This window comes from Castor canadensis, chromosome 1 (assembly GCF_047511655.1).
Source record: "Castor canadensis chromosome 1, mCasCan1.hap1v2, whole genome shotgun sequence".
Lineage (NCBI taxonomy): Eukaryota > Metazoa > Chordata > Mammalia > Rodentia > Castoridae > Castor > Castor canadensis.
In genome coordinates this window covers 148,395,781-148,522,639 of record NC_133386.1, presented here as the reverse complement: position 1 = coordinate 148,522,639, position 126,859 = coordinate 148,395,781, and the positions used below count along the sequence as shown (strand labels likewise).

The 126,859-nt window shown below is 40.4% G+C and overlaps 1 protein-coding gene across 3 annotated transcripts; it reads right to left on the bottom strand.

The window, feature by feature from the left end:
• Nucleotides 1–5,444: 5,444 nt before the first annotated feature.
• On the bottom strand, nt 5,445–87,656 carry Swap70 (switching B cell complex subunit SWAP70). 3 transcript variants are annotated; one of them, XM_074041137.1, is made up of 12 exons: nt 87,484–87,656; nt 65,485–65,625; nt 50,605–50,778; nt 38,809–39,036; nt 35,742–35,888; nt 34,070–34,178; nt 29,824–30,005; nt 18,548–18,655; nt 16,574–16,740; nt 9,557–9,755; nt 8,434–8,530; nt 5,445–8,086 (listed from the first exon to the last, which is right to left on the bottom strand). In XM_074041137.1, the coding sequence occupies exons 1-12, from the start codon at nt 87,580–87,582 to the stop codon at nt 7,980–7,982; spliced, it is 1,758 nt and encodes a 585-aa protein (XP_073897238.1). In that variant the 5' UTR covers nt 87,583–87,656; the 3' UTR covers nt 5,445–7,979. The 3 variants fall into 3 exon arrangements, with proteins under 3 accessions (XP_073897238.1, XP_073897241.1, XP_073897240.1); XM_074041140.1 differs by lacking the exon at nt 87,484–87,656 and adding an exon at nt 79,272–79,568; XM_074041139.1 differs by lacking the exon at nt 65,485–65,625.
• Between the last annotated feature and the right edge of the window lie 39,203 nt (nt 87,657–126,859).

Genomic DNA, 126,859 nt, shown 5'->3' with positions numbered 1-126,859 from the left:
CCGCACCTGTAGAACGGCAGAACCGGTCTCACCAGCGCCATGACAGACTGGACCAGAGGGTGGGTTTACAGCAAGGCATTTTATTCTCTTTGCACCCTGCCTTTCGCCAGTTTCCCGCATTGAATATATATTATTTTGTAATAAATAAAAAGCTACAAAAGTTTTTTTGGTTTTTTTTTTTTTTAATTGTATGAAGAGGGAGAAAATGGTCCAAATCAACCTGTCCGGCAAAGGAATTCTGGAAGGTTGCCAGGAGACTCCCAGTTTCTTGGCAGAGAGGGAGACTGGAACTGGAAGCATGAGGTTGACAGTCCATCTTCCACGCATGCTGGGATTAACTTTATGAAGGAAGACATGTCCCCAAATTTGGGGGGAGGCTGGATAGATGCTCCAAGTATACCAGAAACTCTGGAGAGTTGAGGTGCAGATCAATCACTGTTGTCTGGTTCAGGCTCTAATGGGCCCAGGGGGACCCTATTCATGCCATAGTTGAGGGCAAGGCATTCATTTCAGAAAGGGGCCATTCAAAGCCCAGCATTTACTAAGGACCTACTTGGTTCTGTGTGCTTGGGAAAACAACAATAAGGAGGCCAGCCCTGCTTTACAGAGCCCTGGGTTTGCCTTCAGGAAAGTTCCTAGCTCAGTGACCAGGGCCACACCCAGAGCTGCTGAGGCAGCATGGCAGCTGGCACTGGGAACAGCAGTTACTGGCTAAGCCTGGGAAGGCACAACAGCTCTGGCCACCACAACAGAGAAGCTGCAGTGGCCACCAGGAAGTCATAGGCTCTCTTGAGAAGGAGCAGAGGCCTGGATTCTTCGAGGGGGTCACCTGGAAGGTGGGTGAGATCCACTCCCCAAGCCTTCCAGAAAGCAGTGTGACAGGGGAACAGGGCATCTCTGGGCCCATCCTGGGACCTTGTTTGCTCACTCCTTTGTTCAGACACCTTCCTGGCCTCCACCTCTGCAGGACTCCTGAGGTGTCAGGAGCTGCAGCCCTGCCTGCGGAAAAGACGGTGGGCACCCGAGGTGTTCCCCTAGCTCTCCAGCCTGGTCTCCGCATGACCAGCCCTCCACAGCCACCTGCTGGGTTTCTCAGAACCGGCCAGTCCACAGCAAAAACCCCCAAGACTGAGATGGAAAGCCCCTTGCCACGTGATGCTGTAAGGAAAATGCAGTGAAAACACCAGGGCAGGGTGGGGCAGGGAGTATGACTCAACAGTGAGGGGCAAATGGCCATTGCGTGTCTCCTGCTGTGACACTGAAGACACTGCCTGTGCAGTTCCCTTCTGAGGATGTATAGTCAAGAGTCCAGTCACCTCAGGTGACAGTGAAGGGTAAATATGACAGAATCCAGGCCTGTTTGGCTCTGAAGCCCAGGCCCCTTCCCAGCCGTTGTTCCCAAGGCCAATGGAGGTGTGTGTGTGTGGGGGGGTGTGGCAGAGAGGGGGGTCCCAAGCACTGACTGCTCCGGAAGAGGCTTCACTGCCTGGTAGTCATCTTCCAGCTCACTGCAGTGGGCCACACGGTCTGGGGTGAAGCCCTCCACCACAACACCACCTTTGATAGTCTGTGTTCCCTGTAAACAAGGATTTCAGATCCAAACGCCCTCCAGCCAGGATCAGAAATCCATCTGGCAGCCTGGAACAGTGACCCTGGCCTCCCACTGTCCCATTGGAAGACTTCCAAGGAGAGCAGGAGGGCAGGTGAGCAGGCCTGGCTCCCCCTGAAACCAGCCTCTGGTGGACTGCAGAGGGTGGACAACATGCAAAGTGGGTCTCAGGGAGGCTCCCTCAAAATCCGTCACAGGCTGCTGGGCAAACCAGCAAGTGTTGCCCAAGGAGGAGAGGCAGGGTGAAATGGGATGGCAGAGGGCTTCTGATGGGGAGGAGGTAGCTGGGCAGAATGGGGGTCGCTCTGTGGCTCTACCTGACTCTCCCACAGCCCTGCCAGCCCGTGGACTGCTGTGGAGAAGGTGGGCGTAAAGAGGAAGCCCACATTCCTGTGGGTGCACAGTCCTACAAGAGCGCGGAGTACATGTGTGTGGTGGAAACAGGAAAAGGAGGCTGAGACTGCCTCAGGGCTGGAATTTAGGGCCCACCACAAATGTACTCACTCCCCAGGGCCAAGGACTCAGCAACCTCAGGAGGCTCAATGGGAGCCGAGCACAGGACTAGAGAGGGGTCAGCGCCTCCCTAGCAGCCAGGGGTGACTCATGGCCATGGCTAGCTGAATGATGGGAGATAGAAACACTGGGAAATCAAATGTTTGGCATCCTGATGAAGGATGTGAGAAGTGGGAGCTGGCAAAGCAAACAGCATCTGAGGGTCAGGGATTCCAGACTGGATCTGGCCCACCAGGCCCTTCTCTGCTGAATGAAAGGCTTGGGCAGCATTCTCGAGGCGAGGCGTTACAGCTTCAAACAGCACACTCACAACTTGAGGGTAAGGACATAACCATCCCAGTGGTTCACTTGTGCCCCTTTCCCACCGTCTGCCCACTCTGGGTAACCACCACTCACAACGTGTTTCAAGTCCTGCAAAGTAACACAACTGGACTTGTGTAGTTTGCTCTTCTGTTTGTCATTTTCCCTCAACAGGGTGTCTCCAAGATTCCTGCATGTTGTTGCACGTCTCCCGTGTTCTGTTAGCCTTAGTGCCCTCTATCTGGACACTCCACAGTTCATTTGTCTTTTCTCTACCGGAGGTGGTTTCGGTTGTTTCTCATCTGGGGCCATTTTAAACAGCTATTGTGAATCTTCTCAAACTCATTTCCCTTGGGTAGAACAGTGGGGCCACAGGGTGCTTGTGTTTAATTTTAGTACCTATTGCTACTTTCAAAGTTGGGTGATTTTTAGTTTTATACATTGTAAAAATAAAGAAGTAGACTTCATATACCTGTGACACAGAATAAGAGGAGCCCCTGTTGACGCAAGTAAACTGCTCCTGGTTTATTTGGAACACTGCTTGGCTGTTAAGTATACCATTGTGGAAGATCCCTTGGCTGACAGTTTTAAAAGGCGCAGGGCAATGCTAAATTTCAGGGAATTGGTGCTGGAGTTGGCACTGTATCAGCTCTGCCCTTGCACCCCTTCCCCACGGAGCCAAGCAAGTGATACTCAGTAAGTAGCACAACTGAGAGAAACCACTCCACCTCACAGCATCTCCCCCATCACCCTGTACCACATCCCCTCTCCATGATCCAGCCCTCAATGGATGGCCAAGAAAACACTGCTCCATGACCGCGCCACACTCAACTCTCCTTACCCAAGGCTGTTACATTATTCTCTACGCAAAAGGGCCAGCGCTCCTTACAAGCCTTTCAGAACTGAACGTGGTGCTAACTTTAAGCTTTTAGTGTGTGACCTACACCTCTGCTCTGAAGCTTCGTGGTGATGCACACACACCACACACAGATATGAGCACCCGCCCACACGACTAAACGGTTACCTTACTCAAATTTTCAGTTGAAATTTTCCATGTATCATTATTTCCTAGTTTCTCTGAATCAAGGGGATTACTCTGCACATTTATTTTAAAAACATGGTTGAAAGTGCAAGCAACAGTGACAGGCCTGTACCTGATTCTAGAATACTAACATTGCAAGACATGATTGAAATTTCGCATTGTGAGGTAGGTACGAGTAACTGTATATATGCATGGGATAACAAGGCAATAAATATGTAAACAAAAATAAAACCCATTGTGAAAGAGAAAAGAAATGGATACTCCTTAAACTGTCCCCAAGACTGACTCTGAGCCCCTGTCCACACTGGCAGCAGCTGTGAGCACCTCTTCCACCCAGGCTGACATTATTCACCTGGCCCTCATCCACCTGGGCAGCTGAGACTGGTTGGCACCACCTTGCAGGTACAATTAAGACTCTGCCAGTTAGAACAAGCATGAGTGCTGTGCGGGACACATCACCACCTAGGCAGCAAACGTGAACCCTCACTCCTCCCCAGCTGCTGCCTGGCGCTGAAAGACCCGCCCCGCTTCACACTCGGGGCAAGAAGTCAGGAAGGAGGCAAACTCCCTCCGCAACCGTACCGACAGGCGGCCTTGAAAACACATCCAAAGCTATTCCCCTCCCGTCTGCACTGAAAAGGCCTGAGTTTCTGGCCAGCCCCACCAGGTGTGCCGAAGCTCCTGCCCTCTGCCAGCTCTCAGCACCTCGAATGCTCTGAACACTACCTTCCAGGTGAGCCCCATCTGTGCACTTCAGCCACCTACTGGGACTGTCGCAGTCCTTTTTCTGCTAAAACCATACCACAGACTGAGTAATTCATAAAGAAATGTACCTCCCACGGTTCCATAGACTGGGAAGCCACCTCCTGTGGGCTGCCCGCTGCCCTGTACAGGGTGGAAGGCTGCAGGCCACAGCGCTGAAGGCCTAACTTGCTTTTATAACGAATCCACTCTCACGATATCAACCACTCCTGAGGCCAGAGTGCTTGAGGCCCGATCACCTATTAGGGCCGACTTCCCCACGCTATGGCAATGGGGATGAAGTTTCCAGCACATGCTCTTTGTGGGGGACACATTCAGCCCATAGTGGACTCTTTAAAGGGGAGCCCTAACTCACAGGACCTGCTGGGTTCTAGATAGGAGCCAGTCTTTCTGTAGAGCGGCACTTTCTTTAACAAGCTCTTTCTCGGCCAGTGCGCTCTACTGAGACCAACAAGGCCCATCAACTCCTGGGACTCCTTAAAGGGGAAGCCCTGACTCCAAAAGCCCTGTGTTGTGGGTGACAGGCCTTCCTTGCCTTTTTGTACAGCATGTTGTCTTAACCTCACCATCACTGACATTTTAGGCCAGATCATTCTTTGTTGTGGGGCTGCCCTGGGCATTGTACGGTTTTTGCAGCATCCCAACCCATACCTACTAGGTGCCAGCAACACTCCTTCCACTTACGAAAACTTCTAATGCCTCAAGATACTGCCAAAGCCCCCGGAGGACAAAAGTGCCCCCACTAAAGCCACTGCAACAAAAAGAAGAATGGTTTTTACAAACAACAACAGTAACCCTTCTCTCCCTGGCTCCCTCTACAAGAGAAAGATCAGCTCTCCAATACACAGACAAGCTGGATGCGATGAGTCTGCTTGGTCCACAATAGGCATTTTAATCTTGGCAACTATGTAAACCCAAACAAAAACAAACAAAGAAACCCCACTGTTTACTCTGGTGAAAGAAAAACTAAAAGAGGAGAAAAGACAACTTAAGGAAAGAGAGGTAAGAGCATTTGGATGTAACAGTAACGACAAGGGAGAAATCAGTGCTGTAAGTTCCCGTTCGTGAGCTGACACATCAGCCATGGTTTCCCACACTCCTGACTCAAACACCAAAGATGAGGCCACAGTTAGTTCTTGGGGTCTTAACCCCAAACCCAGGGCTTTCAGGAAGTATCCCTAACCAAAGTCCTTATCATTATATCAAAGTACACATACATACACGCTCTGCCCACTGTTTTATTAAGCCAGTTTAAAATGCATGGTGCGCTGGTATTTTTACTTTCCTTACTGGGTCCATTTCAGTAAAAAGCAAAAAAACATACAAAACATTTTTAATACATCTTAGAAAAATTAGCAAAAAATTAAGTTGAGCATATTACACTGTACAATGTTTAGGTAAGAATGATTGTAATTGATTTTGCTCCTTCTCAATACAGCAAATCACAAAAACACACTTTTAAAACTTTTTCATGCGTAATTCATGTAAAAAAAAAAAACCCATTTCTAATTATTATAGAAAGGACTGGATTATGACAGAGATCAAAACACACCTGAAATTTTCTGTACAGTAAGTACAAAAGTAAAACCAAGGGGTCTGTAAGGACCTTGACAATTGAAACCACTTTAAACAGGAGAAGGAAATCAATTAATCAAACATCATCCCACAAAGGGTCTGCAGAGTTCCCGCTCCTGGAGACAGTGCCACGCCACTAAAGCCAGGGTTAAGTCAGCAGTGCCATGTGTCACATCCACCTCCTGCATACCACCCGGATTACTGCTTGGTCCAGGTGAGGTTCACGTGACCAGAAAGCAGGCGGTCTTCAGACTGGTGGTCCAGGCCAGACAGTGAGGCCGACAGGAGCAGCCATTTCTTGTGGAAAAGCCAGGGTTAAGGAAGGACATTCTGCAATGGGACTCTGCAGGTCTATTTCTCCATATCCCTAAGCAGAAATCTGCGTATTCTACAACCATCCTTCCCACACAGGGACTCTTGGACTCCCAAGGCCATGCTGTTTCTACCCAGATTTCACAGGTCACTGGCTTCTTTGTAAAGTATCTTTTCTTCATTTGTTATGAGGAACACTGGAGTCCCCTGGTATGAGACATAATCGAACCACAGAAAAGGTTCCATTCCTCCGGTGAGTGAAGAAAACGGCAATAGTGATAAGTGACTGGGCAGAAACCAACACCCAAACTGGCTATTCAATTTGGAAGACACACACTACAAAGATATTTTAGATAAAAATCTAAACTTTATGAGGCAACCCTAAGACATTATTAAAGTTATACTTGTAAACAGCAAAAACTTCATGACAATTTTCTGAAGACCCTTTCATTAGCAACTATTTTCCGGTCATAAAAAGTGAAGATTTATGGAATTATATTATATTCCAGTTTCCTGTCATGTAAATAAATACACACACTAAAATCTCTAAAACCATACACTCTAGATGTGGACATCTTTTTGGAATGGCTTCTTGTCTACCTTGAGGCAGGAACCAGGGGAAGAACACATGAGGTTCTCTGTCCTCACTTAAATGCATGTAGAGAAGGAATGCAGCCGTTCTACTGGGTTCTGCATTTCCTGTAACAACTGAATCACCCCCATATTCTTTAAATTCTAAGAACCATCGTTGTCCATTGAGCTACTGCTGCTTATAAATTATAACAAGTGTTGGAAACATCATTTTGTGAATTCTACTCTCAGTGCAAAAACAGGAGATATGTGAAAACCTTCCTTGATGCTCCACTCAAATCCGATGCCTGGGAACTATGACCCCAGTTTCCATTTCCTTATTTTTACTGAGCGTTTCCTCCATGTCACCCACGGAGGACGGGAAAGCAGAACATGTCCACCTAATGAAAGTTCACATCACGGCCTGGCTAACAGAGTGACTTCATCTTGATGGCATTTTAAACTTCATCAGCGCACAGTGCAACCTCCCGTTGTCCATCCACATGCACAGCCTGCTTTATAAATTATCAAAACTATTTTTATTTCTAATTAGCTTCTCTGCTATTCAACATAGCTCTCTCAGGACTGGACAGAGAAAGAGAAGAGCCAAAAGAATGAGGGTGAGAGGATGGCAAGGGGATGTTTCCTTTGAGATGAGGGCAAAGGAGATAGGAATGACACTTGCCAAGTGCATGACCCCTAGGGAAAGAAAGACCTTAGTGGATGCAACCTCACCAACCACTAACTACACATCTAGAAGGACACCCAGGAAATGGCAATGACTCTGTGACTTCTCCATCAGAGCAACAATGGTCAAAGGCCTTCCATGTCACCCGGCAAGCACACTGGCCAATCTTATTAAAAAACCACACTCAGAAGAAGAAACAAGCTGGCCCAGGGAGGAGCTGACACCCAGTCCACAGAGGTTCTGATTGTCCCGGGGCCTGAGCACCCAGACCCAGTGCCCTCCAAACCCTGGAGCTGACGGGTCTGCAGTCAGTCTCACTCAGAAAAGAATCGGTGAGTCTGAGCTAAATGTAACTTTCAGAAGCTGCAGGTTCCAAAGAAAGAGTAAATAAAGCACTTGACAGATACTGGCTTTTTTTTGTTTTCTTTTCAGGTAAGTCCTTATTTGCAGGAAGGTAAATAAGGCCTCCTTAGGAAACTGCCCCAGCAAAGGCCCTAAGGGGAGAAGAGTTAAGAGGAGCAAAGCAAGTTTCTTTTGTCTTCCGTGTACAGTTCTCCAGCCTCCCTTGGCACCTCTGCCTCTGACTGAGGCACTTCTGCTGGATGCTGTCACTCCGTGGTCTTTTTTTCTTTCCAATTCTTCTCTCTCTCCTCCAGCTCTGCCTGGGTGAAAGCTGCAGGTCCCCAGTTAGTAATCAGGTGAGGGTTCTTTGAACCTACAAGACAAACACGCTTGAAATGCAGGAAGTATTCTATCTCCAACATGTACCAACAGCTCTCTGTGGACAAACAGGAACTGTTTATTTCTTTGAGGAAGGCCCACAAAAGTCATACCAGCCAAAAGGACTATAAGATGTACACAGGGGATTATCTGGACTCTCTTATCTACCGGAAGGCAAGTTATTCAAGGGAAATGTACTTTGAACAGCTTAGGTTTTCTAATATTTGGGATAAAAAAAGTTGTTGGTTTTTTTTTTTTTTCAGTATAATTTAAATACATAATTATGACAGAAAATAAATTTCAAAATAAATATATGATTACTTTTTAAAACAAATCTATTACCTGGTTCTATCAATCGTATTAGTCCCTCATGATGGGCCACTTTGTCCTTCCAGCTCTTGGTCGTACTAGTTGCCACCTCCAGCTTCTTTTTAACTTCCTGGAACAAAAGCAGCAGTTTAAGAACAACTAACAACAGCTGGACACTTACTACAAGCTTGTGGTTATCCCATTAAATGCTCACAGCCACTGTGAGAAGCAGGGACTATTAATGCCCCAGTCTACAGCAGTAGGAACCAACATGCAAAGAGGCTAAGTAACCGGCCTGAGGTCCCCCAGCTGGGACTGAAGCCCAGGCCCTCTGATCCGGACCCGACTCTTCAGCATACTCGCAGATATGCAGTGTATCGGTTACAGAACTGCCTCTCAGCTCCAAACCTGTCCTGCACTGACCTGCATGTTACTGGACTAGTCCTCTCTCGCTAGCTGGTGCCACTAGCTTTGTCAGTGGCAGGTGCTGAGGAGACACAAACCCAGCTGGCACTCAGGACACCCATGGCACTCACCCCCGAGGTTTTCAGGGGCACCTTCTGAGGGGCTACTGCCAGTGTCCAGAAGGTGGCTGCCCATTGACTTCTGCTGACCCAGCACCTCAGCCACTTCTCTGCCACTGTGGGCCCCTCCAAGGAAGTCTGGATTCCAGCACTAGGGATGAAAAGCCAGGAACAAGGGACCTCTCCCAGGGGTGGCCTTCCCTGGTGCTCTGCCTCAGGCCTGGACTGGGGCTGCTGCCTGCACGTGCCATTCATGTGCTCTTAAGTTGGCTTTTCAGCCTGGCAGGCAGTCCTCTAGTGGTTAACAATTTCAAAAACTAAACTTCCCCTGCTCACATTACTGTGTGGCTCCTGGCTCCTAACTGGACTGACACACTTCACAACCTGTAAGAACTGATTCTTCCTTCTTCCCTACACTAAGCAAGGTTCTCACTACAGCTTCATGCTGACAGCTAAGCCAATGTGTCACTGAACACGGTTTGGTTTGGTTTGTTTTTTTGCACTGCTGGGGATGGAACCCAAGGCCTCACACACACTAGGCAAGCATTCTGCCACCAAGCCATATTCCCGGCCCTGCTGAGTAATGCTTGTACAAGCCGAGCGCAGTAGTGAGTAGGGACAAGGCCAGCCACCTCATACTGCTCCAGTGCTTGCTTCCGCTCCAGCTCGAGCTGTGCCAGCTGTGCCATGGCCTCCTGCAGCGCCTGCTCCTTCATCACACGCTGCTGCTCCAGCTCCTGCTTCTCCGCCTCGGTCATCTGAATGGCCTGCTGCTGCTCCAAGTGCCACCTTTCCAGCTCTGCCCTCTTAGAGGCCTCTTCCTCCAGCAACCTGCAATGCAGGGCGGCTCAGGTCACATCTTGCCTGGAGACCACACCCGACCCAGAGGAGCGAGGCATTTCAAAGAGACTTCTGGCGGCATGGAATGCACCTCTCAGCTCACGAGGACAAAGGTGAGAGGCAGATAAATAGATAAGTGCCTAGTCACAAAGCTGGCAAGTGGCACACATGTCCTACTCCAAGCTCTCTCAGCTTTACCCTTTTTTCTGAGTGGGGGAAAAAGAAACACAACATACAAAGCTGAGTGTGTGGCAGGAACTGAAATAAGAGTCAAGGGTACTTTACTTTTTATTATTCACATTTTAGAGAGGAAGGAAGGGAGGCACAAAGGTTAAGTGGCCTGTATTCCACAGTCACCTTCTGGGGGGTGGGGCCAAGTTCTGAAATTTACCTGGTTGCTACAACATTAAAACATTTCCTCATCTAATAAAGGCTATCACTAAGGAGAAAGCTGACAACAGTAATGAAGAGCTAACATAAAGGAGAACAAGGTACTGTTTACTGAACAATTACTACATGCCAGGCATTTTAACCTCATCATCACTAATCCCCTGCAATCCTGCAGGGTGTCATCCCCGTGTTACAGATGAAGCAATGCAAAGCAACAGGTTTGCAACTATGCTGCACAGAGCATAATGGGTTTCAACGCTGGTGTGTGTGACTCCAAATGTTATCATCAATCACAGGCTACCTAGTTAAGATTACACAGCTGCATAAGTAAGTAAGTCTGCACTCAAAGTGCAGATGTGTGGTCGGATGCCAGTCCTGGTCAGGACACAAGTGTAGTAATGCCACCTGAAGAAAAATCATGTGACTACTACTACCCACAGCATCTGCTCCTTTACAACCAACAGCGAAGAACAGTAACTGAGCACAGAGCACTTTCCAGACTCAGCAACCTTCCCAAGCCAGCTCTAGCCCCTGGAGAGCTCTTGAATACATGTCCACAGCTGAGCGCAGTACTGCAAATGTGGCTGACAGGGCAGAGTTTATTCCCTCACTCTGCATGTATATGTATGTGCATGTTATGTGCCTTCTGAGTGCTCTTCTAGGCACTGGGAATGCAACATTGAAGGAGACTGGAAGAGCCTCTCTCTGTTTTCATTATGGTGGTGAAGTGTGTGGGTTAGGCTGCCTAGCACCTGAACTCCCTTCAGGCATCAGAGAAATCTGCACAGAGCCCATGTCCCACTGTAGACACCAGGGGCCACACACATGAGCAGCAGGGCTTGATGGAGCAAGAGCTGAGCTTGGGTAAGCAGAAGGAACTCCTGGAACTCCTGGAATGACTCAGAAGTGAATGACAAAAAGGATCAGATGCAGTAGAGAACTGATGCTAAGGTGGCAGTGGCACACAGTGTCGAGTGGCAGCAACAGCAATAGTTCTGTTGACACCTGGTGCCAATGTGAGTGGTGTACTGGGGACCTCCATGGCCTGGGTGGGGCTGTAGTTTGGGGCTGCTCACCCTCCCTTGATTTCTGCCAGTGTTAAAGGCCTGGCCACCTGCCTTTCCATGGAATTGGAGAATCGTTTAAGAACTTACCAATAATTTTTTTTTACTGCTTTATCTAATCCAAGTCAGTTTCTGTGGTTTCCAATTAAACTCCTGACTAAAGACTTTAGTGCCTTACTCTTTCTGTGTCCAAGCTTCCTCATTTATAGAGCAAGGAATCAGCCAGGCACATGCATGCATGCCTGCAGTCCCAGCCTCAGGAGGCTAAGGTGGGTCATCGGAACCCTGAGGCTCAATGCCAGCCTGGGTGACACAGTGAGACCCCCATCTCAGGGGGGAAAAAAAAAAAAAGGAAGAATAGAAAGCACACGTACCATCTGAGGTTTGCCGCTGTCTTGATTTTGATCGTGCATGTAAGGAACTTCCATGCCTACCACGTGGCAAGTGCTGAGTAAACAGCAGCTCCTATTACCACAGTGGGACTATGACTTCATCTGCTCTGATGTTTCACACTCATTAAGGCTGCCTACGAGAAGATGAGGTTTTTGGCAACCACATCACAGCGAAGTGATACCCTGAATCTTTTTCACATGAATCGCTACTAAGCTGAGTCTGAATCCTATACTTGTTCTTTTGATATTTTAAACAATTTCCTTGGTCTAAGACTATCACAGCCTGTCAACATCTTTTTGCATGCTTATTTCAAAATTCTATGTCTGATGTTTCTTCCCCATCTGCCAATGAGATAAAAGAAGAGAAAGCAGCACTCTGCATGAGGACCACTCCACATTACTTCCATTCATCTTCACTATTCTATAAGGTTGGCGATTATCCTTATAAGGAACTAAAAGCTCAAAGTAGTGAAGTTCTCAAAAGTTAACACAGCCAGGAAGGGCCACAGCTGGAAGTACCCACACTTCACTCTGGAACCCAGGCTAACAGCCTTCCAATACATGAAAAGTATTAAATGGATGCAGAAACTGTAGTTCCACGGGACCTCGAAAGGGAGAATTTGGACCCATTCATTCATTCAAAAATATTCCTTGGGCACTTACCATGAGGCAGGTACTGCACCAGTTGCTGGGAATGCAGGCATGACTAACACATGCTCCTAGGCCTTATAGGTTTTAAACTTTAGTGGATAAAAGTTAGAATGGGACAGACTGTGGTTCAGCTTCCAGAACTTTCCAGTATGTGAGCTTTCCAAATGCTAAAGCATTGTTTTTTTCTTAGCTCCCATTCAGAAAAGGCTAAATTAACTGCTAGGATTACACATTTTTTAAAAAATGAGTTGCAATTTTAATAAAAAATGTAAGATCCAGACAGCTCCAACCAAGGTTCTTGTATTTAAACAATTTTCTATAAAAGTTATCTGCAGAGAAACTTACAATACTGTCAGAGAAAGGACCATGCACTAGAAGAACAGTGAAATGCCAACTATTTCAATGACAACTTGTTCTTGCTTTAGGAAAGGACAGAGTTATGTAAAAAGCCCTTTACTCCCAACACTTGGAAGGCAGAGGCAGGAGGATCATGAGTTCAAGGCCAGCTAGGACCCTGACTCAAAAAAAAATTAAATTTTTAAAAAGCCTTTACATATAATATACCCTGGTCTAAGGTTATGTTTCCTCTCATGGTGCCAATGTTCCTGACCCAACTCCAAGATGACTTCCTTAGGTTTTTCTACTCAGGCCTGCTCTAAGGAACAACAGCAAGTTATCCTGCCAATCTAACAGAATGTCTCTCTGAATCAGGCCCAGACTTACAGAATTCGAGAAAGAGAGAACCCACCTCGCTTAAAAGTGATCTCTAGATGAGGAAAATTTGTCTATTTTAAACAAACAACTAGGAGGAAAATAATTTACAAGAGTAAAATAATTATACTCATAAATAGACTTTGCACACCAAGAAAGTTAAACTTTTGTGCAGTATTTTCGGCTTATGGAACAGAGAGATATTTGCATTCAAGTTTGAAACTTTTTGCTACTTGCTTAAATCATGGTGCACAAAATAATTAGCTACAGCTTTTTAAATAATACCAAAGCTGGGAGCAGAAACACATGCCTGTAATCCCAACTACAGAGGAGGTGGAGGTGGGAGAATCCTGGTAGTTCAAGGCTGGCCTGGGCAAAATTAATGCAAGAGCCTATCTGAAAAACAAAAGGACTGAGAGTGTGTGGCTCAAGTGGTACAGCACTTGCCTCCCAAGCATAAAACCCTGAATTCAATCCCCAGTACCTCAAATAAAGCTATAATACTCATGCCTCACTTTTATCCATAGATATTTTGATTCAATTAATCTCGGAAGAAGCCAATATTTGTATTTTTAAAAACACGTGTAAGGTGATTCTGATATTTATCACTGATTAAAACTACAGTGGGTGGGGAAAGAGACAAAAACCCCCAAAAACTATTGACTTTGGGTTGGAGGCGCAGCTTAAGTGGTAGAGTGCCTACCTAGCAACTACAAGGCCCTGCTTTCAAACCCCAGTACTGAAGGGGGAGGGGAGAATTACTGGCTGCAGATATCCAAAATTGTCCCTTATTCAATATGTTGCTTGATTCCCAGTACCAAAAAACAAAAGCATCACTCATTCCACAACACTAAATAACTGACACTTTCATGTATTTCTGGTGCCCTCTGGTTCCCTGTGATCTAATCTCTGCTATATCATAATCAATGTCCTTCAAAACTGTAGAAACACATATAGCATCTCTCATCTGTGAATTTTGTACATAAAAGTAATCTATAAATTCCCAACACAGAACAAATTAGCAAATGTGTCCTGTCACTTAGAATGTGACTCTTTGGAAATCACACGGGACTCACACCTTCCCATGCAGTGAGTCTTCTCCTAATGTCACTGCCAACAGCACTGGAGGAAGTTCCAAGAATCTGGCTGACTCCACAGTACATGGAACACATACCCATGGGACCTATAAGTGCCAGGAAATACCAAGCACTTATTTTCCTATTTAGAAGATAATTTCTTTCCTTAATAAGATTTAAATTTTCAAAACCAAATCAATTTATTTTTGGGGTCACTTTTGACAAAAGTGCACAATGATAGGAGACTCCTTCTTCCTCTGTTCCTTCCTAAAGATTAAGCAAACATCCTTTGCTGCTCCATCTGTGGGATGGCAGCCATGAGAAACCTGCCCCAGCTCATCTCCTGATGCTCCCTAAAGCAGAGGTTACAGCTTTAGTCCAGGGGTAGCTACGCTGACCAGGTGCTGCTACTGGGTGAAGATTTTTGGTGCTGCCTCTAATAAGACATCACAAAGAATCTAAATGGATAGCAAGTTGAAAGTGAAGAGGATGCTCAAATCTTCCCTCTGGAGTCCTCATTTTACTTTGTCCTCCCTGTTGCTATGAAGACCCAAAACTGAGAGTCTGTATCTGAGAACGTGACTATCACAAACTGTACACCCAATTTTATTTTATTTTATTTTTTATTTTTTTTATTATTCATATGTGCATACAAGGCTTGGGCCATTTCTCCCCCCGCCCCCACCCCCTCTGCCCCCTCCCTCTCCCCCCTACCCCCTCAATACCCAGCAGAAACTATTTTGCCCTTATTTCTAATTTTGTTGTAGAGAGAGTATAAGCCATAATAGGAAGGAACAAGGGTTTTTGCTGGTTGAGATAAGGATAGCTATACAGGGAGTTGACTCACATTAGTTTCCTGTGCATGTGTATTACCTTCTAGGTTAATTCTTTTTGATCTCACCTTTTCTCTAGTTCCTGGTCCCCTTTTCCTATTGGCCTCAGTTGCTTTTAAGGTATCTGCTTTAATTTCTCTGCGTTAAGGGCAACAAATGCTAACTAATTTCTTAGGTGTCTTACCTATCCTCACCCCTCCCTGTGTGCTCTCGCTTTTATCATGTGCTCATAGTCCAATACCATTGTTGTGTTTGCCCTTGATCTAATGTCCACATATGAGGGAGAACATATGATTTTTGGTCTTTTGGGCCAGGCTAACCTCACTCAGAATGATGTTCTCCAATTCCATCCATTTACCAGCGAATGATAACATTTTGTTCTTCTTCATGGCTGCACAAAATTCCATTGTGTATAGATACCACATTTTCTTAATCCATTCGTCAGTAGTGGGGCATCTTGGCTGTTTCCATAACTTGGCTATTGTGAATAGTGCTGCAATAAACATGGGTGTGCAGGTGCCTCTGGAGTAACCTGTGTCACAGTCTTTTGGGTATATCCCCAAGAGTGGTATTGCTGGATCAAATGGTAGATTGATGTCTAGCTTTTTAAGTAGCCTCCAAATTTTTTTCCAGAGTGGTTGTACTAGTTTACATTCCCACCAATAGTGTAAGAGGGTTCCCTTTTCCCCACATCCTCGCCAACACCTGTTATTAGTGGTGTTGCTAATGATGGCTATTCTAACAGGGGTGAGGTGGAATCTTAGTGTGGTTTTAATTTGCATTTCCTTTATTGCTAGAGATGGTGAGCATTTTTTCATGTGTTTTTTTGGCCATTTGAATTTCTTCTTTTGAGAAATTTCTGTTTAGTTCACTTGCCCATTTCTTTATTGGTTCATTAGTTTTGGGAGAATTTAGTTTTTAAGTTCCCTATATATTCTGGTTATCAGTCCTTTGTCTGATGTATAGCTGGCAAATATTTTCTCCCACTCTGTGGGTGTTCTCTTCAGTTTAGAGACCATTTCTTTTGATGAACAGAAGCTTTCTAGTTTTATGAGGTCCCATTTATCTATGCTATCTCTTAGTTGCTGTGCTGCTGGGGTTTCGTTGAGAAAGTTCTTACCTATACCTACTAACTCCAGAGTATTTCCTACTCTTTCCTGTATCAACTTTTGTACACCCAATTTTAGAAGCTCTGAGGAAACACATCTAGTTTCAAAAACTTTTAAGACTAGAATTTCAAGTAGTGATTATTAAGGAATGGTGCAGTCCTGAAAGGGCAAATAACAACTGAGTATTCCCTCCTTATCCCCAAACAGGGGCTGTAGCACTGGCCTGAGCTGGCCCTTTCTGGAACATATTGAAGAAGCCGAATTCTCATAAGAGTTGCTTAGGGTCCATGTACATTCTAGAATATGAATAAGGGTACTCCATTAAACACACCCACCAGATTGCCCTAAAATAGCTACAAGGCCCTTCTTTAGCTCCTCAAGCAATGGTTTCCAGTATGTCTCAGAATGAAAAGAAATACTTCAGCCAGGCAACTCTCCTGGGTCTCCCAGACTGGATAGCACTTGAGCTCAGTCTTCACAAGGGCTAAGAAACCCCACTCCCTCTGCCAGAGTGTTGGTCCTCCCACGAAACTATAAGCTCTAGGAAAGTGTGCAAAGACGAAGTCTACAAAGTAATATGTACCTGGCCTGGAGCTTCCGCACCGTCTCCTCATCTTGCCGAGCCTGTCTCTCATCCTCGAGAGCATCCTGCAGCTTTAGGTACATGTCTTCTAGCTCCCGCACTCGCTGCAAATACTGTTCCAGTTCTGAGGACTTCTGGGCAACCTGTTCTTCCATCTGCTGTCTGATCTGAAGGTATAAAAGGGCTGTGGTCACATTTAAATGCAGGTTGACTTCTCCCTCAGGAAAAGGCTCCCACTCCACCTGCATCCTGAGAACAGCTGCCTGTAACTGCAGACCATCAGGGTGGTGGGACCCTGGCCTCCCATCCCTGAGCTAAAGATGAGCTAATGAGCACATATGCACAATACTAGTAGTAAAGAGACCAAGGAAATAAACTATATCCCAACAACTGGGATCCTGCTCTGGTATATTTTCCATCCTTTCCACTTATACGTTTTGATTCAAGTCAAGAAAAAATTTTTCCTATGTAATATCTCTTTAAATTCTGTTCTGTCTTATTAATCACAAACTCTTTACCAACACTCTTCTCTAAAAAGAATAAATGTACCTTTGCCCAATCAAAGCAGCCCAGGTGTTAAGATGCAGGGCAAGAGGAGGTCCCAGGAGACTCCCCGTTTCTACCCATTGCCTCCATCCCTCTCCTCCCCCTCCCAAGAGCGCCACAGTCCTGAGGGAACTCAAGCAGTTAAGTCAGTATCTTATGATTTTTTTGATGTCTGGCTTAGAAATCAGAAGGACATCCTTACTATAAGGTCATGCACATTACGCTATGCCTCTGCCTTAGCTCACTTTGTCCTCGTAAGAGTCATGAGAGATCATAGGATGACCCTGCTTTTACGAAGAGAAAACGTGCTCCTTGAGAAGCAGCAGAGAGGAAGGAAGGCCAGGGTCCACGGCCCCACACACCATTTCCGCCTTCTTTTCCTAACACAAACACAGCCCTACATGCTGAGCAGCCAGGTGACTAAAGGAAACATTAGGAGCATGTTTAGGTGCTAGGCTTAGCACTCTCCCATATGGCGCTGCTCTGTGGGTGATCTATGTACAATTAACCTGCTAGCCACACATAGCAACCTGGGCTTGGGAGGCTCTGGGATGAACCAAAGCTGCCAGGAACAGCCAGAATCCAGACATTATTGTGATTTCAGACTCTCCCCTCCCTCCACTTTGCTCATGACAGAGAAATGCATGAAACCTGTGTTTTTTGTTTTTGTTTTTTTTTTTGGCGGTACTGGAGTTTGAACTCAGGGCCTCTTCCACTTGAGCCACTCCACCAGCCCAGTTTTGTGTTGAGTCTATCAAACTACTTGCCTAGGCTGGCTTCAAACAGTGACCCTCCTGATCTCTGCCTCCCAAGTAGCTAGGATTACAGGCATGAGCTACCAGTGACCAGTTGTGCTTACTTTTCATAGCTATTTATTTTCCAAACCAGAACTCTTTTGAGAATGAAAAGGGTATTATTAATAATTGTCCCAGGTTGACAGGGACTGTCTCAGGCAAATCAGCACACACAGTCACCCTAACCAAGCATGTATCACTGCATCCCATAAATTTCTGCTTAGAGGGTCTTAAAAACAGGTTCCTCTCTTTTGCCTTTACATCTTTGGCACAGTGCCTAGTGCAGAAAAGGTGCTCAATCGATAAAGGGATAATGAATGAATGAACTCCCCCAGTAATCCCTGAAAGTCAGTAGCAAAGCCATGTGATAAACTGGCTCCACTCCAGCTCCAGGAATGATGGGTCCTATTGTAATCCAAGATACTCAGAAGGCAGAGATTGGAAGGACTGCAGACCAAGGCCAGCTCCTGAGCAAAAACAAAAGACCCTATCTGAAAAATAACCCCAGGACTGAAAAAAAAAAAAAAGCCTTCCTTCACTTCCAAGGCCTCCCCTCCACCAATAAGGCTGGCTGTGTGAGCTTAGCTACAGCTCTCTCTAGCCATGTGGTCCTCTATAGCTACGCAGTGCTCACCAGCTTCTCACGCTCCAGCTCTGTGCTGAACCTGGTCTGTAGTTCCACTTGAGTTTGCAGACGTTTCTTTTCCTCTTCTGCTGCACGAGATGCTGCTTCCTCCAGTTTCTACCCAATCAAAAACCCATCCCCATAAAAGCATTTCAGTTACAGTGGAAGTACCACAGAGAGAGAGAGAGAGAGTGTGTGACTTAAACATGACAGAGCCAAATATTCTTAACTTTCAATCAAAACAGAACAAAGACCATTAGATCCACTGGAATTCCATCCCAACAATTGCCTAGTCAACATACAAGACAAATTAGGCAAATGAAAAACCACTGACAAGCCTTCACAACACTTTGCAGAGGAAGTTTTAGGACAGTCATTGAGTTATATTCATCTGCAATGGCAATCATGTGGTTTAAGATCTATTTCTTGAAGTCCTTCTATATAATTTTGTTATCTTACACATTATTCCTTAAAACTTGTACTGGGCTCAACTGCCAGAAAGGTGGCATGCATAGCTCCATGGACCCTCTCTCCAGTGGAACAACCACAACTGCTAATATTTAAAATAAAAAATTAGTCTCTGGAAATTGTATGGACATATAGCAATGGATGGCATTTATCTAAGAAAACCCACTAGAGGCTGAGGGTATAGGTCAGTGGGCAGAGGACTTACTTAGCATATACAAGTCACTGGGTTCAATCCCAAGCACCGAAAAAAAAGAAAATCTACTGAATCTTAGTTAGAACATTTAAGGCCTACAGCATGGAAGTCATAATGCACTCCCTTCTCTTCTCCTACATTAGTGAGAAGGAAGCTCTACTCTCCGCAGATGAAACAAAAAACAAGAGCTCCCTGTCCCCTCAGCTTCTAGCCAAAGCCTGTACTAACTCCCCAAGACAGGCAGGCCACCAGCTCTTCTCACCCTCCTCAGCTCCTTTTGCAAAAACTCTATTTCATGCAAGGGTGGCTGAGAGGTCTGAGGTCTCTGCCCCCACTCCCAGAGTGGGCAGGCTGGGAAGACAGGGTCTGATCACCCCTGTCTTGACTCACTTGTGGGGCCCCACAGAGAGAGAGGAAAGCAGCAATTACCAAAGACTACCTAGTGACAGGCCCATAAGGCTAGAGAACCATTCTAAAACAACTACCCTGAGTCTCCACCTCAGCTCTAGAACACAGCAAAGAAGTTTTGCCCAGGGAGAAAGAAAGACAGGCTCTGCTGTTTCCCCAAAGAAATGACTTTTCCTGAAAGTGTGAGGAAGCAAAAGCCTAAGGGAACCAGCAAAAATAAGGAGATTTGGGGTAGTAAGGAACTATGAAGAGGCTGGTAATCACAGGAGAGCAACAAACCAAACCACAGACCAGCCTGAGTCTGACAGAACCAGGGGAAGAGACAGCGAAACAGAGCCCTCATGTGGTAGGAACACATCTCAAAGACTGGCCTAGACTACACATGGGCCTGAGGGGCAATGTAGGCCCCAGGGACTACAGAAAGCATAGAGCAATCAGCCAGAAACTAGTGAAACCTAACAGCTGTGTAAGATACCAATAAAGGCAGGCAGCTTGACAAAAAGAGCAGGGAAAGAGACACCCAAAGAGAGCCCTGCTAAAATGACGGTCCTCCCAGGGTGACTTCTGAGGGGCACAGCCAGGCATCCCCACAGTCAGGAAAGAGTCCAGCCAAGTCACTAAACAAATAAATGAGCAAACAACAACAAGCCCTGGGGGGAGGGCGTTAGTATCCAAAGCTGCTATAGCATGTTATCTTAAACATCCAGTTTTCAATAAAAAATTCTAACATGCAGAGAAAACAGGCAAGTGTAACCCATACATGAGGAAAAAACAAGCAATAGAAAGTACCTTTGAAGAAGCCCAGATGGGACACTTACCCGAAGACTTCAAAGCAGTTATTACAAATATGTTCAAAGAATTAAAGGAAACTGTGCTTCCAGAAGTAATGCAAGGAATGGCAATACCTCATCGAATAGAGAATATTAATAAAGAAAGAAATCATAAAAAAAACCGAATTGTATGTCTGGAGTTAAAATGTTCAGTAACTGAAATGAAAACGTTACTAGGGACTCAATGGTCCGTGTGGGCTGTAAGAAGAGAGGTCCACAGAAATTACATGGCCAGGAGAACAAGAACAAAGAAGAAGCATGGGCGCACTTCAGAGAAATAGGCACCACTGTGCACGCCAGCACCCGAGTAACAAAGGAGAGGAGGAAGCGGTGGGAAAAATGGAATAATGACTCAGCTTATCCAGTTTGATGGGCGTACGTCTACACACCTACAAAGCTCAATGAGCTCTAACTAGGATAAAACAAAGGCAGCTGCCCCACAACCATTGCAGCAAAACTGCTGAGCAGAAAAGAAAATGTACCATACACAAGGGAATTCCAGTAAGCTTGACAACTGAATTTCTATGGGACACATGATCAGTTCTGACTAAAATATTACAGATAAGAGTGAAGTGTGACAACTCACACTTCAATTAAGTGCTGGAGCACCTAATTGTCAAATCCAAGGTCACTTTTTCTTCTAGTAAAGAGCAACACTCAAGATGGCAGCTGTCACAAAGAAGAATGAAATTTTGTCATTCGCAAGTAAATGGATGGAAACTGGAGAACATCATGTTAAGTAAGCCAGGTTCAGAAAGACAAAGGCCGTCACATGTTTTCTCTCACCTGAGAAAGACAGATCCAAATACATGCTTCCAAAAGTGGGACTGTTAGAGAAGACAGAAGGAGGAAGAAAAGAAGAAAAGAATGACAGAGAGTGAGTAACAGTGAAATACATCAGATCTGTGTAAGAACAAGACAACAAAGCACACTGAAAACTGTTGAACAATACAAGGCAGGGGATAAGGGGAGAAGAACAGGAGAAGGAATTAAGACTTATTTAAGGGGGATTCCAAGATGGCGGCTAGAGGGAGGAAGCAGAAAGCGAGCCTTCTATAGTGAAATCTTGGAGAGACGCTGGAGACACACTTTGCAGGCATAATCACTGAGAAAAGGCATAGCTTTGACCCCTCCACACCTCCAGCCGGCGCAGAGAATCTCCACTTCACGTTAAACGGAGAATCGAGGAGGGCCCCGGGGCCGCCACTGGCCAGCACCCACTGGGAAGACACAGACCAGCTTACTGTCGATTAGTACACTCCCTGTTTATACCTTTGAAACTCTCTTGTCTGATACCTTGTTCTGCTTTCTCCCTCTTGTCTGTATATTTGTTTTCCCCTTTTCTTTAACTTCTTGCTTTCCATCTCAGCTCACTCTTCCATTCTCAATATTACCATTGTTATTATTACAAGCTAGAAAATACTTAATTGCACACAGTACAGGGACAGTAACAACACCAAGGACAATGACGGGAAGACAGAAAAAACAGGGAAACCAGTTTCCCCACAGCAAAAAATTAGTACAGGAAACAGAGGGGAATGAAGAGAACAGAAACTCAGATCCAGACTCCAACAAAATGAAGATAAACTATGCCAAAGGAACCAATGAAGCCCACAAGAATAATTTTAAAAGAAGAAATACTACAAGTACTCAATGAGAATTTTATAGAGATGATACTGGATAGGGTCAACCAAAATGTACAGGAGACACTCAAGAAATTCCAAGACAACAAAAATAGAGAATTTGAAAAAGCAAAAGAAGAAATAAAGGAAACCATAGAAGCACTGTATAAACACCAAAGTGAAAGAAAGAACACAATGAATAAACAGATAAATGAACTCAGGACAAAAATAGACAACATTAAAGAGGAAAACTGCCAGGATATGGAAAACCTCAGAAAAAAGAACGAAACAGAACTGCAAAACAAAACGGAAGGCCAATCCAGCAGAATAGAACAAACAGAAGACAGAATCTCAGAACTTGAAGATGAAATGGTAAAGGAAAAACCAAAGAACTATTAATTAAACAACTCAAGACCTGTGAAAAGAAAATGCAAGAACTCACCGACTCCATCAAAAGACCAAACTTGAGAATCATGGGCATCGAAGAAGGAGAAGAGGTGCAAGCGAAGGGAATGCGTAATATATTCAACAAAATAATAACGGAAAATTTCCCAAATCTAGAGAAAGATATTCCCATACAAATGCAAGAGGCCTCCAGGACACCAAACAGACCACATCAAAATAGAACTACTCCACGACATATCATCATTAAAACAACAAGTTCAGAAACTAAGGAAAGAATATTGAAGGCTGTAAGAGAGAAAAAACAAGTAACATACAAAGGTAAACCCATCAAAATCACAGCAGACTTCTCAACAGAAACATTAAAAGCAAGAAGAGCGTGGGGTGAGATCTTCCGGGCACTGAATGAAAATAACTTCAACCCCAGGATACTCTACCCAGCAAAGCTATCATTCAAAATAGATGGAGCAATAAAAGTCTTTCATGATAAGCAGAAACTAAAACAATATGTGACCACAAAGCCACCATTACAAAAGATTCTGCAAGGGATCCTGCACACAGAAAGTGACACCCAACTTAACCATGAAAAGGCAGGCAGCACCAAACCACAGGATAAGAAAAAGCAAGACAGAAGAGAGTAACATCAAGTTAGGTACACACAATCAAACCTTCAAACAACTAAGACAACTAAATGGCAGGAATCACCACATACCTATCAGTACTAACGCTTAATGTTAATGGACTTAATTCACCCATCAAAAGACACCATTTGACAAAATGGATTAAAAAAGAAGATCCAACAATTGGTTGCTTACAGAAGACTCATCTCACTGACAGAAATAAGCATATGCTTAGGATGAAAGGCTGGAAGATTTACCAAGTCAATGGCCCCCGAAAACAAGCAGGAGTAGCAATACTTATCTCTGACAAAGTAGACTTCAAACCTACATTGATCAAACGAGATAAAGAAGGACATTCCATACTAATAAAAGGGGAAATAGACCAAAAGGAAATAATAATCATCAATCTGTACACACCCAATGTCAACGCACCCAATTTCATCAAACATACCCTGAAAGACCTAAAAGCATATATAAACGCCAACACAGTGGTTGTGGGAGACTTTAACACCCCATTATCATCAATAGATAGGTCATCCAAACAAAAAATCAATAAAGAAATCCAAGATCTAAAATATGCAATAGATCAAGTGGACCTAGTAGATGTCTACAGAACATTTCATCCAACCTCTACACAATATACATTCTTCTCAGCAGCCCATGGAACCTTCTCCAAAATAGATCATATCCTAGGGCACAAAGCAAGCCTCAGCAAATATAAGAAAATAGAAATAATATCATGCATACCATCTGACCACAATGCAGTAAAAGTAGAACTCAACAACAAAAGTAAAGACAAAAAACATGCAAACAGCTGGAAACTAAATAACTCATTACTTAATGAAGAATGGATCATCGATGAAATAAAAGAGGAAATTAAAAAGTTCCTGGAAGTCAATGAAAATGAAAACACAACCTACCAGAACCTATGGGACACAGCTAAGCAGTCTTGAGAGGAAAGTTTATAGCCATGAGTGCATACATTAAAAAGATTGAAAGATCCCAAATCAATGACCTAATGATACATCTCAAACTCCTAGAAAAACAAGAACAAGCAAATCCCAAAACAAATAGAAGGAGAGAAATAATAAAAATAAGAGCTGAAATCAATGAAATAGAAACCAAAAAAAAACCATACAAAGAATTAATGAAACAAAAAGTTGGTTCTTTGAAAAAATAAACAAGATCGATAGACCCCTGGCAAACCTGACTAAAATGAGGAGAGAAAAAACCCAAATTAGTAGAATTAGGAATGCAAAAGGGGAGATAACAACAAACACCATCGAAGTCCAGGAAATCATCAGAGACTACTTTGAGAACCTATATTCAAATAAATTTGAGAATCTAAAAGAAATGGACAGATTTCTAGATACATAGATCATCCAAAACTGAACCAAGAGGCAATTAATCACCTGAATAGACCTATAACACAAAATGAAATTAAAGCAGCAATCAAGAGTCTCCCCAAAAAGAAAAGCCCAGGACCTGATGGATTCTCTGCTGAATTCTATCAGACCTTTAAAGAAGAACTGATACCAACCCTCCTTAAACTGTTCCACGAAATAGAAAGGGAAGGAAAACTGCCAAACACATTTTATGAAGCCAGTATTACACTTATCCCAAAACCAGGCAAAGACACCTCCAAAAAGGAGAACTATAGGCCAATCTCCTTAATGAACACTGATACAAAAATCCTCAACAAAATAATGGCAAACCAAATTCAGCAACACATCAAAAAGATTATTCACCATGACCAAGTAGGCTTCATCCCAGGGATGCAGGGGTGGTTCAACATACGAAAATCAATAAACGTAATAAACCACATTAACAGAAGCAAAGACAAAAACCACTTGTTCATCTCAATAGATGCAGAAAAAGCCTTTGATAAGATCCAACATCATTTCATGATAAAAGCTCTAAGAAAACTAGGAATAGAAGGAAAGTTCCTCAACATTATAAAAGCTATATATGACAAACCTACAGCCAGCATTATACTTAACGGAGAAAAACTGAAACCATTCCCTCTAAAATCAGGAACCAGACAAGGATGCCCACTATCTCCATTCCTATTCAACATAGTACTGGAATTCCTAGCCAGAGCAATTAGGCAAGAAGAAGGAAATAAAAGGAATACAAATAGGTAAAGAAACTGTCAAAATATCCCTATTTGCAGACAACATAATCCTATACCTTAAAGACCCAAAAAACTCTACTCAGAAGCTTCTAGACATCATCAATAGCTATAGCAAGGTAGCAGGATATAAAATCAACATAGAAAAATCATTAGCATTTCTATACACTAACAATGAGCAAACGGAAAAAGAATGTATAAAAACGATTCCATTTACAATAGCCTCAAACAAAATCAAATACCTAGGTGTAAACCTAACAAAAGATGTGAAAGACCTCTACAAGGAAAACTATACACTTCTGAAGAAAGAGATTGAGGAAGACTACAGAAAGTGGAGAGATCTACCATGCTCATGGAGTGGTAGAATCAACATAGTAAAAATGTCGATACTCCCAAAAGTAATCTACATGTTTAATGCAATTCCCATCAAAATTCCAATGACATTCATTAAAGAGATTGAAAAATGTACCGTGAAATTCATATGGAAACACAAGAGGCCACGAATAGCCAAGGCAATACTCAGTCAAAAGAACAATGCTGAAGGTATCACAATACCTGACTTCAAACTATATTACAAAGCAATAATAATAAAAACAGCATGGTACTGGCACAAAAACAGACATGAAGACCAGTGGAACAGAACAGAGGACCCAGATATGAAGCCACACAACTATAACCAACTTATCTTTGACAAAGGAGCTAAAAATATACGATGGAGAAATAGCAGCCTCTTCAACAAAAACTGCTGGGAAAACTGGTTAGCAGTCTGCAAAAAACTGTATATCACCCTATACCAAGATTAACTCAAAATGGATCAAGGATCTTAATATCAGACCTCAAACTCTTAAGTTGATACAGGAAAGAGTAGGAAATACTCTGGAGTTAGTAGGTATAGGTAAGAACTTTCTCAATGAAACCCCAGCAGCACAGCAACTAAGAGATAGCATAGATAAATGGGACCTCATAAAACTAAAAAGCTTCTGTTCATCAAAAGAAATGGTCTCTAAACTGAAGAGAACACCCACAGAGTGGGAGAAAATATTTGCCAACTATACATCAGACAAAGGACTGATAACCAGAATATATAGGGAACTTAAAAAACTAAATTCTCCCAAAACTAATGAACCAATAAAGAAATGGGCAAGTGAACTAAACAGAAATTTCTCAAAAGAAGAAATTCAAATGGCCAAAAAAACACATGAAAAAATGCTCACCATCTCTAGCAATAAAGGAAATGCAAATTAAAACCACGCTAAGATTCCACCTCACTCCTGTTAGAATAGCCATCATCAGCAACACCACCAACAACAGGTGTTGGGGAGGATGCAGGGAAAAAGGAACCCTCTTACACTGTTGGTGGGAATGTAGACTAGTGCAACCACTCTGGAAAAAAATTTGGAGGCTACTTAAAAAGCTAGACATCAATCTACCATTTGATCCAGTAATACCACTCTTAGGGATATACCCAAAAGACTGTTACTCCAGAGGCACCTGCACACCCATGTTTATTGCGGCACTATTCACAATAGCCAAGTTATGGAAACAGCCAAGATGCCCCACCACTGACGAATGGATTAAGAAAATGTGGTATCTATACACAATGGAATTCTATGCAGCCATGAAGAAGAACGAAATGTTATCATTCGCTGGTAAATGGATGGAATTGGAGAACATCATTCTGAGTGAGGTTAGCCTGGCCCAAAAGACCAAAAATTCTATGTTCTCCCTCATATGTGGACATTAGATCAAGGGCAAACACAACAAGCGGATTGGACTATGAGCACATGATAAAAGCGAGAGCACACAAGGGAGGGGTGAGGATAGATAAGACACCTAAAAAACTAGCTAGCATTTGTTGCCCTCGACGCAGAGAAACTAAAGCAGATACCTTAAAAGCAACTGAGGCCAATAGGAAAAGGGGAACAGTTACTAGAGAAAAGGTTAGTTCAAGAAGAATTAACCTAGAAGGTAACACAAATGCACAGGAAATCAATGTGAGTCAATGCCCTGTATAGCTATCCTTATCTCAACCAGCAAAAACCCTTGTTCCTTCCTATTATGGCTTATACTCTCTCTACAACAAAATTAGAAATAAGGGCAAAATAGTTTCTGCTGGGTATTGGGGTGGGGGGAGAGGAAAGGGGTGGAGTGAGTGGTAAGGGAGGGGGTGGGGGCAGGGGGGAGAAATGAACCAAGCCTTGTATGCACATATGAATAATAAAAGAAAAAAATAAATAAAAAATAATAAAATTAAAAAAAAAATAAAACAGGTTGCAAAACAGACACTATGAATAAAATGAATAGCTTGGGAAAAAAAAAAAAAGACTTACTTAAGCACAATATATTTACAGGCAAAATACCAAGGCAAAATCCCCACTGAACAATGAACAGACATAGAACAATGAAGTTTAGGAATGTAAAACAGGTCATGTTAAGGAGAGGGCTCTAGTGAGAGGGGGAGGGTAAATGAAGAGAGTAAGGGAGGGTGAATCTGATTGATATACTTTCCATACATGAATGAATGTGAAACACTGAAACCTGTTGAAGCCATGAAGAAGGAGAATAATGGAGGGGATGAACCAAACCGGGTACAATATGTGTACATATGGAACTGTCACAGCAAAACCCTTTACACTATCATATACTAATAAAAACATTCAAAAAAAAAAAAAAAGAGGGTGCTTGTTCCATTACCCTGGAATTTGTAATTCTAGATGTACATACTCTCTGGCCCAGCGATTCCACCTCTGAAAATTGAAACATTTATAAAATGGCATAAGTACAAGTCCTATACCACTGTCTACTAACAGAATATCTAATAAGCATGAAGCCCTGAGGTCAAATCCCAGTACCAAATGTAGTTAAATAAGCAATGATTCAGCCACACAACAGAACATCATATGGCAACAGAATATTACACAGCCATAAAAAGGATTACAGAAGCTCGCTTTATCCTGACATAGAAAAAAAATCCCGAAAATATATACAGTGAAACTACATGCCAGTGAGGTAAGCATGTATATTTTTAGGCACAGAGAACAGATCAGTGGTTTCCCCAGTTTAAGGATGAATACAAAAGAGAAGGATAAGAGAATTCTTTGGTATATCGCAATTCTATATTCTATTCCTGGCTGTTATGAGAATCTAAGCACATCTACAAAATCATTTTTAAAAATACAGATTGTGAATCTTACTGTTTGCAAACTTTTTAAATATGAAAAAGAAAAAAAGCTTCTAAAATACTGGCGATATTCGACCTTAACCTGGCAGTAGTATCACTGGTATTAACCATATGATTATTTGTATACACATATTTTATGCTATCCTCTGCAGATAGGCCTATTTCATTATTTTAACAAATTACCAAAAAAAGGACACCAAGTCCCAGTTTTCTGCCCCCACCTCTGCTCTCATAACATCCATTTCTGATGTATATATAGACAGGAGGAAGCAGATCCCATGCTGCAGGCACTCACCCTAGCCTATCAAGAGAGTTTTGTTGTTGTTGGATTTTGTGTGTGTGTGTGGAACTGGGGTTTGAACTAGGAGCAAAGCAAGCACTCTACTGCTTGAGCCACATCTCCAGTCCATTTTGCTCTGGTTATTTTGGAGATGGGGTCTCATACACTATTTGCCCTGACTGGCCTCAAACCATGATCCTCCCAATCTCTGCCTCCGCAGTAGCTAGGATTATAGGCGTGAGTCACTGGCACTCAAAAGGAGTTTTTAAAGAAAATGTTTTGTGGCAGAGATAAGATGCAAGGGTGACTTGGGGGCAAAAACAACTGAGGACCTGCTTTTGGACAGCACCTGGGCTTCATAGTAATAATTTCCTCAAACTATATGCCTACCTGGTACCTAAGATTATAAAAGTATTCTTTTAAATCTTTATTTCTGGGTTAGGGACGTAGCTCAATGATAGAACTTGCTTGTCTAGCATGCGTGAGGTCCTGGGTTCCATCCCAGTACTGCAGGTCTTTAAGCTTGTGACAGCAGGTGTTCAGGTTCACAGGAGACAGGGTCAGCTCAGAGGTGTTACAAACAAAGACCATGCACACTGGGGACTCACTGACACCCAGTGCAGGGGATCAAGGTTTCAGTTAACGTTGACCATCTTATACACCCTGTGCTATTCCACCTCTTGCCTTGAGGGGAAAGGAGAAGCTGACCAGACTGTAACTTTGACTCCAAGCAGCAAACAACAAAAGCCTCACACTAAGGGTTTTCCAAGACACTTATAAATGCACATGGGAGGTAAACAGCACTGAAAACCCAACAGCCCCTGCCTCAGATGCTCCACAACAGCCCTGACATTCTCCAGAGGATAAAGTTTCCCATTTTTCTCTGGCAAAATTCAAATGTGCTCATCATTCTTATAAATACACTTTGCTAGTCAACAAGATGTTTTACTGGCCTGAAACTCTCACACTTGAGGGCTGGGAAAGCAGAGCGTCTCACAAGCGATCTGGACCCACATCCTGAGAAGACAGGCCACCAAAACCCCTCCTAAGGTGGCACCAGCCACATGTTCGTGTAACCAAAGCTCCTATGGAGGCCAAAAGCTCTGCACTGAGGTGGAGAATGCTCCCGTGGCCCTGCACCCTAACACACCTTCCTCACAGTCTCCAGCTCCTGCTGCTTGTTTTCGTTGGCAGCCTGCAGTTCCTTCATCTGCCGCTCCAGCTCCTCCTGCTCAGCCAGAAGCTTCTTGCGGAGCTCCTTCCGACGCTGCCGGGCCTCTTTGTGTGGTGGAGGGCTGCCCAGCTTCAGCAGATGGATGGTAGAATGAATGGCTATAAAAGGTGGATGAGACCAAAATGGGAAATCATGTTATTCTTTGTGTCTACCACACAAATGACACAGTGGGAAGAACACCAGAGTCAGATCCAGTGTGGATTCTGCTTTTGCTAGTGAAAAATGCTGTGACCATGAACAAGCACCAAGTCTCCTGCAACATCAGTGTCTTCATCAAAATGAGAAAAACAATCTTTAAAGTGTCTTCCAAGTCCAAAATTCCACCATTCTGCATTTGTGCTCAGAAACATTGTATTGCACACATTTTAAGAACTATGACAACACTTTCTACGCACTTCTCTGTACTTCCCAAAAGGCTAAATAAGAGCAGACCCAAAGTCAAAGTTCCCCTTATCTGATGTGCAGCCAGCTGTATTGAGTCTGCTTCTCATTTGTGCCTCATGAAACCAGCTGCCTGTATACTCCCTACCCAAGATGATAACAGATCACAGCAGCTGCCACTTAAGAAAATATGTATAACGCATGTGAAGGGCATCAGATAAGGTATGTGCATATTGCAAGGTATGTGCATATTGCATTGTGTGTATTTTAACATGCATTATCTAATTTTCATATAAAATCTAATTCCTTTCCTGCTGTTTTCAAGTTATTTAAATTTAATTTCTTGAATAACTAATACTCACACCTTGTTCAAAAAAGCATGAAAATTCATTCTGGAAGTCTTCCACTACACTTATCATCCATGTATCCTGTCCCATTAGCAACAAATGCTAGCAGTTTCTTATGTACCATTCCATGGGTATTTTAAGGACTCAAATATGTATATACATTCTCCACTGTCTTTCAGCATGAATGGTGGCAAAACACACTTTTCTGAGACTCAGTTTTTTCACTTACTTTCAGTACACGAAGTACTGCGCACCAGCTACTGTACACTATTGTGTAGCTACCGTAATCTATTCAATCATTTCCCAGTTAATGGGCAGTTTGGGTGTCTGCAATCTATCATAAAAACTTCTGTAAAAGTATGTAATTTTGAAAATGTGCAAGTATACCTGCCATTACCTAATTTTTAGCCTTCACAACAACCCTAAAAGATAGGTACTATTATTCTACAGAAGAAGAAGCAGCTACAGAATTCATAATTTAAACCAAGTGACCTAGGAAAAAAGATGCGAAGGCAAGTGCACCTGCTTCAAACTCATAAATGATGTCAAAGTGGCCAGTTTCCAATGTAACACAATTTTATTTATGTTCAAGAATATAATATTCAGCATCCCCTTTCAAAATTAAAATTAAATCTCATATACACAGTTCTTTCACCAATTATGGAATGATATATTTTAGCTTATAAATTATTAATTCAAAAACTTGTGTTAAGATTATTTTAAATTATTGGTTTCTTGTGTGGAGTGAGCTCTCTCTTGCTCCTGGTTATTACTGAACCTAACTGGGCCTAACTGGGGGTAATGAGAGATCCAGAAAGGACACAGGGAAGACAGACAGAAAGTTGGGCGAGGTGTGTTGGGCGCTTGGGTGGAGACGCACAACAGCCTCATTGCTTCTTATCTCTATTAATCTCTTCTCTTTACTTTGCTTCTTTATCTTTATTCTTTAAGGCCTTACTCCTTTACAATTCTTTAAAACTTTGCTTCTAAAAGTCTTCTTTTCTGTTCTTTAAAGTCTTGTTCCTTAGACTCGCATGTTTTCTCTTAGCTTTTCTTTAGCATAATCTCTCTTAAAGTCTTTGCCCTCAGACTTGCACTGTCCCATGTTCTCTCTAGCTTTAGCAATTCCCTTTAGCAGTTCCCCTTCAGCAATCCTCCCTTCAGCAATTCATTTTCCCCCTTCAGCAATCTCCCTCAAGCAATTTCCCTTCAGCCAAAAGACCCCTCCCATCAAAAAGCCTCCCATAATCAAAAAGCCTCCCACATCCAAAAAGCCTCCCACATCCAAAAAGCCTCCCACATCCAAAAAGCCTTGTATCCTCCTTCAGCGAGTCTCTTATACCCAGTGGTAAACAAGGAGGTGGAGCATGATACTATAATAAGAGAAATCGGCATTCCTTCTTCTAAACAACTTAGGAAAAGCAGCTGAGCTGCAGCTCACCTTCTTGCTCTCTTCTGCAGCTGGGGCTGTGCCAAATCTCAGCCTACAGATTATTTGACATAAATGTCTTAGGAAAAGCAGCTGCTCTGCATCTTATGTCCTCATAGGCTTCTCCTATTCTGCTCTCCACACTTGTGGAAGTAATGGAACTTGAAAATCATTTGAAGTACTCAAAAACTACTGCATAACTAAGAGATAGCATAGATAAATGGGACCTCATAAAACTAAAAAGCTTCTGTTCATCAAAAGAAATGGTCTCTAAACTAAAGAGAACACCCACAGAGTGGGAGAAAATATCTGCCAGCTATACATCAGACAAAGGACTGAATATATAGGATATATATATATATCCAGAATATATAGGGAATTTAAAAAACTAAATTCTCCCAAAACTAATGAACCAATAAAGAAATGGGCAAGTGAACTAAACAGAACTTTCTCAAAAGAAGAAATTCAAATGGCCAAAAAACACATGAAAAAATGCTCACCATCTCTAGCAATAAAGGAAATGCAAATTAAAACCACACTAAGATTCCACCTCACCCCTGTTAGAATAGCCATCATTAGCAACACCACGAACAACAGGTGTTGGCAAGGATGCAGGGAAAAGGGAACCCTCTTACACTGTTGGTGGGAATGTAAACTAGTACAACCACTCTGGAAAAAAATTTGGAGGCTACTTAAAAAGCTAGACATTGATCTACCATTTGATCCAGCAATACCACTCTTGGGGATATACCCAAAAGACTGTGACACAGGTTACTCCAGAGGCACCTGCATACCCATGTTTATTGCAGCACTATTCACAATAGCCAAGTTATGGAAACAGCCAAGATGCCCCACTACTGTCCAGTGGATTAAGAAAATGTGGTATCTATACACAATGGAATTTGTGCAGCCAAGAAGAAGAACGAAATGTTATCATTTGCTGGTAAATGGATGGAATTGGAGAACATCATTCTGAGTGAGGTTAGCCTGGCCCAAAAGACCAAAAATCGTATGTTCTCCCTCATATGTGGACATTAGATCAAGGGCAAACACAACAAGCGGATTGGACTTTGAGCACATGATAAAAGCGAGAGCACACAGGGAGGGGTGAGGATAGGTAAGACACCTAAAAAATTAGTTAGCATTTGTTGCCCTTAACACAGAGAAATTAAAGCAGATACCTTAAAAGCAACTGAGGCCAATAGGAAAAGGGGACCAGGAACTAGAGAAAAGGTGAGATCAAAAAGAATTAACCTAGAAGGTAACACACATGCACAGGAAACTAATGTGAGTCAACTCCCTGTATAGCTATCCTTATCTCAACCAGCAAAAACCCTTGTTCCTTCCTATTATGGCTTATACTCTCTCTACAACAAAATTAGAAATAAGGGCAAAATAGTTTCTGCTGGGTATTGAGGGGGTAGGGGGGAGAGGGACGGGGCGGAGTGGGTGGTAAGGAAGGGGGTGGGGGCAGGGGGGAGAAATGACCTAAGCCTTGTATGCACATATGAATAAAAAAAAGAAAAAAACTACTGCATAATCCCTCTTCTGTTTTACACACTACCTGAAACTCAACAAGATAGTCACTTCAACATTCTTATATTCCTTAAAAAGGGAAATTCCATGGGCTGGAGGTGTGGCTCAAGCAGTAGAGCACCTTCTTTGCAAGTGTGAAACTGAGTTCAAACCCCAGTTTCCCACCCCCCAAAAAAATCTTTAAAAACCCCAAATATATTTTAAAAAGGAAATTCTATATTCTTTAAATAGTAAGCATAAATAAAACCTAAAAACTCCTACTTGCAATTTCCCTATAAGTTCATTATTCAAATTAACTGATGAAAAAACTGAAAGCTCAGCTTAACTTTTTTTTCTTTCAGCTACTCTGTCACGTTTGGAACTAACAAGAACAGTAAGGAAACAATGCTTTAGCATCTTTAATGAGCTTCAGAAATAGAAAGTCAGAGCTCTCAAATTTCATCATGGCAAATAATGGAAACTGCCTTACCCTGAATCCACTCTTGCTTTTTCTTCTTATCTGAAGCACTGATTTCAAAGGTCTTATCGAAACATTTTATTAGAAAAAGGCATTTCTTTCCATCTTTGTCAGGCAGAGGCTAAAACAGAAAGCACAATTAGTTCTGTAAATTCTTACTCTGTTTGCTTTTTGTTTTTTACAGACACAGTCTCATGAGGCAGCCCAGGCTGGCCTCAGCCTTGTAATCCTCTTGCCTCAGCCTCATGAGTACTAAGATTACAAACATGTGCCACCAGGCCTGGCTTATTACTTTACACAAATCTGACTGAAACTCAGCATCAGTTAAAAAAAAAAAAAATGTATGAATATAAATTACTGGTTTACCAGCAGTATAACTAAAGGTAGCAATGACTCCTGAGTGGTACACCACGTCTGTACCAGGACAGTGACAAACACCAGTGGGAACCTGGGCTTTCTTGAGTGCAGCAATTCTTGCACTTGGGCGTGCCCCTTGTAGCAAGCCTGGAAGGTACACTCACGGAAGTGTGACAAGAGCCAATGACACACAAAGCTTCTAAGCCATGGTGATTCTGCCCTCTGCCTGGTGTGACCACTTCTCCTCACACCTCAGATGCTCTTTCTGGCCACCTGTGGGTTCTACCTTATAGACCTATGAATAGAATTTTCTTGGCATGGCCCATGGGACCCTTATGAGTCTTTGTGTAGGTGACTCTAAGAAGACTCCTTTATGGGCACTGCCTAACCCAAAACATTGCTGTATCTATTCTATTTCATTCGTCCAAATGCACTATAATTTATGAGTGAGCACTCAGGTATTTTAAATGTTTTTCAACAAATACCGACATAGTGGCAGTTCATATACAAATCAAAACCTCAAAACACTCAGGCTGGGGATGCAGGTCAGTGGTAGACGATTTCCAGCATGCACAAGCCCATGGCTTTGATCCCCAGAACCACAAGAAAAAAAAAAAAATCAAAAGCTCAAACTTTATGTTCTTGAGAACATTTCTTTACAGAACTAGTAGCTATAAACAAAAAAGCCACTCAAAGTGCTCAAATATAATGCCCAGTCCTCTTTCCTTTACTGTACTCAAGTGCCCCAGAACTTATACCAGGTATGGTGGTTGGTGCACGCCTGTAATCCCAGCACTCAGGAAGCTAAGGAAGGAGAACTATAGTTTGAGGCCAGCCTGGGCTACAAAGTGAAATCCTGGCTCAAAAACAAAACAAAACAAAAGCCTCAGATCTTTCAGGATATTTATGATTTTAAATATGTCTTACTGAACATTTTGTTTCATTTTTTATGAATCCATTTTGTTCAATAAATGACTCCTTAAATGTACAAGTAAATTAGATTTAATCCCTATACTTTGTTCACAAGTATAAGACAGAAGATAAATTCACATTAGAAAAAAAATTTTTGGACTGGAGGTGTGGCTCAAGAGGTAGAGCACCTGCTTTGCAAGTGTGAAGCCGTGAGTTCAAACCACAGTCACACCAAAAAGAAAAGAAGTCAGCTACCTTTAATTTTTGGTTCAGAAACCATGTATGCCTACATGATTTTGGAATTGTAAATTTGGGGATCATTCAAGGCTCAAGAGTCTAGAAGTGCGAGACGAAACTCCCTCAGCAGTAGGGGGCAGCAGCGTGTAAGCATGCAAGGCAGGAGTAGTAGACTTACCTCTACACAGCAGTTTTCATCCAAGAGAATGTCTCCCTTCTTATCTTTCAGATCCTCACTCACATAATAATAAATTACGTTAGGTTTTAGTACAAACCAGCGTTCAGTCCAGTTTTTCCGTCGATGGCCTTTTTTCATCATGTAACCCTACAAAAGATTAAATCTGATGTAAATGTTTATGCTTTTATTTGTAAGAATATTTCTTCCTTAATAGTTTTGCCTACTCCATTATGTGATACTGTTCCTCTGTGGATCATGGGCCCTTTGAGAATCTATGAAGGCCAGGGGAGTTTAACCAAATTCATACAAACACATGCAGACAAAGGTTTGCATATAATTTCAGACATTTCAGAGACAAACCCATCCAAATGACAGATAACCCTTGATGTTAATAACACTATGAATTTTCTAAATGCTTTATCTTTTGAGTTACCTATTCTTTATCTATCTTTTCTTTATCTATTGAAATATTTACTGGTAAAATGAAATGTCTGGGATTTTGCTTCAAAATAATACAGGAAAACTAAGCATGGTGCTGCAAGCACTCAGGAGGTTGAGACAGGAGGATGGTGAGTTCAAGGTCAGCTTAAGCTTCATAGTCAGACCCTGACTCAAAAAACTAAATAATACTAGTAATAACAGAAATAGTGGGCTGACAGAATGGCTCAAGTGGTAAAGTGCCTGTCTCACAAGCATGAGGCATGGAGTTCAAACCCTAGTTCCACCAAAAAAATAACAACAAAAAAATAGTAATAACAATAATACAGAAGAGGCACAAAGGCAGGTGGAATAGAACTAGACATATATTGGATGATGTATTTGGTGAACTCAGGGCTTCATGCTTGCAAAGCAGGCATGCTACTGCTTGAGCCACACCTCCAGTCCATTTTGCTCTGCTTATTTTGGAGATGGAGACTCAAAAACTATTTGTCCGGACTGGCCTCAAACCTCAATCCTCCTGATTTCAGTCTCCCAAACAGCTAGGATTATAGGTGTGAACCACTGCACCTGGATCTATTTCATTTTTTAGAAAGACCCCCTAATAGTGAGTCTTAGTAAATTAAAATCTCAATCAATAAAAATGTTAAAAGGCTTCAACTTGACCAGGTTTATCTTCTAAACCAAATACTCAGGGATTTCTACCCACTGGTAGCAACCTACCTTTCTACCTGACCTCTCAGTATTCTGGAAGATAAATCCTGTTCTGGACAAGCAGAAGAGAAGAGGAGTGTTGTTAGGTATGGGCTTCTAAACTCACACTCTAAGCCCTGGGCTTCCTTCCCACTTACCAGCCTAAAATGTATGCTATTAAGCTAGGCACAGTGCAGCATGCCTATAATCCCAGCACTCAGGAGAGTGAGGCAGAAGGCTCGAGAATTTAAGACCAGTCTGGGCTATACGGTGAGACCCTGTCTCAAAAATAATTAAGTAAATAAATAAATACGTAATAATTTGGCTATAAATTTCATCAGATTATTATTCTAAGTTCTACTCACATAACTCATCCAGTTTCTTAATTCTTGAACATTTAAACTAAAGCTATGTCATAATGCAACTCATCTGTAGTTCTATGTCCTGCCATCCTAATGAGCCTAGAAGTCTTCCTCAAATAGAGATGATGTCATATACCAAAAACCTATACAAGTTAAGCCTCAATGTTTATTGCTGGACTCCTTCAGAAGGAAAAAAACAACGATATCATCTACTGAACAAAAAAAGAAGCAAATTAAGGAAATGCAAAATGAGTTATTATTCAATATAATAATGTAAGATGTTTGAAAGACCCACTAAAATGTATATAACTTCTATCTAACAAGCATTAAGCTTGCCTACACATATCAGATACTGTGCTAAGGTCCTCAGAAAACAAAGATATCAGTCTAATAAGGCAACTTTACTACACAGAAGTATCTTTTTCTATAAGTATTTTTCTAATTTTGTAAAAATAATATAAAATCACACAAAAAGTCTAATAATACAGAAGAAAATAAAATTCACCAAAATTCCAGAGTCAGGAGGCTATCATTGAACATTTTGGTAACTATCCTTCCAGACAGGTCTACACACAAAAATCACAATGAAAGGGGTTACAAGATACCCACTCCTCTGCAACCTGTTTTCACTGAACAATATGACCCAGGTACTTTCCAGATTAAGGTACTTTTTAAAAACAGTTTAGGAATGGTACTGGTTTTCAGTGGTACTGGTTTGAACTCAGGGCCATTTTGCTTTAGGTATTTTTCCCAACAGGGTCTCACTTTTATGCAGCGGCTAACCTGCAGTCCTCCTGTTTACACATCCCATGTAGCTGTGATGACAGGCACATGCCACCATATCCTGCTTTTTATTGGTTGAAATGGGGTCTCACTAACTTTTTGCCCTACCTGGCCTTGAAATGAAATCCTTTGATCTCAGCCTCATGGGTAATTAGGATCACAGGTGTGAACCACCATACCTGGCTTGGAAATGCAGTATTTAAACAGTTCCACTGAAATAGTAACTTCTCTGTACAGCACAGATCAAAACAATTTCCCAAGTCATTTTATAACACTTTCAAAAAATTATTAATACTTCTAAAAAGTTTTTTGTTTTAGTATTTTTTTTCAGTTCAAGCAGTTAAACTCAGGCCTCTCTAAGAATGTGAAATAGAACCATGGGAAAATATTTGTCAAAGTAACCTGCTATGTACAAAATATGACTGAATCTATCGTCTAAAAATTGGCAGATGTCACTATACTAGTTTTCATATAAAAATAAAAAATTGTAAACTCCAAAAAAAAAGAAATAGTTAACTTCTGAATTCTTAGCTATACCTCAAAACTACCAGGGCTGGGGGTGTGGCTCAAGAGTACGGCACTTGCCTCGTATGCATGAGGCCTGGTTCAATCTCTAGCACTGTGGGAGGAAAAAAATTACAAGACTGGAAAAATAACAAACCTATTCTTTATTCTTGTTCTAAGGAGTTATAAGTAAGTGACTTATACCATCTTTATAGTAAATACATGTTATATTTTAAACATACCAAATTCTAAAAGTGAGGAAAAATACAGTGTTACAGTACTCTTACCTGTTTCAACACATCTAATATAAGCTCATTAAAGACTTCATTAATTGCCATAGATACCGTCTGACGATCCATGCCTTTACTAAACTGTCCATTTCCAATAAGCTCAATAAGTTCCCACACAGACAGGCCATCTTTACTGTCATCAAAGTTGATTTTGTAATGTTCAAACTGTTCTTGCTGCCAACCTCCTCCCATAGCTTCTGTAAGTTTCTTAAGCAGGTATTCAATCTGTATAAAAAAATTTTTAATTATTTCATGGTTCAAAAAACTTTTTATCACTTTTTACACTGATATGGTCAACTTAGGAAATATTCTTCACAGTTCCAAAAGAGCATTTCTTTAAAGGAACTCCTATTATTGGGAAGAGGGGTATGGATAAAATATATTAGCCTACAATAAGTAAAGGAATCAAAAACCAATAACCCTCAAATAATATATTTGTATACAAAATGAAAGCAAATTGCAAACATACAACTATATTATTTGATCTTATTTACTCTCTTTTGGATAGGTATTTCAGTATATCAGACATATATATATATATATATATATATATATATATATATATATATATATCAGACATATAACATGTACGTACTAAATTACGTAAGCATGTCGAAGTAGAATATATAAGTTATTCCCCAATTTACAGATTTCCCATGTAAACCAATTGCTTGACTCATGCTGGAGTACTAACAATGTTGTAAAGAATGGTTGAATTCCCAGCCTGAGCTGTAAAAAAGCTTATAAATCCTAAAACATCATACCTTTGTGGATAGTAAAAAATATTGCTATTAAAATATCAGCAGTTACAGCTTAAATAAGCAAAAAATGTCATTTTTTTTTCCTTATACAAAATTGGAGAACAGAAGGGCGAAACGGGGGGGGGGGGGAGCGTTGATACCAGTGGGAGGGCAGAGGAGGTGGGAAAGGGTGTGGGAGGGTGTACACATGTATGTAAATGAAAAAGTGATACCTGTTGAAACAATTTCAGGAATGGGGGGGAGGAGGGGATAAATTGAGAACAGTGAAGGGGGTGAATTGAGTATGATGTATTTGATACATTGTAAGAACTATAGTAAATGCCACAATGTACCCCCACACAAAACAACAATTTAAAAAGAGAGAAAACAATAGCAGTTAAGCAAAACAATGAGGCAATAATACTGAATGAGAAGTTGGTATCTCTTATCTTCTGGAAAACCTGTATGTCTGTCCTACAGTGCTCTCAAATGAAGCAGATCTGAAAATTTTTAAAAACCATCGCTCCCTTCCAATTGCTTCCAACTGATTTCAGTTGCGAGCCACATCTTTCACACTCACCCCTGCCAGGACTCTTGTTCCCTGCCCTTTACTTCAAATCAGGGTTGAAACCCTGCTGATGCGACTTCCCTAAGCCAGTGTTTTTCAAACTGTGGATTATGCCCACTATGAAATCAACTTGGTAGTAACCAGTATTTTTCAAGACGAAATGAAAACATTTGGGTTCAACCACAATGAAGACAAATACTAAGGGAGGGTGGTTAAGGAAGAGTAACATAGATGGGTGAATTTGATCAAAGTACATTATATGCATTTTGTAAATATCACAATGAAACCATTTTGTACAATTAATTTATGTTAATAAAAAATTTTAAAGACAAATACTATCCTGTGACAAGTTTTTGTGTGTGCTGAGTCATGATATAAAATGCTTACTTATCATCCTACGGGTTGAAATCAAAAGAAAAGACTTTGTCCCAGACAATTCTCAAATCTCTCCTCCTCCTTGCTTCAGGCCTCCTACTAGGTATCCTTGCCTCCAGCACTGCCCCCTTTTATCTATCTTCTGCCAAAGGAGGTTTTCTAAAACAAAACCCTAAGCCTGTTACTTCCCTCTAAATCTTTCCCTGGCTCCATCTCACCTCAAAGAGAGAGGCCATGCTGCTCTGTGCCTCTAGGTGACATAGAGGCACCCCCTAGCCTATTTCCTCTACTGTGTCTTCCACTATGCCCACCTTGCCACCGAAATCTCAGATCAGGGCTTGCACACTTTTGCTACAATGGGCTGAAATGAAAGTATTTGGGCTTTGTCCATCTCTAGCACATGTTATACTTTGTTTTTTTAAAAAATACTTTAGAAATGCAAAAACTACTCTTAATGTATGGGCTGTACAAGAATAAACTGGTTTAGCTGCCACCTGCACAGATTGTAAATAGTTTATCTAGTTAACATACCTGCATTCTACCAATCTGTCTAGAATATCTTTTCCCATCTCTCTACCTAGTTGACTGGTATTTATTTAAGTTCTGTACCCTCTAGAATATTCCTACTCAAAGTGAGATATATGCATTGGCATCACCTGTAAGTCTGTTAGAAATGAAGAATCCAAATCAGAAACTGCATTTTGGGTTTTGTTTTTTTGGTTTTGTTTTTTTGTGTGTGTGTGTGGGACTGGGTTAAACTCAGGGCTTTACACTTGCAAAGCAGATGCTCTACCACTTGAGCCACACCTCCAGTCCATTTTGCTCTGGTTATGTTATGGCGATAGGGGTCTCATAAACTATTTGCCTGGGTTGGCCTTGAACTTTGATCCTCCAGATCCCAGCCTCTAAAGTAGCTAGGATTACAGGCATGAGCCACCAGCACCCAGCAGAACTTGCATTTTAACAAGGACCCCAGATGCCAGCACATGAACACTGAAGTTTGAGAAGCAATGCTCCAGCAAACCTGCTCTGGCCAACCTTAGGTCAGGTCCAACATTCTCTTCCATGTCCCTGCACTTAGTATACGGCATTGAAATTCTCTTTTCTCATATGCTTTTCCACCATTTTCTGAATTCCATGTATGAGGGACCATGCCTGCATTCACTTTTGAACTCCCAGAGTTCAACATGTACCTAGAATACAGCAGAGCTTGACTAATGTCTGCTAAGCCAAAATGAACTAAAGCTAAGCCCCAACTGTCTCCTCTATGAAATGGGCCTAACAGTACTCATCATATGAAACTGCAAATTTGCTCTATCTTTGGTCTACAGCATAGAGCTGTTGCCATCCCTCGGCACCGAGTGGAATATTATTCAGTCACTTAAAATTACATTTAAGAAAGCATTTATGAAATAACAAAAGGAAGAATGCAAAATTAAATTTACCTATGATTTCTACTCCATAAAGATTATGTAAAAATTTTGACAAGTATGTGTCAAAACACAGAAAGAGTAGGTTTTACCTGTTACAAATAGGATTGTGAGTTAAATTTTTCTTTCTTTCCATTTCCATTAGTTTGGTTATATCTGTGAAGTGACAGATTTTGACAAAAAAATGGAAATACATACATGTAATGAAATTAACATTCACAAAGTATCACAAGTTTAAAAAAATCCAGAGTTCTATTGATTTAATTCAATGAGACATAAACTCCTTTAGGACAAAAATTATCTTAAATCTTAAAATAGCACAAGGTAGGTATTCAACAAATGTTTACTTGTTGGAGAAAAGCATGCTTGGGTCTTTTCCTTCTCCTATTGAAGACACATCACCTATTGTCAGGCCTATCAGACATTAAGTATTTCTTGGCTCTTAAATAGAGAAGAACAGGAATAGACTCAGTGAAAGAGGGAAAGACACAACGGTTGAGAAGAAAGGGAAAGGGAAGAAAGGGACAGAAAAGATAAGGGAAAGAAAAAGATTAAAGTCAAGAAGACATTAAAGAGAGAAAAAAAAAGAAAAATTCAAAAGACATTAAGGCCAAGTATGGTGGTGTACTTCTGCAATCCTAGCTACAAAGGTGGAAATAGGAAGACTGTAATTGGAGACCAGTCCGGGCAGCTATCTCAAAAACAAACTGGGCATGGTGGTGCATACCTGTGATCCCAAGTATTCATGAAGTGGAGGTAGGAGGATTATGATCCAAAGCAGGCCTTGGAAAAAGCAGGAGACCCTGTCTGAAAAACAAACTAAACGCAAAAGGTCTGGGGGGCTCAAGTGGTACAGTGCTTGCCTAACAAGTGCAAGGCCTTGAGTTCAATCCTCAGTATTGCCAAAAAAAATTTTAAAGACATTAAGATAAATAATTTCTCAAGGTAAAATAACTTAGTGGCAACCTGGCATCAGTGGCTCATGGCTGAAATCCCAGCTACTTAGGAGGCTGAGATCAGGAGGATCATGGTTCAGAGCCAGCCTGGGCAAATAGTTCTGAGACCCTATCTTGAAAATACCCAACACAAAAAGGGCTGGTGGAGTGGCTCAAGTGGTAGAGCACCTGCCTACCAAGCGTGAGGCCCTGAGTTCAATCCCAGTACCACAAAATAATAATAATAGTAATAACTTAGTGGCATTAACATGTACAGAAGTTCAAGCTCCCAAGATGCCACAAAAAGAAGGGTCAAGCTTTCTATTGTAACTGGGGGTAAAGGGAACACAGGAACAACTGGAAGTTTTAGCAGTAAGGCCAAAGGAAACACACATATACGGCCATATATGTACAGGATGAGGAACTACAAGTGGGCGTGACGGTGGTGCAGTCCATGACTATCCATGTATGTCAGGAAACAGCCTTAGCTCTGCCCCGTGTACTACTGTGAATGAAGTCCAGCCCCTCACACTACAGCTTCCGTTTCCTCTTCCGTATCAGGTGATACGTCATGTTTGGAATTGAGAAAGTGCCTATCAGTAGCCAACTCGACTCTGGAGGCAGCCTCCCAGGTTTATCCTGAACATTCCTGAAGGTGCCCCCAAACCCTTAAGGCTGTCATCAGCCTCAGCACCCACCTGCTCATCAGCCCCAGTGACTGTGCCAGACAACTAATCTAGATTTACTTATTTATTTTATCTAGATTTATTAACACAATCAGACACATAACCAAATAACTTTAGGGCCTTTTGATTCTTTATATTGGGCCAAAGAGAGACATTCCCATTCTCCACTATTCAGTTATAGTAAATAATACGTCACATGCTGCCGTGTTAGTCTCCAGTGGCCTGCATCAATTCTGAGCGCTCATTCAGTTTCAGGAAGCAGCTTACTTCCTCCTTCTAAGCAAGTTTCACCAAAAATAACAAAGAATAAACTTTCAAGCAGCATGTCATTTTCTAGGCCTTTGCCTCAAAAATTTATTCTATCAAAAGTTCTTTCTCTGTAATCACTTAAAGGGGCGTTTATTTAAAATGAATAAATAAAATTTTTAAAAGGGGAATTTACTGACTTAACAATTCAGGTTTTAATTTCATTTAGGGCCTATTAAAACTATTTCAAGCTTAATTTCTCATTGCATCAAGGAAATTCTTCCAAATAAGTCCACCACAGAGACATCCTGTTTTGTCTTGGTTCCATGGGAAATGAATACTAAGTAAAAACTATACTTTTCAGACACACATTTCCAGGAATTTCAACGGAAGCAAATTGCGGAACCCACTAAAATGAGACACATTACTTCTTGCCCTCTGTATGACAGAAATATCTTCACTTCACCATGTAAGTAATTTAAGTAATTATTTAACATTCTTGTCACTACTTTCTGGGTAACGGGAAACTGAATAAAATGGGAATTTATTCTGTGTACCACTTACATTATTCACACAACTGCTACTGTTTTAAACAGTATTTACTGAACTTGGAGAAAAATCTTTCTTAAAAAACACTTTAGGCACACGCTAGGCTTAAAGTGAAAATGATCATTATGATAGGTGGATTACTAGACATATAAAAATTACTTTAAACTTGGACTAAAAACTGTTGACAGAATTACAAATTAAGCCCAGGTATAAACCCATGACAAATTAAGACATTATATTTCAAAATTTGTTTTTTAAATGTTTTCATATTAAATTTTATTAAAATCTTTAAGTCTAGCATCAGTGATCTAATAAAATATAACATCTGTGAAGGCAGAGAATACAAGGATATGCACTGAAGGCTGTGAAAAAATGAGGGGTGGGAGGTAAACAGGTAAGGGAGAGAGCAATGGAAGTCGTTGAATGGACCAAAGTAAAGTACACTCACAGTGGGGATACACTGAGAAACCCCTTTGAACATCAACTTAAATATTAATAATGAAAGACAGGACTGTAAAATAGGTACACTAAAGGGGGGCAGGGTGAATGAAGGAGATTAAGTTGAGGGTATATGGTTGATGTACTTCATATAGTTATTATAAATAGAACAAAGAAACCTCTTGCAATTGCTTTAAGTGGGGTGGGGAGGGGGTTGATGGGGAGAGACAATGGGGGGGTCTAACCAATGTACAATACAAGCCTAATCGGAATGGTCACTATGAACCACCCCCATAACAAATATATCTTAATAAAAAAAATTGCAATAAAATAAAAACAAAATCTTTAAGCCTGAAACTAGTTCAAATATAGTTTTTTTAAAATGCTATTAAGCTCTTTAGAAAGGAAGCAAAATCTAACAGGCCATGCTTTCCCTAATACAGTGTGACCCTGGTTTTGCAGTGCTTAGTCCAAGGCCAGGTGCAAGATCTCAGTAAGCATAAGTCCATGTGTGAAAGCTCAGGAGGCTGGTTCAGCAGCCAGACACAGTACCTTCAAGTGCTCTGCTCCACTGACACCTTCTTCCTGCATAGGAGGACTCATGGCCACTGAGGAATAATCTATACAACTAAGTGTAATTCAACCTTTTTTTTTTTTTTTTTTTTTTTTTTGAGCAGTCTTGTTATATAGCCCAAGCTGGTCTCAAATTCACAGTCCTCCTGCTCTGCCTCCCAAATACTGGGGTGTAGGTGTGTATCACTGGATCCAGCTATTTATACTTCTAAGGAGAAGAAATATAAGGCAGTTAAATCCCTGAAAGGAGAGTAAATCCAAACAATAACGTGACAAAGTGCTGCCTGGCTATTCTGACAATCAAAGAGGCTATTCTCTTCTCAAAATAGATTAACTTGTTTTGTGTCAGCCTGCAAAGATGAAGGTAAGCATGCTGAAGTGTCTGGGGCGGAACTCTGGGCTACAGGAAGGACAGAGTCGTAGTGTACATCATAGGCCCATAAGAGTCCCATTCTTTAGGCACCTGGAGCAGAAATCTTTCAAGTTTCTGAGGCAGAATGGTTGAGAAGCCAATGCTAATGGCTCCCTTGCCAGCGGTACTCAGTGACAATTTGAAGCCCATGACAAGTCCCCCACATCAAGCAAGTTCTGCTTACCTCGAGGAATAAAGTAAGCCTCCTTAATAATTTCTAATTCTTAAATCAGGACAAGGTCACTTTCAAGTCCACTATGAACATTTTAGTGATGAAAAAAACCAAAATGTCAAGAGTTAGAGGCCCACTCTACCTTCAGTTCCAAAAAACATAAATAAATGTGTAATACTGAATGTAACTGCAAAATGTCTTAAAAGGCCACACTGGAAATCTTATTTACGTAGTTCTTCCGAGCAGCACCCAAGTTTTCTGAAAGCCATTCATACATCTTTTTCTACATCTGTCATTATTCTATTCCCTTCTATCTATCTCTGTCTAAAGCTAGACAAGTTCCTTGGACAAAAATTCTGTAGCATACTTTCTTTTTTATTTCCCCTTTAACACAAATACATAATTGATATATTACCATCATCATTTAATACTAAAAAACTATTCCCACTGCTACAGTGCCTAATTATTAAATTCAAGGGTACCTTCTTACCACTAATTTTTCTGTAGTATCTAATGTCATTAACCACTTTTCTGCTTCTTAGAACTTTTGTTTCTTTAGTGGCCATAACTCAACACTCTGCTGGTTCTCCTCCCTATTTCACGGCCTATTCAATTCAGCTTCCTTTACCAAATCTACTTCCTCCTTCTGTTACAGAAACAGTCCTAAGGTTCTGTCCTTGGCCTTCGACACTCCCACTACAGTCTCTTTCTCCCTGATCAAATCTACAGCCATGGTTTCCCTATATCTGTCTCCAGCTCTGGCCTCTCACAAACTCTAGATGTACAGGAAAGCTCCGCAAGAATATTCCACACCTAAATGCCATCATGTACCCAATCTGCTCATTAGCCACTCTCTCTGTCTTTCTCTCTCTCTCACACACACACACACTTTTAGTGTGTACTTCCATTTACTATGCTAAATCCTATAAGTCTATAGTAGTTATCCCAATTTTATTACAGATGAGGAAACTCAAACAAAGAGACTGAATAATTTGTCAGATAGTAAATAAGTGGTTAAGCTGAGTTACAAACCAGTAAGTCTAATTTCAAAGACAATTCTTAAAATAAAAACACTGTATTACTTCCTGTTGCCCATGCCTGAGACCTGCCTATGCTTTTCCACAACCAGGCACTAAAGGCTTGGTCCTGTGACCATCTGGTCGTCTTCTCCATTCCCACTGACACTATTGTACTTTAGTCCTCAGTGCCACTTAACCTTCCTTCACTGCCCATCACACCATACTTTATCTATTCACATTTCACTCTCTTTTTCAGATCATCAGTGGTTCACAGCTCCCCAATGCCTACAAGAAAAAGTCAGAACTCTCCAGCTTCATCCACCACCACTTTTCTTCAGAGCCATCATGTTCCAGTTAGAAGGAACATATAACATTCTTTTTTGACTGCCCAGCATTTCCCCTCATGTCTGAGAATTCCCTACCTCCCAACGTAGAAGCTGAAAACACCAATGTACCACTCCCCACCCCCCTTTGCAGCCACTGTACAGCACCTCACCTAGGCTGTGCCAGTTACATGCCTCATACTTGACTGTGAATTGAGATGTGGAGAACTCTCTCTGGTAGAAAAGCAGCTGTGGGGTTATGTGAGTTCCTGGACAACACCTGGTGTTTAGGGTCATAGCTGAATTATAACAGCTACCTTCTAGTGGCTGCAGAAATTTCCTGGGGCTCCTCACTGGAGTGAGCAGCATAGACAGGGCTACAGCCTCCAAACCAGTTTTTCAGCCATCATGGTGATTCTGTGATCTATCTACAGTATCCATTTCTTTATTAATATTTAAATTTATGCATATGTCAAATATTTGCATATTTTAAAATGTTTTTAATATGTGTTTTTCTATACCTCTATGCCAAATTATAGGTATTTAAAATTTGTATATCTATTAATTATTCTTGGTGGGGTTGCCTAAAACATAGACTCTGACACAGACATTGGGTCCACAAATTGTTTATTGGAGGTAATCAGGTTCTTTTTTTAAAAATGTCTTTTGAGGGACCAGGCATGGTGGCTCATGCCTATAATTCTAGCTATTTGGGAGGTGGAGATCAAGAGACTTATAGATCAAGACCAGCTCAGACAAAAGTTCATTAGAACCATCTCAACCAATAAAAGTACACCTGTCATCCCAGCTACACAGGAGGTATAAAAAGGATTGTGATCCAGACCACTCCCTATCTGAAAAATAACTAAGGCATAAAAAGGACTGTAGGTATGGCTCAAGTGGCAGAGCCTGGCAAGCACAAAGCTCTGAGTTCAAGTGCCAGTACCACCAAAAAAAAAATTTTTTTGGCTAGTCAGACAATTAGGCTGTGTCCAAGTAAGCATATGAACTGGCAACTCAGTCAAACCAGATTCCTCACTCACTTCATGCCCTTGGCTATCCTGCCTCACATAACTCTGTTTCCTCCATCCAGAATGCATCTCCTCTGCCTTCACCACTAATCACAATACTTCCATCCACCCTTCAAGGTCCAGTACAAGTTCTACTTTCCCATAAATATAATAGCTAACATTTAATGACCACTTTCTAATTCTCACTTGATCTTCCTAATAACACCAGGGGGAAAATATTACATGAGCTTTATTTTACAATTGAGGAAACTGCAGCAAAAACAATGTATGTTACCCAAGGCCACACAGCTAGTAAACGGTGAATCCAAATCCAAATCCAGGAACTCTAACTCCAGAGCCCTTCTCCTAACCTGGATGCAACAAATTAGAGCCCACCAACCAGCCAAATCTGACTTATCATCTGTTTTTTGTTTTGTTTTTGTTTTGAGACAGGGTCTCAGTGTATTGCCCAGGCTTGACTCAAACTCATGATCCCCCTACCTCAGCCTCAGGAGTAGCCAGGATTACAGGATGTACCATTGCACCTGGCTACATCACCTGCTTTTATACAACCATGATCGAAGAATACTTTTTCACATTTTTAGTTAGGGAAAAAAATAAAAATAGTATATCATGGCCTATGACAGTTATATGAAATTCACATTTCAACATTCATAAATGAAAGTTTTATTGAGACACAGCCACATACTGTCTGTTCTGCTTCGTTTCACAACAGCAGAGCTGAGCAGTTCTGGCAGCAACAGTGTGGCTCAGAAGTCCACAAAGCCACAAATATTTATGGTCTGGACAGTGACTAAAAAAGTTTAAGATACTGCTTTTAACCACTATATTATATTGTCTCTTTTAAAGGACTTCCCTGGCCAGAGGTGGGGATGCGTGCCTATATTCCCAGCACCAGGAAGCTGAGGCAGGAATACTGCTTGAGTCCATGAGTTCAAGACCAGAGACCCTGATCCTCTACTCTCCCCACGAACTGTAATAAAGTTTTCCCCTCTCTACAGTCACATCACATTTGCATCTCTCTTATAACAGGTAGTGTCTTCTGCTGCACATTATATTTGATTTGTTTTTCTCCTCAGTAGACTGTAAATTCCATTAAGACAAAAAGTAATCTTTTCCACTTTTTATTTTAGTTGCCTCACTTATCGTTGGCAGTCAATAAATGTTGATTTTCAATAAAATCCTGTAGTGTGAACTTTTGAACAGATTTCAGTTATTTCCCTAACATGAACATGAATCATGTAATTCACACACTAGACTCCATATTGGCAGGATGGATAAAAATAGGCACCCTTAATCGCTCCCATTAGATGTATAAATTTGTCCAGCCTTTCTGAAAGGCAATTCTTCCTTGTTCATCAAAGACCTTGAAAGTGTACATTTCTTAGGATTCAAAACTCCACTGCTGGAAATTTATCTTAAGGAAATAAGCAGATTAGTATGCAAAAACACATGAACTGACAGTATTCAGAGGAGTTAACACACTTACTGTGTGCGTATTATATGTCAGGCACCGAGCTAAGTCCTTTAAATGCAGAACCTACAATCTTAGTATAAATACTGTTATTGGCTTTATTTCATAGATGAGGAAGTCAACACTCATGATCTTAAATAATGTGTCCAGGGTTAAGGAATTACATGTGAATTTTTAAGGGGAAGAGGCTACAGCTGATCTTAATTTTGCACATTAACCTTTTCCAAAGTTTCTACTGTAATAGCATGAATTATGAAACTTTTAAAAGCAGTAAGATAGCAAAGAAACCTCATTCCTAATTTCTTCCCTTTTGGAAGCTCAGGAAAAATAATCCAGACAAGACAAGCAGATGTCCTTTTTCATTTACTTTGAAAAGTACAATAAAAAGTCATCATCCTAGAAGAATATTATTTGCTCAAATAAAACAGCTTTGAGATCATCATTCTGGGTCCTATGTGTTTCTCACATAGCAGCACTCGTCCAGTTTGTTAAGTTTTTTTTTGCAAATGTGTAAGTAGACAGAAAATCATTGTTGTGACTTGTACTGAACAAACATTCTTTGGACATGAGGATGGATTCATCTATAATCACAGCAATTCAGAGAGGAAGAGTCCTAGCCTCTCTGTAAATCTCAAGGTTATTTTACATTCTTCCAAATCACTAAGTCTGCATTTTTCTGGACCCAAGCTGTTTTGCCTCTGATCTCAAAACACTAATCAAGAATCTCCTTCCATGTTGATAATAAATCAACACAAATACTTCCAAGCCGGTATACTCAATGCTAAGACAGCCTTGTAAAAGCTCCCCAAAGCCACACCTTACCTCTTCTGGCACGATAATTAATGGATACTTGTCCTCAGACAAAAAGTTGAAAATAACCCACACTTTAAAGGCATCTTCTTCTGTAATGAGCAGTGGACTCTTTGTGAGGTTTTTTTTGACACAAAGGGTCCAACACATCCTATTGAATTCAATCTTGTCAAAGTTGTCTTGGACCTAAAAAGGAATGAAAAAAAAAAAAATGAGTCAGTCCAAAATAAGAAGTATATAAGCTAAGTAAAATAGGAGAAAGCCTCCTTCCAGCTTCCATGGTAATCAGTCCAATTAACCAACAGCCACACCCCACCTTTGCTCTGGATCCTACACACTCAGTGGCTCAACTAAGAACGTAATATTTAGCTTGAAACTCAAGTGCCATCTGTCCCTATTCACTAACTGGGCAGTCACTGACCTATCAAACAGTGATCCTTTTGTTTGTACACAGTATCTACCTATAAGTAGACTGCCAACCCTACTGCATGGAAGGAGCTGGGATGCCAATTATTCAATATGAGCCACATGCAGATACCCCATCTTTACCATATGGTGAAAGACAACACCTTCCTTCAGGAAAAACTGCTCAACTGAAATTTCATTTACTTTCTTAATTTTTTTATTATCATACTACTGTTGTTAACTGAAATTTTAAAAAGACAGCTCTTCATTCATTTAGGCATTTAACATTCCCTCAGCTTCTACTCTAAGCCAAATATTGTACTATAAAATTAAGATGAAAGTTCATGCTCTTAAAATGTTTATAGTTTTAGAGAAAACATGTGCAAACAGACAAATTTTAATATAACAGTATATAATTCAATAGTTTTTCATTGTTGAACAAATAAAATTTAGACAGTATTATTTTGCAGGGACAGTACAAAAATACCCAACATGACACCAACCAATGTCTCTAAGACATTGTATAAAGACAATTCTAGGTAACAAGTACTATAACAGAGATAAGCAGAGTACTCTATGGGAACACTAAGGAGCTAATCTAACCTTAAGATAAGGGAAGAGTTGTAGAAAGAGTGATATGGCAACAGAGCTGAATACTAAAGAACCTTTAAGAGTTGTATAGGGAGGGCCAGAGGTATGGCTCAAGTGGTAAGAGTACCTGCCTAGCAAGTACAAGGTTCTGAGGTCAAACCTCAGTACTACAAAAAAAAAAAGGATAAAGAATCATATAGGGGCCAGGCATCATGACTCACACTCAGGAGCTGGAAACAGGAGAATCATGATTTGAGGCCTGACCAGGCAAAAAGGAGAGACCCTATCTGAAAAACACCAAAAACAAAAAGGACTAAAGTCATGGCTCAAGTGGTAGAGCATTTGCCTAGCAAGCATGAGGCCCTGAGTTCAAAACCCTAGTACTACCAAAAACAATGGAATCAACCAGATCAGGAATGGGATAAAGGGTAATCCAGGTAGTAGAACAGACTGCCAAAGGTCAGAAGTGAAACAACCATGGTCAGTTTGGAAGAACTGTAAAAGGTTTAATGTGAATTAAACACTTGGTAATGAAGGGTGGAATCTGTGAATACTCCTCATAAGTGCAAGGGCAGGAACCACTTTGGATTCTTTCAAGAAGAAAAGAAATATTGAGGAAATAAGTATTATCTGTAACCTTACAGATCCAACATAAACTGGACAATTAAGGTGCTGAAACTAGTGGGGAGCCAGACCACAGTCAAAACTATTCCCAGGAAGAGTCTGGTGGAGACCCACTGCCAGTGTGACCTGAGAACAACTCCACTATCACCATAGCCTCAGTCCTTGATCCCATGTGCCACTGACTGCAGTGGGTCTCCACTGGGGTCACATTCCTGTGTTCTGGCTGCCAAGGAGCAGGGACAATGAAGATTTGAATTTTACAGTTTCTGGATGAGACAGGTCCTGCTCACCAAGTCCCTGTGAAATTTCCCACCATCAGAAAAGAGCCCAAATGCTAGACAGACCAAAAATGGCAAATGTCCACAGCATGGGACATGATGAAAGGTGAGGCTACAGAGGAGGATACAAACCAAATCATGAAGGGCCTAATCATTCATGTTACAAAGCCAGGACTTTTGTCTGTACTGACAGAGCTGAAGGGAACAAGGATCTTTACTTTCAAAGTCATAGTTTGGGATAAGATGGAAGACATCCTGGAGGAGCAGAAATGGATAGCAACACAACTAAGATGTTGAGCAAAGCATATGTTCTTTGGAGAGGTACAAAGTGTCATCTACACTGTAAGGAAGAAGTCAATACTGCCTGCAGAGAGGGAGAAGATTCTCTTGATCTCTAACCAGCCCCCAAAGAGTAGGAATACACCCTTGGTGCTCTGCTTTCAGCACCTCATCTCAGTCTGCCCCATTTCCCCTGCCTCTACCACACACAACTGAATCCATGGAAGGAAACCAAAGAGGAAGCAAAGATTGCTGCTGCTTATGCATTTATTCACTTGTGAGGCCTGACACCAATTATTGAAGACTTACTACATGCTACGCATTTTATATGCTGTTTCTTGCTTTAACGCATTTTTTCCTTTGGCAGTGTAGGGGATTGAACACAGGGCTCTGTGCATGTTAGGCAAGCACTCTATCACTGAGTTACATCCTCAGCCCCTCACTTAAACTGTGTATTTGTCCTGTAAAGTTAAATATCATGCCTATTTGACAGATTGAAAAACAGAGTCAGAAAAATTAAGTAGTTTTACCAAGTTCACTTGACTAGGAAATATCAAAACCAGAGCTTCAACTAAACCTCAAATGCCAGCTCTTTCCACTATGCCAAACTATTGGTAGAACTCAATAGATGGAGGTAATCTAGGTGATGGAGGACATATATGCAGAACTAGTTTCAAAGGCCACCACCACTAACTCTACCCACATCCCCAAAAAACAACTGTGAAAGATATGCCACACAGGGGAAATGACAAGTGCAAAAAAGCATACAGCTTACTCTAAGGAAGAAGAAGTGATTCTGTGTGGATTATGTGGTGAATCACAGGATTCCTAAGGGGGAGTGGCTAGATACATGGCTGGAAAAGCAAACACAAATCAAACCACCAAGGGCTTAATAATTTAAAAAACAGCCTATATGAAAACATCAGCTAAAGAGTTTTAGAACAGAAAATAAGCAGGTCATATGTAGCCCAGGATATTACTTTGTAGAAAAGATGGTATTTGAGGTAGACCTTAAAATATATTGACAATGACAAGGGAAGGCAACCCGAAGGATACAAGAGGAAATGGCATGCATGAGTAAAGGCAGTTTGCCTGCCACCCATGCTCAGGGAAAAGAGAGTAGCCAAATTGGGCTGACGTAAGTGTGAGAACAATGGTAGATCAAATTCAGAGGCAAGAGAAGTCAGATTTATGCTATGCTTGGGAATTGGCTTCAATCTAAACACAAGAGGAAGCCAGCATAAGTTTTTGAGCAGAGTTAAAAAAAAGCTCTATGTTTTACAAGCATTATGACAACAGAATTACGTAAGGTGAATTTCAGTAGGTAGAAGGGTAAAGAGAGAAAAAAAGATCAGAAGACTGACTACTGCAGTATTACCAGGTAAAAGACAGTAAGAGCCCCATTGAGGGTATAACCCTGTAAGAATGGACAGAATTGATAAACACAAAACAGGTAAGATGTGGGGATCTACGGACCTAGATCTTCATAAAACAAGAGACAAGGAAAAGTAAGGTGTTCATCTGTGGCATCTTCAATTGAAGGCAAGGAATTTAGATGGAGATGTGCAAAGATAAAGAAGTAAAAACGTAATCTTTGTACAAGGCAGACATGTAAATCAACTGTACACTGATAATGACTGAAGCTATGATGGCCCTGAGATGGCTGAGAGAGAATAAAGAGCAAGAAGATAAATGGGATCAAAAACAGAACTTTGAGGGATAGCCACATTTACAAAGTGAGAGGAGGGAGAGGAATTATGATGGAAGAACCAAAGTAATAGGAGAACCACAAATCAATGAACACTGTAAAGAAAGTCACAATTAAGGCAGGGTGAGTTACAATTCAGTGATCACTAGTTACCTTCAAGACAGCCAAGTAGTTTGGGTCAAAGATTTCAATGGGATCAGAAACCAAGCAAATTCTTCATAAACTAGTTTGCCCAAGAAACTAAGTAGTAGGTTTTTCGTTTTGTTTTGTTTTTTGAGATAGTGGCTCACTGTGTTGCCCAAGCTGACTGAAACTTTCCTGCCTCACCCTCCTGAGCAGCTGGTATTTCAGGCATGTGCCACTGCACACAGTAGTGGTTTTTGATCCAAGTTAAGTATATCTTCCTTTTTTTTTTTTTTTTCAATTTTTGTGGGGTTTTTTGGTAGTAAAGGTTGAACCCAAGTCTCCACGCTTGCTAAGCAGGCACTCTACAACTTGAGCCACACCCCCAGACCTTTTATGCTCTGGTTATTTTTGAAATATATCTCGCTCCCCTCTCCACCCCACAATATTATTTATGTTTCCCATAGTAGCTGGGATGACAGATTTGATCCACCACACCCAGATGTTGGTTAAGATGGAGTCTCATGAACTTTTTGCCTGGGCTGGCCTCGAACCATGATCCACCATATCTCTACCTCCAGAGTAGCTAGGATTACAGCCCATGAGACACTGGCTAGCCTTATTTTCTTTTTGAGACAGGATCTCGATGTTGCCCAGGCTGCCCTCGAACTGACTATGAAGCGTAGGCTGCCTCAACATCAAGATCCTACTGCCGCAGCCTCTGAAGTGCTAGGATTACAGGCATGTACTACTATAACATGCTCATACGTTTTCTAAAGCCTAACCTACTACTTTTGTTTAATCATGTCCTAAGATGTAAGTATATTAAATGGTGGTACTTATGCCTTTCAAAGAGTACAATATCAGTTTATATATGAAAAGGCCACAGCTAACATCATACTCAAATGATGAACAACTGAAAGCTCTTCCTTAAGATGAGGAATATGACAAGGATGCCCACTCTTGCCACTTCTCAACATACTACTGGAAATATTATCCAAAGCAATTAGGCAACAAAGAGAAATAAAAAGCTTACAAACCGGAAGGAAAACTGGATTTGTAGATGACATGATCTTACATGTAGTAAGCTGTAAAAATTACACACATACACACACAAGAACACTGTTAAAATAAATGAATTTAGCAGTTGCAGTACTAAAAAATCAGCACTCAAAAGTCAGTTGTATTTCTATATACTAACAAGGAACAACCCAAAAGGGAAATTACGAAAAAAAAAATATCACAATAGCATCAAAAAGAATAAAATAGTTAGGAATTAATTTAACCAAGAAGGTAAAAGACTTATACAATGGAAACCATACAACAGGCATCACTCACACTTCCTGACTTCAAAATATTCTATAAAGCTATAGGAATCAAAACAGTATCATACTGGTATAAAGACAGGTATACAGACCAATGGTACAGAAAAAGAGAACCCAGAAAGAAACCCTCAAGTGTATGATCAAATGATCTTCAACAAGGGTGCCAAGGACACAAAAAGGGAAAGGATGGTCTCTTCAAACAAGCCCTGTTAAGAAAACTGGATTATCAACACGAAACTGAATGAAGACAGACCTTTATCAAATACCATACACAAAAATTAACTCAAGCTGCATTAAAGACCTAACTGTAAGACCCAAAACTATGAAACACCTAGAAGAAAAGATGACATTGTAATGACAAATTAATTCTTGGATCCGACACCAAAATCACAAGCAACAAAAGCAAAAACAAAGAAATAGGGCTATATCCAAATTAAAAACTTCTTTACATCAAAGGACGCAACAGAGCGAAAAAGATAATTTACAGAATGAAAAAAAAATTTTTACAAACATTATTGGATAAGGGGCTAATAGCCACAGGACTCTGATAACTCAATAACAGCCCAATTTAAAACTGGATAAAGAAAAAAATTTAAATGAGCAAAGGAGTTGAATAGATATTATCTTCAAAGAAAACATACAAATGACCAATAAGCATATGAAAAGATATTCAGCATCACTTATAATCAGGGAAATGCAATCAAAGTAAAATGAGATATCATCTCATTCTGTTAGATGGCCATTATTAAAAAAAAAAAATATTAAGTGCTGATGAGGATGGAGAGAAACTGGAACCCGTGTACACTGCTGGTGAGTGTAAAATGTGCAGCTGCTAAGGAAAACATATGGAGGTTCCTCAAAGAATTAAAAGTGAAACTACCATATAATCCACGATTCCACTTCTGAGTAAATATCCACAGAACTGAAAACAGGACCTTAAAGAGATATGCACACCCACATTCACTGCAGCATTATTCACAAAAACTAGTATGTGGAAGCAACCAAATGTCCATTGAAGGATGAGTGGGTAAAGTGAAGGCCTTGGGCTGCAGCTCAGTGGTAGAGCACTTGTCTAGCATGGGTAAGGTGCTGGGCTAGATCCCCAGCACTGCATGAATAAAGAAAATGGGATATATGCATACAATGAAGTGTTACTCAGCCTTTAAAGAAAGGAACTGGGCTAAGGTGTGCCTCAAGAGGCAGAGTGCTTGCCCAGCACGCTCAATGTTCTGGGTTCAATCCCCAGTTCCAAAGGAAAAAAAAAAAAAAGATAAGAAAATTAGGTTTTTGTTATAAAAAAGGAATTCCTGTCAATCCTACAACGTAGAGGAACCTAAAAGAAATTATGCTAAGTGAATGAAATCATCACTAGGAGTCAAATTCTACACAATTCCACTTATGATATATCAAGTAATCAAACTCACTAAACAGAGAGTAGAATAGTAACCACCATTAGGGGTTGGGGAGAGAGAAAAAGGGGTGTTGTCCAATAGTTTCAGTCCTGCAAAAGGAAAAAGTTCTAGAGATCTCCTGTACAACAATGTGCATGTAAGTAAAAATACTGTATTGTACCCTTAAAAGACACTGAAAGTAATTGGCTTTCAACAGCAAATAATACATACAGCAGTAATACTTAAAGTGCCAAACAAAGTAGAGAAATTCAGTTTTGGATCTCAAGAATTTCATATACTACATACCAAAACAAATGGTTTTCAAGATTGTAAGGATAAGAAATATACGTGATCTTGCTAAATAAAAAGTGTTAGTTAGCAAATATTTGACTAAGTGCTGAACACATTTGGAGCTGCAACAGGGAAAGGCCAGCATGGTCTCTTTGCACAGTCTCGTGGGACAATGACTCAGCAAGAACTCAGGACACAGTGCACACACGGGTGAATCTAATGCTGTCAGTGAGAAGAGCAAGTCACGAGAGCACACCCTGTCTTTGTAAGTTTCCAGAACAAAGTAAGTACTCTGAATTACGTACAAGATGATGGAACTTTTTCTTTTTTTTTGGTACTGAGGTTTGATCTCAGGATCTCACGCTTGATAGGCAAGCACTCCTAAAGACTGAGCCACTATGCCAGCCCTTTTTATTTAGTTAGTTAATTAGTTAGTGTTACTGGAGTTTGAACTCAGGGCCTCACACTTGCTAGGAAACTTTTTCTGCTGTGAGGAAAATACACATAAAATTCAGGATGGTGGATAGGTCCTATCAAGGAAGCAGGGAAATAAGAAAAAGGAAGAGCAGAGTTATATGTGATGCTCTTCCTGAGGTGAGTGAGAGGCTCACAGAGTCCATTTTATTATTATGCTTTGTAATTTTCATATATCCTATATATATTCTTTTGTATAAAACCAACATGCTGACCAGTGCACATAGCAGTTAGCCATGTGTGTGGGGAGAAAGAAAGAACAGATCATCCTTGCTGCTTGCTTCAAGTATAGCAAAGTCTATGTCAGTATCTGTCTCTGCGCTGAACTACAGCTCAAGACCCTTATCTCTTACTGTTTATCTGACAATATCCAAGTATTCATTACTTGTCTACTACAGGTCAGTATATACAGTAAGGAGTCCTACATCAGATAAGACCCTACTTTGGGGAGCTTCTAATCTCAGAATCTGGTGTAATGAGAAAAGGACTAACACTTATGTGCAAATGCTACAATGAAGGGAGTGCAGCATGCTCTGGAACTAATTCCCAAGGTGGAGGTGGGGGGGGAGGGGTGGATCAGGCTTAATTCTAAAGGGCAAGTAAGGACTCTGCAGGTGAAAACAGAAACACCCACTAACATGGCTATAGTAAAAAAAAATTGTGGGAGAAGAAAGGAAAAAGAAGAACAAGAAAAAAGGTTAAAGAAAACAGGTGTTTATCAACCAAAGAATGGGTAAACAAATGTGGTACATCAACACACTGGAACATTAGTCACCATAAAAAATGAAGTACTGACACATACTAAAACATGGATGAACTTTGAAAACATGTTACATGACAGAAGTCAAACATAAAATGCTACATATTTTATGATTCCACTAATGTGAAATATTCAGAATAGCAAACCCATAGAGACAGAAGTAGGTTACTAATTGCCCAGGGACTAGGAAAGGTAGAATTGAGACTTACTAATGAAAGTATGTGATCTTTTGGGGTGGAGGGATGGTAGAATTAGATAGGAATGATAGCTGCAAAATATAGTGAATGTACTAGCAAATACTGAATTGTACACTTTAAAGTATTAAGTCTGGGCTAAAGGTGGTGTTGCAGGAGGTTGCTAGCTGAGATAGGAGACTGTGAGGCAATTAGCAGGAAGCAACGTTTTATTGTGCCAGCATGAGACTCACAGACTCATGTCCAAAGGCTTAGCCCCAAGAACAAAGGGGTCTCACCTTATACACCCTGGCAAGCAGGTTACAGAGGCAATAAAATTAAAACCTATATATGGTTACGTGCAATTCTACAGGCTACTTCAGTCTAGTGCTAAGTGCCCTTCCACCTCAATTGCTGTGTGACCTTCTTCACCTTTGAATTCTTTAGGTTTTATCTTTCTGCTATGCCATCCTTTCCCCCCTTATCAGAACTTATCAGAACTCAGGCCTCGTTAGTTTTCTTCTGATCCTCCTCCCTGCCACAGTGGTAGAGCACTTGACCAGCATGCACAAGGCCCTACAATTAAAATGCTAAGTCTTAAGTTATGTGAATTATATCTCAATGAAAAAATAAGAGTCTCATGAAACAACAAAACCAGAGCAAAAGTACAAGAGCCAAGAAAATGGAGAAGGGAGCCAGGTATGGTGGTACATGCTTGTAATCCCAGCACTCAGGAGACTGAAGCAGGAGGACTGTGAGTTGGAGGCAACCCTGGGCTATGGAGCAAGAAGACCCTGTCCCAAATAGTAGTAGTAGTAGTAGTAGTAGTAGTAGTAGTAGTAGTAGTAGTAACAGAGAAAAAGAAAGGAAAGAAGTAAATGAAGAAAAGGGGAACTCGCACATGCATCTCTCTCTCTCTTTTTTTTTTGGTGGTACTGGGGTTTGAACTCAGGGCCTCACACTTGCTAGGCAGGCGCTCTACCACTTGAGCCACCCCACCAGTCCTCCACACATACATTTCTAACCTCAAATTCTGAGCCTAAGTTCTACATTTACTATAGCTCACACAAATATAAATTCTTTGGACTAGAAGGCCACGTTTTGTTCACATTTGCATCTCCCCTCCCTAGTATGCAAGGCTCATTTGTTCATTCGTTCATTTAAGTAGTTGTAGGTTTACCAGGTGTCAGTCTTTGTTTAAAATTGGACAACAGTGGTTCAACCCTATCATCACAGAACATCCTCAGAGGCCCAATGAAACACAACCAATACAGCAACACCCTAACCACCTCTGCACTGAAGACCATGATGTAAGCACACAAAGGAAAAGCCCAGGACACCGTGAGAATACATGGTAAGAGTTCCGGTCTGCTCTTGGAAAGGTGGGATGCTAGCTGAGGAAACCTCCCTGAAGAAGTGACCATCATGCTGAGACGAGAGGATGAGCGAGAACTGGCTGCATCCTATGGTGGAGGAGGCATGACACAGAAGAAGCAGCATGTTTGAAGGCTGAGAAGCAGGAAGAGTCTTGGTCATTTGAGGAACAGAGAGACAGCCCATGTTATTACACAGCAGTAAATAACCCAAATGCCCATCATTCTATTCTGTTATGTCCGTAAAAGAATGTTACTTAGCCATGAAAAGGAAGCACTGTTACATGCTACAGCATGGATGAATCTTAAAAACACACTAAGTGAAAGAAGCCAGACAGAGGCTGCATGTCGTTATGATTTCACTAACTTAAATGTCCACAATAGGCAAATCTGCAGACAGAAAGTAGCTTGGTGCTTGCCCAGAGTGTGGGAGAGGAGAGAGTGTGACTGCTAATGGGAATGGGGTTTTTTTGGAAGAGAATAGTGAAAATACTCTAAAACTGATTGTGATAATGGTCTCACAAAACAGTAACTATAATAAAAGGAAAAAAGACTACACTGTACAGACTAAATAAACAAACTGTGGATATGTGAGTTATATGCCAACAAAGCTGTTGTTTTTAGAAACTTTATTTCTTTGAACTCCAAAACGCTTCCATTGATACTACTGGCCAAAGTATTGAACAGCAAAGTCGTCTGAGGCTCTCAGCATGAAATCCCTTTACTCATTCAAATGTGTACAGACCTCTGGTACTTCACAAATATGATGGAAATTTGGAGTATAATATGGTCATTACGCCAAATTTACACCATATAACTTTTAAACAACAATAAAAGATAAAATAACACCAGCCAAAGGGCTGCCGGGCAGAACTTGCACAAGCATGGATTGAAAACTTGAAAGTAACACCACTTGTGCTCAGTAATGGTCTTTAGTCACACAGCTGAAGTGTTCTGAGATCTGAAGGCATAGTCACTCAACTAACAGAAGCAACGTGAAACCATTTTATACAAAAAAGGTAGCTATTACATGAGCACCAAGTTTGGTAAGAAGCACACACACCAAAAAGAAAAGGGCATAAGCGTCAGGCTAGAAGAACAGAATGCAGAGGCTCTAGCAGAAACAACAGATGCTTCCAAAATCAAACAATAAGAATTCTATTGGAAAGCATCAGCTTCTCCAATGTGAAGTTGGTAGAATGTCAATGGATTACTGGTTTTAGTCATATAGCCCAAACCAAGCCTTAACAAATAGGGAAAAGAACTGACACCAATTTGGCACAACAAGCCTAATCAGTCATTAAATCTCATGGAAGAATTAGGTTGCCTCATAAACATACTGACACAGAGCAAGTTTTTTACATAGTTTATTGGACTAAATAGTTTTAAAAATTTTACTTTCTTCAATTATTCACCATCAGATAATCCAGGTATAGTTTCTCTTAAAAAAAAAAAAACAATAATAACCCACAAAAGTTTCCTCCTAGATGTTTGCAGAATTCTATTCTTTTACTAATGAAGGAATTTAACAAGTTATCACGCAGGGGAGGCAAAATGTTTGGTAAAAGAACAACAGAAATGTTAATTACCTGAGGTCACTACAAAGACTATCAGGAATGATTTCATCAGGAAGTAAATACAGAAACCAAATGTAAAAATTACTTTTCGAGGCTGGCAGAGTGGCTCAAGAGGTAGAGCACCTATCTAGCAAGCGTGAGGCCCTGAGTTCAAACCCTAGTACCACCAAAAAAAAAAAAAATCACTTTTGGGAAAGCAAGCTTCAGCATGATGTATCTCTTGGTCCCAAAAGACCTCTACAACAACCTGGGGACAACTGACCAAGTGGACACTAAGGAACACCAGACAGCAATGAAAAGAAGACAATCACCTTAAAACCCTTAAAGCAGCCTAGGAAAACTGGGTAGAAGCAGAGGCTGTTTGAGATTATCAGAATGTTTCTTAAGCAACTCCATCCCTTTCTTCAACCAATCTTTCCCCTAGGTATCCAAAAACTAGAAAAAAATACTAATTCTGAAAGGGAATAATTAATCCCTCAAGAGTACAGCTGAAGAAGCACTGGTGGTTAAGTGACTTAGGTTCAAAATCGATATATCTTTATTAGCTAGGTGGCCATAAGCTCCATTTCCTCCTGAGTTAAGTTGGAGGTCATTTCAGTTCTGCCTCACAGGATTAATATGAGGATCAAATGAGGCAGTACATATAGGAAAACACAACTCAGACATGCCTAACTTGTGACAATTCTAAATTTCGTGTTAACATTCTTCAGTCACTACAGGCATTTTTTTCCCCAACGAAATTTCAAAACAAAGCACTAATCTTTGTTCAATTTACACCCACACCATGGAAACTCTGGCTACTTTACTTGGATTGCAAGACTGGCAAAATTCCACTCCAGGTGGCTAAGCAATAATAAACAAGGGCTCACTGTTTCATCACATTCTCACTCGCTCCATAAATAGGTTTTGCTCCAAATTTAGTGGCTCACTTTGAACTTTTTAAAATACTGTTACATTTTCTCCTCAAGTCAAAATATCAAAATATTCAAAGAACATTTTAAAACTTAAAATTCAAGAGGTATAAAAAAAATTACAATAAGGGGAACAATATGTAGAAGTAGGGTACAACATTTCAAAGTTATGAAACCAGCAGCCTCTCTCCACTGACCCAGCCCACATAAACGCTAACACTGAAAAACAAAGCAATTTCCAGACTGAGAATCTCAGTATATTCTGCAATATTTTAGTGATAGATATAATCCTGCCTATTGTCTATAATTTGAAAATTAAATACATGCACGTAGCAGGTTATCAAATATTTACGGAATATAAGACATATTGGTCAATAGAATGCCTGCTAAACAAGCACAAAACCCTGAGTTCAAACTCCAGTATGGCCAAAAAAAAAAAAAAAATCCATGGTGGCACATACCTGTAGTTTCAGTGAGGCAGAAGCAAAAGGATCATGAATTTGAGAACCCCCTGCCCCGGGGCTACAAAGTGAGACCCCCCCCCTCAAAAACAATATAGATAGATAAAACAATAATAAAAAGATGACATATTTACTTACAACTATAGAATACAAATAAGCTGCTTAATCAATGAACAAAACAGCAATAGGAAAAAAGCAAACTCCAGAAAATAGTAGAGCATCTAAAGTTTATATATCTCACACAATTACTATACAATTTGATTAAATATTTTATCGCAACATAATTCACATACTGTAAAATCAAAGTGTACAATTTGGTGGGGTTTAGAAAATGATGGGATAACACCATGGACTGTGTAGGGCATGTGTGTATTTGGGTATAATTTTAAAAAGCTACACAAAGACATTCCCCAAACTGTTAACAATGTTACTTCTCAGAATCAGACCACTTTCTTTTATTTCATATATTTCTCTCTTAACTGCCTATTTAATAGCAAGTATGAACTACCTTTCATAACTCTTTAATCACCAATGTTTATTTATTTAAATGTGCCAGGCACAGTGGTATACACCTGTAATCCCAACTCAGGAAACTGAGGCAGGAGGATCACAAAATCCAGGCCAACTGGGCTACGCAGTGAGACTCTGTCTTAAAAAAAAAAAAAAAAAAAAAAAGATGATTCAAGGTCAGCTCAGGCAAAAAGTTAGCAAGACCCCTATTTCAAACAATAAGATGGGCATGGGCATGGTATTGTACGCCTGTCATCCCAGCTATGTGTAGGGTCTAAGCAGGAGGATCACCCTTCAGATTATTTTACTCTTTTCATGCACTAAACCCAACACTTTTGGGAGAAAGAAATGGGGCAAAGTTGATCAATGGGTAATATGTTCTAGTTAGATAGGAGTTACAAGTTCTGGTGTGCTTCTGCACAGTAGATAATGGTAACGCAATGCAGATTTCCAAAAGCTATCAGAAAGGCTTCTTAATATTCTCACCATAAAGAAATCGGGGTTTTTTTTGTTTGTTTGTTTGTTTGTTGTTGTTTTTGCAGTACTAGGGTTTGAACTCAGGATCTCATATTTGCTACACAGGCGCTCTACCACTTGAGCTACTCCTCCATCCCTGAGAAAATAGCTTTAAACTTATTTAAACATTATACAAAGGAATCCCATAAATATGTACAATTTTTATGTTTTTATTGATCAGTTTCAAACCTAATCTAATTTTTTTTTTTTTTTGGCAGTACTGGGGTTTGAACTCAGAGCCTCACACTTGCTAGGCAGGCATTCTACCACTTGAGCCAATCCACCAGCCCCTAATCCAAATTTTTTTTTTAATTAAACACTTTCATGTGTAAATTTTTAATGATACAAACTCAAGGGAAAAACTGAACATGGCACAATTGTCAATATTATTTTGTTTCCAAACAAATGGTAGGTTTTTATAGCATCCTTACTCAGAATGTAACCCAGAGAAAGCATCTAAGTGGTGCTTGCAAAGTCTAGAATGGCTGGTGTGGTAGCTCACAACTATAAATCCCAGATATTTGGCAGACAGAGATCAGGAGGATCATGGTTCAAGGCCAGCCAAGGCAAAAAGTTAGTCAAACTACATCTTAACCAGTAAGCTGGGCATTGTGGTACACATCTGTCATCTCAACTAAATGGGAGGATCAGGTCAGGAAAACTTGAGACCCTATTTTAAAAAATGACACAAAAAGAGCTTAAGATGTGGCTCAAGTAATAGAGCACCTGCCTAACAAGTGCTAGGCCCTGCATTCAAACTCCAGTACAGCCCAAAAAATGGACTAGGATGAAAAGTTGCTGTATAGTATCTCATGGCTGTTGACAGCCACTTCCAGCACACTGACAACCATATTTTTTTTCCATAATAAATCGCCCACATGGACAAGTATAGATTAAAACAAAACAGAATTTCTTAATTTCAAAGAATGACCTATGCTGGATAAAACATCAAATTTTAAGAGAGGGAGGTACAGGAAGCATCATCACTCTTTCTTCCTTTTTCATTTATGTCTTGATACTTTGTATCTCAACTCCTCAATGAAGTCACCAACAAGGACTTCTGGGGAGCAGCAACTGATATATGCAACTCAAGGCTGTAAGGGAGACAGGTTAGAATCTTACCTTTTCCAAAATGAACTTGTTTAAATATGGCATGTAGCCCTGGTTGGAGACAGGCCCTTCATCATCATCCCTGAAGTGCTCTTCCAGGGCAACAGGGTCGTGTGGAACCTTCAGCACAGTGCACAGGTTGTGGGAGAGGACCTAGGGGAAAGAGAGTAGCTTAAAGGTACCCACTAAGCACACGCAGCACCTTCACTGTGCTCTCTGCCCTGGGGAGAGAAAGATGAAAAGTAAGCTAGCAAACACAGGGCGAGGAGCACTTCACTGCCATCCCCTACCTGTTAGCCCAAGCTCGCTCTTATTCTGTCCCCAGCTTTGGTTTCTATATTGCATGCCTCTTATGAGCTAGGCTCTAGGTACAGTCTGTGAACATAATATTCCTTGTAGTCTTTTATTAACTGGTCTAAATTACAAAGAAAAGGGATGGGGACAAGGAAATGTGTTCAAACTTAAACTTCTCCCAAAGTAGAGAAGGGGCAGCTAATTAGAGCTTGTTTAGAGGAAGAACTCGACAGCTGCAGTGAGGTGCTCTGAGTAAGGTGGATGACTTGGGTGAGTGGCAACCTCTCTGGGCTTCAGTTTCTCCATTTATTAGTAGTAATGACTGGATTAATACACAAATATACCATATATTAATCAATAATCTCTAAGTGTCCAAACAGCTCTACAATTCTAACTTTATATCAAATTTCAGCATGAATACAAAAGTACACAGATATAAAAAAAAAAGACAAAGAGAGAAGGGGGAAGAATTGTAGCTCAATGTTAAAACCATGACTACCGTGTATGAGCACATGAGTTCCTAGGTTTGATTTCCAGCTCTGCAAATAGATAGGTGATAGATAGATAGATAGATAGATAGATAGGTAGTAGATAGATAAAATCATGACCCTAGTTCAAAAATAGGAGAAAGATAAAAATATCTCAGGTTTCTGGGTGCAATAACTCATGCCAATAATCCCAGCTACTGGGAACATCAGGGCAAAATGTCAGTAAGATCCATCTGTTCAAAACAAAACACCATCAGGGATGGTAGCTCTAACCTGTAATCCCAGCTACTTGGGAGGCAGAGATCAGAAGGATTACAGTTTGACCCCAACTTGGGCAAAAAGTTCTTGAGAGCCCCCCTCCCATCTTAACAATAAAAGCTAGACATGGTGGTACACATATCATCCCAGCTATAAGGGAAGTATAAATAGGAGACTCACAGTCCATGTGAATCCAGGCATAAACCCGAGACCCTATCTCAAAAATAACCAAAGCAAAAAGTAAGTTACTTTTTTCTGCATATACATATTTCAGTTAGGACTTTTTTAAATTAAAATTTTTATCTATAAAAAGAACATTTGCATTTTTCTAAATTGGTTCAGTTTCTCAAAGCTTCATTTATGTGGACATCCTTTTCTCCATGCTCTACTGGTTTTAAGGAAGTGAGTAAAGTAAAAGAAGTAAATTCACTAAAGGTTATAAATGCAGGAATGAAGACTTTTATCAGCCCTACAAGACAGGCTGTGTTTCTCAAGAAAACCCTGAACTTGTCAGCCCATATCTGCCAGTGGACCACACAAAAAAGCATGGTAAGGGCTTTTATGAAGAGCCCTGCACCACAGTCAAATTGTAAAGAGATTTTTTTTTTTTTCTGAATTTACCTAGTAAAACCTATGGAAGAGTCATCTACCCCAAAGAGGTTTTATGAGAACCAATTTCAAAAATGTAGAGTGCTTAAAAACCATAGTGCACTGGGGGAATATAAGTCATAGAGAAAGGAAGAGCATATTTCTCGTATCAGGCTTCCAGACCATTCAAACTTGAAAATCAATAGGACTTTACCACTTAAAAATTCCCAACCACTGGTTAAATTATGGTATGTCAATAAAACATTAAACACCGTGAGGAAGCTCACTATATACCAGTATGACAAGATCTCCAAGATAAATTAAGTGAAAAAAACAAGGTACCTAATAATATGTATAGTATTCATTTACCAAAAAATAAATGAAAAATAAGAAATTCTAGAGGGCTTGACTAATTCTGGGAGGCCAGGGATAGACAACTTTTCATTGCATCTCCACTTCTAATTAAGTTTAGGGGGAAAAAATACCTATTCAAAAATGTACTACCTATTTAAAAAACTGAACATATATTTTAATTGGCTACCCAAAGATCACATCGCTAAATGTATTTATCTTCACAGTCTGTTCTTTTCCTTCTACATCAACCTACACCCTAGAGGTGCGGTATAAAAGGAAGGCATATTCTATAGCAATGTGCCATAATTAATGGTGAGTGAGATGTAAGGGCAATCAATGAGTTTAGAAAATGAGAAATTGTGTAGCCACAGTGACTTCATAGAGGAAGAGAAATTCAACCTATGACCTAAAGGATACATAAATGTAGCTTTTGGATAGGAAAAGAGGCAGCTAGAACACATGCCAGACAGGGACATAAAATGAGAAACACAGTTGATTAATGCAAAGTCCTCAGGAAACAAAAAGAAAACATTCATCTCTCCATGTCCACATTCTTCTCTGTCTTAGGGTCTCACAGACCCTCTAACAAAAGCCTGGCTTGGACCTTGGATATCATATGGCCGTCCTTCTCATCTTGTAAACAGTGACTACTGGCTCTAGAGATTAAGTATATTTTTCTTGACTAAGAAAACTGAGCAGAACTGAAGCCAGAACTCAGGTTTTGTAATGTCTGGTCCAACACTCTCTAATAATAAGTAATACTATGTTCTCAGTCCTCTAAAGTCAAACTCAATGCTCTCTGTATATAGAGGTGTGTAGTGTGACCCAGTGATCCCAGTGAAGATTTTGATTGGAACTCTATTATTTCAGCACTGGACAATTAAACAGCACTGATATTAAATAAAGGATGGCTGAATTCAGTGATAATTTTCTTAACCACCTTTAGTTATTATGCGGACTGTACAGGAAAGCAGCTTATAATAACAAGGACCTGAAAGTAATCTGAGCTCCAGTCCTGGTAGGGCTAAAGTACTTGCTTGGCCAGCATCCTTGCTGTAAAATGAGGAGCTGGTCTTGAGTCTGAAATTTGGAGGGAAAAAAGTCCAATTCTTAACCATCAACCCAAACTCAATTCAGCAAAAAGAACTGTAACTTAGATCAGTAGTTCAACTTTGTTACAGTTTTCTTTTTCATAGTTAAGTCCTAAAAAAAGGAAGTAGTCTTCAAACAAATTAACAACAAAAATGAATAAGAGATAAGTGAAAAAGTTTACAAATGAAGAAGAAAACGGTGTGTTATTTTTTTAACTTTTAAGAACATTTAGCTGGATGTGGTGGTGCATTCCTGTACTCACTATTCAGGAAGCTCAGGCAGGAGGGTCATTTGAGCCCAGGAGTTTAAGGCCAGCCTGGGCAACATAGCGAGGCCTGGTCTCAAAAAAAAAAAGAAGAGAAAAGTAAGAAAAAAGGGTACAAAACTTTCTATCAGCATTTTTAAATACCCAGACAATACCACAAGTTTAAATTTTAAAAAATAAATAAATAAGTAAATAAAAATTTTGATGGCAGCATATGAAGTAGTAAAAAGATGGGAAAGGTTCCGTAAGTTTATACAGTAGCAACCTGTGCTTTTTTAGCACAGACTCACACCATCACCAATTTGCTTTAGTCCCTGAACCAGTAAAGCAGATGTTACTGCTATTTTACAGATGAAGAGGTGAAATCAGAGATTAGAAAATGGGCCCCAAATGAGTTTTATGTGTCATGAAACTGGAATTACAATAGCCTCTCACTCTGGTATTCTTTGTACTCTATGCCCCTTCCTTCTCCTTCTGGAAAAACTACCCCTGCCTATGCAAAGTATCTGTGAATATGTTCCTTCTAAGCTGTAGTAGGGGCGAGGGGACTCGTGCTCCCCCAGCCCCACCTGTTCTGTTCCTCAGGACCCAGCAACACAACTGGCTCTGAGAGCCCTGGTCTCCCAGCACCTGCCTCTGGAGGAAACTGTTCCAACAGGCACTACCTTTTCTACAGATGAGGAAGCTGAAAAACAGATCAACATACAAGCAATCAGAAAGAAAGAGGACTACAAGATCTTAATTTGTAAAAGGACTGCCCCCAATCACGCTAATCAGGGCGTTTGCAAGCTTCTTGAAAAAGCTAAATTTATCCCACTTCAAATGCCTGCTCTCCAAAGGCCATTCTTTCAGCACCCACATGATTGCTAAGCAACTTTGCTCTCATGCCCCTGGTGTGAAGAATAAACTATTGTTACACAATAAAAGATCCGTATCTACGCCAGAATCTCATCTCCCATTCCTTATGGCTGCCTGCTGTAGCCAGTAGGGCTCTGCTGATCAGAAATGACTCTGGTGCAGAAGTCCTGCTTGTGTGGTCTGCTGTTGTTCAGTGGTTTGCCATTTTCCCTTTGAAGCATTTTTGCCCAGCTATCATGAAAATGAAATCAAAGATGGGGAACAACTAAACAAGGTCTTAATACCCATGACTGCTTAATGTTTACCCTCCTCCCGCCAGAGATGTAGAGATTCTCAAGGGTTCTTTAATGCGCGCACACACGCGCACACACACACCCCTTCCCTTTACAGGATGTGCGCAACAGGCAAGACTCAATGCTGAATAAAAGGGGGTGGGGATCTCCATTCCAATAGACTTATCTAACCAACAGGATTATAGTTATAATTCATAATGAGCAAACTTTAAAAACATGAACATTCCTGTCTGATTGATAAAATTTCAAGCTAATGGCAAATTACCAGAAAATTCTTCCTAACAATGAACCAGAATGACCAATTTCCTACCACTGCTATGCCCTGCCTTAAGAGCATTGTCTACTACAAGTCCTGACCCTTTCCAAATGGAGTCATTTTTCCCCTTCCTGACTATATTCTTTCATCCTGCTTGTCACTGCTTACATCTTGCTTGCTTCTCTTAAATTGTCTTTATTCCATTCAACCTCAGAAATCCCAGTCACCATCAGCACTGCCCTCTCTTGGTCCCTAGTGCAAACAATTATCATCCTAGACATCTTTACCAAATAAATTTTCAAGCACTGCTTACATCATGTTATCCCCTTGGCTAAAACTCATCAAAAGTTCCATGTGTAAATCACTCCACAAGCCAGCTCACTTTACCATTTTAGCCTAACTTTTTCCTACCTCTCTGTACAAACAGTACAAATCCAGCCAAAGGAGCTTACTCACCAAACTCTAAGCAAACACTCCTTCCTCCCCTATTCCTTGAGGAAGGCTCTATTCCCACCTTCACCTCTACCTAATATAAATGCTGTCACTTTCTGAATCTTGCACCATCCAAAATCAATAGTCTGTCCCCACTCTGTGTTCCCCCATCTGTACTTATGTTACACTACCACACAGGAGTTGCTCTCCTAGAAGATTGTACATTTCTCTTTTTTTCATTATATTGCTGTTGTACTGGGGATACACTGTGATATTTACAAAAGTGCTTACTATTATAATATTCACCCCCTCCATCATTCTCCTAAGATTGTATATTTCTGAGTGAAAAGCCCATGTCTTATCCATCACTCATGCCCATGACAACACCTACCACACAGCCTGATACCAGAAGGCTTCAGTTAATGCTGAATGAGCTCTTGCTAAAAATTCTTTTAACAGCAGGTGTGGTGATACATACCTATAATCCCCACACTCGGTAGGCTGAGGCTCCAGATTTCAAGACTGGCCTGGACTCCATAAATAGTAGACACTGTCTCAAAAAAATCATTCTTTTAACAGTAAAACCTTAAACTTTTTTTTTTTGGTGGAATTGGGGTTTGAACTCAGGGTTTCATACTTGCAAAACAGGTGCTCTACTGCTTGTGCCAAACCAGACCATTTTAATCTGGTTATTTTGGAAATGGGATCTCGAGAACTATTTGCCAGAGCTGGCCTTGAACTATGAATCTCCTGATCTCAGCCTCCCAAGTAGCTAGGATTACTGATGTGAGCCACAAGTACCAGCTAAAACCTTTTATTTTAAAAATAACAGAAATCTTTTAAAATATCACACTCCTATCTCTTTACTTCACAGATAAAAAGACTGGGGGTTGACCTAAATCACAAAGTAATTAGTAACAAAGCAGGGACGACAGTTCAAGTCTTCTGCCTGCCCCATAATAAGGACCTGAACTGGAAACATTCCCCTTCTGCCTAGTCATGTCCTTCAGGACGGAGTCATTCTTCATAAACTCAAGGAAACCTTCACTAGCCCACCGTGCCCAATGAACCCTTATTCAGTATTTCTCTGTATTCTGTTTCACATGCTAGTGGGATCTCAATTACCTACTGAACCTCGGTGATGGGGAAACTCTGCCTATTGTTTTTCTTCTGTCTTCTTCACAGTGACTAGCATGGAGCTAAGGGAGGACTCAGTAGGAGCTTAACATTTACAGATGAAGGCAGGGAATACACTGCAAAACATTTGCTGTGATGCTGGCCATGGAATTCATGCCATTGAGCTACATGAATGCAACCGGGGTACATTCTAACTGACCACCTATCAAGTTATTTTGGCAACTCACCAACTTCAGAAACTAAATAGAAAATACTAGTAAATTTGACCACATAAAAAATTTTTTCTTTAAGAAAAAAGATGCCACAAACAAGGCAAATAACTCCAATATTCAAGTCATTTTTTAGAAATTAATAAGAAAAAAATAACACCTACTAGAAAAATGGACAATGGACATGGAAAGAAAATGTACAAAACTGGCCAGGCATGATGGCAATCACCTGCAATCCCAGCTACTCAGGAGGTTGAGATCAAGTGGATCATGGTTCAAGGCCAGCCTGAGCAAAAAGCTGGCAAGATTCCATCTCAACAAAGAAACTGGGCATGGTGGTACACACTTGCCATCCCAGCTACACAGGAGGCATACGTAGGAGAACAGAGGACTGCGGTCCCAGACTAGCTCAGAGCAAAAACTCGAGACCCTATCAGAAAAGTAGCTATACCAAAAAAGGGCTGCACATGGCCCTGAGTTCAAACCCAAGTAATACCAAAAACAAATTTAAGAAAAGATAGAAACTTCACAAAAGAAATGAAGGACTAATAAATATATCTCTCAAGTTCCAAATGAGATTCCCAGGACCTTTTATTCTTAGGTTGTACTGCTGAGGCATAAAACTATTTGTTGCATATGATTTGGGCCACAATATGTCCTTCCATTTGTCCACTAAGAACTCTTTTTAAATGTGGTTTTGGTTGTAGCATTTTAAAGGAAACTATACATAGTATATGAAGTTCCTCCTCTGAATGGGTTTCTTATTTACACATGGAATTTCAGATCTTTCAGCATCCTGTAAAAAAATTAAATTCTACCCTTTCCCCTAGTTCAAAAAAGAAAAACAAATAAAACAGGAAAAGATGTTTAACCTCACTAGTAATCAAAAGAATGCAAATTAAAAGAACACCTGCCTGACTAACAATACCTGGTATTTGAACAGACAGATACAAGATGGCTTTCTTGACTGCAACACTACTAACATTTTGGGATGAATAATTATTTGTTTGGGGGTGTCAGGGGAGGTGTCCTACGCACTGTAGGATGTGTAGCAGCATCCCTGGAAGAAAACAACATCTCAAAAATCTGTGAATAAGAAAATAGCAAAACAAAGGATGATATATTAACACAGTGAAACAGTTCACTAGCATCAGAAAGGACAGTGTCTGTATCTATATACATTGATATAAAAAGATAGATTACAAAAGCATATGAAATATGATCCTACTATATAAAGGGATACATATGTCAGTGTATTGTGTGTGTGCAGATCACATATTGGGGGGTGCTGGGACAGACAGTCACTGAAAAGTTAACTGTGCATCTCCGCTTGGTGGTGGACTTTCAAGTGTTTTATCTTCGTCTCTATGATGTATTTTTTAATATTCTATGTGTTATCTTTATGATCAGAAAAAATGAAGCTTTTATATTTGTGGAAAATAAATAAAATAGAGCTGGGGTTTGCTATGGTCTGCATGTGTCCCCCAAAATTCCTGTTGAAGCTTAATCACCAATGTAACAATATTAGAAGATGTGTGGCCTTTAAGAGATGATTAAGTCATGAAGGCAAAGACTTCATGAATTTAAATAGTGACCATATTTAAAAGAGGATGAAGGGAATGCCGTAGTTCTTTTTGCTATTCCGCCAAGTGAGGAAACAGTAGCAAGGCACCATCTTTTTTTCTTTTCTTTTTCTCTCTTTCCAGTGCTGGGGATCAAACCCAGCACCTCCAATCCATTTTGCTCTGGCTACTTTGGAGATGGGATCTCACAAACCATTTGTCCAAGCTGGCCTCGAACAGATCCTCTCAATCTCAGCCTCCCAAGTAGCTAGGATTACAGGTGTGAGCCACCAGTGCCCAGCTTGCCAAGCTTCTTGAAGAAGTCACACTAATTGGCAAAAAAGTCTCTCAATCTGGGATGCCCTCCTTAGATTCCAGTCCCCCTCCACCATAATATAGCACAAACAAATGTCTTTAAGAAAACAAATCACCTGTGAGAAGCTCAACTGAGCTTTCCTGTCACTTGCACTACTCTGTAAATTCCTAAAAGAAAGGGTCTATATTTTATTCATTTATACAACATCAAAACCCAACAAAGTACCTGATGAGAGAGTTGTCCAAAAATTATTTTCTAAGTTAGAGCCATTTTAAATTTTTCAAGGATTTTTTTCTTTTCTTTAGCTTCTCTACCATCTTTACCTAGGTCTGGGTTTGTGAATTTATTTCACTATACTACCAGGCTTCCAAAAAAGAAACTTTTAATTGGAACCTCTAATTCAAATTACTTTCAAAGTAAAGCACAGTGCCTCCATTTGTTAGTAATACCACCAGAACTCAACTTGTCTGGTCTGAGATCCAGTAAAACTTACGTATAGACCTCTGAGGAGACGAAGAATTAAGTGTGAGAGAGCTCTACAGCAGGAGAGAAATTAGGTAGCTCAATTTAGTACACTCTTGTCCAAGAGAAAATCTGAAGCTACAGTGTATACTCAAGGTGTACACTCAGATCTCAAATCTGAGGTTGACCTCTGAGGCCTCACCTTCTGACTCCCGATTCCTATGGCTCTATAAAACGCCTTCTATCCCTACCAATGTCCTGATCAATCTCCTGAAATTGCTCAAGAAAGGATTCTGCAGCAGACATAGAAATGTAGTACTCAGATGTCCCCTCATGAAGGAATCACTGCTGCCTAACTACAAGGACTGCTGTGAGCTGTCAGCCTCCTGCTTCCTTTGGGTCCATTCAGCCATGACATCACTAACAGGCAATCTGCTCTAGAGTTCCTAGTGGTGCCATGTTTGTAGTATGGTTTGACAGCTTCTCCCCCAATCCTGCTTACTCTCCCACCCACCCACATAGGTGTTTCTTTCCAATGACACTTTTTCACTCTTATCATTGTCTCAGCATCCACTTACTGGAACCTAAATTAGGATAGATAGCTTCTGGACAAGTCATTCTCCCAAGTTTCTGGCACTTGACAGTCTGGAGATGTTTTGGTCCCATGACATACCATCTTCAGTTCTTCCAAGGTGCCTTTATAGAATCACATCTCTGACCTCTCGTCCTCTCAATCTAGACATTTCCCAAAGCCCTACATTTGGCCTTGAGTTCGTCTTTCTCCTTATTCTTTTCCTAGAAAGTATCATTTTAACAACTTTAAGTCACCTGTATGCTAATGATTCTCATCCCTTTCTGATCTTGACCTCTGAAATGAACATTGGTTCCCATCACTAACCAATACTAGAGATTTGCACTCTAAATGTGCCTAATACAGCTTACGGAGGACTCACTGCCTTTCTCCCCCAAACAGTTTTGCCACACTGATTCTGACTTTGCTATCAGCATTCCCTCAACAAGAAAAAAAACCTAAGAAATCTCTTGCTGTAACCTTTTTTTCTCATAGTTTGACTTCTTTCTGGATCTAACGTAGCCCTAGCCAAAGCCAATGCCTCAGTGGCTCTGGACAGGACAATGTTGCATATGGAGAGTGCCTAACATAAAGTGTTTATACTGAAACTTCAAATTCATTCAATGCTTTGTAAATTATCAACATCAGTGGTTGTAGTTAATAAATTAACATTAGAATTTCTTTTGTTACACAGAAAGGTTGTTGAATTTATCTATTCCACCTATTATTCATCCTATTATTATCCTATTATCCACCTATTATTCATGGGGGATGTGGTCCAAGAGCTCTGGTAGATGTCTGAAACCACAGATAGCACCAAACCCTATATATACTATGCTTTTCCTATAATTATATCTACAACAAAATTTAATTTATAAAGCCAGGCACAGTGGCTCATCTCAGTAATCACAGTTACTCAACAGGCAGAGATTGGGAGGATGGCAGTTCAAGGCCAGTCCAGGCAAAAAAGTTAACAAGACCTCTATCTCCACCAATAAACCAAGCATAGTGGTGACACAAAAAGAGATTAGTAACAATAACCAATAACAGAACAATTGTAACAACATACTTTGATAAAATTTATTTAAATCTATGTGATCTAAAGATCACAGTCTGAGGCCAGCCCAGGCAAAAAGTAGGAGACCCTATCTGAAAAATAACCAAGGGAAAAAGGGCAGGGGGTGTCACTCAAGCAGTAGAACACCTACCTAAGCATGAGGCCCTCAGTTCAAACCCTGGTACTAAAAAAGAAAAAATGTCTGATATTCTCTTTATTTAGAGAGCTATCCTTACTATCTCATTTTGGTGAAATATGAAAAATATCTACAAAGACTTCTTTCTTTGTTCATTTCGTTTTAAGACAGGGTCTCACTATATAGCTGAGGCTGGCTTAGAACTCTTGATCCTCCTGCCTCAGCACCCCCAAGTGCTGGTAGTACAGGCATGCACCATCATGCTTGGTTTATAACCAGGCTTACTTCACTCTGATCCCTAACCCCGTTTTTAAGTTAGACTTTTTTATTCCTTCACAGGAACAACTTCCACCACAAGAGTTAACAGAAACACAACAGGAAAGATTAGGAACAGAATACATGCCAAATGCATGAGAACAAACTACATCTTTGCACACTGTGTTTCACACAATAAAAGAAAGCCCTTTGCTGCTTTACATTTTTAGCTGACTGCTGATAGTTGCTTACTTTTGCAACTATCAAGGTTAAAACTTTTGGGAGTAAATGCCTACATTGGAGCAGAATAGACAATATTTTCACAAGATATGCAAACAAATCACAAGGTGAAGAATAAGAAGCATTTAATTGAAAATCTGTCATTAAGAAAATAAATACTCAATCTACCCACACTGTCCCTCTAAAAGTTGTTTTCAATTTGATTCTCACTAGAGTTGTAAGCTCTTTTACTTTAGAAACAGACAAGTTAAACACACATACACATACACACACACACACACACACACACACACACAAAGCTGTTTCTAAAAACAACAGGATAAAAATACCAAGCCAAAAAGCTTATTTCAAGACATTTCCAGCACTGACATATAATTCACATTGCAACCATAATTGCAAAGTAAAGTTACAATAGATGCTACAAAAATATCACCAGGCTTTACTATATTTAAGAGGAAAACACATTACATTATGAATGTTAAAGCACACTGTGACCTCTGGAAGAAATAATGGTTACCCAAGGGTTGGGAAAAATTTTGTAAATTTTTTTTTTTTTTTGGTGGTACTGGGGTTTGAACTCAGGGCCTCACACTTGCTAGGCAGGCGCTCTACCACTTGAACCACTGCACCAGCCCTTTTTTGTGTTGGGTATTTTCGAGATAGAGTATCTCAAACTATTTGCCTAGGCTGGCCTCAAACTTCTATCCTCCCAATCTCTGCCTTCCGAGTAGCTAGAAACACAGGTGTGAGCCACTGGTACTCAGCTTATAAATGCTGTTTTGAATCTTATGGATGAACTATTTTCAAAAATTTCCTTTTATGTATATAGTTGTCTAAATAACAGCCTTCATTATTGTATCCTCTTGGAATTGCATGTATTTCTAAGTAAAACTGGAGATTCAGTATCTTTCAGCAAGACCAATGAAATGCTAAGTAATATGAAGATAATTTTTAAATGCCATAAGAAAAAATAATTATTGCCTCTACTTCCAATAATATATCCTATACTGATTTTCCATTATGACTTCTGCAAACTTCTAACATGACTAAAAGTAACAATGTCTGTTTCAGATGGCACATCAATGAAGTCATCCACACACAGATGTCTCTTTAAAATAAATAACAGACAAAAAAACAAAAAACATCAAAATCAAACCAGAGAAAAGTTTCATAAAAAAAATTAAATTCTATTCAACTGTATTTACTCAGCCACCTATAAATATCCAGCACTTCATTATAAAGAAAAGCTTCAATTTGTCTCACTAGTTTTCAATCTTCTATTAGTTATCAGAGAGTATAACAGAATTGCAATTCAAACCATGCAATCAAACTATACAGTTGGTTCTAAGAAATAAATATTCACAAATATAAGTTTAAATGCAACTGGAGAGTGTGTTTCTGGAGGTTTCTTTCCCCATATTAGCCTACTGTTGTATCAGCTGGTAACTAGATCTCTACACTTCTAAAAAGTTTAACTTAAATAATCACTAGTTTATTGTCCCTTTGTACACCAGCAGCAAAACACAGTAACAGCAAATCCGTAATATTAGTGACGATAAAATGATGAGTTGCTTCCAACAATCCAGTTGCAAATTAGGCTAACACAGCTGATGACTTCTATGGGGGGTGCATAGAGCGGGTGTAGAGGAAGGCCTGTGCAGCTCCAGCTCCAAAACAGGGAGGAGCCAGAAATGCCACAACTGGAGCCAAAGAGATGGAGGCCCCCTCAGAGGGTGCACGATTGCCAGGAAAAAGCCCAATGAGATCACAGGGAATTTGAGAGAAAGAAGAATTAAAAATCAAGATAAGGAAAGGGAGGCAGAAGTGGTTCCTCATAAGTTTTTGGGGGTGCCTTAAAAAACATTCAAGAACACTAATGACCTGCAATGACATTATGCCCAGTTGTCGTTTTCTTTTTTTCTGATACTGGGATTTGAACTCAGGGCTTCACACTTGCTAGGCAGGCACTCTACCACTTGAGCCATTCTGCCAGCTCTGCCCAGTTGTCTTAACAAGGAAGCATTGTGACTAGACAACTACTGAACATCTGTTTCTACCACAACTTTGTAAGTTACAAATGGGTTTTACAATCAGTGTATACATGTTTATTCTACTGACAAATCTGATGAAAGTCTGTGTTTCCAACACTAAAATAGTATCTTACTACATTATCAATTTTGTCTCTAAAATTTATTTAGATAGTGGAGTCTTTGCTCCCATTTCCTGCGTGGGCAATAGAAAACGCTTCTTTCTTTTCTCACCCGTTCCTCTCCTAATAAACTTTACTGTTACTTTTACTAAATCTTTGCATCTTGCTTGAATTCTTCTCCTACCAGACACAAGAACTAAGGTAATTTTCAGGACCATTTTTTTCTGATAACACATTTGGGGCCGTGACTCGGATACCAGTTGTATCACAATGTTACTCAGATACCAGATCTTATGTCTGTTTCTTCAAGAAGTGCTGAGAATTAAAAGGTTTATTATCTGAATATGCTGGAAAATAATTGAGTGGAAATGGTAAGGAAGACTCTGGGTCCTTCAAATTTTGTCTTAAAGGCATCTCACAGGATTCAAGAAATGGAGCACATGGACATAATTTATGACTTTCTAGGAACAAAAAATTCGAAGAAAAACATCATTTTGTGTGGGCATGTAGAATGGGATTGCATATACCTGTGATGTTCCAGCTTCTGTGTGTGGTTCAGAGGATGCCTGAAAATTCTTAGTTCTTGTTCACTTTCTTCATCTTCAAATGGCATTCCAGAAGCATCTGTTGCCACTGATCCATCTCCACTTGACTGGCGCCCTCTTAGCTGCCCATTATAAACACCATGTGGTTACACTGGCCATACCCAGCTAATCCAAAATAATCCTCCCATTGAAAATTCTTGACTCACTCCCATCTGCAAAGTTCCTTTTGCCATGCAAGAGTTAATACTAGTCATAATCTGTGAAGAGGAAAGGTTATGGAAAACCTCAGACTAACTAATCCTATGACTACAGAGCGTGGAAAAATTCTCCTTACTAAAGTATGAAGCTCAACGGACTTGCCTTGGCCTAGGAGAAGCTGCATCCTGTTTTGAGCACTTCTTTCAATACACAGCGTATAAAATCACTAAAGTCGTTATTAGCAACTGATATATTAATAGCACTGAAAAATTTAGCTCAATAAGCCACTTCTGGGATTTTTAGTGATACTTAGCTTTTTAACACTCTCGACCAGCTGAATTTGTAGCAGTCTAAGACTCTGACTAAAACAGCTCTTGCTTGGTGCCAGCTCTCAAGAGAGGAAGCTTGAAAAATAGACTTCACACCCTGTTGTACAGATTGGTACATCCAATGTGTAACAAGGCTCTCTGTTCAAGTAAAACTGTCAAAATAAAGTACAAGATGGAGCATGAAAAAAAAAAAAACAGAAAGAGAAAAGCAGACTGTGAGTTCCCCTTCTCCCTTTTTGTCTACCTGGCCTTTGCCTATCACAACTGGTAAGGGATGGAATGAAGGGCAGAGAACAGGCTAGAAATGTGAGAGAGCTAAAACCCCAAATGCTCCTTCTAGTCCACACCGTAAAATCCCACATGTCTATGTACTGAATGTACTCAATAGGAAACAGACCAGTAAAGTTAGTTCCTGTAATGAGATGGCTTGGGTGGGAATTACAAATGTAAAGGAAATTGGTTTAAGATCATGGGTTTTGGAGAAAAAAGTTTGAAGCCAAAACTTGGTTCTCATTGAAGTCTTGGCAAACAAGTTCAACTATATCCCATGTTCTCCACCTTAAAGTGGTGGCAGTTCTATGGAGTCGAGGATTAAATGATACAAATCTGAATATACTTCCTGGATGATTGTCAAAACTACATAATACAAGTCACAGTTGATGATAAGTATTTTCGCAAGAATTATAGGTATAAAATTGCTATCTAATTTATATTAAGGTGTCACAATTTAGCACTGAAAATATGGTAAAACCAAACTAAAGACACTTGAAACAGTTAATTTAGTTTTAGCATTTATTCTATTTAGATATTTCCACATTCTACTTAACTTTAATGGTAAAAGTTATTTCATTTGATTTCCTTTCTTCATTGTCCTTCATTAGTCCAAAAATTGCACTTCTCATTTGCCTTTTGCAATCTATAAGGGAACTGCTTCTCTAAAGTATTCATGAAAACTGGCATTGCGTGCTTTGAAGAATATGCTTCAGTTTTCTTAACTTAATGCACTTCAAAATGGATGCTCGAACAAGTTAGATGCAAAAAGTTATGTTTCTAGGCAATGGCTATCTTTTACTATCTGTGGTGATAAAAACAACTCTTCTGTAATGATAAAAGGATATTTAACATTTCTCATTGTATCAGATCGCATGTAGTTTACTTTCTTTATAGGAGTTTGTCTAGTAGGAAAAATAGTGTTAAGTATTTAATAAATTACTCAATCATCACAGGAGAAAGTAGTCACTAGTCAGTATGTAAACTAGATGGTTTACAAACATAGATCTTTAACAAAGGCATCAGTGCTAACTGCTACCAGGATCTGAGATATTTAGAAGAAGCCATTTTATTTTATTTTATATTTTAAAAATACTGCAACAAATTAGTATGTATTTGTCTAATTAAATACCTACATACCGATAATAAAGTTACTTAGTTTTGCTTACACAAATAACTCTGAACCAAAGAGGTCTGACTATTCTACAAAGCTACAGTTTCCTCATATTTTTCATTATTGTTTTAAATATAACTTGATACTCATTTTCAAGGCAAAAATATAGAGCTGAATCAGTAAATTACATTTTACAATAATTACAAGAACTCAAATTTGAGAAAATCTGAGACAACTATAATTTCAAAACTCTTTTATAAAGGAAAACAGTTTGAGGCACTTTAAAACTTAATTTATGTAGGGAGAGGGTAAATGAAGGGGTAAAGGAGAGTGAATATGGTCAATGTATTTTCTATAGATGTATGAATATGGAACAATGAAAACCTGTTGAAGTCATTTTAAGCAGGGGAAGGGGGAAAAGAGAGAATAATGGAGGGAATGAACTAAAAATGTCAAAGTGAACCCCTCTATACAACTACTATATAATAATAAAAATGTTAAAAATTAAAAATTAAAAAAAATTTAGATAGTAATTGTTGTACTCAAAATATGCTATTAGTTAATAATAGAAATTACATATAAAATGTAAGCTTTTTACTACACTCAAGACCAATATTCACTTATTTCAACAGTGACTAAAACACATTTATCTAAATGAACACTATACTACAACGTAATCTTAAAATATATATATATATTTATCCCCAAGATGATGCCAGCACTTCAAACTTTTCATTACATCCCTTTGGAGAATAAATATATATTTTATTGCCTATGGAAAGGAAGAGTCAATCTAATTACTTTACAATCTCCAAAATATGTATTATGTAACAATAATAAATAAACACAAAGATAAGAGGCTATGTTTTCCTTAAAACACTCCTCTTCCTCAGTTCCAAAGTTGTCCCAAGTGGTTCTTATGTCTGACTTCTGGTCCCCGTCTCCTTTTATTTCTCTTATAACCAACTCTAGCACTCCCCAAGACTGTTGAAGGCTCTCTTTTTTTTTTCCAGGCTCAACCACCATAGTCTTTAACCAACATCCTGACACTTCTCAAGGACATCATCTCTTGGGAGTGGCGGAGTGGCTCAAGTGGCAGAGCGCCTGCCTGGCAAGTGTAAGGCACTGAGTTCACATCCTAGTACTCTCCCAACAAAAGAAAAAAAAAAATCCCAGAATATTATATATAGGTTAAAAACAGCTTAAAATCAAAATATTTAAAGAAAAAAAAAGGACATCATCTCTAGTTGAATCCCATCCATTAAGGACCTCAAAAAAATAACTCTATATGTTCAAAACTAAGTTATAATTTATTCTCTAAATAGCTTCTTTTCTTAATTTTCTAACTTCAATTAAAAACCACTAATACAGAACTGGAGGTATGGCTCAAGTGACTGAACACTTGCCTAGCAAGCACAAGGAAGGCCCTGAGTTCAATTCCCAGTGTATCCAAAAAAAAAATTCCAAACAAAAATTGTTTGCTGGGCACCGGTGGCTCATGCCTGTAATCCTAGCTACTCAGGAGGCAGAGATCAGGAGGATTGAGTTCGAAACTAGCCTAGGCAAATACTTCGAGAGAAAGTTTTTGGGGACTGGAAGAGTGGCTCAAATAGTAAAGAGGTCCTGAATTCAAACACCAATACCAAAAAAAAAACAAACCTTTTTTTTTTTTTGCATGAAGTAATCCCACCAGTGGGGTATAGCCACCTCTTCTTCTAAAATCTTATGGCCCCACATCTCTCTCACACTCAGTGTCTTCTATCCAATAATATTTCTGTATGTCTTATCTCTACCATTGGACTTTTTTAAGGATAGGTCAATTGTTTGCTTTTGCAGTGCTGAGAATCAAACCCAGAGCCTGGTGCATGCTAGGCAAGTACTCTACCACTGAGCAACATCCTCAGCTCTAGGATAGTCTAAATAATACATTTATATCAAGAGAGAGAGAGAGAGAGAGCCAGTGGCTCACAGTTGCAATCCTAGCTACTCAGGAGGCAGAGATCAGGAAGATCTGTTTGAAGCCAGCCCAACCACAAAAAAGGCATCACAAAAAAGGGATGGTGGAGTGGCTCAAGGTGTAGACCCTGAGTTCAAACCCCAGTACTGCAAAAAAAAAAAAAGAGAGAGAGAGAGAAAATGGCTTCTCTCTCTAATGATTTAGTCTCTTGATTTTTGCTCACCAAAATTTAAGCACAGATTAGTGTTTGTTTCTTCTTCTCCCATGTTTCACTATCATCACCCTTAGCACTGGGCCCAGAGCCCAACATATGAAGTGAGCATTATACCTTTCGTGAAAGTATCCTTTCTGTGTCAAAAGTTGTAAAGGTAATTCAAAAAGACAGTGTCAGAAATATTTTAGAATATTCATATAGTTTTCTAAAGTGAAAAATTTTAGCCACCATTTTGAATTTGTAGAATATGTAGTCTGCTCTTTAACAAATTACATATTTCCTCCAAGGAGATATTAATTCTTAAGGGCCTAAAAGTACTAAGCTTTTTATTAAGTTAGTATGTTACCTGGTGTACAATAAAAATACAAAAGGTTATTTTATAAATGAATCAACAAATTAAGACAAAAATTCTACCCCTAGCCAAAAGAACATCAAACTTCAAACACCAAAAAGAAGCTTCGATAAAGTTTTAAAAATATTCTCAGTCATATGAATACTGGCAAGAGGAACATGACTGAATTAATTCCAGAGTCTTTTCTGTAGACATGGGAGAGACAAAGTACAATTGCATAGATGTGCTAATGTCTTATGGCTAAAAGCTATAAATTGAGATTTTTACACCTTGTGCCAAACCTGCTGTCAAAACTCCCCTAGGAGTGGGGCACAGTTGCCCACACCTGTAACCCCAAGACTTGGGAGGCTGAGAAAGGAGGACAGCCAAGTTCAAGGCCAGCCTTAGCTACGTACCAAATTTTGAGGCCAATCTGGGCTACAGAGCAGACCCTGTCTCAAAAAAGCAAAAAAAGAGCTGGGCGCCACCGGTAATCCTAGCTACTGAGGAGGTAGAGATCAGGAGGATCTCAGTTCAAAGTCAGCCCAGACAAATAGTATTTTTGAGACCCTATCTCAAAAATACCCAACAAAAAAGGCTTGGTGCAGTGGCTCTTGGTGTAGGCCCAGAGTTCAAACCCCAGTACCACACACACATACACACAAAAAAAGCAAACAAAGAAACAAAAAAACCCTCCTAGACACTTTTCCTATTAGCAGCCACAAAAACAATTTTGAATAAAGTACAAAAGTAACACAAAAACATCTCATTTGTGTCAATTGGGAGGGAAAAAATGAAGAAACATTGGCTCAAAAAGTGTGAAATTTTTGGCAGGAAACTTATCTACTGCTTACAATTGTGCTTTTAAGCAAACCACTACATGTCCCAGAAGCTTAATCTACCATATCTATAAAACTGAGGAATAATCTAGGAAACCTGGGGAAAAGATTAAAAATTCTCTTAAGATCTTAGCCAGGCACGCCTGTAATCCTAGCTACTCAGGAGGCAGAGGTGAGGAGGATTATGGTTCAAAGCCAGACACTGGCAAAGAGTCTGTGAGACCCTATCTCAAAAATACCCAACACAAAAAGGGCTGGCAGAGTGGTTCAAGTGGTATAGCGCCTACCTAGCAAGCCTGAGGCCCTAAGCTCAAACCCCAGTACCACCAAAATATATCTATATATTAAAAAAATAACAAAAACCCCTGTACAACTATTGTATACTAATAAAACAAGGTTTTTCAAAAAATCTTTAAAAGAGAAATGATGGTTGAAAGCAAAATCAATTTAACACTGAGAACTTTTGATGCTGGCAGAGTAGTAACATGGTAATTACAACAGGAAGTAGGACGAACAGAGGGACCTATATGCCGTAAGGTTTCTACATTCTGATTAAGTGGTAAAATATTAATTCTAAGTACAGCATAAAAGTTTAGATAGGAATATTCTAATTCCCAGTGCAACCATTGAAACAACTACACAAAGAATCAAAAACTCAGTATTAAAACAGAATAAAGTATATTCAAATAATATAAAGAAGGAAAAAAAGAGAGGAACAAAGAGAAACCAAAAACCAAATAATAAAATGGCAGCCCTACATCTAACCATAACATTAACTACATTAATGTAAATGACCTAAATACGCCAATTGAAGGACAAATTGTCAGAATGAACAAAAAAAGACCCAAAGCCAGACTCACACCTGTAATCAATCCTAGCTACTTAGGAGGCTGAAACTGGGAGGATCATGGCTCGAGGCCAGCCTGGGCAAACAGTTCATGAGATCTCATCTCCAAAATAACCAAAGCAAAATAGACTGGAGGTGTGACTCAAGTGGTACAGTGCCTGCTTTGCAAGCATGAAGCCCTGAGTTCAAACCCCACAAAAAAAAAAAAAAAAAGACCCTACAAGTTATCTAAAAGAAACCACTTTAGTACTACTTTTTTTGGGGGAGAGGGGAAAACGAGCACGTGGAAGAGGAGTAAAGGAGAGGGTGAGGGAAGGTGTGAATATTATAGAAGTACACTGTACATTTTATATGTGTGTGTGTGTGTGTGTGTGTGTGTGTGTATGAAAATAGCATGACACCCACCAAAAACTGTTAAAATAGCCGGGAGAAGAAGGGAAGGAGGTTAAGAAAGCAATATAGATGGGGTGAATTTGATCAAAATACATTATGACATGTTATAAATATCACAATGAAACCCCTTTGTACAATTAGTGTATGCTAATAAAAATTAAATTTAAAAAGATATTTGAAAAATTAAGATATATGCTTTCCTCTAAAAAAGAAACCTATCCTAAATATAGTAACACGTAAAAGTAAAAACAATGAAAGGTAAAAATGCAGCTGTATTCATAAAAACTGGAAATAACACAAATCTTCAAGGATGAATAGAAAAACTATGGCACATTCATACAATGGAATATTACTTAGCAATAACAAGAATGATACACACAAGTTGAATGGCTCTCTACGGCCTTACACTGAGTAAATAAAAGAAACCAGTTTTTAAAAGGTGACATACTGTATGGCTCCATTTACATCACATGTACAAAAGGAAATCAGATCCGTGGTTACCAGTGTTGGGAATGGGAATGGGGCAGTATGAGGGAACTCTTAGGGACGAAACTGATGAACCCCTTGTTGTGACAATACATATATGACTCTACTCGTACTAAAACTTACAGAACAGGACACCAAAAAAGTTAAGTTTACTGTATATTAATTTTTAAAGTTAAATAAACAATATGTAGATTATTACCGGGGCTCTTCCAGACTATGATTCTATGAATGAGAAAAAGAAGCAAGCGAAAGGAAGGCGAGGAAGAATGCTAAATCCTACGGGCATAAAAGCCACTACTCAAAAGAGCTTCCTGATTACGAGCACAAAATATACAAAGCAAACCCAATCTTCAGAAACTCATTCTCAGAAGAGGCTAAGAAAACCAGTCATTCAGATCCAAAATGTGTATATTTGGAAATGCCTGTGAATGGCTCCTCTTGTCTGTTTCTATATTTTATACTTTCAAGTCGCTGCCAATTCCTCCTGGCTGAGTGCCACTTTCCTTGCTTGGGATTATTCAATTTACAAGTATCCCTTTATGTATACCTGACACTCTGACTTAGTGATGGGGTCTCTGGCAACCACAATAACCACTCTGCAAAAGCAGATGCCTTTGCTGGGTGCCAGAAAAATGAGGGCTCCTCACGGGGAACACAGCACACCCTCTCCACTAGTTCCCGACCAGAGGACCGCGGGCGGGTCAGAAAGCCATGGTCACTGCTCGCGATGGAGGAGCACGCTGGGGACCAGGCTCTGGGGTTCCCCCTTCTCAGGACGGCCTGCCCCGGTGCCCAGGGTGCAGCTAGCCCATGTGAGGTCTGCCCGGGTGTGGATCTGCGGACTGCAGAGGTTCTGCCCCGTGACCTTGGGCAAGTCCCGGGTTCAGCCCCAGTAAGGGGGAAACTCTGACAAAGTCACTATACCCACTCCCCCCACACAGTCCGAAAGTTTCTGCGCGTCTCGCGCCAACCAGGAAGCAGAACCGCCCCCCACAGACCCCACCCGGCCTCTCCCAGCCCCCTGGGAACCTCGAGGGCTAACACGCCCAACCGAGCGACCGCCCGAAGACAGAAGGAAGCCGAAAATGCCAAATCCCGGCGTCCGCCTCTCAGCCGCGCCGCATTCCCGCCCGCCCCTCCCTGCGGCCGCCGCTCAGCTTCCACCCCGGGAAGCGGGGAGGGCGCCCCGGTGTGGCGCGGGGAGTCCAGCGCCCACCTTGAGCTGGGACTTGGACACCTTGCCGCTGTGGTCCACGTCGAGCGCGGTGAAGGCGTGCCAGATGGCCTTAAGAAGCTCGTCCTTCAAGTCCCCCATGGCCGCGGCCCCTGCAGCCCCTGCTACCCCAGCCAGCACAGCCGGCTCCGACAGCCCCTCTGCGCCTCTGCCGCCCCTGGGCCGACGCCGCTCGCGGCGCCGTCACCTGACTGCGGAGCCCCGCCCAGGCCCCACCCCTTGCGAGGCCACGCCCCCTGAGCCGCTCGGCTCCGCCGGCCTGCGCCGTCGGGAATACTCGGCCTTCTGTCGGGTCTGGGACGGTAAACACCACCCAGATCCTTCTACTTGGTTCCCAGACCAGCTAAGGCCATTTTTAGGGCTCACGTACACCCGAAATAAATGCCCCCTCACCACCCAGAGGAAAAACTCGAGACACTGGAATGAGCCCCAGCTGGCGACCCGCCGTGAGAAGGGAGGTCACACAAGATTCCGCAAAGTTCCCAGACAAAGCCTCAAATGTCCCAAATTGGGAAGGGTGGAGAAAGGGAGGGGAAGCAAGGAAGGACCTCTGAGAGAAGGTGGTTGGTTCATTTCGCAATGATGCCTTCTCTGTAGCGGGCTCTGGGGGCACAGAGATGGGTTTTAAGGTGAGTTAAGAAGGCAGGCACCCTTTTCTTTCTAACCCCAGCTGATGAGGGTTAATACACGTCCTAGGAAGAGTTTGACCCGGTTCATGCTGCTGCTGCTGATCTTTTTCTCCTTGCATGGTTCAAAATCTAGGAGGACCCCAGCAAGTCACTCCACCCATTTTACTCATCAGAATGGGTAGGCCACTTAAAAGAACTCAGCCAAGCCTAGGGCAGAGCCATCCTGATTGTAGCTGTTCTATTCATATCTGTTAACAATGGTTACTTGAGCTCTTCCGACTTCAGATCCTCCGCATATAAAATGAGTGTGGTTGTCCCACATGTTCTAGAAAGGCTCTTCCAGTGCCAGCATTCTCAGGTAGTAACTGTTGCTGAATGACTCCGATCTGATTAAGTTACCATGCGCAGTGCCTCTCCTGTCCAATCCTAGACCAGATCAGGACAATATGGGGAGAGAAATAAATACCAAACGTTTTCAAAAGGAGGTGATTCTCAGATAAAGCGTGGATTTGTCTTCCTTTTAAAAGATCCTGTATGGCCGAGCACCAGTGGCTTACACCTGTAATCCTAGCTACTGGGAAGGCTGAGATCGGGAGGATCATAGTTCGAGGCCAGACGCGGCAAATAGTTCAGGAGAGTCCATCTCCAAAATAACCAGAGCAAAATGGACCGGAGGTGTGCTTCAAGCAGTAGGGTGCCTGCTTTTTTAAGCTAGAAGCCCTGAGTTCAAACTCCAGTCCTACCAAAAAGAAAAGTTCCTTTATGAGTCTGGCATGGTGGTGCACTGCTGTAATCCAAGCACTCAGGATGCTTAGACAGGAGGATCTCAAGTTTGAAACCCTGTCTCAAAAAAAAAAAAAAAAAAAACTAATAATAATTACATTTTTTAAAAATAAATAAAATAAAGTTCCTTTATCTACACATATTTATTTATTTATGTATTTATTCATCAGTACTAGGGCTCAACTCAGAACCTCAACTTTGCTAGGCAGGTTTTCTACCACTTGAGTCATGCCCCTACACCCTTTTGTTTTAGTTATTTTTCAGGTAGGTTCTTTCATTTATGCCCCAGGTTGGCCTCCTACCTATGCCTCCCACATAGTCAGGACCACAGGTTCACCACCATGTGGGGCTTATTAGTTGAGCTGGGAGTCCTGCTAACTTTTTGCCAGAGTTTAGCCTAGAACCTTGATCCTCCCAATCTCTGCCTCCCAATTAACTAGCTATATACTTATTAAAAAAAAAAAACAGAAAGGAAAAGAAAAGGAGGGATTTGGAAAGCGCAGGAAAAAGAAGGAGCTGCTTCAGTGAGTTTCAAGTCAAAGGGAACCTGGTGGGCAGAGGAAAGGATGGGTCAGTTGAAGAGAAGGAAGAGTCAGCTCCTCACTGTGACAGTTCTGAGCTGCTCCATTTCATAGTTGGTCAGGACTTCTTACCCTCCCACATTCTGGTTTCTGTTATCTTCCCCAATTGCAGCCCATCTGCCACTCAGCAAAAACACACGGTTTAACCTCTAATTTCTTCATGCCGACTCAGCTTGCCTTAGGTAGTGGCAAAAAAGAAGTCCTCCTAATTAATTCTCAAGGCTCAGCTTAGCCACCAGCTACCACTCCTCTTTCTCACCCAGCATCTGGACACACCAAATGTATTGCAAAGCCTTTTTTTTTTTTTAATATCCATAATCCAGATATTCTGGACTTCCAAATTCCTACTTCTCCTATAATACTCATTCTTAACAATCAGAAATATTTAAATGCAGCACAATGTCATGGAAAGAGCAGTGGTATGAAATCTAACAGATTATATTATCTTTTGCTACATAACTAATAAACTCAAAACTGAGCATCTTAAAACAATAATAAATATCATACCTCTGTGTGTGTGTGTGTGTGTGTGTGTGTGTGTGTGTGTTTCTCTCTTTTTGTGAGTCAGAAATCTAGAAGTCCCTTCACTGTTTAGTTCTCTCTAGAGGTCTCTTGGGAACATGGAGTCACAGTCATTGACAGCTAAGCTGGTGCTGGAGAATCTTGTTCCAAGATGGTTCACTCACCTCAGCAACTCCCCATGTGAGTCTGCCCACAGATGCTTGACTGTCTTTACAACATGGCAGCTGGTTTTTCCCAGTCCAAAATGATCCAAGAAAGAAAAAGGTGGAAGATGCAATGTCTCTTTTTATTTTTACTCTTTTTGTGATGCTGGGAGTCAAACCCAGGGTCTTGGGCATGCTAGGCAAACACTCTACCACTATAAAACATCCCCAGCCCTTGCTTTTTGTTTTTTGGGGTTTTTTGCTTTTTGAGTTTTTTTGGGATTTTTTTTTTTTTTTTTTTTTTTTTTTTTTAGGCAGAGTCTCACTATGTAGCCCAGACTGGCCTCAAACTCAGGATCTTCCTGCTTCAGCCTCCTGAGTGCTGCGATTACAGACACATACCATCACCACCACACCTGGTTTACAAAGACTTCAATAGACTCACTCATGACTCCAATCTACTAACCCCATTTTTAAAATTAGACTTTTTTGTTTCTCAATAAAAACAAATTTTACCACAGGGGTTAGAAAAAAGATAGTATTCCAAAAATTAAAAAATAGAAAGGGATGTCTTTTATTTGCCTAAGACAAAACATGAGAAAAGAGTTGAACCAGGGGCTGGGGTATACCTCAGTGATAGAGCGCTTGTCTAGCATGTGCAAGGCCCTGGGTTCAATCCCAAAACCAAAAAAGAAAAAGAAAAGAAGGACTTGTTTAGTCAGGCATGGTAGTGCACACCTACAATTCTAGCACTCAGAAGGATAAAGCAGAAGGAGCTGAGTTTGAGGTCAGCCTGGGATAATAGCTAGACCCTCTCAAAAGAGAGAAAGATAAAGAGAAGGGGAGGAGAGGATAAGGGAAGGGAGGGGAGGGAAGGAGAGGAGAATAAAAGGGAGAGGAGGGGAGGAGGAAAGAAGAGAGGAGAAGGAAAGAATTGTTTAATTTTCAAGCAGAATTAAGAGAGAATGTAAAGGCAAGAGTTGCTAAATTCAAAAATGAAGGTTTTTCTAATCCCTAGTCTCTCCCAGCAAAAAACTGGACAGAAGGAAATGGTCCAACAATAAAGATTAAATCCAGCACATTTCAAGTAAACTATGGCCTCTGGGTAAAAATAATCTTAGGATTCTTCTCAGCATCCAGATTGGAGAGTATGCTTCATAGATGCTCCCAACCAGACAAAAAAGTCTCCAAGAATTTTAAGAACATTATCTCAGAGAACTTTAATTCTAAATCCAAGGAAAAGAAGAGCTCATCTTTAAAAGACTTTAGAGTGTGACTTTTATCTACTAGAGTGAACTCAATACTATTAGAAGAAAATCCACAATATTTTTAAGAGACTTCTCTACCATGAGTATGATTTTACGCTGAGTCCTGTGAGTCTTTCTAGTGAACCATTGAACTGGGGATGCTCTTGGGGACCCCTAATACAGGCAGAAATGGGACAAATGGTTTGTCTCTTTAATTCACAGTTCTTCAGATCAAGAGGAATAGCATTCAAGGCACCTCATCCACAGCTGACTCCAATTTATATGAGATCCTGGACTTCAAGTCAATTCAATGAAAAAGACAAGAATCATGGTAGCTGGGAGGAGATGGGGACTGTGGTGGATAATCCCCAGGATGATGCCATTCATCCCATTTCTCCCTAGAGCTACTTAGTATTCCTCTTATCAAGGGTGAAGTTCTCCAGGCATTGGTGGCTTAAGCCTGTCGTCCTAGCTACTTAGGAGGCTATCATCAGGAGGATCGCAGTTCAAAGCCAGCTTGGGCAAATAGTTTGTAAGACTCTATCTCAAAAAAACCCTTCACACAAAATTAGAAATAAGGGCAAAATAGTTTCTGCTGGGTATTGAGGGGGTGGGGGGGAGAGGGAGGGGGCAGAGTGGGTGGTAAGGGAGGGGGTGGGGGCAGGGGGGAGAAATGACCCAAGCTTTGTATGCACATATGAATATACAATTTAAAAATAAATAAATAAATAAATAGATAAAATAATTTCAATATTAAAAAAAAAAAACCCTTCACAGAAAAGGACTAGTGGAGTCGCTCAAGGTGTAGGCCCTGAGTTCAAACCCCAGTACTAAAAAAAAAAAAAAAGGTGAAATCCAAGGCAAGTGTGGTGGTGTAGACTGTTGTCCCAGCACTCAGAGGGCTGAGGCAGGAGGATCTTGAACTTAAGGCAAGCCTGAAGCTACATAGTAAGTTTCAGGCCAGCCTGGACTACATAGCAAGACACCTGCCTCAAAAAACAAAAAAAAAGAAAAGAAAAGAAAAGAAAAAGAGGTGCAGTCCAATTCTCTTCCCATTAACTATGGCCTGAACTTGGTAACTTATCTGACCAATAGAATGGGGCAGAAGTGACAGCCTGGGACTTCTGAGGCCAGGTCATAAAACATCTTTCAACATCCATCCAGATTTCTTAGACTTCTCCTTTTTGGCCTGCTTGTTATCATGCTAAAGTCACCTAGAAAGGCTATGTGGAGACAGAGAGAACTATGCTGGCTAACCACACCAACCCAGGCACCAGGTACATGAGTAGAGAAGCCATCTTGCACGTTCTAATCCTAACAGGCACGACGTAGAGATGAGAAGCCCCAGACATATGACCCCAGACAAGCTGCCCTGCCATCTCCATCCCTTTGAGCCAACCCAGGTGAGGCCTCAGACACTGGAAAGCAAAGATAAGCCATCTTATCTTTGCCCAAACTTCTGACCCACTGGACCATGAGTACAATAAAATGGTGACTGTTTTATGCAACTAAATGTTAGGTGGTTGGTTGAGTAGCTTTATATAACTGAGCAGCAATGACAAGCTATTTCCAAGATAGTGTTCCCTTCTCCTGCCCACCAAAGAATATTCTGTTTTAGTCTACTCAGATTCTCCCCCTCCCTGCCCTTGAAGGAGGGTCCTGCTTTCACAGACCAACACTTGAACTGTTTTTGGTAATGTAGAATTAGGAATAAAGGAAGCAGGAAAAGATCACAATGCAGAATGTTGTTGAGAAAAAATTAAAAACACTTGGAACATGTGAAGGTAGTAGCTGGGAAAGAAATAAAGAGGTCTCACTGGGAAAGGAGTAAAGAGGTCTCACCGGAGACTATGTGTTTGCGTAGTGTTCAAAAGGTGTAATTAAAGAATTTCAAGCTGAGCATGATGGAGGACAACCGTAATCCCAGCTACTCTGGAAGCAGAGGCAGGAAGACTGGGAGTTTGAGGCCAGCTCAGGCAAAGTTAGAGAGACCCTGTCTCAAAAACAAGATACAAATGAAAGAGCTGGCGGCACGGTTCAAGTGATAGAGTGCGTGCCTAGCAATCACCAGGCCCTGGGTTCGATACTACAAAAATAAAAATAAAAGGGTTCAAATTTGGTGTGGGAGGGAGGTGTTTAGGGTTTTCTGTGCTTGTTTTTGTTTTTGAAACAGGGTCTTACGAGGATGCCAAAGTTGGTCTCAAATTCCTGGGTTTAAGCAATCTTCCTGCCTCAGCCTCTGGAGTAGGTGGATTATAGGCAAGAAGATAATTGCACCTGGTTTTGAAATATTTTTAAGTTAGTTGTGGCTGCATGGTCTGTGTTCTTTTATTTGGAACTAGCTTAATTATGGCTTACACATACTCATGACTTTGTAAGTGTTACAAATAAATGGCATTCCCACGCCGTGGGACTGCATTCCAGACTGTCCTATCTTCCTGCTAAGTGCTACAAAGTAGGAGTTGATAAGAGCTATACAGATGAGCATGCTGATCTGTTGGGGATAATCAAGGCTTCAAGTGAGGAGTTGACAATGAGTCTGAATTGCAGAGAATGGGGGGCAGTTCACTAGGCAAAAAAATGCTAGATAAGCCTTTCAAACTGAAAGAAGAGTGTGAAAAGAGGGTGAGTGAAACAAAAAATTCAAGTGAAGGCCAGCGTGGTGGGAGTAGGACAAATGACTGACAGGAAGAACACTGAGAGGAGAGGAGAGATCAACATCAGAATATAATAAGCCAGGAGCACCGGGCCTGTCAGTTAGCTCTGTAGAGACTTTATCTTCCCCAGAGGCCTGAGATATCCTGTAATCAAGGGGCACAATCTGGCAACAGGAAACAGAAATGCTGGATGTCTATAGCTGAAGTTGGCAGATGAAGGAGCAGGGTCCGGCTCTGGTACTGGGCTCAGCAGAAGCTGATGGCATCTTCACTAGTGCCATTAACCCATAGCTTGCCTGGAGGGACAAGGAAACTTCTGGTTCCACAGGAAAGTTCAGAAGCCAGTCTCTGGATTTAAGCAGAGCCTTGGGGAGTTAGGCCCGTCCCATGTCCCCAGAGTGTTGGAATTAAAGGCCCTCCAGTGCCTAAAACAGACACACGAGAGACAGAAAATCTTGACAAGGCAATTTCTTTTTGATCAAAAGGGTGCAAGCATGTGCTCACACCAGCTGAGCAGACACTTGAGCACAAGATGCCTGACCATGCCTCCTCCTTATATCCCTGACACAGTTGTACCTGCCCCAACCCAGGATTTGTGCAGATCAAAGGTTCACAATGTCCCTCGATTGGCTAAAAGGCTTGGGGGATGGGTTAGGGCATGCAGTTTGTCAGGCAATGGAATCCTACAGGAATCCAGAAGAAGAAGCAAGGAAACATGCAAGTCACTTAAAATGGCTACCTAAGGAATTTTTAAGTAATCTAAGAGGATAAGAAATACTTTGATAGAAAAGATCATTTTTCTTACAATTTCTCCCCTCTTTTTATTTAAATTCTTTTCTTCAAACTCATTTAGAAACCATTGACTCTCATGTTCCTGCGTTTCTAATAGAAACAAGTTATTTTGGTAGGGCGGGGGTGGTTGTTTGGTAAGGGCTGTCTCAATTAACTGCTGTATTAGTCCTCTGTTGGAAACAAGGAATTACACAGCATCCTACTAAAATTACAACTCTGGCCACTACAATCGAGGAGGTTAAGATTGAGGTCATCCAACCCTTCCATCTCCCAACCTAATTTCCATTAAGTCAGTGAAGGAATCATTTATACCTGAGTTTTCAGCTAGCTCGTTAAATAAGATAGTTAATGCCTGTAGGGCTTACTAATAGTTCCATTAGGGGCTGTATTATATGGTATGCAAACTCCTCCCTTTTCAGCCAACATCATGTCTAATGCTAGCCTGTTCTCCCAAGCCATCTGACTAGTTGGTCCCAATTGCTCTGCCATTCCTTTGATGGCATCTCTGGCATAGTTAACAAATCTTTGTTGGTTATAATAAATACAATTAATTAAATCTACATTTTTATTAATAGTGGACCATCAAAAGAGTACTGATTCAAACCCCACTGCAATTTGGTTCCTGGCTTTGAATTTGTTTAGCACTCCCTTAGGAACCTCAATGGGATCAGTGTAAACATGGGGATCAAAGGAGCCTCTGCAGTTGGCTGCAGTGTCGATGTCTCTCCTTTTTCTAGATGTTGTGGCACAGGCTGGGGATCTAAGTGCTAGGGTGAAATGGATTGCCAACTTCTCCAAAGCACAGGTGCCTGCCCAGTTACCTGGGAGAGTCTCAAGTAAAGGTCCTCCATAGTACCACCAAACATCAGCTCTGCCCACTGAGAGTGTGGACTGGTTTATGAAGTTGTTAAAGAACCAGCTTTCACTGCATCCCATCAGGTTTCCCACACTTGTCAACCATCCTCCTTGTTTGGTGAGACATGAGGTATAATTGATGTCTACGGCAGGTGGCCTAATAGTCCTCAGGGGCTGACCCTCAGGACCTCTCACCTCTGGGAATAGAAGTGATAGCATCCAGCAGGATTCATTGCCCCAAGCCTTGGCATCCTGAAACAGAGCCAACATGCAATGCATTCCATCTGGGTCCAAGGATCGTCCTGATGGAAATGGGACCACCTGAGACTCTGGCCTCCCAGTAGTACAAACATAGCAATTGCTCTTATTTAATGTGTGGACAGAATATTTTATCCATTGCATCCAAGCATTTGTATCCCTGTACCTGATTTCAACAGCCACAGTTTGTCTTAAGTCCTTGACTTCTACTACAGTTACCTGAGTTCAATTGCTGTACAAATGTGGAGGTAACATTGGAGTGGAGGTAGAACTGGGTGTCACCTGGGAGGGGTTGGGAGCTAGATGGAGCTCAAAGGCACCTAATGGGTCTGTCCCTGAGACATCTGCCCTCAACACACATCTATGAAATATAGATGGTCCTTGTGTCATATTCCAAGGGTTTTCTATGACTAATCTAAGTGGGTTACATTGTTTATCTTTACTAGTAGGAGAGGGGTATCTGAAACAGCTGTAATTTTGACTGTAGTCTGTTAAAAGACTGTCAATTATTCTGGATGGTAGAAATTGGAGTCTTATCAGTCTCTTGGGGTCTGGTCCAGCCTCATGAAAGGGAGAAGTGAACCCTTGATACCCAGTGTTTTACCCCACATCCATCCACTCTGGACAGATACCAGCTTCCCTGTGGGTCCCGGGATGGGGTACATATAAAAGGAATATCCTTGGAGCTGGAGTTGGGACATAAGGCCTCCACAAGGAAGGATCTGGCATTTCAACAGTTAAGGGAAAAGTACTCTGAGTTACATTAATAAGAAACATACCATTTGCCAGATGAAAGAGAAAGAAAATCTCACTATAGTCTTTTTAAGGTTACCCTGGTGTCTCCTGAATGTGAGACCACGGTCCATTGTTCCTCTGGTCAGGTGGGGGCTCCTTCTTTACCCGTGTGTGATGAGTCTACCCCTCTCTGAGGTCCAGAAGGCTGTTTCTGTGGTCAGCAGGACCAGGAGGGTCCTTCCCAAGCTGGCTCAAGCTTATTTTCTTTCCAGGTCTTGATCAGCACATGATCACCAGGCTGGTGTCAAGAGGAGGAGCCTGTGCTAACAATCCTTTTTTCCCAAGACAAAGTAAAGTAGAGGACTTTGAGAAAATTGTCTTTGGTTTCAAAGGAAGGCACATCAGTAACAGAGCTAAGGTAAGGAAGCCCATAACGCATTTCATAAGGGGAGAGGCCAATGTCCTTCCAAGGGGCCATCCTTATCCTGAGTAGTGCTAGGGAAGGCATTTCATCCAAGGTAATCTGGTCTCTAAAACTAATTTAGTGGGCTGCTTTTTAAGAGTCTGACTTAGAGCAAACAATTCGCAAGTCTGTGATGACCAATTGTTAGGGAGTCAGCCTGATTCTATTATAGTCAAAGCCCACCCATTATAACTATCCCTCAATTACCCAAGAGGATCACCCATAAAGAAATGGAACACAGTCTGGAAAGGAGTTTCCCTGAGGTCTGGCCTTACTTTCGTTTGGTATACATTTATGTGTTTAGATATTATTCCTGCTTCCCCTTCCAAGAAAGAGGCTGGATTTAGGCCTCATCAGCAGTTAAAGTCAGGTCATCCTTTTCTAAAAGCAGGATAGCCTCATACTTTAGGATCCTGGAATCTGTCAGTCATCTTTCAACCTTTTGGTTTAAAATTGTTCTAACTTGATGGGGAGTGCTAACTAGACTTCTCCCAAAGGTGATTTTTCTACTTTCTTCAGCTAGAAAGACTTTTATAACCACTATTGCCTGAATGCGCTGAGGCCAACCTGAGGTGACAGGATCTAGGAATTTAGATAAGAAGGCCACAGGTTGATGTTGACCCCATGTTTTTGGGTTAGCACCCCAAGGACAACTCCCTTGTTTACATTTACAAAGAGGTGAAAAGGCTGTTCAAGAGAGGGCAAGGCTAGCATCAGGGCTGTGATAAGGACTTGTTTTAGCTCGTCTAGATTTTATCTCCTCGGGGGTCCGAAGAAGTGGGTCTGGTCTCTCTCAGGTCAATTTGAGATATAAAGATTTAGTTTTAAGGGCATACCAGCAGTCTCCCATTAAGCCAAGGAACTTTCTTAATTCTTGTTTTGTTCCTGGCAGTGGGAGACCAGAGATTCCTTCTATTTTTTCTGGACCAATCCTTCCTTGGCCCTTACTGATCAAATGTCCCAGATATTTCACTTTAGCCTCAGCAAACTGTAACTTATTCTTTGAAATATGAAGTCCCTGGCTTCCCTGAAATTTATAAAGGTAATGGTTGTGTTCATCTCCTCCCCCTGATTATCCCCTCTTATTAAATCTCTCAAGTCTCTTATATTTTCTCAGTACCCTGGGGTGTTGATCCATTGGGGATCTTGATTAGGAGACTTAACATCAGCCACCAGGACACTTTGTCCAGGGGGGATGTTCACACTCCCAGATAGCCATTGCCGCTCTATGTATCATGGCTCTTTCCTCCCCTGAGAGGAGAATTCCCAAATAGACATTAACTCAGCCCAAGTACATATCTGTGGTCCCAGAAATTGATCAACCTGTTCTGAGACCCTGAAGGGATCCTTGAGAAGGGGCCACAATTTCTTTTTAAAATTTTGGACCTCAGAGCTAGTAAGAGGGGCATTTACAAACCCAATTTCGCCTCCTCCAAGGGGAACCTCCTGAGAGGAAAGAGGAAGTGGGGTTTTTCTTCTTCAGACTGAGGAAGAGGTAGATTCTCAATGTCTTGATGACATTGTTCTAACTACCTTTGAAGTTGCAGTAGGGAGGGGTTTTGGATAAGGAGGAAAGGGGGGTGGAGGTGAAAGTGTTAGGAGGGAGAGGGGGAGAGGCAGAAGCCTGGGGTGGCGGGCCAGTGACTGGCTCTGGCACCTGAGCCAGAGGAACAGCAGGGCTATAAGGTGGGGAAAGGGAGGAGAGTAAATCCAGTTAGAAGGGGTTTGGGGGTTTTCTGGTTTGTCTTTTTGCCTTTTCTTTAAGTGGAAACAGGATTACAGGATTCTGTCTCCAACAGAGGGCATATTCTAACTCCTCTTGAGTGACTGGGCTCTTGTCATTTACATGCTCAATTAATAGTTGACAGACCCAGTTCTCATCAGACCCTTGGCCAAAAAATCCAAAGGCTTTAAGATCAGTTCTTGGGTCCAGATAAAACAATATTTAACTATTTTTTGTTTCTTTTTCCCTTTAATACGGGAGCTACCATCCCAATATTTTGACATCTTCCCTATGGGACTCTCAGAGGGTATTTTATCCTGGGCCTTTGTTTTCTGTCCTTCCTCTTTGCTCCCTTTATTTCCCATTTCTCCCTTCTGGTCAATAACTGTGCTCTGTCTATCAGGAGCTCAACCCCTCCTTATTGCCTTGGACATTTCTTGCACTCTGATTCTTTTTTGCTTTGTCTGTCTCCAGCCACATCCCTGGTGGGAGCTTGAGGCACCTCTTGGTAGCTGGTGGGTCAATATAAGCTGCTGACCTGGATTAGATTCAAGAATCTAATTCCGCCTTAAATAGTATGAGGTCACCTCAGAACTGCGGACTCCACTTTCCCTTCATGTAACCCAACACGTCTCACTCACACATCACACAGCCTCCAGTATCCCAACCACCAAGACATTACTTGGTCACCCCCTTGTCTTAGTTTCTTGTCTTGGTTTCTTGTCTTAGTTTATGCACAAAACTTGTGGTCACCATGGTCCCTGTCTTCAGAGATCTTTTACCCACATTGTCAAGAAATTCTGGAGTTTGAATTCACTCGCAGATACAGAAAGTTGTTGCCATCGGCCAAACTTCAGGGCCACCACAATCAGGCAGCAGGACGCATCTCCCTTGAGGAAGGGCGGGGGTGGGGGGATCTTCTTCTTAGACGGGATGTAAAATCCCGGACGAGCCCCCAAATTGTTGAAATTAAAGACCCTCCAGTGCTGAAAACAGACACACAAGAGACAGAAAGTGTTGTCAAGGCAATTTCTTTTGATCAAAAGGGTGAAAGCATGTACTTACTCCAGCTGAGAAGACACATGAGCACAAAGTAGCCAACTGTGGCTCCTCCTTATATCCCTGACACAGTTGTACCTGCCCCTAACCCAGGATTTGTCCAGGTCAAAGGTTCACAATCTCCCTCGGTTGACTAAAAGGCTTGGGGGATGCGTTAGGGCATGCAGTTTGATGGGCAATGGAATCCTACAGGAATCCAGAAGAAGAAGCAAGGACCCTTTAAACATGCAAGCCACCTAAGATGGTGACCTGAGGAATTTTTAAGTAATCTAAGAGGGTAACAAACACTTTGATAGAAAAGATCATTTTTCTTACAAGAGCCAGGTAAGATTGCAGGCTACTTAACTGGCAAAAACAACATCCCTCTCTGCCTCACAGGGCTAAGGGGAGGAGTGAATAAGATAATAACAGTTGTGAACACATGACATAATCACTATAGCCCATCCAATTGGGAGGGGTGAGTGACAAGAAAAAGAAGAGAAGAACAATAACGGAGCTCTGGTGTCAAAAGGACAAAGGCCTTTAAGTGGTAAGAGCTGTGTGACAGGGCTCCCTCTGAAAGACGTCTCAGACATCATTAGCTGCAGAATATGCAAAATACCATTTAACAATTTTCCATAGAAACAAGGCCACAGCTACTGCCTCACTAAATGCTTGAAAATCCACGTCCTGCCATTGAGGACAGTGGTAAGTGTAGAGTCAGCAAAAGCTTATCAGAGACGAAGATTGAGTTATGAGAGTTAGGAAAAGGTCACCAATGGCTGTAAAGGTAAAGGAATGACATTCCACAAGGAGAAAGCTGCATGTGCAGAAGTTTGGAAGCAAAAAATAAAAGAAAGAAAAAAGCATATGAGAGAAGGAAGGTGAATGTGAATAGCATTTGGTCTTTGCAGTCAGAAAGGGTTTTTTTTGTTTTGTTTTGTTTTCCGGTTTTTGTTTTTTACAGTACTGGGGTTTGAACTCAGAGCTTATTCCTTGACCCACTCCACCAGCCCTATTTTTTGTGATGGGTTTTTCAAAATAGGGTCTCGCAAACTGTTTGTCTGAGTCAGCTTCGAACCTCAATCCTCCTGATCGCTGCCTTCTGAGTAGCTAGGATTACAGACATGAGCCACCAGTGTCTGGCAAAGAGAGTTATTTTTAAGAGACAATGAATCCAAAAACCAGCCAAACCCACAACAAACATTCAACCTAGTATAAAACTGAAAACTTTCCTCTAAGGTCAGGAATAAGGCAAGAAAGCCCAGTTTGCCCCTTCATCTTGTTCTAATATTAGAATTCTTAACCAGAACAATCAGGCAAGGAAAAAAAAAAGCTATCCTAATAGGAAAAGAAGAAGTAAAATTATCTCCATTTATACATTATATGCTGTATATGTAGAAAACCCTAAAGATTGCATGCATTACACACACACACACACACACACACACACACACACACACACAAAGAAGTAATAAATGAATTCAGTAAAGTTGCAGGATACAAAGTCAAACACAGGAACCAGTTTCATTTTTATACACTAGCAATGAACAATCCCAAAAGGAAATTACAAAAACAATTCCATTCACAATAGCAGCAAAAAGAATAAAATATTTAGGAATTAACAACGAAGAAGGTGAAATATTTGTACATTAAAAACTATAAAACACTGCTAAAGAAGACACAAACATTGGACTGAAGGTGTGACTCAAGTAGTAAAAAGCCAACCTGCCTTGCAAACATGAAGCCCTGAATTCAAACCCCAGTACCATCAAAAAAAAAAAAAAAAAAAAAAGAGCAAACCTATGAATCATGGGTATAGAAGAAGAAGAGATGTAAGTTAAAGTCATGGATTTTTTAAAAAAGAAGGTACAAACAAATGGGAAATCATCCCATATTCATGGTTAGAAATCTTAATATTGTTAAGATGACCATACTGTGAAACAATCTACAGGTTCAATACAATTCCTATCAAAATCTCAATGGCCCTATACCTTAAAGACCCAAAAAACTACCCGAAAACTCCTAGGCACCATAAACAGCTACAGTAAGGTGGCAGAATACAAAATCAACTTACAAAAATCATTAGCTTTTCTATACACCAATAATGAACAAACTGAAAAAAGAATATATGGAAATGATTCCATTTACAATAGCCTCAAAAAAAAAATCAAATACCTAGAAATAACCAAACAAAGGATGTGAATGACCTCTACAAGGAGAACTACAAACCCCTGAAGAGAGAGATCGAGGAAGGCTACAGAAGGTGGAAAGATCTCCCGTGTTCATGGATTGGTAGAATCAACATAGTAAAAATGGCTGTACTACCAAAAACAATCTACATGTGTAATGCAATTCCCATCAAAATCCCAATGACATTCATCACAGACATTGAAAAATCCACCCTAAAATTCACTTGGAAACACAAGAGACTGTGAACAGCCAAAGCAATACTCAGCAAAAAGAGCAATGCTGTAGTATCACAATGCTTGACTTCAAACAATATTACAAAGCAATAGCAATAAAAACAGCATGGTACTGGCACAAAAACAGACATGAAGACCTGTGGAACAAAATAGAGGACCTGGATATGAATCCACACAACTTTGCCCACCTTATTTTTGACAAAGGCCCCAAAAATATATGATGGAGAAAAGACAGCCTCTTCAACAAATGTTGTTGGGAAAAGTGGTTATCTGTCTGCAAAAAACTGAAACTAGATGCATGTTTATCACCCTGTACTAGTATCAACTCAAAATGGATCAAGGACCTTAATATCAGACCCAAAACTGAAGCTGGTACAGGAAAGAGCAGGAAACACACTGGAAGTAATAGGCATAGGCAAGGACTTCCTCAGTAGAACCCCAGCATCCCAGCAACTAAGAGAAAGTATGGACAAATGGGACTTCATAAAACTAAAAAGCTCTGCACAGCAAAAGAAATGGTCTCTAAACTGACGAGACCACCCACAGAGTGGGAGAAAATATTTGCCAGCTATACATCAGACAAAGGGCTGATAACCAGAATATACAGGGAATTCAAAAAACTAAACTCTCCCAAAATCAATGAACCAATAAAGAAATGGACAGCTGAACTAAACAGAACTTTCTCAAAAGAAGAAACTCAAATGGCCAAAAAACACATGAAAAAATGCTCACCATCTCTATCTATAAAGGAAATGTAAATCAAAACCACACTAAGATTCCATCTCACCCATTAGAACAGCCATCATCAAAAACACCACCACCAACACGTGTTGGTGAGGATGTGGGGAAAAAGGAATGCTGGTACACTGCTGATGGGAATGCAAGCTAGTGCAACCACTCTGGAAAAAAATTTGGAGGCTTCCTAAAAATCTAAACATAGCTCTGCCATATGATCCAGCAATCCCACTCCTGGGGATATACCCAAAGAAATGCAACACAGTTTACTCCAAAGGCACTTGCACACCCATGTTTATTGCAGTGCTATTCACAATAGCCAAGTTATGGAAACAATCAAGATGCCCCACTATTGATGAATGGATCAAGAAAATGTAGTACTTGTACACAATGGAATTCTACTCAACCATGAAGAAGAATGAAATCTTATCATTTGCAAGTAAAGGGGTGGAACTGGAGAACGTCATTCTGAGTAAGGTCAGCCAGGCTCAGAAGACCAAAAGTCGTATGTTCTCCCTCATATGCGGACTTTAGATCTAGGGCAAATACAGCAATGAGGTTGGACTTGGGTCATATGATAAGGGGAGAGCACACACAGGAGGTATGGGGATAGGTAAGAAACCCAAAACATGATAGTATTTGATGTCCCCACTGCAGAGTAACTAATACAGAAACCTTAAAGTGACAGAGGTCAATATGGGAAGGGAATCAGGACCTAGTGAAAAGGTCTGGTAGAGATGAATCAACTTGAGATGTAACACATTTGTACATGGAAGCAATGCTAGGAATCTCTCTGTATAGCTATCCTTAACTCAACCAGCAAAAACGCTGCCTTTCTTATTATTGCTTATACTTTCTCTTCAACAAAATTAGAGATAAGGGCAAAATAGTTTCTGCCTGGTAGCGAAGGAGGGTGGAGGGGCGTGGGATGGGGCAGAGGGTAGGGGGGAGAAATGGCCCAAACAATATATGCATATATGAATAAACAAATAAAAAAAAAACTCAATGGCATAGTTTTCAGAAACAGACAAATCTATCCTAAAATTCACATGGAACCTCAAAGGACCCTGAATAGCCAGAACAATCTTGAAAATGAAGAACAAAGCTGGAGACTTCACACTTCCTGATTTCAAAACTATTGCAAAGACTGGAGGTACAGCTAACTGTAGAGCTCTTGCTTAGTATGTGCAAGGAGATGAACCCAATCCCTAGCACTGAAAGAAAAAAAAAAAAGGTTTTACAAAGCTACAATAATCAAACTAGACATACAGATGGATGTAATAGAACAAGGAACCCAGAAATAAATCTTCACATATATAGTCAAATCAATTTTTACACGGCTGCCAAGACTATTCAATAGAGAAAAGACAGTCTTATCAACACATGGTGATGGAGAAACTGAATATCCATGGGAAAAAAAAAAAAAAAGAAAGAAAGAAAGAAAGAAAAGAAATTGGAGGTTGGCAGAGTGGCTCAAGTGGTAGAATGCCTGCTTAGTGAGCATGAGGACCTGAGTTCAAACCCCAATGCCACCAAAAAAAAAGAACAAAATTGAACCTTAACCTAATACTATATATAAAAATTAACTCAAGGTGACCTAAGTCGCAGCAGCATTTGATGGAGTGGGTTTTTTGGATGTCTGTGCCTCGGTGAGGGTGAGTTTCCTGATATAAACAACAATAGACCAGAAAATTTTATCTCTATCAACAGATAAGACAGCAGATAAACTGCAGGAAATTCTTCAAATCCTGAAAGGTGACTGCTGTCGATTGAACCCTGGGCCTTGTGCATACTCGGCATAACAAATTGCACGGCTATTCTCATACCAAACTTCTGCAGGCACTGCAACTGAGATCCCTCCACCAGACTGGCCAGCTCTGCATTGGGGACCTTCCAACCAATGGGACCATACCTAGTGCATCACAGAAACCCCTGGCAAGTCAAAAGATAGAGCCCTGAGGATCAACGCAGCCCTGCCACTTCCCAGGTACATCTTGGAAATCTTGGCACAGAACTAAGCAGTATGATCTGGGAGAGAGTCAGCAAACCCAGAGCTCAGCACTGCCTCTCTGACAGTGCTCATCTAAAGAACAGCCTGAGAGTTGATGGACCCGGGAGATGTGGAAAACATCACAGATCAAGTGGGGAGTGAATCCGGAGTCTGGGAGATTAGTAGGAGTCAGGCCTCCGGGAACCAGCATGGGAACTGGCAATGAGAATGTCAGTCTACTTTATTGCACTCAGCATGCTCAGCTCACAGGCCTGGGAGGCCTCTCTGCCATTGAGTTTAATCTCCAAATCAGACAGCCCCTACTGGCCTAACCAGTTCAGACTTTTAAAACAAGGAAACAAAAAACTGCTGGAGAGAAAAGGTAGCTTTCCTCCTCCCCCAAAACAAAGAAAATACTGTTTTTGTTTCTGTCTTTTTAAGTTTTTGTTTGTTTGTTTATTTTGGGTATTTTGCTCTCTCTTGTTTGCTTTTTTTAAATTAGCATATAATAGTAGTGGGGGGGATACATTGTGACACTTCCATCTGTACTTACAATGTATCTTTAGATTTACCCCCTCCATCTGTCTCCCTCCTCCTTCCTCCCCCCTTCTTAGAACAATTTCAACCAGTTTCATTCTTCTATTTTCATATATGAATACAATATACATCCACCATATTCACCCTCATTCCTCCTTTCCTTATGCCCTCCCCCTGCACAGGTACCCACCCCCAGAAAAGACCTGTTTTACCCTCCTGCCCTTCTTCTTCATTTTTTTTTTTAAGCGTATAGTCCAAGGGGATTTTGCCTTGGCATTTCAGACATGTATATATCATGCTTTAACCAGATTAACCCCCCATTACTTACTCTTTCTCTATCACCATGCTCCCCTATTATTCAATAGCTTACTGTGCATTACGTTATACTATATTCAAATATAGATGGATTGTTTCAAATAATTTTCATTCTCTAACATTTTCTTCCCCTCCCCTGCCTCCCGTAGTCTCCTCAAACAGATCCACTAATACAATCTTGTTCTTCCTTTCATGATCATATCTGTATGTATATGTACATTTACCTTATTGGTCTAGCCTCTAGCTTCCACATATGAAGGAAAAGATGTGACCTTTGACTTTTTGAGCCTGGCTTACTTTGCTTAACAGTTCCATCCATTTATCTGCAAATGTAGTTACATCCTTCTTTATGGGTGACTAAAACCCCATTGTATATATATATACTGCATTTTTCTTGCTTTCTTTTTTATTTCTTTTCTCCCATCCTTTTTCATTTTTTTTGCAGACATTACATAAGCTGCAACACCCACCTTTCAATATCTAATTTTTAACCATCTCTTCTCCCTCCCTCTCCTATCAACCCTCCTCCATTTCTACTTTCTTTGTGTCCACAACTACATTAGTTCTCTCTGTTATTTTTCTTCTCTGTCCTTCCATCTAGAATCCTTTGTTGTCATTCATTTTTGGCAGGTTGTTAGATTGCTTTATTTATTTATTTTTTCCTCCTTCTTTCTTTCTCACTGTACCTTTATCTAGATCTTTTAGCTCTATCTTCTTTTTCTTTCTCATTATGCCTCTTTATTTTCCTTAACTGCCTCCCTTTGCATCCTTATTACAACACACATCTTTTTTTTTTCTTTTATTATTCATATGTGCATACACAAGGCTTGGGTCATTTCACCCCCCTGCCCCCACCCCCTCCCTTACCACCCACTCCGCCCCCTCCCTCTCCCCCCCACCCCCTCAATATCCAGCAGAAGCTATTTTGCCCTTATCTCTAATTTTGTTGTAGAGAGAGTAGAAGCCATAATAGGAAGGAACAAGGGTTTTTGTTGGTTGAGATAAGGATAGCTATACAAGGCATTGACTCACATTGATTTCCTGTGTGTGGGTGTTACCTTCTAGGTTAATTCTTTTGGATCTAACCTTTTCTCTAGTTCCCGGTCCCCTTTTCCTATTGGCCTCAGTTGCTTTTAAGGTATCTGCTTTAGTTTCTCTGCGTCAAGGGCAACAAATGCTAGCTAATTTTTTAGGTGTCTTACCTATCCTCACCCCCCCTTGTGTGCTCTCGCTTTTATCATGTGCTCATAGTTCAATCCCATTGTTGTGTTTGCCCTTGATCTAATGTCCACATATGAGGGAGAACATACGATTTTTGGTCTTTTGGGCCAGGCTAACCTCACTCAGAATGATGTTCTCCAATTCCATCCATTTACCAGCGAATGATAACATTTCGTTCTTCTTCATGGCTGCATAAAATTCCATTGTGTATAGATACCACATTTTCTTAATCCATTCGTCAGTGGTGGGGCATCTTGGCTGTTTCCATAACTTGGCTATCGTACAACACACATCTTGTAGTATTTGTTAGCATTCTCCCTCTTATTTTCTCTCCATTACTATCCTCACATGTCTTCCTAGTTCACAAAGTACTGTCTTTGCTTCTTTATTTCTCTAAAGATACTGGAGCATTGGCAGTGATTGCTCATAATTAGGGATTGCTATATTCTCCTAGTGGATGTGTCTATCAACTGTGATTGCTCCTACAGCTAGTCTTTGTCTCTTTGAGTACAGTAGGGGGCAGACCCAACGTCTTGAACATGGTGGGCAAATGTTTAACTACTAAGCCGCACTGACAGTTCCATGGTGAAGAAATACACCACAACAAAACCACTACTCAATCTTGCCTAAACACTGTAAATACTTCAACTGAAAGAACACAGGAAATTAAAACTTCCAACCAAAAATTTGGTCTGTCAAATGGAACAACATGAAACGAAAAAGTATCTGCACAACAAAAGAAATGGTCCCATGATTGAAGGGGCAGCCCACAGAAAAGGAGAAAATCTTTGTCAGCTGTACATCTGACAAGGAATTAATAACCAGAATATACAGGGAGCTCAAAGATCTAAACTCCTAAAAAATCAATGATCCAATGAAGAAATGGGCAAATGAGCTGAATAGTGCTTTTTCAAAGGAAGAAGTCCAAATAGCCAAAAAACACATGAAGAAATGCTGACTATCCCTGGCCAAATCAAAACCACATTAAGATTCCACTGCACTCTTATTAGAATGACTGTTGTCAAGAACGCAAAGAGCTAGGTGCAGGTGGCTCATGCCTGTAATCCTAGCTACTCAGGAGGCAGAGATCAGGAGAATTTCAGTTCAAAGTCAACCCGGGCAAATAGTTTAAAAAAAAAATCCTATCACAAAAATTGGGCTGGTGGAGTGGCTCAAGGTGAAGGCCCTGAGTTCAAGCCCTAGTACCGTGGAAAAACAAAAACAAAGAACAACAAATGTTGAAGAGGATGTGTGGGAAAAGAAACCTTCATACATTCTTGTTGGGAATATAAATTAATGCTACTATGGCAAACGGTATGGAGGTTCCTCAAAAAAATAAAAATAGAACTGCCATATGATCCAGCAATACCACTCCTAGGGATATATCCAAGGAACAGAAGTCAGGTTACAATAAAGACACCTGCACACTAATGTTTACTGCAGCATTACTTGCAATAGCTAAGCTATGGAAACAGCCAAGATGACACACAATTGATGAATAGATTAAGAAAATGTGGTATTTATGCCAGACGCCAGTGGTTCTACACCTGTAATCCTAGTTACTCAGGAGGCAGAGATCAGGAGGATCACAGTTTGAAGCCAGCCTGGATAAATAGTTCTTGAGATCCTACCTCAGAAAAAAAAACAAAAACAAAAAAAAAATCATGGGTTGGTGGAGTGGCTCAAAATATATGCCCCAAGTTCAAAAATAAAAAGAAAAGGGAAATGTGGAATTTATATACAATGGAATTTTATTTGATCATAAAGAAGAATGAAATTTTATCATTTGCAGATAAACGGATGGAACTGGAGAACATCATCTTAAGTAAAGTTAGCCTGGATCAGCAAGCCAAACGCCCCATGTTTTCTCTCATATGTGGAATATAGACCCAATGCAAATACAACAATATTATGAAAATATTGCTAAGGGGAGGTCACTAACAGGAGAGGGAAGGTAAAAGAAGCAAGTAAAGAAGGTGATTTGGTTGATGCACTTTCTATACAAGAATGAACATAGAATCTTCAAACCTTTGAAATCACCATAAGAAGGGGACTAAGGTAGAAAGGAGAAAAATAGAAGGGATGAACCAATTCGGGTTATAATACACACATATATATATATATACATGAAAATGTCATAATGAAGCACTCTGTATAGCATCCTTTTTTTTCTTTTTCTTTTTTTTATGATGGGTGTTTTCAAGATAGGGTCTCACAAACTATTTGCTTGGGCTGGCTTTGAACCATGATCCTCCAGATCTCTGCCTCCTGAGTAGCTAGGATCACAGGCATGAGCCACCAACATCTGGCAGTATAGCTATCTTAAACAAACAAAAATGTCTTTTTTTTTCCAAAACAGAAGGTAAAACAGGTCCTGTCCAGGGTGGGGGTCTCAGTAGAGGGGAGGAGGATATAAGGAAAGGGCGTAGGAGGATGAATGTAGTGGAAATATTATGTACTCATGTATGAAAATGGAAAAATGAGGCCTGTTGAAACTATATCAGGAACGGAGGGAGGGGAAGTAAAGGAGAATGATGGAGGGGGTGAATTCAACTATGATATATTCTAAGAACTTTTGTAAAAGTCACAATGTATCCCCAATACAACAATAATATGATAGCAATAATAATAATAAAAACTTGGTCTCAGATATATAATTCCCAATGCAGAAACACAAATTATATGGAAAAACAAAGCAACATGTCTCCTTCAAAAGTCAGCAATTCCATGATAAAAGACTTGAACAGAGAACTGGATGAAATCTCAAACAATGTACTCAAAAGAATGATGATTAGAATGATCAATGAAATTAAAGAGGATATGTAAGTACACCTGAATAAGGGCTGGCAGAGTGGCTCAAGTGGTAGAGTACCTGCCTAGCAAGCAGGCACTCTAAGTTCAAACCTCAGTACTGAAAAAAAAAAATTGAAAACAAACACCTGAATGAATTAAAAGAGCATGCAAATAAATAGCTGAATAAAAAAAAGAGAACAATGCAGGATATGAAAGAGAGATTCAATAAAGCTATAAAAATTCTTTAAAAATCAAAATAAAATTCTATAAATGAGGGCTGGTGGAGTGGCTCAACTGATAGAGTGCCTGCCTAGCAAGCATAAGGCCCTGAGTTCAAACCCCAGTACCACCAAAAAAAAAAAAAATTCTGGAAATGGAAAGCCCAATAAATCAAATAAAAAACTCAGTTTCACTAATAGAGTAGAACAAGATGAAAGAGAATAGAAGGCCTTGTAGATAAAATAGAGGAATTAGAATATTCAGTAAAGGCAAAGTAATAATAAGTAAAGTAAATAAAAGTAAAGGCAAAAAATAATAAAGTATGAACAGAACACATAACACCTCTGAGACACCATTAAAAGACCAAACCAGTCAGGCATGGTCTCTAGCCTATAATCCTAGCAACTTGGGAGGCAAAAATCAGGAAGGGTATGGTTTGAGGCTAGCCCAGGTAACAAGAGACTTCATGTCAACCAGTGACTGGGCTTTGCACCTGTCATCCCAGCTATGTAGGGGAACACAAATCATAATATAGGCAAGCCCATGCATAATGATATTCTAACTCAAAAATAATGAAAACAAGGGTGCCTGCTTAGGAAGCGAGAGACCCTGAGTTCAAATTCCAGTACTACCAAAAAAAAAAAAAAAGCAAACCTATGAAACATAAATATAGAAGAAGAAAAGGTGCAAATTAAAGCAATGGATATTGTATTCAATAAAATAACAGCAGAAAATTTCTCCAACCTTGAGAAAAAGAGGGTCATCCAGGTATAGGAAGCTTTTAGAACACAAAACATATATGATCAAAACTCCCCAAGTCATATAATATTACAGCTAAAACACTAAATATTTACAGAACACAGGGAGAATATTGAAAGCTTGCAGAAGCAACAAGTCACATATAAACACAAATCCAACAAAATAACAGCAAAATTCTCAACAGAAACTTTAATAGCAAGTGTGGCATAGAATGATGTACTTCAAGTGCTGAAAGAAAATGTGTCAACCTAGATTACTGAATTCAGCAAAGCTACCCGCACATTGAAGGAGAAATACAAACCTTCTGTGATAAATAAAAACTAAAGAAATTCATAATCACTAAACCAGTACTGCAAAAGATACTTAAAGGAGTCTTACCATAGGAGAGTAAGATAAATGCAACCAGAAAAATACAGGAAAGAATAAATCCACTAGATGAATAGATTAGGATAGAAGTGAACATCACACAACAACAAATGATAGGAAATGTGACATACCTTTCAATAATAACACTGAACATTGATGGTCTCAATTCTCCGATCAAAAGATATAGCTGAAGATTGTGGTGTTGATGTTTTTAAGCTCATATAGCTTCTGGAGCTATCTGAACAGCAACAATGCAACTAGTGTTCTGTTAAGTGGTTATTTTCTTTATAAACATTTTATTGAACTAGAATTATGACAAATTTAATGAAGACATTTTTGAAAAGACATAGACTATTAAGTTGGATTTAAGCAACAAGACCCAGGCAGGGATGTGACTCAAGTGGTAGAGCCCCTGCCTAACAAGCACAAGGCGCTGAGTTTCAATAAATAAATAAACAAACAAACAAATAAGACCCAATATTTGTTGCCTACAAGAAATGCACTCCACTGGCAAAAACAAACATAGGCTTAGAATGAAAGCATGGAAAGATTGTCCAAGCAGATGGAGACCAAAAGCAAACAGAACCAGCTATACTCATATCTGACCAAACAAACTGCAAACCAAAAATAGAAGAGACAAAGAAGATTACTTCATACTAATGAAGAAAACGAGTCATCAAGAGAAGATAGAAATTATAAACATACACCCTGGACTTTATAAAACACATTACTAGACATAAAAGCATAGATAGGCCCTAATACAATAATAATGAGTGACTTCAATATCCCAGTCCCATCAGTTTGTAGGCCATCCAGACCAAAAAAAATCAATAAATAAACCAGAGCTGGGTGCCAGTGCCAGCTACTCAGGAGGCAGAGATCAGGAGGATTGCAATTCAAAACTAGCCCAGGAAAATAGTCCACAAAACCCTATCTCGAAAAAAACCTTCACAAATAAAAAGGGCTGGTGGAGTGGCTCAAGGTATAGGCCCTGAGTCCAAACTCCAGTGCCACAAAAAAAAAAAAAAGGAAGGAAGAAACTTTAGAATTATATTATGGGATAGACCAGATGGTCCTAAGAAACATATACAGAATATTTCATCCAAGAGCTGCACAATACACATTCTACTTAGTAGCCTATTGAACTTTCTCCAAAATAAATCACATTTTAGAACACAAAGCAATACTTCACAAATATAAGAAAATTGAAATAACTTCCTGTATTTTATCAGACCACACTGGAATAAAACTAAAACTCAACAGCAAAAGAAACTACAGAAAATACTCAAACACATGGAAACTGAGCAATACATTATTGAATGACCAGTGGGCATCAAAGAAATAATGAGGGAGATCAAACAATTCCTAAAAGAGGGGAGTTTATAGCTATGGACACCTACAGTTAAAAAATTCAGAGAAATCTCAATAAATAACCTCATGATGCACCTCAAACTATTAGAAAAACAAGAACAAACCAAACACAAAATTAGTAGGTAGAAACAATTAACAAGACTAGAACAGAAATTAATGAAATGGAGACTAAAAAAGACACAACAAAGAAACAATGAAACAAAAAGTTGGTTCTTTGAAAAGAAAATCAAGATTGGTAAATCTTTAGTCAAGATAACTAAAAGAAAGAAGGAGAAGACCTAAATTAATAAAATTAGAGATGAAAAAGTGGATATCACAACAAATACCAATGAAATCCAGAGGTTCATAAGAAACACATCAAACACTTATATTCTAATAGACTGAAAACGGTAAGTTTCCAGATGCAGATGACTTACCAAAATTGAATCAAGAGGATCTAAACCACTTAAGCTGATCTAACAAGAAATGATTTTGGAGCAGTAAAAAAAGTCTTCCAACAAAAACAAGCCCAGGACTACATGGAGTCAATGCTGAATTCTACCAGACCTTTAAAGAACTAACAACACCAAAACTCCTCAAACTATTCTAAAAAACACAAAGAAAGGAAGGCTACCAAACTCAATGATTCCAGTATTACCCTGATACCAAAACCAGAGGACACAACAACAAAAAGAAAATTAAAGACCAATTTCCCTAATGAACAGATGCAAAAAAATTCTCAGTAAAATACTTGCAAACAGAATTCAACAACACATTAAAAACATACACAAGGCTGGTAGAGTGGCTCAAGTAGTAGAGTGCCTGCCTAGCAAATGTGAGGCCGTGAGTTCCAACCCTAGTACCGCCAAAAAAAACCATATACCATGGTTAAATTGGTTTCATTCCAGGGATGTAAGGATGGTTCAACATACACAAATTACTAAATGTAATACAGCACATAAACAGAGTAAAAGACAAAAACCACACGATCCTCTCAATAGCATTAGAAAAAGTCACTGACAAAATTCAACATCATTTCATGATTCTCTGAAAAAACAATGAATAGAAGGAATGTACCTCAACATAATAAAGGTTATATATGACAAAACTATAGCTAACTGAAACCATTTCCTTTAAAGTCAGGAATGAGACAAGAATGTCTACTCTCCCTACTCTTATTCAATATAGTGCTTAAATTCCTGTCCAGAGCAATAAGGCAAAAGAAAGAAATAGCAGGGATACAAATCAGAAAGTAAGAATCCAAAGTATTCCTATTTGCAGATGATATGCTCTAAAAGACCCTAAAAACTTCACCAAAAATCTGATATGGTAAACACTCGGCAAAGAAACGAGATACAAAATTAACATACAAAAATCAGTCACTTTTCTACATACTAACAATCAGTAAGCTGGAAAAGAAATCAGGAAAAGAATCCCATTAATAGCCTCAAAAAAATTAAGTACCTAGGAATAAACTTAACTAAGGAGGTGAAAGACTTCTACAATGAGAACTATAAATCACTGAAGAAGGAAATTGAAGAGGACACTAGAAGATGGAAAGACATCCCAGGTTCATGGATTGGCAGAATTAATATTGTGAAAATGGCTATACTACTAAAAGCAATCTACAGATTCAATGCAATGCTCATCAAAATTCCAATGTCATTCTTTGCAGAAATAGAAAAAATCAATCCTTAAATTCATAAGGAAACATAAAACACCCCAAATAACAAAAGCAATCCTGAGCAAAAAGAGCAATGTTGGAGGTATCACAATACCTAACTTCAAACTGTACTACAGAGCCATAGTAACAAAAACAGACATGAAGACCAGTAGAACAAATAGAAGACCCACATATAAAACCACACAGCTAATTCACAATAGCCAAGTTATGGAAACAGCCAAGATGCCCCACTACTGACAAATGGATTAAGACAATGTGGTATTTGTACACAATGGAATTGTATTCAGCCATGAAGAAGAATGAAATCTTATCATTTACAAGTAAATGGATGGAACTGGAGAACATCATCTTAAGTGAAGTTAGGCAGGCTCAGAAGGCCAAAAGTCATATGTTCTCCCTCATATGAGGACTTTAGATCTAAAACAAATACAGAAATATTAAATTTGACTTGGGTCACACACTAAGAGGAGAACACATACAGGAGGAATAGGAAAAGGTAGGAAACCCAAAACTTGAAAGTGTTTGATGTACCCACTGCAGAGGAGTTAATACAGTAACCTTAAAACGACAGAAGTCAATATGGGAAGGTGACCAGGAAGTAGTGAAGAGATCTGGTAGAGATGAATCAATTCAGGTTGTAACACACTTGTGCATGGAAACAATGCTAGGAATCTCTCTGCATAGCTGTCCTTATCTCAACTAGCAAAAACGCTGTGTCTTTCTTATTATTGCTTGTGTCTTCTCTTCAACAAGAGAGAAAAGCGCAGAACAGGTTCTGCCTGGAAGCGAGTGGGTTGGGGGGGAGAGGGAGGGAATGAGGGGCAGGCGGGAGAAATGGCCCAAACAATGTATGCACATATGAATAAATGAATAAAGAAAAAAAAAACACACAGCTACACCTTCTGATTTTTTTTAAAAGAAGCAAAAAACATACTTGGAGAAAAGACAGGCTCTTCAACAAGTGATGCTGGGGAAACTAAATCTACTTGTAAACAACTGAAACTAGTTTACCTCTCACTTGTACAGGAAGCAATTCTAAACAGATCAAAGATCTTAATGCAAGGCCTAAAACTTTGGAACTAGTAGAGGAAAACATAGCATAAGCAATGATTTTCTGAATAGGATTCTAATTGCACATTAAAAAACTTTTACATAGCAAAGTAAACAATTACCAGAATCAAGAGACCACAAATTGCTGGTGGAGTGGCTCAAGTGGTTGAGGACCTACCTAGCAAGTGTGAAGCCCTGAGTTCAGATCCCAGTATCACTAAAAAAAAAAGAGAGACAACCTACAGAACTGGACAAAATCTTTGCCTGCTATTCAGAGTATATAAAGAGCTCAAAAAATTAAAACCAAAAGACCAAATAATCCAGTTAATAAATGAGCAAATTAATGGAACAGACAGTTCTCTAAAGAACAAACACAAATGACCAATAAATACATGAAGAAATGTTCAACATCCTTTCCATAAAGGAAATTCAAATCAAAATGACAGTGAGATTCCATCTCACCCAAGTCAGAATGGCTATCAACAAGAAAATAAGCCAGCACCAGTGGCTCACGCCTGTAATTCTAGCTACTCAGGAAGCAGAGATCAGGAGGTTCATAGTTCAAAGCCAGTTCAGGCAAATAATTTACGAAATGCTATTGAAAAAACCCACCACAAAAAAAAAAAAAAAGGTTGCTGGAGTGGCTCAAACAGTATAGTACCTGCCTAGCAAGTGTGAGGCTCTGAGTTCAAACCCTCCTATACAAAGAAAACTTTACTACAAAAAAGAAACTTTACTATAAAAAAGAAAGAAGGAAATAAAACAAACAACTGCTGAAAAGGATAGATAAGAACCCTTACACACTTTTGGTGGCAATATAAATTAGTGCAGCTACTGTAGAAATCAGTTGGAGAGTCCTCAAAAAATTAAAAATAAAACTACCCTTTGACACTGCTAAACCACTGTTGTGCCTATTCTTCACAAATTACCCAGTTCGTGGTATTCAGTTATAGCAATAAAAAAAATGAACTAAGTAATTCCTCATTACACTGAGCTAAATATATATATATATTTAGTATATATATATACTAAATTTATATTATATAAATTTATAATATATATACTATATATACTAAATAGTATATATATTATATATATACTATATATATAATATATATATATACTATATATATAATATATATAAATATATATAGTATATAAATACTATATATATATAAATATATATATATATAAATACTATGTATATATATATATATATATATAAATATATATACTTTCCCACAAAATACACTTAACAGGGCTAGAGGAAGGGCTCAACTGGGAGACAGCCTGCCTAACAAAATACACTTAACAGAGAAATAAAAGAGCCAGAAATATTAACACCTACTTTTAAAATTTGCAAGATTTTAAATATATCCTATTGCATTCCCCATTATTTGTATTATAATCATCTTTTCATATGCTGCCATACATTTCACTTTGACTTATGGCTTTAAAAAAATGTTATAACTAGCCTGGGCACCAGTGGTTCATTCCTGTAATCCTAGTTACTCAGGAGGCAGAGATCAAAAGGATCACAGTTCGAAGCCAGCCTGGGCAAATAGTTCATGAGACCCTATCTTGAGAAAAACCATCACACAAAAGGACTATTAGAGTAGTTCAAGTGGTGGAGCATCTGCCTAGCAAGTCTGAGGCCCTGAGTTCAATCCCCAGTACTGCATTAAAAAAAAGTTACAATTAACTGTAATTATTATTCTTTTTGATGCACAAAAGAATAACAACGTGGCCAGATGAAACTTTCCTCGATTGATTGTAATTGACTCCAGTGTCCAATCAACACTATTTCAAATATTTTTTTATTAGCATAAATTGATTGAACAAAGGGGTTTCTTTTGTGATATTTACAACATGTGTATAATATACTTTGACCAACTTCACTCCATAAATATTACTTTCTTAGCCAACCTCTCCTCTGCCCCCTCCTTTTTTAACAGTTTTCGTGGGTTTCATTGTGATATATACATATATATATGTACTGCTATGATATTCACATCCCCTGTCACCCTCTCCTTTAAAACATGCATGATTTGTGTGTGTGTGTGTGTGTGTGTGTGTGTGTGTGTGGTATTGGGGTTTGAACTCAGGGTTCAACCCAAAAGCTTCCTATTGCTTGTTTGTTTGTTTTGTGGTGCTAGGGATTGAATCCAGGGCCTTGGCATTTGACCACTGAGCTACATCCCCATCCCAACACCCTACTCTGAAATGTTACAAGGCTCTCCTGACTTTCCCCTACTCCAGACATAAAATAGAATATGCTTCAAAAAGTTTAGTTTTCAGGCTTGAGGGGTGACTCAAGCAGTAGAGCACCTCCTTAGCAAGAGTTCAAACCCCAGTACCACAAAAAAAAAAAAGCCTTGATTTCTTTTTAGGGCAGAGTAGAACCTAAAATCTAGATGCTAACTGTGCAAATGAATTTGAGAGTGAGTAGAAGGACATTGTGTCTAGATGACAGACTTAAGAGAGTACTTTTTATTCTTAAAGCATCAGTGTGCATTAAAACTTTCCTTTTTTTTTCAAAATTTGTATTTTGGCTCTGTATAAAAATGTAAGTAATTCTGTACCACCTACTGCCTTAGTTTTTAACCTTTCATCAAATCTATTAGTATAACTTCCTCCCTTTTTAATCATTATTTGAATCATCTAGCATCATTCAGAACTTAACACACTGGTGCAAAATTGTTCACATTCATTTGGGATCCAAAATAAACTTGTGGTCAACTGTAAGACAGATTTTCCAGTTAGCTGCACACATTTATACCTTGGCTATTTATAAGTGACTCATATCTGTTTCAATTTTAATCCTTTTTTAGGAGAATCTAAGTATAGGTATGAAATAAGTGAATAGCTTACTATTATAATCAAATAAAACCTGGTAACAAAGAAAATCTGATACAGATCATATTTATTTCAGGAGTTGTTATTGTGTCAAGACAAATAAGCATGCACATATAGGAAAGTGTATATTGATGATGGAGGTGCACACCTAAAAATTAGTATGCCATGGGTTAGATGGTAGGGAAGATACGCAGACATGGCAAACACAAGAAGGACAGGAAGCTACTCTGAGAGCACACTGGCTAGTTCTAGAATGGTAATCAGCAGCACCCACACAGCAGGGCCCATCAGGTCACCAGTAGAAGGAACAGTGCCCCCACCAAACCATCAGTGCACAAAGGGAATGCACCTTCCTGCTGTCTTCCTTTCTTTCCTTCCTCCTTTCTTTCTTTCCTTTCTCTCTCTCTTTAAGACTTCTGGTGGTACTGGGGTTTGAACTCAGGGCTTCACGTTGGGGGCTAGGCAGGCGCTCTTCTCTTGACCCACACTTCCACTCATGCCCGCATGCTTATTGTTGGAGCTCCTGCCTGGTGAGAACCCTGATGCAGAGACGGTCTCAATATCTATTTGTGGAGGGAAAATAGAAAAGAGTGAGTTTCTAATACATAAGATATGTTTTTTTCCAGTCACTCCAAGTAGCTAGGTCAGTATGTAACAGGCAGAACAATCAATTATATAAAACCAACTAAGAAAAACACTAAAATACATGCTTTTAGGAAATTTCCTATGAAAGGCATAGACATGACAAGCACCATTGAAGAGCATGTAAAATTGAATCATTAAAACAGACCGGTGGGATTGTGGAATGACTCAAGCAGTAAGAGCGCCTCCTTAGCAAACGTGAGGCTCTGAGTTCAAATTCCAGTGCCGCCAAAAAACAGAAACAAAATAAAAGGGACCCAGCCTTCGCCTAGTGTATGATTCCATTTGTGTGAGATATCTAGCATCAGTAAATCCATAGAGTCAGGACAGACAGTAGACTGATGGTTATCTGGGCTGGGGGAAAGGTTTCTTACTGGCCTGATGAAAATGTTCTAAAACTGACTGGTGATGGTTGCCCAACTCTGAATGCAATATACTAAAAATCATTGAGCTGCATGCTTTCAATGGATGAGTTGTTCTGTGTGTGAATTTTCTCTCAGTAAAGCTGCTATAAAAATGGAGTGGGGGAGGCTGGTGGAGTGGCTCAAGTGGTAGAGTGCCTGCCTAGCAAGTGTAAGGCTCTGAGTTCAAACCCCAGTACTGCCAAAAAAAAAAAAAAGTGGTGGGGAGACATGCTGATACATGCAGGATCAGATTAAGTCCACATCCCCAAGAGTATTCCAAAATAAATACCATTTATAAGAATAAGTATTAAACCCTTGGCTTTTTTTGGCAGAACTAGGGGGCTTTGAGCTTGCAAAGCAGGCACTCTACCACTTGAGCCAAACCTTCAGTCTGTTTTGCCCTGGTTATTTTGGAGAGAGGATCTTGTGAATTGCTTGGGCTGGCCTCAAACCTCCAGCCTCCTGATCCTAGCCTCCAAAGCAGCTAGGATTACAGGCATGAGCATCGGATGCCTGGCTCCTAGTTTTATTTTTTTTAAAGCCATGAAAATAAAACATGGTAACTGGTTTATTCTGGTTTTTTTTTTTAACTTACAGAATGTATAAGGTAAAAATTGAAAATTCCAGAGGTGGGGGTGGTGTAGCTCAGTGACAGCATTTACCTAGCATGCATACACTGCCCCCAGAAAAGAAATAGTAAGAGGCCCCCTCCTCCTCTACGTTGTCATGCTTGGATATGATGGTGACACCGTAGCAGTCACATTGCTCCTAGTCCGAGCATGGTGCCAGCACACAGAGAAGGACACAACCCAGAAGAACCACAGAGGGTGCACCCTGAGCCCAGAAGAACTGTGCAGGAAACCGTCCTTTTTCTGGGCTTCTTGTTATTTGTGAGAGATAATAAATTTCCTAATTAAATTTCAAGTCAAAGTTTTCTACTATTTTTACCCAAAAGGAAGATCATTTCTAATCAGGAGTTAAGTGTAAAAATGTGGTTTAAGAAATTGTTATTTTCAAACTTTTTTTTGCTAAGCATATAAATTTGATAAATTGATCATCAGTTCTCATGGACGGTGTAGAGACTGTTCCTTTGCCCACAAAGAATGCCCCTGGACACAGTGCAGAGAGACAGACTTCAAGGAGGGGTTGGTCCTTTGGATCCTGATAGGAAGAGTGAGCACTGTCTTCAACCCTGGTGACATATCTTCCACTGTGGGTATTAAAGATAAACTTAGGAAGACATCTGCAGGAATCGCAAAGCCGACCTGCTGTTATCATTTTTTGTGGAGAAGAAGTGAGCAGGGAGCCCAGAGGAAACAGCAGCTGAGCTCTCCACGAGTGAACGAGTGACCGAAGGTGGCTTCAGAAGCCAAGAGCTTCCTATGGAAATACCTTCAGAGCAGGTGACAGACGTTTGACTGCCGGGCAAGTGCCACACCTGAGTGAAACTAACCAGAAGCCAGGCAGTGGGAAATGGTGGTCCCAGCTAGAGGGAACGTCTGCACTCACATCCAGGTGGCGTTATCTGGAGGAAATGTAGCTTCCAAATCTCCTATTTTTCCAAAAAAGCCAGAAACCTGGATTGTGTGAATCTATCAACGTTTAGATTTGGGCCACCAATTCAACATTAAAAGCAAAAAATATAACACCACAGGGCCACACACACACACACACACATTTATAGGCGGTGGTTCTACAGGGAGCCACGTCAGCCAATATGGACAAATGTGGAAGTTGAGAAGTCTGTCCTACACAGCCAGACAGAGACATATTTCCCTCCCTTGGAGTTTTTTAGACACTTGGATTCCAGGCCACATCACTGAAAACTATGGTTTGTACTAACAGCCCAGCCAGAGGATTGGCTACAAAACACATCCAAGTAACGGAGTGAAATGACCTCTTGCCCAAAGCTATTTAGTGTCATCTGCTGAGATGACACTACTTTCATTTCAATCCTTGTCAGAGACAAACTGTGTGTGTGGCCATGAATGAGCCACCAATGTGACCTGCCCTATTAAATTTCTTTGCTGGGTTTCTCAGCTCCATAAGTCAGTATAGTCATTCACTTGCCACTGAAAAAGGCAAGAGAATGAAGACTGCTGGTCCCAGCAGAAAATGTCCTGGTCTGTAGTAGTCAGACAACAAATGGTATCTTAAAGTGAATGCCTCTGACTCACAGGAAAATCAGCTCATTTTCATGGGTCTGAGTGTTATTTTAAAAATAAGTGCACTATGACACATTGTAACAGGAAGAACTTAGGCTAGATATTAAGAACAATTTCCACTACTGATTGTGAGACACTAGCGCAGATTACAGATGAGGAAGTAGAGGCCTCCTCAGCTTTAAGACTTTTTGGCATAAGGTAAATGTCTAATTGCTGGTCAGATGCTGTTGCTGGTGAGGCAGGGATGGTGGCATTCATGGGATGTGTCTGCTCCAACAGAGTTATAAAGAGTCACCCTGCTCACTGTCCTAGGTCCCTTATTTTATAACACCCATCATAACCCAGAAAGACACAATCCTGAATGTCTCAATCCCAAATGAGGAAAATCTTTTGTTGTTGGACTTGGTGGAGTAGCTCAAGTGGTAGAGTGTCTGCCTAGCAAGTATGAGGCCCTTGAGTTCAAATCACAGTACCACCAAAAAAAAAAAAAATGAAAATCTTTAAGGTCAAAAATCCCAAAAACTCAAAATCATGAAGCATAATTCTGAATAAATTCCTTAACAGATATTTTTTAGACTTTTTTGGGGATCCTGGGATTGAACCCAGCTTGTATGCCAAGCACCCCCTCTACCATTGAGCTGCACCTCCATCCTTTATTTATACTTTTTAAAGGAGATTTATTTGAGAAACAAAAAACAACAGACCACTTCATAGGCTACATTACACAAGAAAACAGGTAATAGCAATGTACATATTTTTGCAAGCATGAACACTCAGGTACACCAACAACAACTGCATGGGTATCTAAATTATGAGCAAACTGTACTCAGAAAGAAATAGATTAAAAATCAGGACATAAGTACTTATCACAGTGGATGGAAATTGTGTGCAGCCAGCTTTAAAAACTGCAGCCATCTGAAATATTGTGACAGACAACCTAAGTTTCTGGACAAGATTAACCAAAACCCACGACAGGTCACAACAGCGTATGTAGTCACCCAGAGTCTTTCACAAATGCAGATGTACAAAAGGGACATCTCTTCATTTATTGAGGAAGTTTCTACATTTTTACACATGCACAAGGCTTACACACAGTGTTGTGATAATGCACTCTCTGAGTCAAGTTCACAAAAAAATGCATAAAACGAATTAGAACTCTCTAAACGTCTTTACACAATTTATATCACCAGAATGGAAAATGATGCAAAGTTGAAATACAGAGTTTAGCAAATTATAAAAAATAATGCTGACAATTTAAGGTAGTGGGGAAAAACTAAAACAAGAAAAAGGACTAGGAAGAAAATTGGACATCTGAAAAAGTGTATTACAGGGAGAGATTATAGATGGTGGCACGGAGGTGGGCCATAAGAGCTGGCTGACTTTCATGATCACTGACTATATTTTGAAGTCTTGCATCACAGTGAGTAGCTGCTTTTATTCTTTTAGGGCCTGGCTCTCCTCAGAGAATCTGTTCACATTCACTTTGTCTTTGGTGAATCTTCCCACTCGTCCACTCAGACTCACAGGCTAATCTCTTCTAGAATCGCCCCCACAGACAAACCCAAAATAGTGTTTCTCAGGTTTCTAGGTATTGGTTCAGCTTGCCATGATGCAACCTCAACAAAAACGGCACTAATTCCTTCCCCAAAATTCAGCTTTCTCTCCATGTTATTTTATTTTTTGAAACAGGGTCTCTATGTAGTTCAGGCTGGCCGAGAACTTGTAATCCTCCCACCTCAGCCTCCCGAGTGCTGAGATTTTGTGTACAACTACTCCTGGCTTCTATCCTTTTTATATAACTTTTTTTTTTTCCCTTTTTTGGGGCAGCACTGGGGTTTGAACTCAGGGCCTCACACTTGATTGGCAGGCTCTCTACCACTTGAGCCACTCTGCCAGCCCTGTTTTGTGTTGGGTACTATTTTTTTTTTTTTTATGATACTGGGGTTTGTGTTGGAAATTTTTGAGATAGATCTCGCCAACTATTTCCCTGGGCTGACCTTAAACTGCAGTCCTCCTGATCTCTGCCTCCCGAGTAGCTAGGATTATAGGTATGAGCCATCGGTACCTGGTTAACTTTTTTTATTATTATTATTTTTAATGGGAATTGTAGTTTTCAACTTTCACTATTTCAACATTCTAGATTTTAATCTTTCAGGATTTTTTTTTTTTATAGGACTGGGCTTTGCACTTGCAAAGCAGGCACTCTACCACTTGAGCCATACCTCCAGTCCATTTTGCTATGGTGATTTTGGAGATGGAGGTCTTATGAACTATTTGCCTGGGCTGACCTTGAACTGAAATCCTTTCAGTCTCAGCCTCCCAAGAGCTAGGATTACAGGCATGAGCCACCAGCAACCTGGCTCAGATTCTGATCTTTCAGGATTTCAACATTCAGAACTATGGTTCAACTCCTTATTTTATCAAATCCTCACAAAAGAACAATTATTCCTATTTTATAGTTGAGGACACTGAGCCTCTGCTCAGTTCAACTTGCTAAAGTTCGCCCTGTCAACAAATGAAAGAGCTAGGATTGGAACCCATATCTATGTGACTTCAAGGCCCCCATATTCCTTCCTTCCACAAGGCCATGGCTGCTGCAGGTTCCTAGGCAGGACACCTAAGTCTGCATGTAGAAAGAGACCCGAAGTCAGGTACAGGCCAGGGGAGTTGTGAGCACATTGTTAAGGTCCAGAGAGGAAGCCAGGAAGAGAGATGAGATGTCTACTGGGAAAGGCAATGCAGTCAGAACCTGGAAGTCAAGGCATATCCTTCCAGAAATGAGTTTGGAGTGACTGGCACCATCCAGGAAGGGAAGATGGCGAACAACTTGTTCCTTTTAAGCCACACCCAGAGCCTGCCAAGTGCCAGGCCAGTTGCTGCTGACCTGCCAGCTCAGATTTTCCTTTGGGAGCCCCTGGCCTGTTCACAATGCTCTCGAGCAGTTTTCCTTCCTAGTCCCCCACTCGCTAGCAATTGTCTTTGTTGTATAGGAGCTGAGAAATTGTTTTCAACAATGTAATTATATGCTGCTTAAGTCCTTCAGTGTACCTGGGATCATGGAATTTTCCTTCTCTAAAAAAATGGCCTTCTTATATCTGCCCTGGTATGAACCTGATATCGTTGCTACACAGTGAAAAAGGGTAGATCAGGACTGGAGACATGGCTCAAGCAGTAGAGTGCCTACTCTGCAAGTGCAAAACCCTGAGTTCAAACCCCAGTCCCACCAAAAAAAGAGAAAGAAAAAAAAAAAAAGGCTGATGGAAAACGAGTGGGCCAGTCTACAGTATATTATAAATCAAGCTGTGAGGCCTTTTTAGGGGGTTGGGGGGCTCCCGGACTCAAACCCAGGGCCTCACGAATGCTAAGCACCCACTCTACCACTGATTCACATCCTCAGCCCGTGGCCTTCCCTGCTTAACGCTTGTGACTGAAAAGACTGAGTAATCTCAGTAGCCCGGAGGGACCTTCCTCAGTGGAGTCTGCACGTCCAGGGTCTCTCCTGAATCAGGGCACCTGGAATCCAGTTTTTACAAAGTGTTTTGTTTTGTTATGTTTTTTGCAGTACCTTCACCTTTGAGCCCCTCTGCCAGCCCTTTTTCTTTTTGATGGGTTCTTTTAAGATAGGGTCTCGCAAACTAGTTGCCTGGGCTGGCTTTGAACTGCAATCCTCCTGATCTCTGCCTCCTGAGTAGCTAGGATTATAGGCGTGAGCCACTGGGGCCCGGCTAAAAAGTGTTTCTTATTGCTGTTACCTTCTACCGCTATTACCTCTGTATAGGGCAGCCTACCATTCAGAGGGCTGGCGTATTCAGTGTTTTATTGACTCCTCACAACAGGCTGGAAGAGATTGGCAGTGCTTAATCAGATGTCTGTCTTGGATATGATTAAATGGTTTAAAGGGAACTGGCTGGCTCTTTGTAGCTTTGAAAGAACTTCTGTATGCAATGCAGACCTCACGCTCTCAGCATTCCCTGGCAGAGAAACACAAACAGCACAATGGAGCACTTACAGTCTCTCTCAGTCATGTCTTCTTGTCATGGAAATACTCAATACCAGACATTGAACTTACTGCTGGAAAAGATGGAAATGGGTGACCATTATGAGGACATTAAGAAGACTTAAGATGGTTTCTTTCTTTTCTTTTCTTTTCTTTTTGGCGGTACTGGGGATTGAACTCAGAGCCTCATGCTAGGCAGGTGCTCTACCACTTGAGCCATTCCACCAGCCTGAGGATGGTTTCTTAAAGCATAGTTATTTATTAGATCTGGTTGAGATTTATAAAGAATGTAGGATTTTGACTTCTTACTGTGAATATAGTGACATGATATCCCCATAAGTATTTTTTAAAATTCAGACAGATTTACTTTTTTTTTCTTTTATTCATATGTGCATACAATGTTTGGGTCATTTCTCCCTCTTCCCCCCACCCCTCCCTTTCCCCCCAGATTTACTTTGATTTTAAATCGTAGTATCACCAGTTACAATAATTGGAGGAGAGTTACTGAAGGAGGATAGAGAATATAGTCTTCATTCTGGGCAGTGACATGCCACATAAAATCAAAAACTAATAATTTGATAATGTTTTGGCCTTGTGGATTATGTTAAGAATGGAAAATTTAGCTACATGAAGGCCTAGTTTGTACTTGAAAGAATTATTTTGGTGGTAAATCTTGGTAGACTTGTGTTATTGTTAATTGTTTGATGTGATAACAGTTTCTTATTAGATTAAAAAATTTAAACAAAGAAATTAATCCCAAATGGCAGATTTCTTTTTTGAGTTATGTTAAGGATTGTTTTGCTAAAACTCTTTTTTTCTTGGTTGAATGTACATTTTTTTTATTTGGCATATGTTGCATAAATGATCTTCATGGTGCTTTCCTATTTTACTGGGTAGACATACCATTCATTTCATGACAATAGTATGACATAATATGCATGAGATCATAGACTATTCCCCTTCTACACAAGCACATTTGTTTTTTAATAATAGGGTATAAATTTAAAATTTAAAGAGTAATAAAAAAAAAAAAAGAGTGAATATTCTTACCACAAAATCAGCCAGAGACAGCCCCAGGCCAACTCTGGAGCAGGGGTCACAGGAGGACTATAACAAAAGGTGATCTGGGCCCTTCACTCCTTTTTGAGAACTCCATTTCTCAAACTGCAGTCATCACAGTAGCTCCTGCCTCGTGTTCAGGTAGGTAGGAAACTAAAGGAAATTACACAACCAAGGAGGTGAGGGACTAGGCTGGGCTCCTGGCATTTTATTAAAACTGAGATCCAGGTCCTTTCATTAAACTCAAAATTTCCTGGAAGGAGTCTCTACTCCCATTTCCTGCAAGGGGGCAGGAAATCTTTCTCTCTCTCTCTCTCTCTCCTTTTTTTTTTTTTTCCCATTTCTCCCCGCTTTTATCCTGTTA

What these genes read in the sequence shown, in the direction of transcription:
- Swap70 (XM_074041137.1), bottom strand. Translation starts at nt 87,582, where the DNA reads ATGGGGGACTTGAAGGACGAGCTTCTTAAGGCCATCTGGCACGCCTTC. An exon ending in ACAAGTTCATTTTGGAAAAG is followed by an intron (nt 50,779 to 65,484) that starts GTAAGATTCTAA and finishes ATTCCTTTTTAG; the next exon opens with GTCCAAGACAACTTTGACAA. An exon ending in ATGAAAACTGCTGTGTAGAG is followed by an intron (nt 34,179 to 35,741) that starts GTAAGTCTACTA and finishes TTTCTGTTTTAG; the next exon opens with CCTCTGCCTGACAAAGATGG.